Here is a 144,179-nt window from a genome sequence, read left to right as displayed (position 1 = left end):
CTTTATGCAATTTTAAAAATTAAGTAAAAACACGGTAATGTTAAAATTTAACTGGAAATATAAATGTGAACTCATGTTTTTGAAAAATATTTGTTTACTAAATATTTTTGTAAATATAGGAAATATCCAAGATGGGCCCTGCTATGCACTGACACACTCATGGAAATAGCCAAGAAGTTAAGTCACTGAACTAGCAATCAGCACTCTCAGAATAGGATTTTGACTGGCTTGGTCCATTTGTGCTGCTATATAATAAAACATCTGAGACGGGGTAACTTAAAAAGAATAAAAATGTATTTGCTCATCGTTCTAGAGGCTGGGAGGTCCAAAGTCAAGAAGCTGGAAGTTTGCTTTCTGGTGAGGTTTGGTCTCTACACCATGTATAATTGGAAAATCAATAAGAAAAAAGCCAAACAACGAAATAACAAAAGACATAAAAAAGCAATTAAAATCAAACCAATATATATCGCTAACAAAGCATTCCTAGTCAAAGGACATAAAAAACTCCAGTAAATCATCAATTTCTATGGTTTCAGCAAACAAAACACAAAAAGTATAAATCATGAATAAAAAGATTGATAGGTTAATCACATTAGGATTAATTTTTGCATAACAGTGGACATAATAAATAAGTGAAATGACAGACCTCAGACTGAGGGATATGTCATAGTAAAGGATAGTAAAGTACTAAGTTTGGGGAGGACATGTGACAAGCAGCGCCCTCACACAGTAGCTTAGGGTTCCTTTGTTATCACTTTGAAGATCAACCTGGCAACGTCTAGTCACACTGAAGATGCTTATGCTCTTCCTTTTTTTTTTTTTTTCTTATTAAGTCTTTTGTACATAGATCATAAATACATTTATGCCCATTTCAGTGTGTTGGTTATTTGTACAAATTGGAGTGCTTACATCATTCTAATCAGCATAGCTTTCACCTCATTTACCCAATTATAGCATTAGGACATTTGTGTTCTACACATGATAGAATCAACTTGTACTTGTAATGTGCTCCATATTTGTGGTCCCCCTACTATCCCCTACTATCCCTCCCACCCCCTCTCTATCCCTCTCCCTCCCCTTCCCTCCTTCATCCTAGGCTAAAGTTGTGTTTCATTTTTCATATGCAAGTGGGAGTTATTATAAATTGATTTCACAGTAGTGCTGAGTACATTGGATACTTTTTTCCCCATTCCTGAGATACTTTACTAAGAATAACATTTTTCAGCTCCATCTATATAAACATAAAGGAGGTAAAGTCTCCATTTTTTTTACTGCTGCATAGTATTCCATGGTATACATATACCACAATTTATTAATCCATTCATGGGTCGGTGGGCACTTGGGCTTCTTGCATGACTTGGCAATTATGAATTGAGCTGCAGTGAACAATCTGGTGCAAATATCTTTATTGCTAAATGATTTTTGGTCCTTTGGATATACACCTAGAAGAGGAATTGCAGGATCAAACGGCAGGTCTACATTTAGATCCCTGAGTGTTCTCCAAACATCCTTCCAAAAGGAACGCACTGGCTTATGCTCTTCAATCCAGAAATTTCTAGGCAAGTCTTCAGAGAGGATAAGTATGTGTAAGAATATTATCACAGGGTTGTTCATAACAGTAGAAAACATGAAATAATGAAGTTCAATAAAAAGGGAATTAATAAATCAATTGGCCTATTTATATATTGAATGCTATCAAGTAATGATATTCATATATCAGCATGAATAACCTCCAATGCCCAAACATGTAAAGTGAGTGACAGAAGTATAGATATATGAGGATATCCTTTCATCAAGTTTAAAAGCTTGTGTAATACTCTGTATTTTTTAGGATAGCTACAAATACACGTACTAAAGGAGTAAAGACCTGTCCGGGAAAGATATGCAACAGATTCGAGATGGCAGTCACCTCTGGAGAATGTGGCCTGGGGAGGGCAATGTGATGAGCATACAGTACACAAGGGGCTCCAAGGATATTGGGAGCAAACTCTCTCTCCAGCTGGATGATGGACATATGGGCATTTGTCCTGTTATGCTTTCCATATTCATGCATATCTGAAATGCTACATTATTCAAAATCAATCAATCAAAACAAAAACCTAAAAGATGTGGTAATGAAGAGGTAACTACCTGAGTAAAGAACATAAGTTCTGAAGTACAACAGACTGCGTCTTGAATTTCTGCTTCCCACTCTCAAATCATGTGATCTTGGCCACAGACCCTCACTTGTTAAATAAGAGTATTCACGGTTCCTATGAAAGCACTTAGCAGAGTGTTTGGCATAAGGTAAACTTGTTCCCTGTGGTTAAACGCTGCTGATCTTTAGAATGGCTAAGTTTCTTCTCTCCGACCACAGGACCTACGCACATGCTAATACCACGTACTTGACTTCACAGTGCTCCTCTGACTTGGTAATTAAACACTTATGTGGGCAGTTGTTTGCTGCACGTCCATCTCATCCCTGCACTCTTAGGACCCTGAAATCAAAGTCAGTATGATTTTTGCTCAATATTGTATCCCCAGAACCTTGTTGACTTCCTGACTCCTTTGGTACATGAAGGGAGAAAGGAAGAAATTCGATCTCTGAGACATCACCTACTGGATAATGTAATGTCATTAAAGTCTCAGCTGCTAACCTGGAAAGCCAAAGAAAACAAATGAACTTGATTGTATGTTGGTTGAATAAACAAATGAGTAAGGACTCAATAAATAATAACTGCAACATTAATGTTTCATAATTTGACTAAGGCTACACAGTAAGGGAAAGAGTAGGGATTCTAAACCATCTGAAGGGGGACAGACGTCCTTTCCACTAGGCTGACACTGCGTAGTGAGGTCTCCCAAAGAGTGGACAGCTTAGGCTCCACCGATAGCAGGAACTACAGAGGGAAATATCTCAGCCAGCGATTCTCAGCTGCGGGAGGTTCTGCCCCACAGGGGACATTAGATGATGTCTGGAGACATCTTTGAACATCCTGGCTGAGGAAGGGGATCTGCTCCTGACATCTAGTGGGCAGAGGCCAGGGAAGCTGCTGAACAGCAGACACTCAATAAAGAATCATTGGGCCCAAAATATCAATGGTGCTGAGGTGGAGGAATCCTGGACTAGGCCAGGCAGTCAGCGCCCTGGAGTTAGCATCTTATCTTGTTCACTCCTGGAGGATAAGAATCTCGCAGAGCAACCTGCTCCCCACCTCCATCATAAATTTGAACACTGGGGTGCCCTCTAGAGAAATCCCAGGCTTCCGGGTGTTCATCCGGGTTGCTTCCAAGTGGCCAGGATGTTGGAGGTTTATCCATTAACAATTTTATATTTACCCCATAGTGTATTTTTTGCTACTCATTAAGGGAACAAAATAGTTTTTAAATGCTAAGTAGTCATGACAGGTCTCAGGACTGTGTCAACTATTAAATAAAAACCTCATGAAAGCACCATGTTTTGGGTGTTAAAGCAAAAATTTAACATGTTGCTAATTATCTCTGATTTTATTACAAGTTAAGGCAAAATTGAATGGAATGAAACTGAATGTTCTGTTTATAACACATGCCCTGGCCAGTGGCTGAGAGTAAAGACGGTGCTGTTGTGTTGACATTGTGTAGGGTTGCTATGCATACAGTCAGTGTATAAAAAGAGATTATTTAGGAAAAATATTCAATTATTTTCTTATTTGAAGGACCTAACAATTACCATCTAAGGATGAGGTTTCATGCAGTGACCGGCCAGAGATTTAAATTTGAGGCTACACACTGTGAACTGTACTGTAACAACTGAAGAGGTCTGAGTCATTCTCTCAGTAAGTATTTGATGATGCCCCCATGTGTGCCGAGCTGTTTAGGTCTAGGTCTGAATCACTAGGATTTGCTACTAAAGATAGACCCACTTACTGATTCTGGCAAGGAAGTAACAAAGGAAATGCTTTGAACCTTGGTTTCCCCATTTATTATAGTCTTATACCTGGGCAGAGGATCTTGTAAGAATGAAACACGATATATATTATGGCTATCTCATACAACACATGTTATTTCATGATTATGAAGCTGAATATTAAAATGTACAAGGCCACAGGTGACATGTGGCAAGTGAATAGACTCTAAAGATCATAGTGTCCAGGGACAAAGGGGACTGCTGGGTCCCGAACTGATTATATAACATTCCTTTTCTTTGACCTTTTCCTACTCTCAAGCCTTTATTATGTATATCATTGGAAGCATGGTCTTTCTCTTTCCCTGCTTGTCATTATATGGTGATGTTAGCATATTAAGAAATTTTATGGAGGTTTCTCCCTTAAAATCCATCTAATTCATGATGTATGAACTATCATCTGAACTCAAACGAAAGCCAACTATCTCCTAGGCAAATCATCACAGGCTTTTATGAATAAAATTAGTCCAAAGAAATTTAGCTATAACTTTTATTTTTAGTCTTAAGAGCATATAAAGATGATTTATTTTATACAATACACATGATGCATTCATTAGGATACTTTTGGTTGCAAGTAAAAGGAAAAACAACTGAAATTGGCTTAAGAAATAAGGATATTTATTTGCTTACACAATAACAGAATAGATTGCTGTGTTAGCTAATTTTATAGCTCAGTGACGTCACCGACGTCTCCCCTTGTTCATCCACAGTGTCAGTTTCATCCCAAGATTGATTAGTCTCATATTAAAACAAAGACCTGCAATAGTATGAACTGTCATGTCCAGGGGGCAAAACAGAACACACAGCTGCCTTCCATGGTTTCCTCTACTCTAAAAGCTTCAGATGGCTTTGGCAAATTTCTCCTTGCTTTTCATTGGCCAAAATTGTGCTGGGCTTGGCCACTGTTGAACCTTTACTTGTAGAGGAATAGGATTATCATGTTAGTTTAGATTACTTGGTTGGGGTGAAGTGGATTTTGGTGAGTAAACAACAATGCCCAGTACATGTGGGGGACTGGAGACTTTATTCCAAGTTATTCTTCACACATTTCTATTTTATTTCATTTTATGAATTGGATCAGGTCTTCAACTTACCCAGCCACACCTGTCACACAATCAGAGACTACCAAGGGTTAGTCACCATGGACTATGGAAACATGGTTAAGCAATGTCTCAGAGAATGAAAGCCAAATCTAATATCAAGTCTGACTACTCTAGAGATCTGGCAGTCCCTTCCAGAAGTTCTAGGTGGGCAGTTCAGCTATTCCTGGCACCCTTAACTGGAGCACAGTACTAGCTAAGGTCATCTTCCTTGAGTCATCTCAGCTTTGGAAGAGACGTAAGGGAGCATGTCAGCCAGGTCAGTGGCATCAGTCCCAGAAGCCCAGGGAGTGAAAGATCTGTCATGTTATGTTCATATCCCATGCACTTGAGAAATTTTGAAACATTTTCACATTAATAAAATTGATACATTTCCATTAAATTAATAACTTTAAAGTACAACATACAAAAACAAAGATCAGCTTTGAAAATTAAAAAAAAAAACTACACATATGTATATATAAACAGGATTAAACTTCTAGTAGTTTCCTGATACAGGTACTAGTCTGATTCTCTTGCTGTGACACACAAATTAACCATCCATATCCTACCTCCAGTAGGTGAGGGGAGATTTCCAAACTTCACACAAATACTGAGACTAGTGTTAGTCTCAACTCACTATTTATTAAATAAGAAAATTAAATGTTGGGCGGCGCCTGTGGCTTGGTCAGTAGGGCGCCGGCACCATATACCGAGGGTGGCGGGTTCAAGCCCGGCCCCGGCCAAACTGCAACCAAAAAATAGCCGGGCGTTGTGGCGGGCGCCTGTAGTCCCAGCTACTCGGGAGGCTGAGGCAGGAGAATCGCTTAAGCCCAGGAGTTGGAGGTTGCTGTGAGCTGTGTGAGGCCACGGCACTCTACCGAGGGCCATAAAGTGAGACTCTGTCTCTACAAAAAAAAAAAAAAGAAAATTAAATGTTAAGCAACTAATGTTAAGCAACTAATGACTTACTCATGGTGAAGCTTTAGGGAATGGGGTATTGAATTTATAACCTGGAGCTGTCATTTTGATCTTTTCTATTGAGATGAATCCAAATACAGGTCATTGCAAAAGTGTGAGTTGATTGGGGTTTGTTAATATCAGGAACTGAGATATCCTGAAAAATAATAATTTGCATATTCTAAGAGAAAGAATTAAATAATAATATGTATTTTTATAATCCATTTTTTGGCATATCTCTTTTTATTCTATCTTAATATAGCCCCAATGGTTCTTTGACTATTCAGTAATACAAATCAGAAGGTCTAATAGCCACACAAATTTAAAACTATTATAAGACATTTTTACTTAGCATGTTTTTACTGGCCAAGAAAGTAACTGAAATTCACACTTGTTTCATCAGACTTTACCCACTATAACAGAGCTTTCTTAAACAAAAATCAGTTCTAAATTTTTATTTAAAAACATTTGAAACACATAATTATGAAATCTTACTGTGATAAATATACTAAAAACACAGAATTTCTAAAAGTCTCAGAATACTTTTATTTTTTTGAGACAGAGTCTCACTGTGTCACCCTTGGTAGAGTGCCATGGCATCACAGCACACAGCAACCTCCAACTCTTGAGCTTAAGTGATTCTCTTGCCTCAGCCTCCCAAGTAGCTGGGACTACAGGCACCCACGACAATGCTGGGCTATTTTTTGGTTGCAGTTGTCATTGTTGGTTAGCTGGCCCGAGCTGGGTTCCAACCCGCCAACCTTGGTGTATGTAGCTGGTGTCTTAACCACTATGCCACAAGTGCCACGCCCAAATTTCTAAAAGTCTGAAAATACTTTTCAGGAACATGTAACAGAGGTTGGCTATAGTGGCTCATGCCTGTAATTCCAGCACTTTTTTTTTTTTTAAGAGAACCTTCTAATTTTATTTTATTTTTTTATTAATATTAAATCATAGCTGTGTACATTATTGCGATCATGGGGCACCATATACTGGTTTTATAAACAGTTTGACACATTTTCATCACACTGGTTAACATAGCCTTCCTGGCATTTTCTTAGTTATTGTATTAAGACAATTATATTCTAAATTTACTAAGTTTCACATGTACCCTTGCAAGATGCACCACAGGTGTAATCCCACCAATCACCCTCCCTCCGCCCATCCTCCCCCCTCCCTCCCCTTCCTCTCCCCCTTCCCCATATTGTTAGGTTATAACTGGGTTATAGCTTTCATATGAAAGCCATAAATTAGTTTCAGAGTAGGGCTGAGTACATTGGATACTTTTTCTTCCATTCTTGAGATACTTTACTAAGAAGAATATGTTCCAGCTCCATCCATGTAAACATGAAAGAGGTGAAGTCTCCATCTTTTTTTAAGGCACTTTGGAAGGAGAAGGTGGGAGGATCGCTTGAGGCCAGGAGTTAAAGACCAACCATGGGCAACACAGTGAGACCTCATCTCTCTAAAAAAAAAAAAAATCCAGGCATGGTGGTGGGCACCTCTATTGACAGATACTCAAGTCTCAAGCGAGTGAGGAGAGGGTCGCTTGAGCCCTGGAATCTGAGGTTACTTTGAGCTGTGATTAGGCCACTGCCCTATAGCCTGGGTGACAAGACTAAGACCCTGTCTCAAAAAACAAACAAAAAACAAAAACCCATAAAATTTTAAGGAACATACGATCTAAGTGACCAACAATAAACATATTGAGTATTGATTTGTAAAATGACATGATCGTCTGAAATTTTCTTTACATTTTTTGAGAATTAACATAAAAGGAGGAATGATGAAACAAGAATATTTCTTGGCAAGGGGTACACAGTGGGTTACTGTTCTATTTAATTTTTGTGTTTGTTTAATTTTTTCCATAATAAACTGTTTATTGAAAATAGCAATCTTGAAGATACATCACATTTTACTCAAAGTTCTTGTGTGATATGATGTTGAGGGAACAGACTGAGACTCAATGGGCAAACAGAAATGATATTAACGGACACTGTTATTTGGTCATTCGACGTGTATAGATTAAAACAGCTTCAGAGCTTTTTAAAATTGTACACCTGCTTACAGTGTAAAGAAAGAGCTGGCCATATTTGACATTCCATTGTGATTTAGCATGAACTAATCTAGTTCAACTCCTTCATCTAATGATAAAAGTGACTGCATGCCCTTCCATGGTACTGGTTAGCCTCAGAATTTGAAAAAGAACTCACCCAAATACAGTGTTCTTTTCACAAAAGTACACTAAACTCCTCAAACATAAATTAGACATACTCATAATTTATTCATCATGTCGTTAACTATTCAGTAAAACTTCTTTTTGGGGGTACAGCATGTCAAAGAGCTTCATGACAGGGAGAAAATCAGCTAGTGCATTTTTCTGAATACTTCCAGAAATGAATTGCAGGAGAACCCACATCAGATGATCTCTGCCTTTTATCAGTCCTCGCCCTGCTAACTGTAAAAGATGTTTAAATACAGATGTGTACATAGCTACCAAAGAGATGAGTATAGGAACAGTATAATCCATTTTTGGACATATCTCTTTTTATTCTATCTTAATTTAGCCCCAATGGTTCCTTGACTATACAGTAATACAAATTACTGAATTATTGAATAACTGAGAAACCCAGGTTTCTGCTTTTAGAAAGTAAACATCTAAATTTGGTACTTAGTAACTACTTAGTCTTAATTCAATATACACTATGCAAAGCCTGAAAAATTATTTTAGTATTATATATATGCTTTATCCTGCTCTCCAAATACATGTCATATATTTTTAATGTTTTAGAATTGATGAAATTCATCCCATGTGCATGAAAATCAAGTTTGATATGGGATAATTTTTAAAAACTCATTAAAACATGGGGTATATGCTATTATTCCAAAAGGATATTCTTTAAAATTGGAAATTATCAAGGACTGGTTATCATAAAATGCTTTTCCTGGTTTCCTGTAGTTTATAACAGAAACCAATGGTTGTGATGGTGGTTAAAAGGATTTTATCAATTTTTATAAAATTTTCCCTAAAATAATTTATATTATACAGATGTTATAGACATAACAACATTTATTTTCTTCCCATTCAATGTGTCCAGAACCTTATGGTGAAAATCAACTCTTCCAGCAAACTTACTCTTCCACTTGCCTTCCCCTTATGGACTTCACTGTCCTACCCTTTTATTTGTTACTAAAGTACCAGTGAGGGACCTAGACTCCTATTCCACCTGTGTCAGCTGCCAGTCACCTAGTCCTATTCAATCTCCTCATACACCTGGTCTCCGCCTCCCCTCTCTGTCCTGGTTTAGGCCTTTGGCGTCCTTCCCCGTCCCCACTGCAGGGACTCCCTCCCTCTGGTTCTGCCCCCAGCCATCTCTGCACCACCATCTTCCTCCTGTGGCCACTGTAATTTTTCCAACTTTACATGATGATGCCACCCCCTTCCTCACTGTCTACAAAAGAAAATGTGAATTCCTTAGAACAGGCACCTGGCCTAGTGTTCTCCATGTCCGCCCTTGCCTCCTGCCTTCCTGATCTCACCAAACTTCCCCTTTTGTATTTTCCCTTCCAGTTTTCACACATCTATTTCCCCTTCCAAATGATGATCTTATTGCTAGAGAAACATGTTCCTATCTTTTTCTCTTAGCAAATTTCTATTCATCCTTCAAGCATTAGCGTAAAAATGTCTTTAATAGAGCCATTCCTGGTGGCCAGTCCCCTGTGGCTTTCTTTAAACTCTCTTGGCCTCTTTAGCAGGATTAGGGCCAGGACCTCCAATTATCCCCTATTTCACATCAGATCACAGGCTCAATCCATGGTCCCACACAATCTGCCCGTTATATCCTCTGTGTATACTCTGGAGATGGCAGAGCCCAGCATTGCCTCTACATCCCACAGCCAAGGCAGCAAAGCAGAATCAGAAACCCTACACCAATATGTTTCTTGCCCCAAGGCACGGGCAGATTAGCAAACCAAGAAGAGAGCCAGTCTATGGGGAGGACAGACAGACAGGGCTTTAATGTGGGTACCAACCCAATTACAAGCTTGAATAACATCATATTCATTGTCAGGAATTTGAGTATAGCATTCAGTGCTCAGCATAACACATGTTTCCTCCTGGGCAGCAATCAAGATGTCCAGGGCCACTCTATCTTGTACTGTCACTTTCCTGATTTGACTTGTTTCTCCTGTTAAGAGGGTCACAGCTAATTTAGTTTCACTGAGGCTTGCCACTGTGCAGGAGACAGGAGCTTGCATCTGAATCTCTGTAGAGATGGTGTTGGCACTAGGAAAGAATATAGTAAGGGGACACCACCATCATGCCATTCTCTCTATGTTCTTTTATAGCAAACCTGCACTGTAGGTCAGTTATCACACAGAGTAGGGTGGTGGACCCTGATGCAGAGATGAACATCTAGCTCCATGAATAGTGGCCCAAACACTGGGCCAGTAAATATGGCCAGCCATGTGCACCATAAACCCAAGGGCCTCTTGTGGAATTAAATAGACTGTCGTTGAGTTGCTGGAGGCATTGAAAAGACCATATTCACTAACAGCACATAGGGAGAGAGGTAAGCTCCCTATTTGAACAGTGTGATTACAGCATTATTTAGTTTTTTAATGCAGGTCCCCAGCACCTCCCTCTACTTACACAGCTGTTAGCCAACCAACACCATCCCATGTGGAGTACCCCAGGGGGGAGTGCAGGAGGCAAGCCACATCGGTATTAATTCTAGCTTGCTCCTCGACCATATTTTGCTTCATATCATTCCATGTATGCCACCCAGAGATATCATATGTACTGTTCCATTGAGATATGTTGGTCCACAGAGTCCTATTAATGGGGTGTATTTTCCATGAAGTCACAGGAACTGTGGTTTAACTGCAGGGCAATGTGCTGGGCCTAATCCAGGTAGCTGCTGGAAAAGTACTAACTATGGAGCAAAAGATAAATTATGAGAAACCAGAAGGGGCAAACTCTTATCTGGTAAGGTGCATGCAGCAGCGCAATGCTGAGTTGGCAGGATGCCTAGCTTAGGACTCTTCTCTGAGCAGCAGAACTTCTGTCCTGCTGGTTGCTATTTGTCTAAATGGCTAAGGTGCACTGGGGCGCTTTGATTTGCCAAAAGGATAGGAAATATGTCTCCCTATTGATGGGGTCTCCTGTATTATAAACTAACATTGCCTGTGGCCAGCTCCCAACTATGGCTGACCACCCACCTATATCTATTTCTTTCCCCCAAGGTGCAAACAAGCCACACCAGTGAGTACCTATCTAAACTTCCAGGGCCAGGTAAAAGCACTGGCTCCTTGGAGTAGATCTTGGGGTACGAGCAGAGGAGGTTACTTTCTGTTCTCCAAGCAGGCTTGAGTGTGGAGTCTACAGAGTGAATTTGCAACCATAGGGGTGATGCCATGTCTGTTGGAGCATAGATCAGCCAGCAGGCCTGTTGGCTTGTGGTTGCTTGGTGAGGGCCCTTATAGTCTCAGGCTTATACCTCTCAGCCTCTACATCCATCCCTGAGGTGAAGACTGTTCTATTAATTTTTTAAGATGATCAGTTGAGGATACCAGCCACTTGCAAGTTGCATAGTAGACGGAAGTGCTAGGTTACATGAAGTTTGTCAGCCCCTTTCTGAACATGGGTCGCTGTAAGCGTGTGTCCCTTCATCACTCTCAATGTCTGTGGGCATGCCACTCCTACTCCCGAGTTCTGCCCTCCTCTGATAGTCCAGTGCCTGGTCTTTTTGCTACAGAATGCTTGCAGGAGCCCCCTAGCCATATCTATGCCTAAACATGCATGGCTAGGGGGCTCCTGCAAGCATTCTGTAGCAAAAAGACCAGGCACTGGACCATGAGAGGAGTGCAGAAGCTCACGAGTAGGAGTGGCATGCCCACAGACATTGAGAGTGATGAAGTGACACACTTACATCACTTAGGGCACACCTAACATGCATAGATAGTAGGACAGCCTTCAGATAGTGGGAGAGGACTATGTAGTCTACCTGCCAGCCCATGAGGGGCACGTGTCCTCCTTTTACACACCCTGACATCATTCCTGGTAGGGGTTGAGGCTGCTTCTGCACACACACCACACGATGAGAGCACCCTCCTTAGGGGATAGGAGCAAACTCCAGGCTTCACAGTTTCCCAGCAGGCTTCAATTGCTTCTGCACACACACCACACGATGAGAGCACCCTCCTTAGGGGATAGGAGCAAACTCCAGGCTTCACAGTTTCCCAGCATGCTTCAATTGTTTGTGCAGCCACTCTGTGAGATTGAGCTGGGACATCTTCCAGCCAATGGACCCACGCCATTGTGTCAGCTTCACCATTTTCTGGCATCTGCAGAGCTGGTGGCTGTGTACATGGAACACTGTAATGTGTTTTTGGTGGTAAGGTGCCAGATGTTCTCCCATATGTTGTAATCCCAGAGAGGCCAGACATTTATTGCTCAATTCTGGATGTGTTCTTGCTCAATCCACAGGGTTAGACCTCAATACACAGCCCAGCTGCCTGTACACAGTGTGACAGGTGTGGGCTCCTTCAGCAAGACCATGAAGGCAGCCCTCATTCAGCCCATTGGCTGCCCCTCTCTGTGCTGTCATCCAACCAAGTAGTTTCAGTGGATGTCTGAAAGCTCTTGGCAGCTGCCCTCTGTAGAAGCTCTCTGTGTAACAAGTCTCTTCATGGACAGACCCCAGCCTGGGCCTTACTGGCTGTTCTGGGGACGTAGTAAGGTCTGAGCTATAAGTGACAGTGCAAATAAACAGTTCACTTTTTAACTGTGGGCAACGGAGCCACCTCTGACTCTGGGGCAGTTAAGTCCCTCAACCAGCTGACAATCAGGTAGGTGGTTTTGTGTTTAGAACTAAGCCTCCCATGGTAGGCTCACCAGCCTGGAGGCCCATGTCACTGGCTGCTAGGTGTTTTTCTATGAGGTTATGCTGTTCTTTCACTCTTCTCTACAGTTGGGACCAAAACCCAAAGGGTCCATAGACTTTTCACGGCGTCTGCCATAGACCCCAAGAGAACTCTTCCTGAGTAACACGAACATCCAATTCTCCAGAATAGGAGGATCATAAATGCCCAGAGCCTATACCTCTTTTATGGCTTTTTTTGCATTTCAAACACTCTCTGGGGAGTTTTTCCTCAATTTCATTATATTCCTTTCCTAATCTATCTGTATAGGGGCCATAAATGTTATGCTAAATGAGGGATAAACACTTGCCAATACCCTAAGAGGCTGACAAATTCCTATAATTTTTTCACTGTGGTTGGCTGAGGGAAACCCTGAATTTTATCAATCATTGCCTGACAAATGATTTCAGTCTTACCCAACCAGACAACACCCAAAAACTTGAAAGGTAAGCCAGGCCCCTGAACTTTGCTGGAGTTGATGGCCCATGCTTTAGATTCCAAGTTGTAGACAAGGTCTGGTACACACTTCTCTCAGATAGAGGGAGATATTAGTACAATGTAATCAATGTAATGAAACAGGTGTTATCTTATTAGGTAGTACCCATGTAGGTAGGTCTTCAGCAATCAAGTAATGGCAATAGATTGGACTATGTAGGTGTTCCTGGGGGAAGACAGTGAAGGCCCATTGTCTGCCTTCCTATGACAGAAAATAGTGAAGGTTCATTGCCTACCTTCCCATGTGAAAGTGAACTGATTTTGGCTTTCAGGGGCTATGACAGTAATAAAGAAGGCACTGGCCAGGTCTAATACACAGTGATAGCTGCCAAAGTTCCTGTTGATGCATTCCAGTATTGTGAGTCTGTCAGGGACTGCTACAAAAAGGGAGGTGTGACTTTATTTAATTCTCTATAATCTACTGTTATATGCCAGGTACCATCAGGCTTATATACTAGCCACACACCAAGAACTCTAAGGGCTGTGGGCAGGCTGGATTATACTGACCTTTTCCTATGCAGCTGTGGTGGCAGTTACTTCATTATGATCTCCAGGAAGTCAATATCCCTGGTAGCAACTACCCTGTGGGGAGGTGTGGCTGCAACAGAGCCCTTGCTTGGCACCACCCCTGAGAATTGGTTGCACTTCTCAGACTTTCATTGCCCTAACACTTGGGTAGAACTCTCCAACTGTAGTCTGTAAGACCTTTTCTAAGAGGATATCCATTCCCAAGGTGTATTCTGGGACAGGAGCTATATGCACTGTATACTCTTTAAGAGACAGCTGACCAATGACCAAGGTCAAAGAAACCTACCTCTCATTATTCCCCCACTTGGTGTGGTTTCCACAGATTAGAGTACACTCTGTTCCCATATCTACCATGGCTAAGATTCTCCTTGTTCTTCAGAGACCAATAAGTGGTAATTTCTACATATGGCCAGGCCCTGGACTGGCAGGAAACCTTGGCCACCCCCCCACTCCACCCCCCAGACCTAAGCAGACCAGAACCAAAGCTCCAGTAGAGGACAGATTTTGGTCACTTCAATTGGGCATTTGTGGGAGAGGCTGTCTTTTTCATGAATGCTTAGAAATTAGGATTTTTTTGTTTTAAAGTGGTGCCTGTCCAGTCCCTTGTTCTCATGGCTGGTTTTGATTTTGGTGCTAGCAGAAGTGGTCAAAACCATTTTTCCTTTAGCAGCTGTTTCCAAAGGCGGCTGTTGGTGGCTGTTTATTGATCTTTTCAGGATTAATTCCAGCTTATATCAGGTCCACAACATTTGCTTACACAGATGACTTTTTTTTTTTTTTCTTCAATGGAGGAGGGAGGAAGGGACCGAAGGATAGGAACTAAGCTTACAGGTAACTTTCATCAGGTCCTTGGGGTCTTTTACTTCTACCATATTGTCGACCACTAAATGGACACTATTTTTGGTCTCAACCATTTAGTCTTGTCTAAGTTTGCCACCAACTGGGCTATGATCTGCACCAGTTGTCTCACCACAGGACTCAAAACTGCAACCAGCAAGCCACAGTATTGTGAGGGGCAGTCTGCAGGACAGCCTCCTGCATGGTAACCAAGAAGGGGTCTACACCGGGTTCCTGAACCCTTGATTATAAATAGGGTTTCTCACTCCCAAATCCTGCAGGTAGGCTTATAACTCCTCCATTGGTCCTCAGGTTCTATTAGGCAAAGGAATGGTACTAGTGTCGACAGAATTTCTTTTTGCAGTAGGTCCTTGGTCTTGGAGATTGGAAGAATGAACACAGGAACCATACAGATCAGTGACAAGATGGGATTTTATTAGATAGAAAGGAATGCAAAAGGAAAGAAAGGTACCAGAGCCTCTGGTAGAGGGATCCAGTGGGAAGTCCCCGTGGGTCTTTTCTCTAAAGTGTTATATACTGTTTTGTAAATAGGGCGGTATTGAGAATTAAATTTGGCCAGGACTTGGCAGATGGTAAGATACTTTTTCAATGTTGACTAGTGAATGAATGAGTATATTAACAAATGAATGTAGTCCTTCCAGTTCTAAGCAAAAGTAGTAGGGAGTCCACTTCAGAAGAGGCCTAGCTTACATGAAATACTGGAAAAACTGCTTTTCTCCTGTCTTACCTGTATTCAGAGAGTATAATTTGGAGAAAAAGTCTCTTTAGGCCTAGGAAACTGGGTCCTTGTCCAGCCCTGAATTACTAGCATCTTTCCAAATATCTCCACATTCCACCATCAACTAGAGCAGAGAAGTGCCAGTATAACAGCTCAGTACGTAGTCTTGCTGGGTCTTGCAATTACATTAAACTTCACCATTTTTGTTACATAGGACCTCCAAAAGATTTTATTAACATATTTGTAGTCAATAAAAATCTCTAACCCAGGTTGTGTAGGGCACTGTCAACAGTGCCATTAATAACAGATGTTAATATTCCTGTCACTGGTTGGGGAAATCTATTATGAATTAGTACCTAGGGCGGTGCCTGTGGCTCAAAGGAGTAGGGCTCCGGCCCCATATGCCCCAGGTGGCGAGTTTAAACCCAGCCCCTGCCAAAAACTGCAAAAAAAAAAAAAAAAAAAAAAAATTTAGATAATCTAATCCTTAAGAGCCTATAATGAATGTAACACCAAATCAAATTTCCAGACTTGCAAAACATTAAGTCTGATACCACAATGTTGTGCCCATATCAAAAATTTTTCTTCTAGGATATCTCCAAGAGGAACCTATGATCCTGCTCTCTACAGAACCAGTGTCCTTCATGCATACTTCTATTATTGTACATATAATGATTATTTAGAAATACCTATTTACTTCCTGGCTCCCCCACTAGAATAGAAACTTCTTATAGCTAAGACAATATTTTATGATCTGAATTCATAAAATACTTAATGGATTATTTTTTTAATTAAAAGATTAAAACTATACTGAGAAATTTTCTCATGTTTTTGATTGGTAAAGATCAAAAAGTTTATTAACACTCTATTGTGAAACTATGAGAAATGAACACTCTCCTACACTGCTGCTGGGAGTGTAAAGTGTCGTAATACTTATACCCTTTGATTCAGCAATATTACCTCCAGAAATTATCTTTCATCCCATGAATACTAAGTATATTATACAACACAGCACTGTTTAAAGTAAAAAAGTTAAGAAACCTAAATTCAGTCAGTAGGGGATTAGTTACATAAATGAAGCAGCCATACAATGGAATATCATGCCACTACAAAAAATAAAGGAATGAATGAAAAAATAACTCTAATTGCCTAACAGGGAATTACCTTAAAAATGTATTAATAGGGGAGAAAGATGAAGTGCTAAGGAACGGTGTATGTAATGTAAGAACATGCCACAAAATGATTCTATATGTAGGAAATACTTCTAGAAGGAAAACTGAACTGGGGATAATGGCTACAGACAGGAAAAAGAACAGGTAAGAGAGGGGAGAGGGATTAGTCACTGGAGCCACCCTTTTATACCTATGCATTTTGAATGTATTATCTATTAGAAAATAATTAAAACAAAATTGTAAAACACAACTGTGTATCTGTTACATTATCAATGTCTAAGTGGCAAATCTTACCACCAGTGGCTGACACGCAGACACAGTTCTCATTTCCCTACCTATAGTGCGCCATGGGAACACAATGCACTTTTGGAACATGAGATCTTCAAGGATCACACATTTTGTCTTTTTCATGGAAGTGTTTTCTGATAAAATGCATCTGTTCTTTGTGTTTTATGGTTCTTTTCTCCATTTATACAATAATATCTTCATATCTTCATCATAAACTCTGTATTCCTATTTTAGGATCTTTATATGCTGTTCCAGTTCATTTAGTAAAAAGAAAAAAAGTTGTTATGCAAGTAAAGCTTAACACAATTGCCTTTGAGATAGGGTTCTTGCCCTGTTGCTTGAGCTAAGCACAGCAACATCATAGCTCACAGCTCCTGGGTTCAAGGGATCCTCCTGCCTCAGCCTCCCGAGTAGCCAGGACATGTGTGCCACCACTGTCCAGTCATTTTTTTTATATTTTGTAGAGACAGAGTCTCCGTCTTGCTCAGGCTGGTCTGGAATTCCTGGCTTCAAGTAGAATTCTCACCTTGGACTCTCAAAGTGCTAGGATTATAGGTGTGAGCCACCACGTTCAGCCAAACACAACCTATTTTCAAGTGTACCAAACAAACAATAGGACGATAATGGTCTTATGTAATTTAACATGCAGGAGATTTTTAAAAACATGTCACACTGCACAGTCATCACCTTCTCAAATCAGGTTCTCCACTAGAGCACACAAATTGAAACGAATGGAAGCCAGAATAATAAATGGTGCCAATTTTATTTCTTTCTTTCCAGAAATATCTTAAGAGCAACGTCAAGTAAATGTAAAAAATAGAACAGGCCAAACATCATCAGCTGAATGTGTAGGGCGCCAGCCCCATATGCCGGAGGTGGTGGATTCAAGCCCAGCCCCGGCCAAAAAAAGAAAAAAAAAAAAAAAATGTAATGCTCACCTAGGAGAAAGACCACCCCAAACGGTCTGAAGGCCTAAACGGGTTTTTTTCATCTTTCAGGGGTATCCATAAACATAAAAAACAAAAATTGCATTATTTGCCAGTAGTTTTTAAAAGGTAAACATAATCAGAATAGTGGATTCTATAACCCTCCAGGAAGAATCTAAAGTAAATCTTACAAAGACACAAAGCATAAAAACATCTGCCGTGCACACACTCACCCGGGGAAAGCCTCTTCTATAATTTCCGTCTTCTGTAAAAAGTAAAAACGTAAACAAGGTGAATTTTAACAGGAAGCCTCCCTTAGGGAAATATTACAATGTAACATAGGCCAAGACATCTTAACCAGCGCCGAAAAACTAACAATACCTGCCTGGCCAGTCACCAAGGGCGCTGAGGATTTCAAAGGGTACACTGAACCTGACAGCCCTCTGAGGATCTCTGAAGCCCCGCACACAGTCGGTGTCGGAGCAAAGGGGAGGCGTGGGAGGAGGACACCCCCCGACTCCCCCTGCCCGCTGCCCCCGAGTCCCCCGCCCCGAGCCCCGGTCCTGGATCGCCGGCAGCAGCACTCACCACCACCTCCTCAAAAATGCTCTGCAGCTGCGTCTCCATCGGAACCATCCCCGCCTTCCCAGGGCGCCCGGCACGGCCGGGCCAGGCTTCGGGAATAAAGGGACTGAGGGGCGAGGACCTCCGGAGGTGACCGCGGCTCCGCAGAGTCGCTTCCCTCCAGAGCCCCGCCGGCAACCGCAGCCGGGGCGGAAGCGGGGAAGGGCCGGGTGCTCGCCTTTTAGGAAACCCTCAGAAAACAGGAGCCCGGCCAGACGGTTCTGTTCGTGAAGGGCGGCCCGCAAGCCGCACGACCGCGCCCCCAAGCGGAGCCGCGAGCCCAAGTCATCCGGCCACGGCGTCGACCGCACGCGCCACCTGCCGGCTGGAGTGGGCGTTGCCCCGAGTTTGGGGCCGACCCTTTTGCGGTCCCAGGGGAGAGAAGCTGGGGACCAGGAGCTGCATCCTGAGCTGATGTGCGTGAGCAGCTGGCCTGGGGCAGCGGGCTGCCACCGGGAGTTGAAAGCACGTATTTCCTGACCACAGCGACCATGTCCTCTCAGCTGTGATAACCTCAGTGCCCAGCACAGGGATGGACACAGCCGGCTCTCAATGAATGCGGGGAAAGCCGAATGAATGCATCACTATTGATTCGTAACAAGGGTATGGACTAATCAGCTCTACCGGTTTTAGTCATAAGGACCTAAAAACAATAATGCTTACCAAGTATTGGACACCCGCGGCCTTTTCAGTGGCCGTGTGAGATGGATGACAGAGGCAGCGTTATTAAAACCCGGGGACCCGGGCGGCACCTGTGGCTCAGTCGGTAAGGCGCCGGCCCCATATACCGAGGGTGGCGGGTTCAAACCCGGCCCCGCCTGAACTGCAAACCAAAAAATAGCCGGGCGTTGTGGCGGGCGCCTGTAGTCCCAGCTACTCGGGAGGCTGAGGCAAGAGAATCGTTTAAGCCCAGGAGTTGGAGGTTGCTGTGAGCTGTGTGATGCCACGGCACTCTACCGAGGGCCATAAAGTGAAACTCTGTCTCTACAAAAAAAAAAAAAAACTGGGGACCCTAACAATCTGTGGTTCTTTTCTGGGTGTTTACCAGATTATCTTTTGTGAATTATCTTTACTGAGTTCTTAGTTCCAAGACAGTTTTCATCTGCTAGCTGGCAGCTTTCCATGCTTCCTGCATTGTTCCAATTAAGGTATTCTCAGCAAATGCTGCTAAACTTAATATCTCTCCAGCTTTTGAAATTGGCCTTGGTCAGGAAAGAATTCTATTTTTTCCCATAGCAAAATACCAAAACATTAGAACAAAAACAAAACAAAAAATTGGCTATTTCCAGACCCTCTTAATGTTTTCCCTCATGCTCATTTTTAGTAGTGTATAACTTATTTATAACAAAATTCATATATTTTAAATGTATAGATCCATGAATTTTGACAAATGTTCACACTTAATACCTCAGTCAAGGTTAGAGTATTTCTGTTGCCCCAGAAAATGTCTGATGCCCTTTCTTGCCGACCCTTTGTCCTCCCACCAAAATTGTATAACCATTAAAGGTTGCTTCAGTGAGAACAGAATCCTCCACTGAAAAACAAAAACAAATCCCAACAGAAATACCTCAGTTTGACCTCTCTTATCAGTGATAAGCCTGAAAAAAATCCAACACTTCCTTTCTAAACAATGGCTTCTTTTCTTTTATAAGAATACCTGTGTATGCTCAAAAACACAGATGTGCTGCCTTCTGCATTGCTTGTGGTTTGTGTAGAGGGACAAATATGAATTGAGGGGGGTGTGGCAAGTGAAGTCTGATGCTCCCAACAGCATATCAAGTACAGGGATTTGTAACCTTAAAGCATGATCTTCTTTCCTTCTTTATTACGGAATCATTAAACTTAAATGTGTAGATAGCTAGTACAGTGACAGGAAAATAGATTGTCATGTTTAAAATGAAATTAAGAATTAAAATTAATGATTTTTTTTTAACACGAGATCCACAGTGGCAGGAGAGACTCTTTCTCATGGCTGTGAGGTGCTGCTCTTCCATTTTCATTTACCTGCAAGACATCCCAGGTTAGTAACTGACCTTCATCCTCACCCACCTTCAACTCAACCCACTCAAGTGGATTAGCCAAACTCTGGCTCCTCTTCTTCCTCATTACAGCCTGCTCCTTCTAGAAGCTGCCACTGTCTCCGTACGTGACAACTCCATTCTTCTTAGGAAAACTGGTCTCAGACCAGTGGTTTGCAAACTACAGCCTGCAGGCCAGTACTGGCCTGCGACCTACTCTGTATGGCTAGCAAGCTAAGGACGGCTTTTACTTTTGTTTATTGTCTGCTTTCCCCACTAGGATGTAATATCTATAAGATCTGGGTCTGTTTGTTCACTTTTTGACACATAATAAGTTATCCTAAATATTCATCAAATAAATGAACAAAAGAATGGCACCCATCCCAGTGCCATTGACCAGTGGTGGCCTGACATCCATTTGTGGCCCTAGGATGACATTTAATCTATTCCCTTAACTCTCTAAATAAAACCCCTCTCTTTGCCTTAACTCTGTCTTGGTTTGTGGGAAGGAGATGTTGGTGACATTTGTCCTGTAGTTTTGAATATCTCATATCTATTATTATCTCAGGGGAGTGCTGGTCTCCTTTACATTCAACCTTCACCCCCAGTTTCTCCTTCTCAAGCAGCAGTGGCTATTAAATAAAAATTGGATACAAGAATAACCTTGGGCCAGAATGTAGGTGGTGGAGGATTAGCTAGAGAAATATAAGAAATCATTAAAGTGTCTTATATGTCCATTTCTTCTCTTATTTGTTTTCCTTTATATCAGGGAAAAATCTAGAGGTAAAGGACCAAAGAGACATTTTGTCCTTTTTCCTTAGGGCCAGGCACAAGGCTCGTGCTTGGTCCCTCCTCCTTCAGCCAGTCTGGAGGGCAAAATTCATCACCCTCACAATGGTAAACACTCTCCCCACCCCATTTTTGTTTTCAAACTACTTTCTTCAGGTTTAATTTGCTCTTCCTTTTTTAGGTTCTGTAGATGAAAGTCTACATGATTGATTTCAACTTTTCTTTTTTAGCCGTACATATATATGTACGGCTAAAAAATGGCCTTTGAGTAGCATTTTAACTACATCTCACAATTTTGGTATAGTACATTTTCATTATTGTTTGGTGAAAAACATTTTCAAAATTTCATTATTTTGGGTTTGACCCTTGGGCTATTTAAGAGTACATTATTTACTCTCCAAACATTAGAGAATTCTCTTGTAGTCTTTTTTTCTTATTGATTTATACATTATTTTATTGTGGTCAGGCCAACATGGCAATCTCAAAAATTGCAATCTCTCTTTATGACCTCATAGATGGCCTGCAATGTGAATTTGAAAATAGTGTGCATTCTGTAGTTCCTGATTATAGTGCTGTATAACATCAATTAAATTAATTTGCTTAATATTATTTAAAACTTCTGTATTCTCCCTCATTTTTACCTCCCGTTCCTCTTAATAACTGAAAAATTTAAAGTTTAAACATACTTAAAGTTATAATTATGATTCTGGATCTGTCCATTTCTTTTTTATTCTTGCCTGCATTTTTTTGGCTTCATTTATTTTGAAGCAATATTATTAGATGCACACATAATTAGGATGGTTATATGTTTCTAATGAATTAACCCATTTACAGTAGTGCCAAAGAAGATGAAATATTTGGGAGTTTATCTAATAAAGGACGTGAAAGATCTCTATAAAGAGAACTATGAAACTCTAAGAAAAGAAATAGCTGAAAATGTTAACAAATAAAAAAACATACCATGCTCGTGGCTGGGAAGAATCAACATTGTTAAAATGTCCATACTACCCAAAGCAATGTACAATTTTAATGCAATCCCTATTAAAGCTCCACTGTCATACTTTAAAGATCTTGAAAAAATAATACTTCATTTTATATGGAATCAGAAAAAACCTCGAATACCCAAGACATTACTCAGATAAAAAAACAAAGCAGGAGGAATCATGCTACCAGACCTCAGACTATACTATAAATCGATAGTAATCAAAACAGCATGGTATTGGCACAAAAACAGAGAAGTAGATGTCTGGAACAGAATAGAGAACAAGAGATGAATCCAACTACTCACCATTATTTAATCTTTGACAAGCCAATTAAAAACATTCAGTGGGGAAAAGATTCCCTATTTAACAAATGGTGCTGGATGAACTGGCTGGCAACCTGTGAAGACTGCAATGGGACCCATACCTTTCACCATTAACTAAGATAGACTCTCACTGGATAAAAGATTTAAACTTAAGACATGAAACTATAAAAATACTAGAAGAGAGTACAGGGAAAACCCTTGAAGAAATTGGTCTGGGCAAGTATTTTATGAGGAGGACCCCCTGGGCAATTGAAGCAGCTTCAAAACACACTACTGGGACCTGATCAAACTAAAAAGCTTCTGCACAGCCAAGAACACAGTAAGTAAAGCAAGCAAACAGCCCTCAGAATGGGAGAAGATATTTGCAGGTTATGTCTCCGACAAAGGTTTAATAACCAGAATCCACAGAGAACTCAAACATATAAGCAAGAAAAGAACAAGTGATCCCATTGCAGGCTGGGCAAGGAACTTGAAGAGAAACTTCTCTGAAGAAGACAGGCTCACGGCCTACAGACATATGAAAAAATGCTCATCATCTTTAATCATCAGAGAAATGCAAATCAAAACTACCTTGAGATATCATCTAACTCCAGTAAGATTAGCCCATATGACAAAATCCCAAGACCAGAGATGTTGTCATGGATGTGGAGAAAAGGGAACCCTTCTACACTGCTGGTGGGAATGCAAATTAATACATTCCTTTTGGAAAGATGTTTGGAGAACACTTAGAGATCTAAAAATAGATCTGCCATTCAATCCTATAATTCCTCTACTAGGTATATACCCAGAAGACCAAAAATCACATTATAACAAAGATATTTGTACCAGAATGTTTATTGCATCCCAATTCATAATTGCTAAGTCATGGAAGAAACCCAAGTGCCCATTGATCCATGAATGGATTAATAAATTGTGGTATAGGTACACCATGTAATATTATGCAGCCTTAAAGAAAGATGGAGACTTTACCTCTTTCATGTTTACATGGATGGAGCTGGAACATATTCTTCTTAGTAAAGTATCTCAAGAATGGAAGAAAAAGTATCCAATGTACTCAGCCCTACTATGAAATAAATTTATGGCTTTCATATGAAAGCTATAACCCAATTATAACCTAAGAATATGGGGAAGGGGGAGAGGGAAAGAGGGGAGAGGGAGGATGCGCGTAAGGAGGGTGATTGCTGGGTTTACACCTGCGGTGCTTCTTACAAGGGTACATGTGAAACTTAGTAAATGTAGATTATAAATGTCTTAACACAAATAACTAAGAAAATACCAGGAAGGCTATGTTAACCAGTGTGATGCAAATGTGTCAAACGGTCTATAAAACCAGTATATGGTGCCCCATGGTCGCATTAATGTACACAGCTATGATTTACTACTACTAATAATAATAAAAAAAAGAATTAACCCATTTAGTATTTTACTACTTGTTGTCAGTCTTACTCTGAGATGAGCTGTGGCTGTACATTAGTTCTCACACATGCTGTGTGCCACCATTCCCACACTGGACAACTTGCTCTCACTCTGTAGTACCACAATTTCTTAAAGAAATTGAGATGTTTTATTTTTTTCTAATCTCAGCAGGAGAGAACTCAATGTATGAGAGAGGTAAAATAAAATCCAGATTTTCTGTGATATGATTAAATTCTGAAGCATTTATTTAGGTTTTATAAGCAGTGTTTTTAAAACTGTAGGTCACAACCATTAATTTGAAAAATAGTTGATTAACATCTAAGAGCAATTTAGAGGACTTAGGATGCCTATAATGAGTTTGGAGGGGATGTGTTGGTGGGAGATGCTGGGGGAAATACCCATCGGCAAGGTTGAGAAAAAAGTTACAGACATACAAATATATTTGAGAACTTATTAATATAATATAGAGGGATTAATTAAAATCATGAGAATGGATGAAGTCAATCACTTGTACTAAGACACAGAGAAAAAGAAAGTGAACCAGGAATAGAACCTTAAATGTATGAGCTACTGAAGGAAACTAGGAGATTGTAATCCAAAAGATTCTCAAGAGTACAGTTATCCCAGCATTGGTGAAAAATGGTGTCTAGAAGAGGATTAGCTATCTCTTAATTGTAGGAGAAATGGCTAAGCTATGAAGAGAAATTCAATTTAAGCTCTGTTCAGGGGCATTTTTTAGCACTATGGGTTCTATTATAAATGAATATATATTATTATAAATGTCATGCCTCTCATATACATGGAGGTGTGTATGGTCTGTGACAATTTCTGCAACAAATTGGCTACCCCTACCCACCCGTTGTAATGGAGTCCAGATGTGTCATGCTGAATTATTGAATCACTTTTGACCTTTTAATAATTCTACATTACATTATTTGTTAAATAGGTCCGTGTGGCATTTTATGATGTGTTGCTGAAGGGCCTACTTGAATCACATGGATCCCATCTGTGACTTCCTGAATCATAAAGAATATGTTCACTGATGAGAGTGGGAAAGAGCAAATAAGTTAAATTTATTTGTTCATTAGAGATGTTTAATTTAGAAAATTTGAGCACATAGTGATAGACTTTCTGTTTGGGTGTGTATTTCTGTTTTGGTTAATTTTTTTAAGGGAAAATGTTTGATATCAGACCTTTTTAGGCAATAGGGGCATACTATTCTAGATATAGTATTAAAGTAAATACATGTCATAACTTCTCACACTTTTCCTCCTTGTTATTTGCATCAGAGCATCTGAAAAAGACCAAGGAGGTTAAGTGATAGTAATCTCATTAGAGAGAAACAGTGTGACATGGCAGCTGAAAAGACCGGAGAAGGAGAAGTGTTGTGTTGTGAAGGAAGGAGGTCCTACTTTGCCTACACCGATCAGGGTGCACTTATGGGGACACTGGACGCATGGCAGCATTCTAGAGGACTGAGATCAGGATTCCACACTGACCCTGGGTAGAGACTAACTTGTGAAGAGTATGTGAAAAACACAAGAAAACTCACCCTAAAGAAAAATGTCCTGGGGAAGCGTTCCTGTCCTCGCTATTTCAAAGGTTTCCATTTGGAATAGGTATTAGATTTGTTCTTTGCTGCTTCAAAGGGCTTATGAATTCTAGGAAAGCTAAAGGGAGGCACACTCACACTCAACACTGAAGGCTCTTCCTAAGGGAGGCGTCTGAAAGTTGAAAAGACCTTGAGTCATAACTGAGTTTCCTACGTGTGGGAAGCAGAATCAGGGCTGTTTGTTTCAGAGATAGAGAGGAAGTTAAGTCCACCCCCCCCCCAGTACTTTAATATCATTTCTTTCTATAGTCAAAAGGTGTAGCAGCCCATATAGCCTATGGCTAGGAGGAGTGAGAGTTATAGGAAATACCTGTATAGCTCAATAATGGAACACCTTGGTGGAAAGGACATGGAGAGGGATTTAGCTCTCCTAGCAAGCATGAGAGCTCGTGAGATGAGAGCAGTGGTGAATTGGCAGTCCCTACACCTGTGGTGTTGAGAGGCATGAGATCAGCCTTATATTAGGCTGGAGGAGAAGGCAGTCGGGAGCATGCGCATTCTATCACGGACCCGCTTACTCTGTCACTTCTGCCTGCAGAACGCCAGCAAGGTGTCTCTCTGCTGAGAATCACTAAGCTCTGCTAAAGACTAAGGTAAGATCTATCTTTCTAAGAAGAATGCTTTACTCTCTCAAAGACTCTCTCTCACTCCCTTCTGCTAAAGTAAATAGCCCTCAGGCACCTAAAAGCAATTGTTCCTGTAGCTTAGTGGTCTGCCTCTGGAACCTAGATAAGCCAGGGCCAGAGACCAACCAGTCCTGGGCCCTGATAGAAAGGAAAGCAAGTTCTTATATGACCACATGAATCCCAGTCTACTGGCTTCCTTCCTTCGAGCTGGGGTTGGGAGGATGTTGACTCCTTTGTGCCTCAGCAAGAATATCAAAGAGAATTGACCCGTTCTCTCTTGTGAGAAATAATTGTATCTGCTGTTTTAAAACACAGAACACATAGAGAGCCAATAAAGAATGTTGGTGTTTTTAGTTTTCCTTTTCATTTTAAAATGTAGCCTCTATATTTGGGCCTATGAAACTTTGACATAAGGGAACACAAAAAGGGAAAAATTATTAATGGACTCATCATTCCTGGAAGATCAAAGAGCATTTGAGTAAAGCTAAGAAATCTGTGAAACTATGTGATGTGTTGTCTCCTTAAAGTCTTTTTTCAAAAGAATAGATTTAATGTTATTTAGTTTGAATTTCAAGTACATAAATATTAAAACCAAAAAATAATTAGCTTTGTGGATAATGTTGCAGACATGAGTTATTCAGAGAACTTTAAAATATAATAAGCTTCATGCTTCTATGAAGATGGCATTTTAAAGAATGGTCAACTTGCTGGATGTGTAAAATTTCCAGTGTTACTGTACTAGCTTTTGGTAGCAAGGTGACTGGCTGGCTGGATACATGGATGTGCTTTGTAAGTGTATTCGTGTGTGTATACACATGTGGTACATACACAGATAGACATATATAATATGTAATGTGTGGGGGTGTGTGAGGGAGAACACATGTTCTCTCTATGCAAGAAAGAAAGAATTGTGTCTGCTTTCGTTAAAAGACAAAGCATGCAGAGAAACTTCTCATCTATTCCACTTTACTCCTTAGTTTACCATCTCAGGCTATGTGTAAATCTTTCTTTAAAGATGGGAAGTTGAAGTTCTCTGGTTAAAGTATTTTTTACTGTGTTTCCACTTCTTAGGTAGAGAAGATTATCTGTAACTTAAAACCAGCTTTAAAACTTCGCCTGCGGTTCATCACACACATTAGCAAGATGGAACTGGCTGTGGTGCCTCCCCAGGCCGTGAGCAGCGGGTCCCCAGCACCTCAGGCTAACCAGGCGCCAGTGTCTCTGCCTGTGACCCAGTGAAGCCAGAGCGCACTGTGGAGAAAATGGAAAGGCACCATGTCTGGAAGTGGACTCCAGTCTGTTACATCTGAATGTGACCGAGCTACCGTGATGCCGGAGAAGGAGCAGGGATTTTCAGATTGTTGTAGTTTGATTCAAATGGTGAATCTGTGGACACTTTATGACTCCCAAATCAAGTAAGCCACCTACCGTTCATGTTTGTAACATTAGAGCTACTGAGGAACACAGAGGTAACTGTGATCAAATAACTTTTACTAGGCATTTTCAGTCTTTCTTATTCTAGCCATTGGTCTTCTTTTCTTTTTTTTTTTTTATTATTGATATATTCAGCCACCCAAAGGCATTATTTTTAAGGTACCACACATGTAAAACAGTTATTACAAATTACAGATCCTTTGATACATAAGCCTCCTTTGGTATATCTTAAGAATAATAGAAATTGTTATTAAGTACAGGACTCTAGATTTCATTCCATTGTAGGAGCAAATGAGTTTTTATGTTCTTGAAATATAGCTTGAAATTTTATTATAAACTTTCAATGTTTCTATCAAGATCAATTAGCAGTTTTTTTCCTTTGCTGTGAACTTGAACTTACTGTATAAAATGAGTTGATAAGAAAATAACATATCTGAAAATGCATAAACTTAAATAAAATCATGCTTAAATGCTTGGTTCTCTGATGTGTTATTAAAAATAAATTAATTGCTTTTGCAGGTTGATACGATCATCAGACAGGTGATAGAATTCTCTCAATTTTTATACCTTAACATTTTAGAATATTCATATTTCTAAATATAGTATGTATTTTGGTTCTTTAAGGTTTATTAGATTTCGAGAGACGTGTTGCTAATATGGGAAGGAAATGGAGGGAGACTGTGAAAGACCTGAAATGTAATCAGTAAATTCTACTGACTGCATAAACTGTCCGATTCTTTCATGACTCAGTTTGCATGCACATCTGCCGTGTGCCCAGCAGGTCGCCAGCTGAGCTTCAGTGGGGGGATGGGCTTTTCCTTGGGTCCCCCGTGACCCATTGGTGACTAACATTGTCTGGGAATTAAGAGTTAATGATTTTTTTAAGAAAGAATTAATGAATTTAATCAGTAATCCTTAAATTTACATTTCCAAATACGTTCTTCTTAGAGCATCTTTGTTATTCATATTATTGCAGTCATTAAATCATTGTTGGCAAAGTAAGTTCAACTAAAAATGTATATGATGGTATAAATAACTTTTCCAAACTAATTTTAAAATCCGCCCCCCCCCCCCAATTTTGTGCTAACAATGATTTCAAGTTTTATTTTCAACATAGTCTCAATCTATTCTTGCTGCCTTGGGGAATGTATTGCTTTGAGATCTTAGAAGGTGATAATCATGACACTGACTTTGCACGAAGAGAACAGAGGAAGTGAAAATCAATGTTACCACTTTTTCAAGAGCATGACATTCTAACTAATTTGTTGAAAATTTAATTTTTGTTCTCGAGCTTAAAAAACAAGGGTATGATTTACCCTGGATACGCTTTTAAATAGAGTTATTAATAAGAGAGTAATAGAAGACAGAAACTTTATTTTGGTTTAGGACACAGATGAGGGGGAAATGCCTTTGTATTTATTACATTCTGAAAGTTTTTATTTTGAAAATTACTAATAACTTTAGAATGACTCAGTCCAATAGGCCTTTCTGCAATGAAGGAAATGTTCTATCCCTGTGTTATCCAGTACTGGTATATGATATAGTATCCAATACAGGTGTATGATATTTATGATAGAGGCCCTTTGCATGTTTACATAAGTTGCTTCTTTCCCATGTTTTGATTGCAGTTCACTCTCATTTATATTTTCCACTTTTCTGACTACATTCCAGAGCCCAGATGAGTTTTTAAAATGTAGTTTATGGAACATACTATAATTGTAATGAGTGAAGGGTGAAATGTCTGGAAGCCACAGGTCATATTAGGTGAAATCATCATCTAAATTAGCAGATCTTACACAAAAATATCAGTTTGGTTTCTCTGGCCCCTGAATAGATTTTTTGGAATATGTTTTATCTCCCCAAAGGCTACCTGAATAGCAAAGATGCTTATTGCTTATCAACCAATATTATGTTCGAGGTTTAGAAAAAGTAAGACATGGACATCTAACACTAACAAACTTGGAGATTTCCCAAATCCAGAAGGACGCACTTTACAGTTGAAGAAGCTAGAGCCTGGACTTTAAACAGCTTCAGTGATGTTTGGGGAATGATGACTCACTATTTATTTATTTATTTATTTAGAGACAGGGTCTTATTCTGTCACCTGAGCTAGAGTGCAGAGGTGTCATCTCCTGGACTCCAGAGACTCTCCTGCCCAGCTTCCTAAGTAGCTGAGATTATAGGCATTAGCCACCATGCCCAGCTTTCTCTGTGATTTTTTAAATCTTTATTGCTATAAAGATGGTGGGTTTAAGCAGAACATGATGTGTGTGTACACGTGTATTACATGCATTTAGAAATATATACACATAATATAATTTTAGAAGGTGTTTATTATAAAAATGACATCTTTTTAACAATGTGGATACCTGGTACCTTTGCAGATGGAGTAGCTCTGTCTCTTGATAGTAGGAGCCCCACTACACCTGGGGGCTTATCTAAGGGTATGTTTATTTTTAGCGCCAGTAAAATTTTAATTGGAAAATTAATGTATGCTTCCATCTCTAAGGAAAAGTCTTTTGCACAAATGGAAAACATGATATTTTTCATTTCCTAAAAGTTAGAATTCCAAATCTTGAATTTCACACTAAGAGGAAATCGGTAGAATTAATACTATTAGAAAAACATTTTTCTGAAAGAATGTATCTCTAGGAGGATAACCATAGCCTTATTCTACATTTACACAGTTAGGTTAAGGTAGTCAATAGGTTCATGATTACCCTCACGAGCAACTCCAAAACAAGCCAAGGTTACTGCTACTGCTGTGTTCACTGTTGAAGTTACTTCTTCTGGCGTCTTCCCCAGAGATGGGTTCACTTCCATTATATCTAATCCTGAGAGTAGCCCTACAACAACAAATAGTAACAATGTCATTTATAAAATAATCAACATTTTAAATCAGTGCAGACTGACTAGGGAGATGGTCTACTGACATAAACAGGTAGTGAGCAATGAAAAACACGTTCGTTACTGCATCACGTAGCTTATGGGCATCCTGGAAGTGTCAACTGGGGTGTGGTTTTCAGGAGAAGAAGGTATAAATATGCATTGGTCAAGCGTACACTTTCTTTTTTATTCCTTTGGATTTTTACCTACCTGTTTTGTAAACTTCTTCTGCAATATAGAGACCTTCTCTGTAAGACAGACCTCCGAGGACCGGTGCACCAGTAGCTGGTGTTAAAGACGGGTCCAGTGCATCGACATCAAAACTCAGATGAATTGGCCTTTTCTTTCTTTAAAGAAGTGGGAAAGGATTTCAATTTAAAGTTGGTGGTTTAATATCTACTGGTAAACATAGTTTATTATTACCTTTATTTATAAAAAGTAATAATTGAGGGGGAGGATGGATGGAGGGAGAGTAATTGGTGGGACCACACCTACGGTGCATCTTACAAGGGTACATGTGAAACTCACTAAATGTGGAATATAAATGTCTTAACATGATAACTACAAAAATACCAGGAAGGCTATGTTAACCAGCTTGATGAAAATATTTCAAATTATATATAAAACCAGTGCATGGTACATGATTGCATTAATGTACACAGCTATGATTTAGTAAAAAAATTTTGAAAAAGGAAAACAGGTAATAATCAATGGTTTTACTTAAAAACTTTATTTATAACTTACATTAGTTGGTATCAGTAGCACATCTTTATGTTTTACACACACACACAGGCATCATACCTGTCTAGTAGATAGCTGAGTGTTTCCTCCATCACCCTGCCAATTCCCAATTTATCCACCTCAGTCATTGAAAAGTATTTCATACCTAGAGTTTTCACAATATAGCTATGAAAGAAAAAAGTTTAAGATAATGTATAATTACTAAAGCTGACTATGCTCCCCTGTTTCCATTTATTTATTTATTTATTTTTCAGAGACAGTCTCACTTTGTTGCCCTCGGTAGAATGCCGTGGTGTCACAGCTCACAGCAACTTCCATCTCCTGGGCTTAGGCGATTCTCTTACCTCAGCCTCCCAAGTAGCTGGGACTACAGGTGCCTGCCACATGCCCGGCTATTTTTCACTGCCAGTTTGGCCATGGCTGGGCTCGAATCTGCCACCCTTGGTATATGGGGCTGGCACCCTACCCACTGAGCCACAGGTGCCTCCCACCTGTTTCCTTTTAAAAGAAATATTTCCTTAAAAATATTAAGGTTCTTTACTGGGACCTGATCAAACTAAAAAGCTTCTGCACAGCCAAGAACACAGTAAGTAAATCAAGCAGACAGCCCTCAGAATGGGAGAAGATATTTGCAGGTTATGTCTCCAACAAAGGTTTAATAAACCAGAATCCACAGAGAACTCAAATGTATTAGCAAGAAAAGAACAAGTGATCCCATCTCAGGGTGGGCAAGGGACTTGAAGAGAAACTTCTCTGAAGAAGACAGGCACACAGCCTACAGACATATGAAAAAATGTTCATCATCCTTAATCATCAGAGAAGTGCAAATCAAAACCACTTTGAGATATCATCTAACTCTAGTAAGATTAGCCCACATCACAAAATCTGAAAACTAGAGATGTTGGCGTGGATGTGGAGAAAAGGGAACCCTTCTACACTGCTGGTGGGAATGCAAACTAATACATTCCTTTTGGAAAGATGTTTGGAGAACACTTAGAGATCTAAAAATAGACCAGCCATTTGATCCTACAATTCCTCTACTAGGTATATATCCAGAAGATCAAAAATCACATTATAACGAAGATATTTGTACCAGAATGTTTATTGTAGCCCAATTCATAATTGTTAAGTCAGGGAAGAAGCCCAAGTACCCATCCACCATGAATGGATTAATAAATTGTGGCATATGTACACCAAGGAATATTATGCAGCCTTAAAGAAAGATGGAGACTTTACCTCTTTCATGTTTACATGGATGGAACTGGAACATATTCTTCTTAGTAAAGTATCTCAAGAATGGATGAAAAAGTATCCAATGTACTCAGCCCTACTATGAAACTAATTTATAGCTTTCATATGAAAGCTATAACCCAATTATAGCCCAAGAAGAAGGGGACAGGGGAGAGGGAGGGGAAGGGAGGGAGGAGGATGGGTGGAGGGAAGGTAATTGGCGGGACCACACCTAAGGTGCATCTTACAAGGTGCATCTTTCACATCTTACATGTGAAATTTACTAAATGTACAATATAAATGTCTTATCACAATAACTAAGAAAATGCTGTGAAGGCTATGTTAACCAGTTTAATGAAAATATTTCAGTATGTATATAAAACCAGCACATTGTACCCCATGATTGCATTAATTAAAAAATATATTAAGTCTGTGAAATATATGTGTATATTTACATATCTCAATGTAGTTTTATTTGTATTTACTTTTAATAGAAATTCAATTAAGATATAAATTACCTGAATGCACATATATATACATGAATACATGTATATAAATATATATGTGTGAGGGGTTGTAACTTGCTGTTGGAACTTTATCTTGTAGGTTTGGTCAATAAAGGTCACCTTGCACCCCAAAAGGATAAAAAGTAAGTTAAATCCCATCAAGGAATAAACTTACTGTTCTGCAGGGTTCAGATCTCTCAAGCCAATATACACAATATCCTTGGCAGATACGCAGGGAGTCGCCCAGGAGAATCCTGGCACATCAGGGAACTGAAATTGCAGCGTTTCCATTTTGTTATATCCATATGTGCTTCTCCCAAGCAAATGCTACATTTAGTTCAGGACACTTGTTGAATTGCTTACGTATGTATGTACATTAGAATATACATTTAGGGAAAATCATTTAAAATAATACAAAATTAAAAAGGGGGTGCCTGTCTCCTCCATATTGCTCTGCCTTACTAACCTCCAGTGTGGCCCAGACCTACCCTGAATCACTGGTATTTTCCTGCTCTGTGCCCTATTTCATCTGGGCCCCTCCTTCCCAGGATTCTTCTATTTAATACAAAGAAATGAGAGTGATGTCATTAATGTGGTAGCTTTCTTATTTGCTTTTGTCTCCCAATAAAGCCACAGTGATTTGCAACCCATGTGCTAGTGGGTTCTTAGGTGTACCTCGAAAACTTTTAAAGATCAATAATTAAAGGATCTTAGGTGTACCTCGAAAACTGTTGAAGATCAATAATTAAATTATTTTCAGAAGAAGTTCAAAGCACAGTAAGTATATTCTTTTTTTTTTTTTTTACTCTTTTGGAATCAACATAAATTAAGTGTGCCACAGAAGTTCAGCTGTAGGTTCAAGGGCACCCTGAGATTAAAAAAGGTTTTATCTTTTTTTTTTACAGTTTTTGGCTGGGGCTGGGTTTGAACCCACCACCTCCAGCATATGGAGCTGGTGCCTTACTCCTTTGAGCCACATGGCCACCCACTTTATCTTTTTTTAACACCACTGAGATAGAGGATGCCCTCAGGATCTGAGGGAAATTTTTGACCAGATATTAGGTTGCTCTTCAAACTATAACATGATGTTATCTGCTTTGTCCTGGAGTAAAGCTTAATTGTTCTATGTGCCAGCTAAACATTTTGTAAGTTTTTAAAACCATCACATGGTCATTTGAAAAGTGTTACTTCTAAGAATTTAACATAAGGAGGTTCAACTCCCTGTATTGTCATTTGGACCAACATAAAACAATAAACTACAATATACAAAATATTATGTATTGATATACTATAGCATGTCAATAAAAAGTGTGAGCCACAATTGTAAATCTTAATCTGAAAATGTCTACCTTTTAGTAAAGAAATTTTTAGGCAGCAAGGATATAGTTCTTTCTCTTACAGTCTTAGATGGGTGTTTTTTCCAGTAAAAATGTTAAATAATAATCCATCATTAAAAAAAAAAATAATCCATCATAACCTATGCTTTAAAACTCTATTTTTGAAAAGGCTGTGTGGTGTGTACTGAACAGAGGTAAGAGTTACAAGACCTGGCCATGGCCCTTGCCTTACTGTGGCCTTGAACAAATCGGTTAACCTCTAAACCTCTAACTTGTTTCTAAAGAATTACTCTCTGCCCCACCTACTAAAAGTTGTAGTTTAAGAATGAAAAGAGAAGATATATAAGAGCTGTCTGGAATATATCCAGCTGTCATGACTATGTCAACATAATACGTGGGTGAATACTTTCTGGACGATCCTCCTATATGATTTCAGCTTGCAATCAATCCAGTGAGGCAGAGGTAGCGAGCCTTCCAGCCTTTATCAATCAACCCTTTGCTTACTAGCTACAGATAAATGACTTATGGTTACACCAAGAACATAATGACAAAGAGGCTCTTACTTCCCTCCCACCTCCTGAAATTCTAGTAAAGAGGATTCTTTCATGATAGAACACCAGCCAGCCTTTTACCTTTCCGTTTAGTTCCTTCAGGAGGAAAGACACAGGCTGTCCGTGCAAGTTCCCACTTGTGGTTGTCAGCGGAGTGTTAATATCAGCATGAGCATCGACCCAAATGACCTCGAGATCCGGGTGGACCCTGGCATGGCCAGAGATGCTTCCGATAGCCAGACTTTGGAAGAAAATATTTTGTGTGAACATCAAGTTTGCAATGTCCTTACATATGTGATATTATTAACTCAATACTCTCACTTGGTTTTCCTTTAAGTTAAGGTGACTGATATTTCTACTAAGTTCTAAATTAAAGATGCCAATTAAACAATTGTTAATATAACAGTAGAGAATGTACAGGTTATACTTAATATTTACTAACAAGTTATATTTAATTCAATAGCATTACTAAAAAAATTCCGATGTTTTCAAAATCTACCTTGTAATAAAATTATAAATTATAGATTATCCAAATAATTAACAAGTATAAAAAACCTACCCACACAAGAAATTCCTTAGCATGAGACAAAGTTCAACTTTCAGAGTTAAAGTTAAATCTGGATCATTTTCTGCACACTCGTCTCTCTTGGTAAATACTTAGTTCTCCTAAGTGAATTATGATGACATCCTTCCATTTTTCTAGGAATCCAGCCCTTTTATAATTGAGGAGCATCATTCAGAAGTTCTACGTCCCCTTCAACCAGCATATCCAGGTGGGCATCACTCTGTTCAACGCTCAGACCCTCTGCTCCACTTTCTACCCTCCTGCCAGGCAGGTACAATCCCAGGAACCTACAAATTCATCCCAAGTACTCTGAGCTCCAGCCATTTTTGCCTGAATGGAAGAGCTAAGTGATACTTTGCACAAAAGCTAAAAGATTAGTATTTACTATACACTACTCCCACTTGTGAGTGTTCAAATATCATTGTGAGAATTATGAGATCAAATATGTGATCTCCAATATCATTTGAGAATTTTCAGACTTTCAATACCGAAGCAAGTGCACCTTGATGTTCAGGAGTTGATTTTTTAATTGGATGTTTGTTTTTCCCTTTTTTCATTATTAAAATTTCCACTGACAAATATTTCCATTTATAAAAGAAAGTGCACCCTAGCTTCTTGATGGCAGTTTTGTTACAGAAGCTCTGACAACAATTGGCTTTGGGGGAGGGAACCCGAAGTGACGGGCTCTGAAATCCACAGCCACACGAGTGTGTCAACATTTTAATCCCATCAGGCCTCTTCTGGTAACTCTATCCTGAGGGTCAATGGTCTCTATCATGTTATTTGTAATGCTGAAAATTTCCGTATAACCTGAGCATCTGATAATATGGGCCTCTTTATAAGGATATAATCCCTTGATGAAAAATCATGCAGCAGTAAAAGAAAACAAATGATGTTCCCAATACTTGTGTGTGTACCAGGAAGTAACTTTGGGAAACTCAGACTGTAGATGAAGAGGAAAACACAGGACATCACACACGCGCACACAGTGGGTAGACAAAGTCATCACCTACAAGGAAAAGACGCCATGAAGGAAATGTACCGGCTTGTCAATTCTGGTTGAAATGGTTGTTAGCGAAGCAAAATTACACAGGTTTTTTCCTGTGTGTGTGCATGCACCATCCACAATTTAATGATCCAATTATTACTTTGATAATGGAAAACTCATGCTTCCCAATTATTGACCTAAATGAATCATATGTATTATCAGTAATTAAGTAAAATAAGCTACCGATGGCCCCACTATTTAGAAATGAAGCCTATTCAGCATATTTTGAGGAAATGATTTATATTTTATGTATTTTCTGCTGCGTCAGATAAAAAAGATTTTGTAAGACTCCAACTAGAGCTAAGCCTATATATCCATAATAAAGTAGTGGCCCATAAAGTGGCTTTTAAAACACAGAAAACTCGGAATGAGGTATTGGTCAGAGCTCTCCCATCTGTGGTTTCTCTCTTCTCACGGTCTTGGTTATGTGCCCCTCATGCCAGAGTCCCATGGACAGCCACACGGCAGGACCTGTGGTCTCCGCCCAGCACCAGGCTGACCCTTCCACTCCGTTTGACCTCTGCCACCTTGCCGGCCAGCTGCTCGTCTGCTCTTCCCACGGACCGAGGATTCTTCACAATTCCAAACGGACTGTCATCTGGGATGTCATCAAAGACCAGGTCCCCATAATCTCTTACATTACACCCTAAAATTAAAATCAGTTTTGAGTTACGAAGTAAATAAGTAGATCGCAAATCAGTCTCTGTAGGGTGATTAACCCGCCTTCGCGTTTGCCATTGCCTGTTTATAAAATGTACGTGTGTGCACATTTATACACTATGCAAACATGGGGTGCCTCTGTTTTGTTGTTATCATTACATTTCATTTTATTTTCCTTCACAAAGAGGGTCCTCTTGCTAGTAGTCTACTTCCTGCAGCCCCTCGCCTCCCGTTTTCAGTCCCCCACTGCTCCCGCATCCACCCGGCCCAGCGCTCACACACGCGGGCGGTCCTACTCCTCAGGCTGCTGGAAAGACGAAGCGGCCGGGTGAGGATGCTCATCCCGCGCTCCCTGCCCCGCTGCTTCTCCAGCCCGCGTCTCTACGGTCCTGGCCTGTCACTCCCGACACCCTCCAGTTTCACAGGCGCCTGGGGAGGAACCGGGCTTAAAAATTACCTTGTTCTTATCCTTTTATCATAAGGACACTTGTACTAGACTGTTTATTGCAGCTCAATTTACAGTCGCCAAAATGTGGAAACAGCCTAAATGCCCACCAACCCAGGAATGGATTAACAAGCTGTGGTATATGTATACCATGGAATACTATTCAGCCATTAAAAAAAATGGAGACTTTACATCCTTCGTATTAACCTGGATGGACGTGGAAGATATTATTCTTAGTAAAGCATCACAAGAATGGAGAAGCATGAATCCTATGTACTCAATTTTGATATGAGGACAATTAATGACAATTATGGTTATGGGGGGGGAACAGAAAGAGGGAAGGAGGGAGGTGGGTGGGGCCTTGGTGTGTGTCACACTTTATGGGGGCAAGACATGATTGCAAGAGGGACTTTACCTAACAATTGCAATCAGTGTAACCTGGCTTATTGTACCCTCAATGAATCCCCAACAATAAAAAAAAAAAAAAAAAAAAAATTACCTTGTTCTTTAAGTTTCCCAAGCAGACCAGCCTTCCGCAACGCTGCAGGGCCTTCTTCCACCCCACCTCGTGGCTGAACAATTACAAAATAAAGAACTTCAGACATGGATCACGGCCGTCCTCACAACAGGATCCCTTTTCATGATGTAGTCATTTGAATGGTAACTGTCATTTTTTGAGCTCATACAGAGCCAGGATTGACAGTCCAGCTCTCTTTAAATTTGGGGCACCATATTTTGTGGTGGAGAGCTGACATCTAGCAGATGCTCAAAAATTCTGTTAGATAAAACGCTCTGGCTATATTCCCCTCTCCTTTTAGAGGACTAATCTTAGAGACCTCCTAGTTTACATTATATTTGCTATGACAGTCATTAAATTTCCCAGAGTCACTTTTTCTAGCATTATTTTTTTGGTTTGATTTGAGTTGCTTATCTGTCCACTTTGGAAATTGCTTTTTCAGCCCCACTGACTCTCTAACTTGAGCCCAATTCCTAACCAGCCTCAAGTGTAAGATCTGCTCTGGAGTGGAGCCTCTGAGGAGGCCTCAGTGGAATTTGGGGAACAGGCTTTGCAATAAGACTGTCCTGTCTGGAATCATGCAAGTAGGGCTGTGTGACCTTAAGCAAATCACCAAACCTCTCTGAGCCTTGGTTAACTCAACTCTGAAATAAAAGTAATACCCACCCCAGTGTTGGCTCACGGTCTTGCAATGAGGCGAGGCCAGAAATGGAGCCCTTTCTCACACTCAGCCCTTTAGTCATCTGCCCTCTAATCCTCTCCTTTTGCCTGCCTGACAGACTTTTGCTTCCTTCAGGTGGGAACCAGTGCTCACTGTAGTATATTGGCCATTTTATCCCTTCTGCTTTGTGGATGAGTGTAGAGAAATCTCTCTCTCAGTCCTTACAAGACAATACGCATCAGTCTCATGACCATGTTTTAATGGGAGAAGGGCTGGGTGAGGAATGGCGATTACTCCCTTTTTGTCAGATTTTAAAATTCTGCCTTTGTTATAACCTGTTCCAACCAAGGGTGAGAACACTGTGGATTTTAAAAGAAACACTCCGTGCCAACAGGATGTCCTTGTATTCTGGGAGAGACCTTTGCAGGATTCCAGGGGCAGAGGAACAGCATTTACTGACAGTTCAAGTGCAGTTTGGGCCCCTCACCTCTGGCCTCTCTCAATTGGTTTTGCAATAAAAAGCCAGAGTCACAGCAAGAGTTCAAAATTAGAGGGGGTACAATGTTGCCCAGATCCTGGGAAAGCTGGAGAAAGATCCTAATTTTTTTTTTTTTTAAATAAACCTTAAGAAAATCAGCTCAAACACGTTGTCTTATTTGGTTTTGTCCCTTTTTTTTTCTCTCTTTAACACAGACCCATACTGAAGTCTCAGGTCTTCTGTCATCTCATACATTTACCAGAATGAGTGTGTGTAAAAAAAGGAGCGTGTATCTAAATGTCGCTGGCAGGTGCTGATCCACAGCTGGTGACGCTAAGGCAATCTAGAAGCTTCATAAATCCATTAGCCCTTTTAGAGTTACCAATTTGCAGAAGAATTTTCTTTCCTTCCTTCCTTCCTTCCTTTCTTCTTTCTTTCTACCACATATTAAATTTTTCTAGACATTAGTTACACAACTAAACAAATGTGTTTTAAGACTGTCTCTTGCTCTTTAAACACACAGTAACATCAAAAGCAGCAAGAGCAACAGAGCCTGAATGAGTGTTACAATGTAGAAATAGCCCATTTCAATGAAAAGAAAAACACTTTCTCTTACAAAGTTCATACAGTAGGTTCAAATGAAATTGGCTTTGGCTGAGCTCAGGACCTCAAGAGTAAATGGGCTTGTGAGTATATATAATGAATATATACAATGTCAAAAAATGGTGAGAGAACTTTATAATATGGATTTTCTAGCCAGAATATATCAGGAAACTAATCAGATGTAACACCTTACAAATTTTCAAGTCCGAAAATTTCAAATAAAAGCAAAGCCTCTCACTCACCTGTCCCTTAGAGAAGGGAGCGCCGATAATCCCTACGGTTTTGGACTTGGAGCTCATGCTCTGACACTTCTCTTCACTGCACCTGAGCTCTCCAGTCAGTCACCACCCTCTGCAATCCTCAAGGACAGAGCACATCTTTTTCATTCCATTTATAATTGGGTTAAATCTATTTACTTTTATTGTAATGGGGCAGCTGGTCCCACCTATTAAACCAAAGAATGAAAAGTCAACAGTCCGGCCAATTTTCATACGTGGAATTACCATGATTCCTCTAAGCCTACCTCTCTAATTCAGCGAGCAGTAACCATGTTCTTACTTCACACCCTTTTAAAAAATCCAGCCGACAGCATTAATCTTTCCTTAGACCATCAACAATTACATGTGATTCACAACCAGGTAAGAAGTCCTGTGCTTCTAGCTGTGCAAACTAAGGGCAGGGCACTTCCCTCCACCAGCACTCTGAGACCTCTGTGTAGAACGAGGACTGAGACTGGGACTCACATCCGGAGTTAAGATTTCACACGCAAGGACAAATGGTTTAAATCTATGAGCTGCATTTCACACACCACTAAGGAAAACGCTCAGTGAAAGCATATGATCTCCTTTTTTGTTTTTATTTAAATAAAACATTAGTTGATTCATAAGCCCAAGGTGGTACTTTTTCTGAAATACAATACACAAGGAAATAATTGTTGCAATCATATCATATTCAAGATACAGAAATAAAAACAGCCAACACTGAGATTTTTTCATGTGCTAGATGTTTTTCTGTTTTATATTACCTTATTTAATCCTTATGTCAATTTTATGTTAAGTCTCATTAGTAGCATTATACTGATGAAGAAACTGAAGCTCAGAGAGGTTGCCAAAATTGATGCAGATGTTGTAGAGAAAGACTCCTAGATTAGTACGAGGCATTCTGGATCCACTTACCCACTGAGATTACAGGCTAAACACTGGGCAGGTGTCAGCTATTAACTAGCTGTGTGTCCCAGGGATGTTTGTTATTGTGCCAAAGTATGAACTTAAAATAAATGCACCTTAAATATTCTCCTAACTTTATATGATTGTAATTTAAAAGGAAGCTTCACTTAGCAGAAACTTCTTTTTCCTGTTGGTAAGAGAGAACATTGCAGAGTTTAAATTTCATAAGGGCATGGAATTTTGCTGTATCCCATGAGCCTACAACAATGCTGATATATGACAAGTATTCAGTAAATGTGTATTGAATGAATGAATGAGGAAACCAAATTCTTATAGGTCAATTTTGAGAGAAACATTTTCCACATAAGCTTTTTATCATTTTCTTGTAAATTTGTTTGTATACCCTATGTATATTGAAGATGGCTGACTAGAGATATTGGCTGCCAGATCTTTCCAGAAGGAATGATAGTTTTGAAATAAAGGAGAAACTGGGGGGAAAAACCCAGATCAGGTGTAGTTCAGAGGGAAAGATGCCAGGACCTACCAGAGATTCCACTGGAAGAAGTTGTGGAGTAGAATCAGAAGAAACAATATTATCACAGAAAACACCTCCAGAGAAGCTTAGAGCCCCATGGAGAGGACATGTGGGGGTTTTGTTTCTCCTTTCTCCATACCTTTGGCAGTTGGCAGGCTCCTGACCTGCTGGAGAGGTATTCTACTACTCATTTACCTAAAGGTTGTTGCCACCACTGAACTGGAAGCTTCCTGAAAATAAAGCATTGGTCTGCTCACCCCTTCAGGGTTGGTCCCTGTGGCCATGGACCGGAGCTGAGATGGCGAGCACCATACAGTTTCTCCAGCAACAGTGTGCCTTTGCCCTCCCAAGGGAGCTGTATCCTTCAGTCTTCATGGTACCCATTTTCACACAAATAGTTCCCACTTCTTGCCCAGACTTTGGTGGATACCAGTGGGCCTGTGTGATCCCAGTGCTTAGATATTCCTGGTGGGCTACCTTTCAGGGAGAGGAACAAGGAAGGCTAGAGGGCTGGCTCCCTCTATTCAGACTCTTTTCCTCGGCCACTGCTCCCCTACCCCCTGCTACTATGAGTATCATTAGCTGAGACTTTCAGAAACCGCTGTTTCCCCTCTGTCAGTGGACCTAGCACACCAAGGCTTCCACACAGAGGGAGGCCCATACTTTCCCCTTGAAGACCTGCAGTGGAACTAAGGGTTACAGAATCAATATACACAAATTAGTAGCCTTTTTATAGATCAATGATAGTTAAGCTGAGAGTCAAATCAAAAACTCATACCATTCACAATAGCTTAAAAGAAGATAAAATACTTAGGAATACACTTAACCAAGAAGGTGAAAGATCTCTATAAGAAGAATTATGAAGCACTGAACAAAGAAGTCACAGATGACACAAACAAATGGAAAAACGTGTCATGTTCAGGGATCAGTAGAATTAACATTGTTAAAATGTCCATATTGCCCAAAGTGATTTATAGATTCAATGCTATCCCCATCAAAAATAATATTATGCTTCATTTAAAACCAAAAAAAAAAAAAAAAAAAAAAGAGCCCAAATTGATAAAGAAATCTTAAGAAAAAAAATCTGGAGGCATCACATTACCAGACTTCAAACTGTGTTATATAGTAACCTAACAGCATGCTATTGGTACAAAAATAGAGACACAGACCAATGGAACAAAACAGAGAAACCAAATGATCTTTGGCAAAGCACACAATAAACATTCACTGGGGAATAGAAGCTCTATTCAAACAATGATGCTAGGAAAATTGGATAGCCACATGCAGAAGAATGAATGTGGATTCATATGGATAAAATACCTTCATGTAAGGCAAGAAACCTTAACAATTCTAGAAGGAAATGTGGAAAAAATTCTTCTAGATATTGGTGTAGACAAAGAATTTATGACTAAGATGCTAATAGCAATTATAGCAATAACAGAAATAAATGAATGGGACTTAATTTAATTAAAAGCCTTTTGACAGCAAATGAAATAATCAAACAGAGAAAATAGACAACCTGCAGAATGGGAGAAATTATTTGCAAACTATGTATTTGTTAAATGGCTAATATCCAGAATCTGCAAAGAACTCAAGCAAATCAGCAAGAAAAAAACCAACCTCATTGAGAAGTGGATAAAAGGCATGAACAATAACTTTTGTAAAGAAGATATAAAAAAATGGACAACAAATATGAAAAAATGCTCCACATCACTAATCATCAAGATAATGCAAATTAAAAACCACAATGAGTTACCTTACTCCTGTCATAATGCCCTTTATTTAAAAAAACAAAACAATAGATGTTGATGTGGATGCAGAGAGAAAGGAAAGCTCATACACAGTTGATGGAACTACATCTATGGAAAACAGTATAGAGATTCCTTAATGAAATAAAAGTAGACCTACTATTACCAGGTAGGTAATGTCAATACCAAATGTCTGTCAATACTACACCTATCCATCAATGCCATTACTGGGTATCTACCACAAAGAAAAGTCTTTTTACCAAAAAGATGCCTGCACTTGAATGTTTATTGTAGCACAGTTCACAATAGCAAAAATGTGGAATCCACTTATGTGTCCATCAATTCAAGAGTGGATTAACAAAATGTCGTGTGTGTGTGTATACACCATAGATTGCTACTCATCCACAAAAAGAAATGAATAAATGTCTTTTGCAGCAATTTGGATGGAACTGGAGCCCATTGTCCTAAGTGAAGTATCTCAAGAATGAAAAAGCAAACACTACATGAACTCTAATAAGTTGGAACTAACCAATGGGCATACATAAGTACAAAGGGAGGTAAAAGTCACTGGAAATCAAGATTAGGAGGAGTGGGGAAGTTATAGGGAACAAAACCTATCTAGCAGGTAACAGGAACACTAATCAGGTGATGGGCACACTATTAGCCCTGACTCAAGCGTTAGAAAATCTATCCATGTAACAAATATGTTTGTAACCCCTTAATGTTTTGAAATAAATTCTACCCTTTGTGTAATAAAGGAGGGAAATAAGACCAATTATACACTTGCAAAAATAAACATTATGAGGATAAAGAAGAAAACATTAAAAATGATTACCTATGGTGGGCAGAAAGAAGGTGGAATGAGAGGAGAAAGGAAGACTTTCCATCTGAGTTTGATTTCTGAGTCATCACCTACTGAATAATTTAATGTCGTTAAAGTCTCAACTGCTATGTAGAGCACTACAAAAGTTTTGAGACAAACTGTGTTAGGGTCTATAATTTCACTTCTAGGAAACACAGTTGACGGTGACTTTTCTGATTTATCCACGCAAGTTTCAACTTACCCATCTTATCAGTGTTACTGGGAGGGCTTCATTTGCTTCTGTCCATATGGATTTTACATTTCTTAAAAACTTTTGTAATGACCCATGTAAACTGGAAAACCAAACAAAACAAGTAGACTCGGTTGTATATTGAATCATTAGGGTAACTCTACAGAGGAAAAATGTATTTTAAGTAAATTTAAAACAAAGTACCTGGATTGCACATTCTTAATGGGACACATTCTAAGGACTGAAAAATTGACAAAAAATTCTAACACTTTTTTTCAGTAGTAGAATTGGCATTGCTTATTAAAAGCATTTTCTTTTTTTTGTAATTTTCTATATACATATACATGTGTTTATTTGGTCTGCTTTTTGCCCTCACAAAATTAAAAAGGCTTAAAATTTAATAACAATAACAAAGTTTAAGATAAGGACTAGAAACAAAAATCTCGTAAAGAATGAATGAAGATAAATACTTTCAGAAAAGATATCAGATGATTGCTGCAACGAAATATTGAGCAATAATAATAATTGTGCAAAAAAAGTAACATTCGCATTGTTAGATAAGAGTATGTCTATCCTAGAATGCTTTGACTCTGAGGTTCAGTATGGAGTCATCAGTTAACTGTTTTTCAAAATTATCTTTTATTTTTATGTATAAACATTAGTTGCCTATTTTTTGAGACTTTGGGAAAAATAATAAGAAGAAGTTAACTGAAGTTAAAAGTATTTTCTTTTTAAGATAACATATACCCCTTGATTGCACTAATGTACACAGCTATGATTTAACAATAAAAAGATAACATATAAGGAGAAAGATAAATTTATGAAATTTTAAAAATTAAGTAAAAAACACTAATGCTAAAATCAAATTTAAATATCGATACAAACTCATTTTTTGAAAAATATTTATTTTCTAACTCTATTCGTGGAAATATCCAAGATGTAATGTCACTACATTAGCAATGTCACTCTCAGAACTGGGATTTTGACTGGCTTGGTCCACTTGTGTTGCTGTATAACAAAACGTCTGAGGAAGAGTAATTATAAAGAAGAGAAATTTATTTTGCGACAGTTGCAGAGGCTGAGAGATCCAAGATCAGGGTGTTGGCAGCTCAACTTTCTGGTGAAGGCTGCTCTCTGCATTCAAGATGATCCTTGTCGCTGTGATCTCATATGGTGGAAGGGATGGAAGGGTAAAAAGGAAGGAATGATTTATCCTTAGTTGGCAGAAGAGTGGCAGAGAGAGAATCTACTCCTCAAATCCTTTTCTAAGGGCCCTAATCCCATCTTTGAGGGCTCAGCTTTCATGATTTAATCACCTCTTAATACTACTCCATTGGTGATTAACTTTCAACATAGGAATTTTGGAGGGATCACTGTCACTCAAACCATAGTATTCATACCATTCCCCACAAAAGGGATCTTGTGCCCAAAGCAAGCAAAGAAACTTATAAAAATTAATAGATTCATGTCAAAAAGACTTAGAAGCCAATTTAAAAGGTCTGCCACTGGTTACATTTATGATCATTTGAATAGTCACCCCTGCCTTACAATCATAATTTACTGAAATTCATGAATTGTTAAAAACCCAAGTTCATATGATACTAACCAAACAGAAATTCAAGAGCAAAAAGGACTTCACTAGTCATTATTCAAAGTAGTTATTAAACTCTTTACTTTGAAAATTTCTGAGTAATGAGAAAGAATAAGCCCTTAATCCTGCTTTTCAGCAGGAACTATATATCCCAGGGCAACCAGATAGTGCCCGCTAATGAGGAATTCCCCAACTGACACCCGTGAAATGATAGAAGTAGGAAATAACTATTTTACAACACTTAATTAAATTATTGATTCAGGCACAGAACTGGTGTTCTGGTGAATGACTGGTGGGAAAAATGAACACCTGTGTGGGGCCACGGTAACTCCGCAGAGAATATTTTCTGGTTGCAGTGGAGGGATAGAGATGTTATTCCACAGCTGGTGGTCTCTCGTATCCACCCAGATATCGAGGGTCTACTGATGAGATGCAAAATGAAGTCCAGCACAGCATCCGTGATGTGGTCCAGGCAAAATCTAATGAAGCCTTTGTATTTAAGTTTGAATTTACAGAAATAAGCTGCACAATGCCACAAGGAAACAATCAGGTAAATCCAGAATCGGGGGTATTTTCTTCATTGTGAACAATTGCAACTTAAAGAAATCACAATCAAATGTAATGTGTGGTCTCAAATTGGATCCAGGTTTGGACAAGCCATGTATGTGTGATTTGAGGGACATAGGGAAACCTATGTGTGGGCTGGCTATTAGATAAGACTGAAGATTTTAAGGCAATGTTTTTAAAGTGAGCGAATTTTTTTTCAATACATATGAAAATGCTCTTAGTTTTAAATGAGGCAACAAATACACTCTCTAAATCAGTGGTTCTCAACCTTCCTAAAGCCGTGAACCTTTAATACAGTTCCTGTGGGTCGTGACCCATAGGCTGAGAACCGCTGCTCTAAATGATGCAACTGATAAACTTACGATAGAAGGTTTTGATGTCCAGAAATTACTTTAAAATAATTCCACATAAAGATAAACATTTCAAAAGCTGCTGGGCAAACACATTTTTCAGACAGTTAATTAATTTCTCCCATAAAATATTTACTGCATTATACTACAAGGTTGTCATGTCTCTGGGGATTTTGAATGCTCAGCCTAAACCTAAAGTCAGTGCTCCTTCAGGCAACAGTAACAACCCATGCCCCGTGTGGGGACACTTGTTTCCTGAGGCTGCCATAATAAAGCTCCACAAACTAGGTGGCATAAAGCAACATAAATTTATTCTTTCACAGTTCTAAAGGCTAGAAGTTCAAGACCAAGGTGTCTGCCGGGTTGGTTCCTTTTGGGGGCTCTGGCAGAAAATCTTTGTCGGGCCTCTCTGAGCTTCCTGTGGTTTGCTGACCATCTGTGGTGTTTCTTGACTTGAAGAAGCATCACTCCAATCTCTGATTTCATTTTCAAAAAATTATTCTTTTTAAAAAGGACAGTAGTTATGATGGATTAGAGCCTTCCTACTGGACCCCATTTTAATGTGATTACCTCTGGTTAAGACCCTCTCTCCCAATGAAGTTGCATTCTGAGGGGGTCTCTGGTTAAGACCCCATCTCCAAATGAAGTCACATTGTGAGGTGCTAGGGAGTTCGGACTTCAACATATGAATTTTGGAAGACACGATTCAACCCGTAAACACGGGGAAGAACAAAGTCAGTCTGTGCTGTCAAACTACAGTCCTGAGAAGCCTAAAGATTCACAAACCACACCAGCCTCAGCTGTCAGCGGGAGGAGGGGCCAGCAGACAGGCCTCACCTGCCCAGCCTTTGACTAGAGAGATGCTGCACCCACCTATTTACAAGGATTCTCATGTGAGATTTCCTGAAAAGGGAAAAATGGTAAGAAAACTGTTCTGTGTAAGGCACTAGCTTTGCCCTTTAGCCTTGTGCCTGCCCTGTGCAGGGACAGCGGCATCACACCAGCAAACAAGCACCAGCCATTTCCTCCCCCTCATCAGATTACCACTTTTCTTCTTCTGTAAAATTCCAAGAATGATCAGAAAGAATGTCCTGTTTTACAATATCATTTTTCCTTTGCCTCCTGAAAGTGAACATGATTTTCTTAAGAAATGTTCTGATTCATAAAAGTGGATTTTGTTCACTGATGCAGGCCTGGCATGGCATGAGATTCTCAAGCTTTAGTCTTTTTTTTGTTTTGAGACAGAGTCTCACTCTGTCACCCTGGATAGAGTGCCCTGGTGTCAGAGCTCACAGTAACTTCCAGCTCCTGGGCTCAAGTGATCCTTTCACCTCAGCCTCCCAAGTAGCTGGGACTACAGGTGCTTGCCACTATGCTTGGCTAGTTTTTTTATTTTTAGTTGAGATGGGGTCTCACTCTTTCTCAGACTGGTCTCCAATTCCTGAGCTCAGGCAACCCACCTGCCTCCGCCTCCCAGAGTGCTAGGATTACAGGTGTGAGCCACTATACTGGGCCCAAGCTTCAGTTTGTTCATTTCTGTATTTTGTATTATGTACACTTTGGAAATGCCAAAAAATTCAAGGAGGACAAAACAATACCACTATCCAATCACTATATTTTATCTGAAATTAGAAAATTTAACATAGTATGGCATATAAATTTTGACTCTCATTATTTGTTATTAAAACCTATTCCACAAGAGGGCGCTAGATTAACATAGAAGAGGGTGCCCTAGGCAAGGACAGACATGTAAATTAGCTACAGTATATAATTTAGCCTGATACAAATTTCAGTCATTGCTTTTTCTGAGGTGAGAATGGGCAATATTTACTAATTATAGAGTTTTTTTCGCATTCCATAATCTCTTTACATCTCAGAATCCAAAAGTTTGTCTAAATAAGCTGCTCCAAAACACATATACACACTCCACAAAAGCCTGGTGAATACACACACACTCCTCACTTGATCTGAAATAGCAATGGAGTCTCATATTATTGTTTCTCTTACTCATGCAATGTGTTATATTAAGTAATTAGAAGCAGTTGTCAAAATAAATTAAATAAACTGTGGATGATGCAGCTTGTCCCTACAGAGGTCTTTTACGTATATGGTTGCCTAGTTTAAATCTGCCATTGTGTGCTGTTATTAACACACAGTTCATGCTGGCAGGCTTGTTCCTCCTAACTGTACATTTCCCCATCCCACAGAGTTATTTATAGACACACACCATCAGGCCAATTCAGCAAAATTTTTTCAAGAATGAGAAGAAATGTCCAGAAACATCCATGTCCTCCCTTGAGATTTGCCCAAATTATACATCCAAAGGATAAAGACTTGTATGTCTGTGTAGAGAAAAACCAGCAAGCTCTGTTTAAAGTCCCAGAGAAAACAAACCATTTCATTCTACAGCCAAATCTTTTGATAGGTATACAACCAATAACTCGGACATATATTTAGAGATTTTCCTAAGTCCCTCCTCAGCCCCATCACACTGGATTAAAGTAAACAGTGTGGGCTCAAGGGCTGAATGAGCTTGGCTGTAAATCTCAGACTCTGGAGACTTTATTTTCTGGCCTCTGAAATGGGATCAATATTACTGACCTATTCAGTATATCTTGATGGCATTTGAAATAAGATAATGCTTATGCATCACGCACACCAAATATTTACAAAGCTTTAGGCACTCCTCCCCTTTCCTTTTTACCCCTTTTCCTCTTCTCCCTTTCTGCTTTCCTCTGGCTCCTCTCTTCTTTTTTTCCTAAATTGTCTGATTTCAAAAAGTGCCAGGGTTCAAAGAGCAGTAAGCTTTACATGTTGCACTTACAACCACATTTACTGTTTGGCTTTTGTTATCTGTCAACCTGTCCCTTCCCCTGACCCACATCACCCCCTACACCCACATCTACAAGTGTACACTGTGGGGGCCACCTTGTGAGAAGTTGATGCGGTGTCTGACGCAGAGTGAGTGCCCCAACCATTCTTACGTGTGTCCTTCCAAGGGCGTAGTCCTTTCCCGTCTGTTCATTGCAGCTCTGCTGAGAATGCAGTGACACACTATAATCCCCTGTTTTAGGACGGGATTTTAGCGTCAGACTCATCCACTCCACTAGAGTAAGACAGAGATTGTCTGAGGGCTCTACACAGCTCCCAGGATTGGTGGGATGGTTGCAGAATCAGGCTGGGCTTCCAACAGCTATTGGCTCTGACACAACAAGAACCTGCCAGCACAGACATGCCACCTCTGCCGTGGTCTCCGTTAGTAAGACGGATGCCTCCCCCAGCCTTCCTCTGTATATAACTCAGCTATGGATCAAAATCTGGTGTGAGAGCCTCTCAACAGCAGCTGAGAGTTACATCTGGGATTCTACCTTTAAGAAAGACTGGGAAACAATTGTTTTACAGAACAGGAAGGTACCCTGGAATAATAATGGGGGATTTTAAATGAACCAATCCAGAGAATCTCTACATTCCGTGTTTTCTGTTTGGTTTATTTTTATATAATTATTAGAGCTTTTATATATTTTACTAAACAGAAGTCAAGGGCACTTCTAGTGTTATTGGTGAAGAATATGGAGTATGCAGGATGGTGATACTGAGTTCCCCTGCTCAGGGCTGGACAGGGATCAGCCCTGCAACCCCTGGCCATTTTCTTTCTTTCTTTCTTTCTTTTTTTTTTTTTTTATTGTTGGGGATTCATTGAGCCCTGGCCATTTTCTAGGCAGCAGGGAGCTCAGAATCAGACCTCCTGATCGCTAGACACAGACAGGTCACCCTTTTCAGGCCACACCCTCTGGGCTCTAGCAAGGTTATAAACAAACCAGCCTGAAAGTTTCTGAGCATTCCCTCTTTGAGTAAGGAGCATACACCCTAATACCTTGCCTGTGACAAAAAAACTGAAAGGATTATATTCTTGTGCTAATTGTAGGATTACTTTAGGATTATTTTTGCCTGCAGACCTCTGGCCAATTGTGATGCACTTCCCCCTGCCTGCAGGATAGGGAAAGCAGCATCTAACCCCTAGACTGAAGACAGGAGGCGGGGGTGGCAGAGGCGGGGATCTTCCCATTTGGATTCCCCCCTTCTGCTGCCAGACGTTCCATTCCCCCTCTTGTGTTCACCCTTTTTTGCTCATCATGCTTGTCAATCGTTCTCCCTGTCAATAAACTATCCTGTCACGTATCCACACGGCCTGTGGTTTCATTCTTCTCTCTTAGTCAACATCTTGAGACCAAGGACTTGGCTTAGAGAAAGATTCTGGCAACAATAGAATAAGGTGACCCTATATTTAGGGTCTATTTTGAAACTGTGTGTCTTGAATATTTCTGCAAATAACCAAATTCAATTACACCATATTATCTATTTCCTAAATAGGACTCTATATTGTATCTTGTATAGATTAAATATAGAATTTTAAACACTGAGGACGAGATTGCCCTCTGGTTTATTGTTTACAGTGATCCTTTTTCCCCAGAAGCATTTTTTTTAACCCCTGAAAAACAGAGCTAAAAAGTATAGCCTCTGGACTTCAAACTGTAGCCTGTTGGACTTTAAAATTCACCTGAAATGTCTCTTTATTTTAGAATAATTCAAAATATACTACAAGAAGAAACATCCTCAAATGAATGATCGCTACAGTTTTCTCACTGAGCTGATGGTTTACAGATTCCCCAGTTCCTACTTAAACTCTGCCTCACCAATTATGTAGTCTATGACCTTTTGCAAAACTTACGAAAGACATTCCAAAATGAGAAATATTTTTGCCATACCCAGGAGGAGAATTAGACTAGATTTGGGTACCTTTTGATATGTTAAATAATTGCCCATATCTTTGTGTTCCAGATCTGATATTTAATTTCCATAATAATATCACAGATTGGAGATAATATTGGGTTTGCAGCACACGCTGAGCTTGAAAATTATTGCAATGGCTCCAATTTCTACTCCTGAAACCCTTCCTTAACCCTTCCTTTTATTCTTTCTTTTTTTTTTTTTTATTGTTGGGGATTCATTGAGGGTACAATAAGCCAGATTACACTGATTGCATTTGTTCGGTAAAGTCCCTCTTGCAATCATGTCTTGCCCCCCAAAGGTGTGGCACACACCAAGGCCCTACCCCCTCCCTCCTTCCCTCTCTCTGCTCTCCCTTTCCCCACCGCTTCCTTCTTCTTTCTCTCTCTGCTTTCCCCTTCCCCCACCCCCACCGTGACCTTAATTGTCGTTAATTGTCCTCATATCAAAATTGAGTACATAGGATTCATGCTTCTCCATTCCTGTGATGCTTTACTAAGAATAGTGCCTTCCACGTCCATCCAGGTTAATACAAAGGATGTAAACTCTTCATTTTTTTTAATAGCTGAATAGTATTCCATAGTGTACATATACCACAGCTTGTTAATCCATTCCTGGGTTGGTGGGCATTTAGGCTGTTTCCACATTTTGGCGATTGTAAATTGAGCTGCAATAAACAGTCTCGTACAAGTGTCCTTATGATAAAAGGATTTTTTTCCTTCTGGGTAGATGCCCAGTAATGGGATTGCAGGATCAAATGGGAGGTCTAGCTTGAGTGCTTTGAGGTTTCTCCATACTTCCTTCCAGAAAGGTTGTACTAGTTTGCAGTCCCACCAGCAGTGTAAAAGTGTTTCCATCTCTCCACATCCATGCCAGCATCTGCAGTTTTGAGATTTTGTGATGTGGGCCATTCTCACTGGGGTTAGATGGTATCTCAGGGTGGTTTTGATTTGCATTTCTCTAATAGATAGGGATGGTGAACATTTTTTCATATGTTTGTTAGCCATTTGTCTGTCTTCTTTAGAAGGTTCTATTCATGTCTCTTGCCCATTGATATATGAGATTGTTGGCTTTTTTCATGTGGATTAATTTGAGTTCTCTATAGATCCTAGTTATCAAGCTTTTGTCTGATTGAAAATATGCAAATATCCTTTCCCATTGTGTAGGTTGTCTATTTGCTTTGGTTTTTGTCTCCTTGGCTGTACAGAAGCTTTTCAGTTTAATGAAGTCCCATTTGTTTATTTTTGTTGTTGTTGCAATTGCCGTGGCAGTCTTCTTCATGAAGTCTTTCCCCAGGCCAATATCTTCCAGTGTTTTTCCTATGTTTTCTATGAGGATTTTTATTGTTTCATGCCTTAAATTTCAGTCCTTTATCCATCTTGAATCAATTTTTGTGAGTGAGGAAAGGTGTGGGTCCAGTTTCAGTCTTTTACATGTGGATATCCAGTTCTCCCAACACCATTTATTGAATAGGGAGTCTTTCCCTCAAGGTATGTTCTTGTTTGGTTTATCAAAGATTAGGTGGTTGTAAGATTTTAGTTTCATTTCCTGGTTTTCTATTCGATTCCAAGTGTCTATGTCTCTATTTTTGTGCCAGTACCATGCTGTCTTGACCACTATGGCTTTGTAGTACAGCCTAAAATCTGGTATGGTGATGCCCCCAGCTTTATTTTTATTACTAAGAACTGCCTTAGCTATATGGGTTTTTTTATGGTTCCATACAAAAGGCAGAATCATTTTTTCCAAATCTTGAAAGTATAAGATGTTGGTATTTTAATAGGAAGGCATTGAATAGGTAGATTGCTTTGGGAAGTATAGACATTTTAACAATGTTCATTCTTCCTATCCATAAGCATGGTATGTTCTTCCATTTGTTAATATCCTCTGCTATTTCCTTTCTGAGGATTTCATAATTTTCTTGATAGAGGTCCTTCACCTCCTTTGTTAGGTATATTCCTAGGTATTTCATTTTCTTTGAAACTATGGTAAAGGGAGTTGTGTCCTTAACTAGCTTCTCATCTTGACTGTTATTGGCACATACAAAGACTACTGACTTGTGGACATTGATTTTATATCCTGAAACATTATTGTATGTTTTGATGACTTCTAGGAGTCTTGTGGTTGAGTCTTTGGGATCCTCTAAGTATAAGATTCTGTTGTCATCAAAGAGGGAGAGTTTGACCTCCTCTGCTCCCATTTGGATTCCGTTTATTTCCTTTGTCTTGCCTAATTGTATTGGCTAGAACTTCCAGCACTATGTTGAATAGTAAAGGTGACAGAGGACAACCTTGTCTAGTTCCAGTTCTAAGAGGAAAAGCTTTCAGTTTTACTCCATTCAGTAAAGTATTAACTGTGGGTTTGTCATAGATAGCTTCAATCCGTTTTAGAAATGTGCCACCTATGCCTATACTCTTCAGTGTTCTAATTAAAACAGGATGCTGGATTTTATTGAATGCTTTTTCTGCATCTATTAAGAGGATCATATGATCTTTATTTTTGCTTCTGTCAATACGGTGGATAATGTTTTGGGACTTGCATATGTTAAACCAGCCTTGCATCCCTGGGATGAAACCTACTTGATCATGATGTATGACTTTTTTGATGATAAGCTGTAATCTATTGGCTAGGATTTTATTGAGAATTTTTGCATCTATATTCATGAGTGAAATTGGTCTGAAATTCTCCTTTTTGGTTGGGTCTTTTCCTAGTTTTTGTATCGGGGTGATGTTTGCTTCATAGAACGTGTTTGGGAAGATTCCTTCCTCCTCAATTTTTTGGAATAATTTCTGCAGTACAGGTATAAGCTCTTCCTTGAAGGTTTGATAGAATTCTAGTGTGAAGCCATCTGGACCAGGGCATTTTTTGGTTGGAAGCTTTTTTATTGTTTCTTTAATCTCAGTGCTTGAAATTGGTCTGTTCAGGAGCTCTATTTCTTCCTGGCTAAGTCTAGGGAGAGGGTGTGATCGCAAATATTGATCCATTTCCTTCACATTGTCAAATTTCTGGACATAGAATTTCTGGTAGTATTCAGAGATGATCTCTTGTATCTCTGTGGGATCAGTTGTTATTTCCCCTTTATCATTTCTGGTTGAGGTTACTAGAGATTTTACTTTTCTATTTCTAGTTAGTCTGGCCAATGGTTTATCTATTATACTTTCTTTTAAACAAATGTTATAGAGTCTTCTAAATGCCTCAAAGCATTGTTCTGGCTCTTTACAGTCATCACTCATTTAACTCTGATGTGAAAGCTTCAAGTCATCCCAGTGGATGGTGACAGGAAAAGCAGTTTTGATACCATTAGAGATTATAATTATTTATCCAATCATTTAAATCACTCAGGACAATGAATAGATGTTTGACTGAGCAGAAATACTTGATTCAAAAACCACCCATGTCCACATCCAAGTTACAGTGGGATGGAATGAGTAATTTGCTCACCTCTGTGTTAGGTTCCTAGTGTGAAACATGATCACACAATGAATGATTCGAGGGCAATGAAGCAAAGGGACAGCTTACGAAGCTGTGGGCAGAGACTGAGGAAGCCAAGGTGAAACACAGCAGCACCAAGAGGCCGATCACTGTGGTGAGTTATCTCAAGAACTTTGTCTTCTACCTCTGAAATTCTTTCTTCTGCAGGGTCTAACCTGTTGCTGATACTTTCCATTGCATCTTTAAGTTCCCTAATCGACTGTTTCAGTTCCTTCAGCTCTGCTATATCCTTTTTATATTCTTCATATCGTTCATCTCTTATTTGATTCTGTTTTTGGATTTCCTTTTGGTTATTTTCCACTTTATTAGCAGTTTCCTTCATTGTTTCCATCATTTCTTTCATTGTTTTCAACATGTGTATTCTAAATTCCCTTTCTGTCATTCCTAACATTTCTTTATAGGTGGAATCATCTGCAGTAGCTACCTCATGGTCCCTTGGCGGGGTTGGTCTGGACTGGTTCTTCATGTTGCCTGGAGTTTTCTGCTGATTCTTCCTCATGAGTGATTTCTTTTATCTGTTTCCTTCCCCTAATTTTCCTTTCACTTCCTCTTGCTCTTTAAGTTCTCATGCCTGTGGAAGTCGAGGGTGAGTTTCAATGGATTGAACACACATGACCACTTGCCATTTTTCCACTGTTTTAGTCCTCCTCTTGGGGTCCAGAAGTTTCTCACTGACTCCCTGTATCCTCACAGGGGTAATGATAGGCAGATCCCACCAGCCAGAGATGCCTGGAGTCCTATCTCCCCAGACTCATGGTGCCCAGATGCAAGGAAGCTGTTACTCGGCCGCCATCTTGCTCCCCCCGCCCGATCACTGTGGTGAGACAGCAGCACTGTCCCGGTCTCAGAGGGGCAGGCAGAAAAGCTGTGGTTAGCAGAGACTGGATCCTGCAGCTGTGTGAAGAGGGTTGAGGTCTTCAGTAGAAAGATGAAGATGGCCTACTGTGACCAGGCAAAGAGGTGGCTGGAAGGATAAGTATTCCAACTTCTTATACTTCACTCTTACAATCCTCCAGCAGCTTGCTGCCCTCTTCCATTGGCTGAACTTAACCAGAGACAAAAGCAAAGGAACCCACTACAGGGCACAGAGCCAGGGTAGGGAGTGGAACTGGAGGGGAAGGAGGAAGAGAGTGGGCCTTTATTCTCTGCCTCCCTGACAATCCTTCAGAGATGCTCTCCAATTTAATCCTTACAAAGATCCTGCAAAGCAAAGATTACTTCCTGCAATTTGCACTTGAGAAAACTCATGCTCTGTTCCATTACCATAGTTCTTCCATTCATTAATATAAGTCACCCCAATAATAGGTTGAAGGAAAAACTCTAAGTACTTGGAGATAAAAAAGCACTAGAAAAAATTTAATTTCCAAGGATGATGAAATGTTTTAACAATCTTTTCATATAAGTGAACATGCTTCAATTAGTAAAGAATATGTAATTTTAAATCTATAGTGAATATCATACACAATTGTGGAAATGCAGAAATATGGTTTTAAAGTTAAGAAATCAAGAAGTTTCTCTATACTTTATAAATTTAATATTTTAATGCAATTTTGAGCTACTACTGGAAGTCTCGGTTACTTGAGAACAAAAAAATATGTAAAATACATAGATTTCTAAGGTTTGAATGTGTCCTTCAAAATTCATGTATTGGAAATTTAATCTTCAATGCAATAGTGTTGGAAGGTGGGGCCTAATGGGAATGGATGAATGCTGGTGTAAAAAGTAATTGTGGGAGTGGGTTATCTCCAGCCCCTTCTGCCATAGGAGGGCACAATGTTTATCTGCTCTTGCCCTTCTGCTTTCATGTGAAGATGTAGTAAGAAGGCCCAGGTCAGGTGCTAGCATGATGATCTTGGATTTCCCAGCCTCCAGAACTGTGAGAAATAAATTTCTGTTCTTTGTTCATACACTGTAATGGGAATATAAATTAGTATAGCAAGTATGGAAAACAGTATGGAGGTTCCTCAAAAAGAAAAAAAAAACTAAAATAGAACTACCATATGCTGCAGCAATTTTACTACAGGGTATATATCCAAAAGAAAGGAAATCAGTAAATTGAAGAGGTATCTGCACTCCCAGGTTTATTGTGGCTCTCCTCACATTAGCCAAGATATGGAATCAACCCAAGCGTCCATGAGTGGGTAAATGGATGAGGGAAGCTTCTTCTCTCTGATCCCAGCACCTATGCACATGCTAATACTACGTACTTGACTTCACAGTGCTCCTCTGACTTGGTAATTAAACACTTATATAGGCAGTTGTTTGTTGCACATCCATCTCATCCCTATGCTCTAAGAACCCTGAAATCACAGTCAGTATGATTTTTGCTCAATATCATATCTCCAGAACCTTGTTGACTTCCTGACTCCTTTGCCACATGTTGATTGAATAAATGAGTAAGCACTCAATAAATAATAACTGCAACATTAATGTTTCATAATTTAACTAAGGCTACACAGTAAGTGAAAGAGTTGGGATTCTAAACCATCTGAAGAGGACAGAAGTCCTTCCCACTAGGCTGACATTGCGTAGGGAGGTCTCCCAAAGAGTGGACAGCTGGGGCTCCGCCAATAGCAGGAGCTACAAAGGGAATGTCTCAGCCATCGATTCTCAGCTGGGGGAGGTTCTGCCATACAGGGGATATTAGGTGATGTCTGGAGACATCTTTGAACATCCTGGCTGAGGGAGGGGATCTGCTCCTGACATCTAGTGGGCAGAGGCCAGGGAAGCTGCTGAACAGCAGACACTCAATAAAGAATCATTGGGCCCAAAATACCAATGGTGCTGAGGTGGAGGAACCCTGGACTCAGCCAGGCAGGCAGCGCCCTGGAGTTACCATCTTATCTTGTTCACCCCTGGAGGATAAGAATCTCGCAGAGCAACCTGCTCCCCACCTCCATCATAAATTTGAACACTGGGGTGCTCTCTAGAGAAATCCAAGGCTGCTGGGTGTTCATCCAGGTTGCATCCAAGTGGCCAAGATGTTGGAGATTTACTCCTTAACTCGGAAATACTAAAAAGCTTGGCTTTTTTCTTTAAACTGTGATTTTTATTTTTGCCCCACTTACAGGACCTGGAGTAAATTTAATTCTTTCTGTTAACTCTACGGTTTTAGTTGCAAGCTTGTTTTCTTGTTTTAACATTAAGAAATACTTCTTCAGTCATGGAAAAATTAGGATAGCATATTTTAATGAGCTTCTCATAGTATGGGGTCTGTAAGGGAGTAGCAACTGTCCCTTTCAGGGTTAACACTCCCAGTTCCTTCCATTGCACTTGAGTACTATGTGCATTTTCATTCCATCCCAAACTGAGAGCTGTTTTCTCTTACTCCCACAGCAGCACTAACTGCCAATGGATTTATTAACCAAAGTCCACTGCACCCTTGCTACCTGGGCTATGAGCATGTTCTCTGCAACAAGGATGCAGAACAGGGCTCCAGAGATGAAAGGGGTAGTCCAAACAGAAACCAACGTTATAATGACTTCAGTTTGATCAGAGGAGTATTGGTACAAGATAGTACAGGAAGTAGGTTTGACTCACAACAAGAGAAACATGAATAACCCAAGTTATCAGAAAAATTACTAGAAATTACTTTGCTTAATACAACTTTCACCTGTTGTAAAAATTGTGCTATCCATGGTCTATATGACAGTTGTTTTGAGAAGAAATAACAATGGACTAATGAAGATGAGTACCAAGAAGATCCATAATTCCTACCACTTCACTGCCACCATTTGTGAGCTGGATGAATTACTTAATCTCTTTACGCCCCAGGTTTCTTATCTTTAAAATGGGGCTAATGGTAGCACATATCTTATTAGATTACTGTAAGGATTAAATGAGTTAATAATTAAAGCAGAATGTCACCATGTCTAACCCATACTAAGTGGTCAGTAATAACTATTATTATCATTATTGTTATGACTACTCCAAGCAAGATCTGTACACCTCTATTTATTCCTAAAAAATCTGAAAGATAATAATGAAGACCAAATATAAAATACAATTAAGTGATGTAGACATTATTATTATGATTATTATTATTATTATTATTATTATTTTGAGGCAGAGTCTCACTTTGTTGCTCTCGGTAGAGTGCTATGGCATCATAACTCACAGCAACTTCAAACTCTTGGGCTCAAGAGATTCGCTTGCCTCAGCCTTCCAAGTAACTGGGACTATATGTAGGTGCCTGCCACAATGCCAGCTATTTTTAGAGACAGGGTCTCACTCTGGCTCCGATTGGTTTTGAACCCGTAAGCTCAAGCAATTCACCCACTTCGGCCTCCCAGAGTGCTAGGATTACAGGTGTGAGCCACCGTGCCTGGCTGACACTTATTATTTTCTGAAAACTTTGCTACAGCACATTTTATTAAATGAAGGAAAGGAAGATGCTTCTTTACCAAATGTATTTTGAAATATAACATAAAGACAGGCCGCTGATTGGAATTAACATACTGTCTCCCATGCCTCTTGATATGACTGGCTTCTCACTTGACAAGTTATAAATTCTTCAGTGTTATTTATAATTTACTCTGAGACTTTCAGAGTAAAATCTAAAACAAACTGCAAATGTAAGGAGACATTGATCATTGGCTGTGTTTGTGTTGGAGGGCATGAGGGTGACATGTCTGGTCATATCACCTCTCATTTTAAGTTGACAGAGTCATACATCATATATAGAAATAATTCACCTGTTGGGTTACTAGTGTCCTGAGGGAAGGAAAAGTATTTTTGTTCATCTTTGTGTTTCTGGCCCTTGATTTTACACCTGACAGATTGTAGACTGTCTGCTACTTGCTAAGGGAAAAAAAAGTAGTTTGTAAATGCTAAATAATCATGACAGCTTTCACATGACTGTGTCAGCCTTTAAATAAAAACCTCAGGAGAGCACCATGTTATGAGTTTTAAATCCAAAAAATTAACATGTTATTTATTACCTCTAGTTTTAATAAAAATTTAAGGTAAAATGGAATGGAATGAAACTGAATATTCCATTTATAATTCGTGGCCTGAATGAGAGTAAGGATAATGTGTTGTCATGGTGACATTGTGTAGGGTTGTTATGTACAAAGCCCATGTCAGTGTATAAAGGAGATTATTTGGAAAAAATAATATATTATTTTTTTCTTATTCTAAGGTCCTAACAATTATCCTCTAAAGATGAAGATAATGTGGTGACTGGCCAGGGATTTAAGTTTGAGGCTATGCACTATGAGCTCTGATGTAAGAATTCAAGAGGGCTGAGTCCTTCACTCAGTAAGAACGTAATGATGCCCCCATGTGCCAGGCACGGTTTGAGTCTGTGGCTAAATAGCTAGGAAGGATTTGTAACCAAAGGTAGACTGACTTCCTGGTATTCACAAGGGAGTAAGTTCCTTGGCTTCTTTGACCTCAGTTCTTCATTTGTTATATTCTTACCCACAGAACAGAGGATAATTACTGCAAGAAACAAGATATACAGAGAGTTCCCTCCAAAATGTATATAATTTTAAGAAAGGAAAAACTGTATTAAAATTATAATACTCAAGTCATGTTTGACTGTTGCACTTATAAGAGGTGCTCAATGTGACTTGTATTCAACTTTTATTATTGGTATATGTTAATTATTACAATTTTAATAGTTTTTTTCTTTTTTCTAAATGTTTAATTTTGGGGCATCCTCTTTATATTACAGCTACATCACACAGCACATGTTATTTAATGATTATGATGCTGAATATTAAATGTGCAGGGCTACAGGTGACATATGAATTGAATATGCTCTAAAGATAATAGGAGTCCAGGGACAATGGAGGATTGGTAAGGTCCTGAACTGATTCTAACAATCATTTTCTTGGACTTTTTCCCTATTCTCCAGGTATATTGTATCTTATCTATTTCATTTGGAAGAATGGTCTTTCCTTGTTTATTCGTTGTCATTATATGGTTGTGTTAATAAGATTTTCCTAAATCAACCTAATTCATGATGTATGACCTCTGCTCTGAAGTCAAACAAAAGCCAGCTATCTATTAGGAAAACTATCACAGCCTTTTGTGAATGATAAAATTAGTCAAAATAAATGTAGTGAGAACATTTATTTTTAGTCTTAGAGAGTATAAAGATGATTTATTTTATACTATACACATGTTGCATTCATTATGATACGTTGTCTGCAAGTAACAGGAAAAAAAACTGAAATTGGCTTAAGAAATAAGGACATTTATTTGCTCACGCAACAGCAACCTGTATCTATTTTTTGGTTAATTTTACACATCACTGATGTCAACAAGGACCCAGGTATTATTGATCTTTGAGTGTTTAGTCCCATAGCAACTCTAGGGAGTAAGGCTTCTTAGAAAGCAGGGTTCAAGCATTAGCAGGTATGTTTACAAAAAACACCACAATTTTAACACAATTTTTACAATATTAACTACCACAGAAGGAATTGTCCAAAGTCACTATTTGGAAGAATACAGAAAATATACTGAAAAAACCCTCTTTCAGATAGATCATGGAGAAAAAAGTCATTGCCTTGTAGTGGGATGTTCCGCAGAGCCCATCATACAGCTCATTTCAATTTAATTTCAGTATTGCTCCTCTGTCTTCACACTTTGAGTCCTCCTCAACTTTTTGCCGACAAGAACTTGCGATCAAATTGAGAAGATGCACATAAAATTATCTGTAAGATAAATCAGACCCTTTGAAACAGGAGTGTAAGCCATTGATTCTCAAACTCTGGTTAAAGGAACATCCAAAGGCTGTAGGAGGAAGCCAGGCCAAGAATGAGTAGGTCCTTAACAGCAGGGAAGAAGAAACAGAGAGCAGAAACAACAGTTTCCAAGCACAGAGGAATTGAAGAGTGGGAAAATTGGCTCCATGACCAGAATTCTTACATTTTTTTAGTCTGGAGAGTGTCTAATGCTGTTCCACCTAGTATCCAGTACAATGACCAAGAGGCTCAGTAGAATGTCCAACAGCACCAGCCAAATTACAAGGCATTTGCCCTTTAACCCTCATCTCTCTTCCCTGGTTTGATTCTGGAGAAGTCAGAAGTATCAGACTTCTGGAGGGAAGAATACAACAGTGTTAGAGACGGAATTGTGTTTCCCTGCCTCCCTCACTCCTTAAGTTTACATGTAGAAGTACTAACCCCAAGTACCTCTGAGTGTGGCTGTGTTAGAGAATGAATCTTTTAAAGAGATAAACAATAAGTGATTTTTTAAAAAGCCCATCCACAACAACTAACCTATGCAACATTCTGCATATGCCAAGCCATGTGGTGGGTATTTCAAGCTCATTATCTTCCAGAATGTAGAGACAATAAAATTTCTGTTGTTTTAAGCCATTCAATTTATGGTACTTTGTCCAGCAGCCCCAGGAAACTTAAGACAACCCTGGCATTTTTTATTTCATATTATATGCCATGGGGAAAGTACCAGGAAAGAAAGATTCAGGATCTTGATAGCAAAAGAAGCTATTTACTCTCTCAGTCTGCTAAGCCTTGGGCACTTGATTCTTAAACTAGCATTTCTTTCTGGAATCTGACTTGGAATTGTTTATTATGGGATTCTCTTGTGCCAGAATTTCTTTCTAATTTTTTTTTAATTATCTTTTACTTTTATTTATAAATATTAGTTGTCTATTTTTTTTTTGAGACTTTGGAAAAAAATAATAAGAAGAAGTCATCTAGTAAGGAGTTTTATATCTTTGGCTAAAACATGATGAAAAGTGGCTAACTCTCAGTTGAGACAGGCACAGTTTTGGCCAGTAGAGCTCCGCTACTCCCATTCCCTGACCACGGGCCGTGATGGCTCAGCAGTGATCTGTCCCAGCTCTGTCTTATGACCAGGATGTGGCACCTGTTGTCAGTCTTAGGCCCTTAGGCCACTCTCTTCCCCCATATTCTAACTTTATCCAATGTGGACTTAATTGTCCCTTAATTAGTTTAGCTCTTATTTCTTAGACTCATGACAAGAACTGCAAAGGGTCTGAGATTTTATTCTTTCCATTTTCACTTTTGTTTTCTTTTTCAGAGACAACATCTTGCTTTACCTGGCAGGCTGGGATGCAGTGGCACAATACAGGTGATCTTCCTGTCCTAGCCACGACAGTAGCTGGAATAACGGATGTCTACTGCTATACCTGGCTAATTTCCTTTTTTCTTTAATATTTTGTGGAGATAAGGTCTCACTATGTTGCTTGGCTAATCAGGAACTTCTGGCTTCAAGAGACCCTTTCCCCCACCTCCTGGCCTCCCAAAGTGCCGGGATTACAGGTGTGAGCTACCATACCTGGTTATGTCTGAGATTTTAACCTACTTACAAGCTAACATGTTATTATGGATGATAGCAGAAGAAAGACACCTGGGTCCTAGATAAAAAGTATCACTCACACCAGGAGCAGTAGCCACAGCTTCACGTTCATTTACATCAGCTTCTGACACCTCTCCAATCCCTCAGAGACAACACAGAGAGCCCAGGAAGGGGCTTCAGACAGAGTGAATGGCCTTGCAGGAGAGGCTCACGGAGCTTAGGGAATCTGCTTCTATATCCTGAGCCTGCTCTTTGTCTTCTGGCCACTCAGGGGTACTCCTGATACAGAGCAGTCATGGTCTTGCATTCTTAGAATACCAATAAGAATATCAGGAATGCTGAGGGCCCTGGCAGAATCACCTCTTCCAATAGGGAAGGGGTTGGGAACCTATATAGACTGTGTGAAATCTGGCGTGGGACCTGTTTTTTTTTTTATGACCTATGAGCTAAGAATGGTTTCTACATGTAAACCTTAATTAAAGTTATATACTTTATATACTTATGCTCCCCCCACCCCAGAGAAGCCTATTCTTATTAGTTGACCTGCATTCTAAAAAAAGAAAAAAAAATATATATATATATACTCAATTATTATTTAAATATTTTGAATTTCATCAGCTGCAAAATCTCTCCTCTTTTGTAATTACCTACATAATACCCTTGATTTTGCCTCTTGGCCTACAAATCCTAAGCTATCTGGCTCTTGACAGAAACTGAGTTTATTGGCTCCTGATCTATGAAATTGAGAAAAAGTTAACAGAACGTCCAGCTTATTTGCCATTTTTGTCACTGCTGATTTCATAGCTAAGCTTAGAGGAAATGCATGACTAGCCAAATTATCAGGTGCCTATAAATTCTTTTCTCAAAAATAATTTTTGAACAGGTAAAGAGGTATATTATTTAATTCAAATGTGAATTTAGAAGTCTCCTTATCAGCCTTTCTCCACTAGTGAGGTTGATCATAGAAGCTTCCATCGCTAAAGCTGAGCAGTTATCACTTAAAAACACCTTTGCTTTCTACTTAGTCTGATAATAAAAGAGCAAGCTTACATTACAGGACTAGAACACTGATTATCTGAACTGTCTTCTTGTATTCTTTCCTCCTCTTCCCGGTAAGCTAGCCTCCCTGGATTGGTTCTATTTAGTACATAGTACAATTGTCAAACTAGTTATAATTGGTATTTCAGTTATCTATGAGGGCATAACAAACTACTCCAAAATGTAATGTCTTTTTTTTTTAGATGTTTAGATCGTTAATTTATTACTTTATATTCAATCAAATTAAATATTCTAACAAATATTTTTTCTTCTTACTCTTTTTTTTTATTAAATCATAGCTGTGTACATCAATATGATCATGGGGCACCATAAACTTGTTTCATAGAATATTTGACACATTTTTCATTTCATTAATTGACATAGCCCTCCTGGCATTTTCTTTGTTACTTTGCCAAGACATTTACATTCCACATTTGCCAAGGCTCACATGTACCCTTGTAAGATGTACCACAGGTGTGATCCTTTCAATCCCCCTCTCTCTACCCATCTCCTCCCTCCCTCCCCATGCTTTCCCCCTTCCCCCGTTCTTAGGTTGTAACTTGGTTATAGCTTTCACGTGAAGGTCCTAAGTTAGTTTCATAGTAGGGGTGAATACACTGGATATTTTTTCTGCCATTCTTGAGACACTTTACTGAGAAGAATATGTTCCAGCTCAATCCATGTAAACATGAAAGAGGTAAAGTCTCCATCTTTCTTCAAGGCTGCATAGTATTCCATGGTGTACATATACCACAATTTCTTAATCCATTCGTGGATCGATGGGCACTTGGACAGTTTTTTCCATGACTTAGCAATTATGAATAGGGCTGCAATAAAGATTCTGGTACAAATATCTTTGTTATGATGTGGTTTTTGGTCTTCTGGGTATATGCCCAGCAGAGGAATTACAGGATTGAATGGCAGATCTATTTTTAGATCTCTAAGTGTTCTCCCTATATCTTTCCAAAAGGAATGTATTAGTTTGCATTCCCACCAGCAGTACAAAAGTGTTCCCTTTTCTCCACATCCACGCCAACATCTCTGGTATTGAGATTTTGTGATATAGGCTAGTCTCACTGGAGTTAGATGATATCTCAAAGTAGTTTTGATTTGCATTTCTCTGATGATTAAAGTTGATGAGCATTTTTTCATATGTCTGAAGGCCGCTCGCCTGTCTTCTTCGGAGAAGTTTCTTTTCAATTCTCTTGCCCAGCCTGTGATGGTATCCCTTGTTCTTTTCTTGCTAATGCGTTTGAGTTCTCTGTGGATTCTGGTTATTAAACCTTTGTCAGAGACATAACCAGCAAATATCTTCTCCCATTCGGTGGGCTGTTTGCTTGCTTTACTTACTGTGTTCTTGGCTGTGCAGAAGCTTTTTAGTTTGATCAAGTCCCAAAAGTGTATTTTTGAAGCTGCTTAAATCGCCCGGGGGGGTCCTTCTCATAAAAAACTCACCCAACCCAATTTCTTCAAGGGTTTTCCCTGTACTTTCTTCTCTATCCCATTCACCGTAATGCCAAAGAAGATGAAATATTTGGGAGTTTATCTAACAAAGGATGTGAAAGATCTATATAAAGAGAACTATGAAACTCTAAGAAAAGAGATAGCCAAGAATGTTAATAAATGGAAAAACATACCATGCTCATGGCTGAAAAGAATCAACATTGTTAAAATGTCCATACTACCCAAAGCAAGATATACCTTCAACGCAATCCCTATTAAAGTTCCACTGTCATACTTTAAAGATCTTAAAAAAACAATACTTCGTTTTATATGGAATCAGAAAAAAACCTCGAATAGCCAAGACATTACTCAAAAATAAAAACAAAGCAGGAGGAATTACGCTACCAGACCTCAGACTATACTACAAATCGATAGTGATCAAAACAGCATGGTATTGGCACAAAAATAGAGAAGTAGATGTCTGGAACAGAGTAGAGAACCAAGAGATGAACCCAGCTACTTACCATTATTTAATCTTTGACAAGCCAATTAAAAACATCCAGTGGGGAAAAGATTCTCTATTTAACAAACGGTGCTGGGTGAACTGGCTGGCAACCTGTAGAAGACTGAAACTGGATCCACACCTTTCACCACTAACCAAGATAGACTCTTACTGGATTAAAGACCTAAACTTAAGACAAAATGTAATGTCTTAAAGGAATAGCAATTTAATATTTCTCATGCTTCTATTTGTTGACAGGTTGTTCTCCTGCATTATGAGATGGCAGCTGGATGGCTGGAAAGGCCAAAATGGCCTTACTAAAGTTGTTGGCAGTTGGTTTTAGCTGCTGGCTGTGAGCCCAGTGGAGCCCTTGGTTCTCTTCCAAGTGAGCCTTTCCACATGGCTTCCTGAGCTTCCTTATTGTATGGAAGCTGAGCTTTAGGATGGAGCATTCCATTACAGTCTGAGAACTTATACATGATCATTTAATTCTATGGATTGAACTGTACAATGGAAATGGCTTTGGAAGCTGTTAACATTGTGAGAAGCTGGGTGAGACGTGCATAGGAACCCACTATATTGTGTCCGCAACTCTCCTATAAATTCAAATTATTTTAAAGTAAAAAGTTTAAAAAGAAATAGGCCAGCCCAGATTCAAGGGAAGGAAAAACAGACTCCACTTTTGGATGAGGAAATGGCAAGGTTATATTGCAAGAGAGTATTCAGGGTGTAAGAAGTTGTTGCACCCAAGCAGTTCTAAAATCTGTTCAGGACAACACAGCCATGGCATAATTTGGAGGGCAGGGTGTATGCGTCTGATTTCAAATGCATTCCCACCTAAATTTGACAATCTTCCTTTTTTACTTTTTTGGAACCAGCTGCGTTCATATTGCCATCTGCTCTCCCTTGGATTACATTCTCTGAGCTTGATCTTAAATAAGATTAAGGGGAAAAATGAGATTAAGGAACAGTCATTGACTCAACTACTGTCTGTTGTGCTCACCCAAGTCTAAGAATCAGTCCATTGAGCTAACGTAGAGATGTTTTTATCCAAAAGATCTGGGTTTCTAGGCTGTACCCTCTAGAGTCTATCTGTACAATAATCAATATTTACTTTGTGAGCAAATAAATCATAATACACCCTTACGTTTTAAAAGTTTGCCTCTAATAATTTGCAAGTGTTTACAACACATTCATTGTTCCTTGGCCTTTTCTTAGGTTTCACATTTACTTTCTTCTCTTTTAAACCTCCTTTACACCCCCATCATGGGGATACAGGGTTTATGAGGGAAGAGGAAGAAGCCTAGGATTATTTGACTTGGAAATTCTAATCAAAATTTCATTGTTTAAGAAAGCACCATATTAGTAAATAAAATTGATCTATGTCTTATTCTTTTCTGCTATCTTTATCATATTTGGTGTGAGAAATTCTCTAACATAGATTGGAGAGGTTTACATCTTTTTATGGTCAGCATAATTTTGATAATACAGGAGCTGTCTGTCCTTTGAAGGTCAGAAGGATCACCTGTCTTGTTTCACTTAAGAGAGTGCCTACAGTTCATCCATGTAGCTTCAAAAGCCATGACTTCATTTGTTTTATGTCCAGGTACTATTCTATCTTGTACATGTACCAAATTTTCTTTCTCCGATTATCCATTGACAGATGGTTGATTCCATATCTTTGCTATTGTGTTTAGTGCTGCAATCAACATCTGTATGACTGCAGGTATGTTTTTGACCAAATGATTTTATTTCCTCTGTGTAGACACCCAGTAAGAGATCACTAGATCAAATAGTAGTTCTGTGAATGGAAGCTAATAGTATGTACACACAGATGTACAGTGTGGAGTGATAGACAATGGAGGCTTGAAAGGGTGAGAGGTGGGAGGAATGGATGATGAGAAATTACTTAATGACTATAATGCACGTTATTTAGGTGATGGATACCCTAAAAGCTCTGACTTCACTGCTACACAATCCATACATGTAACAAAATTACACTCGTACCCCATAAACTTATACAAATTTTTAAAAAGCACCTGGTCAGGGTGTATATTTGAAAGGTGATCTTTGATGTAGAATCACCCCAAGTGCCCATGATGTATGAGTAGTTAAGGAAAACGTGGTATGCGTATTCATGTGCATATATATACATACATACATGCATATAATACACATATATACACATCTATAACAAAGGGAGACAAAAATGTATACACATTTTAAGAAAGGAAAAGACTATATTAAAATTGTAATACTCAAGTCAATTTGACCTCTTCATTTACAAGAGACACCAGATACAATATACAAGATAACAAATGTTATTGTTATGTAGTGAGCATTATAATTTCAATACAGTTTTTTTCCATCCCTAAAATTTGTGCACATTTTTTTGGCACCCGCTGTATAATGGAGTATTACCCTGTCATATAAAGGAATGAAATAATGCCTTTTGCAGCAACTTAATGGCACTGGAGACCCTTGTCCTAAGTAAAGCGTCTCAGGAATGGAAAAACAAACACCACATAGTCTCTCCAATAAGAAGACGCTAAACAATAGGTATCAATAATCATAAAGAGGTGTAATGGACATGGGAAACTAAGAAGGAGGAGGGAAGGGAGAGGGGGTGAAGGATAAAAATTTACCTATTGGGTAAATGTGCACTATTCTGGTGATGGGTACACTAGAAGCCCTGACTTCAGCATTATACAATTCTATGTAACAAAAACACTTGGGCTCCCTTAACTCATTGAAATAAAAAAGTAGGTCTTTGATGATTTTTTAAAAATGTCTTTCATATATGTGTGGTTTTCTACTTATTCTTGAGTCAGTGTTGAACATTCATATTTCTCAGAAATCAGCAGTTTCATCTCTAGACCTTCAAATTTTTTGATGAATAGCTGTATTTAATACATTCTTATTATGTGCCAAATCTATTCCTATCTGTGGTTCTACTACCTGCCTCACTGATTAAGTTGTACGTTTTGTATTTTCTCCGTTCCTTGATTAATCTTAGCCATTCTTTTTTTTTATTTCATTGACTTCTTTGGAAGAAAAAACCCCTATTTTATTTATTAATTCTATTATTTTATTTACTTTCCACTTCATTAGATTTACTAATATTTTTTTGTTTGTTTTTGTCTTTGGGAAAACTCTCAATTAATTAACTGATAAGGTCCAGGAACTGAGACACATAGGGTAATAAATTTTCAACATATACATTAAAGTTGTCCAAATTGATGGAAGGACATGAGGGAGAGGGAGGGAAGGCTGTCAGGTGTGGAAGGGTCAGTGGAAAAAGTTGGGAGAGGTAGGATCCCTTCTCCCTTATTATGGCTGACATCCAAGGACAGTCCTTTCGGTGATTACCCTGAAGTAAGATGAATAATTTAAAGATATTTAGAGTAAGTCATGCATAAAGGACAGAACGGAATAAAGTGAGCAGATTTTAATGGTATCTAAGCAGATATACCCTGCTCTGACTGCTTTCACATTGCTGAAAGCAATTTACAGATTTATGAATTCCGGAGAAAAATTATTTAAAAGGTTATAAATCTAAATTCAAGTTCATGAAATATCTCAGGATGTGGTGATACTATTCTTTCAGACAACAATGTGTTATTTAATTGTTCCTATATTATGAACAGAATCTCTCCCTTCTTGAAACAAAAGACAGATTCCTGAATAGCAGAAAGAGATTTTTATGATCCTGGGAAAAACTATTCTCCTACTATTTTTATAATTTAGGAAGAATGTAGAGTTAGGAATGTAGGGTTCTGTCCTAGGCTTTAAAAATTACAGATTATAGGCCAGGGTGTGTGGATTGCCTGCTCTCAGGAGTTCAAGACCAGCCTGAGTAAGAATGAGACCCTGTCTCTAAAAATAGCTGAGTGCTATGGCCAGTGCCTGTAGTCTCAACCACTTGGGAGGTTGAGGCAAAAGAATTGCTTGAACCCAAGAGTTTGAGTTGCTGTGAGCATGCCATGGCACTACCAAGGGTGTCAAAGAGAGACTCTGTCTCAAAAATAAATAAATAAATAAATAAATAAATGAAATTAAAAACTACAGATTATTATAGAGAAGCAATTTGTTTCAGATCCTCTGAGATCATAATATCTGTGTAATTGAATTTTAATGTAGTACAAACAAAACTTTTCCTGATATTTCAGGTAATTCAGGTAATAATCCATTTATATAAACTGTTTTCAGCCACATCCAAAACCATTAATTGCATCATCACCACCACCTTTAATTTCCTGACCCCACAGTCCTCCTAAACTGAAATTGTTCAAGCCATTCTCCTCCGTGGTATTCCTGTGTCTGCTCGCCGGAACCTGGCTCCAATTTTGCACCCCCTGAGCCTCAACCATCCCTGACTTTTTGCCATCCCTCTTTTCCCCCTTAGAACCAACCAATTATCATCAGCTCTACCCATAAGGCCTGTTTTATTCCCACTGCCTTACTTCCCTTCAGACCCCTTTGCACTATCTCTTGTTTCCAGGGACCAGAAAACAAGGATTCCCCTGTAATGTTTTGACATGGTGGCTGATATTGGCTGCTTCTTCATTTTGCTCATTGCATTGGTCAGCCTGGGATGCCATAGAAAAGTGCCGCCACCATGGTGGCTGAAACAAAAGAAATTTCTTTTCTCACAATTCTGGAGGCTAGAAGTCCAAGCCCAAGGTACCTGCAGTTGATTTCTTCTGCGCCCTCCCTCCTGGGCCTGTAGATGGCGCTTTTCCCCTCCCTGTGTCTACATACAGTCTGTCCCTCCCACAGTCTACATACAGTGTTTTCTATACGTGTCTATGTCCTATTTTCTTCTTTTGAGAACATTTATATAGTAGTGTAGGATTGACCCTAATGACCTCATTTCAATATATATGAACATATGATATGAACTGAACATATGATTTCAGTTGAATGGATGCTGTATATGTGATACACTGGTGGGTTTTAGCCTACTGGTCCTGAAGAACTGGCACCACACTGGAACAAGACAATGTTTTTCTCCGTGTAAATATGTATATGTATTTCATTTTTTCAGATGTGTACACTGGTGACTGGCATTGGAAATATTGTACTTCTTTCAATATTGTGGCTATAAACGAGGACCTGTTGGGTAAAGGACCTTTAGGGTAAAGAGGAACTGTGCTGGCAACTTCAAGACCACATGAAGAACTTTAGGTAAATGGATGAGTACCACAGTGCAGGTGATAAGAAACATGATAATCTAGCTGTTCTCCTGGGTAGGGATATGCTATAGTTTGGATATTTGATCTTCCAAACCTCGTGTGGAAGTTTGATCCTTAATACTGGAGGTAGAACCTAGTGGGAGGTGGTTCTGGTCATGGGGCAGATCCCTCATGAATAGATTAGTGTCTTTCCTGGTAAAGTTGGGGGTGGTAATGAGTGAGTTCTCCCTCTATTAGTTCCTGCAAGAGTTGGTTGTTAAAAGGGGGGGGGGGAGCTCTCTCTCTCTTTCTCATCTCTGCACTTGAGTGCTCCCCTTGGCCTTTCCCCATGAGTGCAAACAGTCTGAGGCCCTCACCAGAAGCAGGTGCAACGCTTCTTGCACAGTCTACAGAACCGTGAGCCAGATAAACCGTTTTTCGTCATGAATTACCCAGCCTCAGATACTTCTTTATAGCATCGCAAATGAACTAAGACAGAGTACAAACTTCAGACCAAATCACCTCCCCATTTGGCTGAGGTAAGACTGGTAGGTATTCAGCCTTCAAATCCTATCTGTCCATTTTGGGTAAATCAGTGTCTTTCTTTTACGAGATTTTTCTGTGTGAATCTTTTTTTTGGCAAGAGAAAATAACGTGGACTCTAAATTTGCATTTGCATCCAGGAACGTACTGGCAGGAAAATATGTGGGATTTGTGAGACTTGGAATTATCTAGAACCTTAGAAAATACTGCTTTTGGTAGGGTGGCATGCTGTTGAGGAAGGGAACCAGTGCCATTTACTTTAAAATAGGCTGTTTTATTCTAATTTCAAGTGGCAACTTTGGAGGAAAAATGTATTATAGTTGATGTTTGTTCTTTTGGCATAAATTTTTCTATCTTATGAATATTTCTATTCTTTTACAAAAACATTATTCTTTGGGAGAATAACTGTAAATTCAGCTGTAGAAAAGTACAAAGAAAAAAGCAAAAATTATTCAAAACCTACTACCTAGAGAGAGATTATCATTGATCCCGTTCCACCCCTGAAGTACTTGTAGGCAACTCTGTAGGGGTGTGCGTCCACATCTGTGTCCGTAGTCTGTGTACTTCTCACCTCTCTTCTCTGTCTCTGCATGTAAACACACGCACACACACACATATGTATATGTAGTTGTGCTCCATGTATAAAATGGACTTTTTTCTGGGTCAACAAATCTGGGCGTACATCTTTGGTTAATTAAGAAATGTGTATTGAGTAATATGCACCTTTAAAAAAACTCTTACATTAAAAAAAATGTAAAAAATTTACTAACAAAAATTGTTCTAATAATTATATAGGTGTATGTATATATTTATATATGTATGTATGTACGTGTATGTATACATACATATGGACGTGTATATATATCTAAAGAGCATAGTTTTGGAGAAAAGTAACTGAAATCTTGTGTTAGAAGCTCTGTTGTGGCTGTTTCTTGAAACGTCTTCACCCTGTTCCTGACTGACTAATTGTGTCTGCACTGATTGTCCGTCACTTCAGCACCTCAGTGGCATCAGTAAGACACCCTGTCATTCACAGTCCACTCTCATGGACTCGCTAGTGAGCTGAGCCTTTTAATCTTAAACTTACCAGAGAAACATCCTACCTGACCCCAGTCCATGGAAAACTTGTCTCCCAAGAAACCAGTTCCTGGTGCCAAAAAGGTTGGTGACTACAGATCTAAATGGTGATTTTTAAAACTTCATTATTTGTTCATTAGTTGGCATGCTTCTATAAGGCAGAGTTCTACTGTCTGCTCAGTTTCCTTCCTTCCTTCCTTTCTTCCTCCTTCCCTTCCTTCTTCTTTCCTTCCTTCCTTCTTTCCTTCATTCCCTACTTTCATTCTCTCTCTCTTTCTTTCTCTCTCGGCATCTTTCTTCCTCAGTATAAACTCATGGATTCTTATTTTATTCACTGAATGACAATCCATTACTGTCCTTAACTATTCTGATGTACAAACTGTCCCAGATTTGGCTAGTGGAGATCCTTAAAGCTGACTCCTACATTCTTTTGGCATGTCCCAATAATTTTTAAAAGTGCTTCCTGAATTTTTTCTACAACAAAATGATCAAGGCTTGTTTTGTATGTTTGTCTTCTCTGCCAAGTTATAGACTGAGGCATTCCCTAGAGATATCTGCCTCATTTTTGTGGGGAAAGGTTTTAGAAACTGATGTGTTGGCAAGAGACATATATGAACCAATCTAGATAAATAGATAAATTTCTGGGAAAACACAATCTGCCAAAACAACAAGAATAAATAGAAATTCTGAAGGGTTGTATGTTGTTTAAAGAAAGTGAATGTGCAACTGCAAAACTTTCTGCAATAAAACATCCAGGCCCAGATGTTCCTTTGGAGAATTTTGACAAACCTTTAAAGAAGAGATAATCTCAATCATATACTTGGGAGGCTGAGGCAAGAGAATTGCTTAAGCCAAGAGGTTGAGGTTGCTGTGAGCTGTGATGCTACGGCACTCTACCCAGGGAGACAGCTTGAGAGTCTGTCAGAAAGAAAGAAAGAAAAGAAAAGAAAGACAATAGAGGAAAAAAGGACACTTCATAAAACATTGATTTATAAGGTTAGCCTAATCCTACCTCTAAAACCTGAAAAAGGACATTAATTAGAAAAGGACATTAGACCTTTATTTCTCACAAACATAGATTATTTTAAAATTCTAAACTAAATAGTACCAAATAGAATCCAGTGGAATGTAAAAGAAATATTTTGTGGGCTACTGGCATTTACCCCAGGGCATTCAAAGATTGGTTTAACTTCACAAAGTTAAAATTTAGCATATTAACAAAATAAAGGGGAGAAACGTAAGATCATCTCAGTAGAAATCAAAAATAAATATGATTGAACTTAACACCTCAGCAAATTAGAAAGGGGAAGAAACTTTATCAAGCTTGTAAAAGATAGCTACGTAAAAGATCTCAGCAGCTGGTATTATACTGTAAAACATTAAATGGTTTCCCCTTAAGATCGAGAAGAGAGCAAGAATGTCCACTCTTGCTACGTCTATTTAAGACTGTATTGGATGTCCTAGCTCATATAATAATATAACAAAAATGATTAAGTCAGAAGGAATGGAAAGGTAAGTATTTGCAGGTGATGTGATCATATAAGTAGACAATCCAAAAGAATCTACACAATACTAGAACTAATACGTGATTTTAGCAAAGTCACCAAATATAAGGTTAATATTTTTTAAAGGAAAATGACATTTCCTTATAGATGTAACAACATTGTAAAATTAAATTTAAAGACAATGCATTTAAATAGCTTAAAAACAACAAATACCTTGAAGTAAACTTAACAAAAGAAAAACAAGTTTTTTCTGTACTGAAAACTATAAGAAAACTATTGCTGCGAAAAAAGGTCCTTTTATTTATTTGTTTATTTATTTTTATTTTATTTATTTATTTATTAGAGACAAAGTCTTATTCTGTGGCCTGGGTAGAGTGCCGTGGCATCACTGTCATTGTCGTTGTAGCTCACGGCAACCTCAAACTCTTGGGCTCAAAGGATCCTTTTGTCTCAGCCTCCCTAGTAGCTAGGACTACAGGCATGCATCACCTTGCCCAGCTAGTTTTTTCTATTTTTAGTAGAAACAGGGTCTCACTCTTGCTCAGGCTGCTCTCAAACTCCTGAGCTCAAGCCATCCACCCGCCTTGAGCTCCAAGAATGCTAGGATTACAGATATGAGCCACTGTGCCAGCCCAGAAAGAAAACCTTTTCAGTAAATAAGGCTGAAGCACATGCACATCCATGAAGAAAAATATTGAATTTAGCTCCTGCCTCACTCTGTAGATAAAAATTAATTCAAAAGGGGCCATTGACCTCAATGTAAAAACTGAAACTATAAAATATCTAGAAGAAAATAGAGTAACATATTTTTGACTCTAGGATAAGCAGAGCATTCTTAGATAAGGCACACTAAGAACTATTAAAGAATTCAATTATAAATTGGATTTTAGTAAAATGTATCTTTCTATGAGAACTCTTAGCACTACTTTCATTTTTTCAGGTCCTATCTCTAGTTTGGTCTGTATCTTGTGACTTTATGGCATGGCTATTATTCAGAGACAAAAAGTTTCATTATACAACACCTGAACTCTTTTTATTCCTTCCAATTCTGCCTACGAATCAGCCTGTCTTTCTCTGAGCTCATTTCTTTCTTGCAACCACCTGTTCATGCTTTCAACATTATGCCTTGAAATTGTTCTTATTCCATGAGTCTGTTTGGTGTGTCTTCTGCCTTCCAAGGTAGAGCAGATGATAGTTTAACCACATGTTTTGCCAGTACATGCAACAGATGGTGAGTTTTCCAACTTCCTATTCTAGGTTTCATACTGCCTGCCTCTGAGTCCCAAAAACAATATAACACATTGTAAGATTTTGTAAAGGCAACGTTCCACTTTTAGTATCAATGTCTGAGTTAGTCCACTTCTATGCATAATAAACTCAAGATTCCAGTGGCTTACAGCAATAAGCATTTATTTTCAACCTTACAGTTCTTGCATTACAGGTGTCTGGCTGATCTAACCTGGATTTTCTTTGGCCAAGCTGAACTCTTGGCTCAGATCCTGTTTATTTTGGCTACACAAATATTCAATCTCGGGCCTTAACAAAGGGGTACCAAATACCAGGGGTATGCTCTTTTTAATGATAGTTCAAAGGAACAAAATTAAAGACTGCCTGAGTCATGCACATTGATATTCCAAATAAGGTCACGTGGCCAAGCCCAGTATCAGTCCACTTTCCCACCATGACAAATGGGAAAGTATATTTCTATAACACAGATGGAGGGAAGAACTGGGAACAGTTATCTAACATTTTCTGCAAAAACAAAGAAAACCATTTAAATGAAAACAAACTAAATCTATTGCCAATGAAATCAAAATTAAGACCAGTGATAACTACTATGAGCAATAATTGCTAAGAAAGCATAACAAAATAGCAATAATAGCCAATATAGCATATTAAAATCAATGTATCACATTACCTGAGTAAAAAAACCACATGGGAAAATTAGCTGATCAGACAAAGTCATATTAAGTAGAAAAGGTGGCCACATCAGCATTAGAATCTTTGTTTACCTAAACTCTCATTTATTAATTTTTTTAACCATTTAGGCAGTCTAGAATAGTGAACTTCCTTTTCTAAACTTAATTTTTCAATTAAGATTTTTTTTCTAAAGACTACTTACTAAAATCCATGGACCAGTTTGTAAACCAGTGATCTATCTAGAGACCATTCAGTAAACAGATAGAAAGTCATCTCTATGGACTTCGTGGAACTGAAGCTACTGAGAAGCTGTAACTCCTGCTAATTCAAAGCAAAATGCTCCCCACAGTTGTATAAGATTCCTGAAATGCATGGGGTTTTGAGAGAGCTCTCTCCATTCTAACTCCAGACAGGGTAAACCAAGGGAGTAAGGAAAAAGGAGACAAAACCTGTTTTTTAGGTTTGGTTTTGTTTCTCAAGTGTGTGTGTGTGTGATAATTACAAAAGGCATTTTAATTGTTAAGTTATCAAAAAACAGACCAACTATCTTTTGAAGCTAATGTTCATGGCCAGGTGTTTTAAAAGTACACTGATGAAATTCAGGGAAATACAAAATAACAGGGACCTTGAAGTTTCTCAGAAGATCATGCCTCATTTATCTTCATGCTGAAAATAATGCCTCTTATTCATATGAATGAATCATCCTTGTAGAACTTCTGCTGTTCTTTCCCCTTTTCATTTCTTCCCCTTGTTAATTTTTAGTGACTAAATATTAGGTAATAAATCAAAAATAGCTGGAGGCCCTCCTACAAGCAACCCTTTGTTTTGGGATGACAGGAAGACATTGACAGTCACTCAGCTGCAATAGCACAAGGACACAAACGCACAGGCCCACAGCCAGGGAGACAACACAACCCATCTGGGTTACACAGCTCCACTTGTCCAGGTACAGGACTCAGAAACTCACTTCCTAGTTCATTCTTCTCCTCAGGTCAGCTCTTGCGTAGGCTTCTTAAACTCAAAGAAACTGCCACATTTTTTTAAAAACAAGTATGCACTATATTTAGAGGGTACTTCAGAAACAAAATAATCACCCTAAATCATGAGTCTAGCTTTTCCACTGGAGAAAACAGTAGGTTATATTTTATTTTCATTTTTTGCAGTTTTTGGCCGAGGCTGGGCTTGAACCCACCACCTCTGGCATATGGGGCCGGCACCCTACTCCTTTGAGCCACAGGCGCCGCCCACAGTAGGTTATTTTTGAGAGCTACACAAGGCATGTAAGACAAAGCAAAGAGAAGGCAGTACAGGGAGGGACAGAGGAGATTACTGTGGAGATACAGCCAACCAGTGAAATATGAACGGTAAAACAACCCTGCAAATGCTATGTCAGAGGCATCAAGAAAACCTCTCTCCAGACTCACATTATAGGGCACGACTGAATGAGCCTGAAACCTGAAGGTGGGATACAGTAATTTACCATGTGTCAGGCACCACCTCCCCCTCTGCATTTCATAGGAACGACAGGAAGCATTATTTCTGAGCATGTTGTTTCCACTGGACTGCAGCAGAAGAGAGAAGAGCTGTTGGTGGTTTGAGTGCCTGCGAGCTCACTCTGAGTTCTTAAAGTCCTGGTTTTCTATCATCTCATTAGACCCAGTTGGAGAGAAATATGTACTTCTTCAGCTGGAGTCAAAAGAATCAGAAAAGCAAAGTAAGTGGACTGGAAAAGCAATGATAACTGAATATTATAATAATGACCCTGAGACTAAAAATATAAATTATGAGCACTGCGATTTTAGTTTTAAGAGCTGATTTACCATATTCAAATTTTTTGGAAAGTGGTTATTTATTTATTCAGTCAATAATTTTTTTAAGAGATAAGGTCTTGCTCTGTTGCCTAGGCTGGAGTGCAGTGGCACAATCATAGCTCACTCCACCTTGAACTCCGAGGCTCAAGACAGCTTCCTGTCTCAGCCTACTCAGTAGCTGGGACTACAATCTCATGCCACCACTCTTGGCTAACTTTAAAAAATGTATTTGTACAGTCTAGGTCTGTCTATGTTGTCCAGGCTGGTCTTGACTCCTAGAATCCAGAAGTCCTCCTACCTTGGGCTCCCAAAGTGCTGGGGTTATAGACACAAGCTGCCTCACTCAGCTCAGGCACATCAATGTCTACCAATGCTTGTTTCAATGATGGGGCCAGGGGCCAGGTAAAATCATCCAACACATAGAATCAAGACCAAGAGTCCCACAGGAGGTAACCAGACAGAATGAGACACAAAGGGAGCTTGGACCCTGAGCCTGATGGAAGCAAGTTGAAGATGTGGTTGTGTCAAAACTTAATGGCTTAAACACACACACACACATACATGCACATTTTTTCCTATCTCACAGTTTTGTGGGTCAGGTATTTGGGTAGGAATCAGCTGCTTCATTCTTTTGTTCCACCAAATGACCTCTATTAACAATATCATGTGGAGGGAGTGAGAGCAAGATGGCGGCCAAGTAACAGCTTCCCTGCAACTGGGCACGGTGAGTCTGGGGAGATAAGACTCCAGGCATCTCTGGCTGGTGGGATCTGCCTATAATCATCCCTTTGAGGATACAGGGAGTCAGCGAGAGACTTCTGGACCCCAAGAGGAGGACAAAAACAGTGGAAAACTGGCAAGTGGTTGCATGTGTTCCATCGGTCTAATCCCGCCAGCAGCTGTAAGTACAGCAGCAGCGAGACTGTACTTACCTGTGAACTGTTTTGTTGTTTTTGGACTTGGCACTCAGTTGAACTGCCTTGGGGAGAGCTTGAGTAGGAGAGTGGAGAACTTTGGGCATTGTCTAGGGCCCCAGACTGAGCCGCTGAGCCGCACGGAGCTAACAGTGTTTGGCTGTGGGCCACAGAGAGCCATTGTGAGAGAACTGCCCTGGCAAGCTCTGCCCTCAGGGTTGCAGAGTGAGGATTGGGTGGGAGCTCGTAATCTAATGACTGAGCAGCCTAAAGGCGGGGACTGAGTCACCTTACAGCCTTAACCCTGGGCAGGGTGAGACCGGTTTTGGTACACTGGGTAAGTGGATAGCCATTTCAGCAGTGATCCCAGTGACAAGCACTTTCCTGGGAAAGCTTCTGCTTAGCCAAGTTTAGAAGTTTAAAGTGCCCTTTAAGAGGGCTGAAGAGAGATTTAGGGTCTCCACCCTGGGGGGTTTGAGAAATCAGTGGAGGCCTCTAGTCATATCAACATTGTGATTAACATCTCATACCCCTGTTGCCCAGACCACCTATTGCCCAGACAATATTCAAGAAGATATATATACTGCTTTGTTTTTGTTTGTTTGTTGTTTATTTTGAAGTTGTTGCTGTTTTGTTTTTTAATTTCAAGCTTTTCCAGACAGATTTTTTCTTTTCTTTTTTTCTTTCTTTTCTTTCTCCATTTTTCTAGTTTAAATGCAATTTCCCATTGCTGCCTTTTTCAATAATTAGAACGTCATTTTTGCTAGTGTTTCTACCCCTATTATTTGGTTTTTCACCCTATTTTATCCCTTCAAGTTTTCTGTTTCCTTGTTTTGGTTTGATTTATAGCATTTTTGTCTTTCCTTTCTACTTGGTGGAGGTGGGGTACTGTGTCCGATCAGGTTAGCAAAGAGCTGCTGACCTCAAGGGAACGACCCAACCAGGCACCCCAGAGGTTGGTGATTTTTTTAAGGTTGTGTCAAAGTACCCTACTGTACACCTATATTGCTCTGTCTCCCCCTTTATGTGCCTGTCTTCTTTTTGTCATTATTCCCTTTTACCCACCCCCTCTCCTTTCTCTATTTTCTTTTATTTCTTTCTTTCATTCCTTTTCTTTTTTTAATCCCTTCTTGCTCTTCAACCTTCTCATCCTTCTGGTCCTGTACCAAAAGGACTCATCAAAACCTTCGTTCACAGGCACGAGAACTTAAAGAGCAAGAGGAAGTGAAAGGAAAATTAGGGCAAGGAAACAGATAAAAGAAATCACTCATGAGGAAGAATCAGCAGAAAACTCCTGGCAACATGAAGAACCAGTCCAGAGCAACGCCTCCAAGGGACCATGAAGTAGCTACTGTAGAGGATTCCACCTATAAAGAAATGTTAGGAATGACAGAAAGGGAATTTAAAATACACATGATGAAAACAATGAAGGAAATGATAGAAACAATGAAAGAAATGGCTAATAAGTAGAAAATAACCAAAAGGAAATCCAAAAACAGAATCAAATAAGAGATGAACAATATGAAGAGTATAGAAAAGATATAGCGGAGCTGAAGGAACTGAAGCAGTCAATTAGGGAACTTAAAGATGCAATGAAAAGTATCAGCAACAGGTTAGACCATGCAGAAGAAAGAATTTCGGAGGTAGAGGACAAATTTCTTGAGATAATTCAGATAGTTAAAGAGGCAGAAAAGAAGAGAGACAAACCAGAACATTCACTGTCAGAAATATTAGACTTTATGAAGCGCTCCAACATACGAGTTACAGGAATCCCAGAAGGGGAAGAAGAATGCCCCAGAGGAATGGAAGCCATACTAGAGACTATTATAAATGAAAATTTCCCAAATATCAGCAAAGATGCAGACACACTGCTTTCAGAGGGATATCGGACCCCAGGTCGCCTCAACTCTAACCGAGCTTCTCCAAGACACATTGTGATGAACCAGTCCAAAGTCAAGACAAAAGAAAAGATTCTGCAAGCTGGGAAGATTCTGGCGCCAGGAGTAAGCGCCAGTTGACCTACAGAGGCAAATCCATCAGAGTGAATGCGGACTTCTCTAATGAAACTTTCCAAGCAAGAAGACAATGGTCATCTACCTTTAATCTACTTAAACAGAACAATTTCCAGCCCAGAATTCTATATCCTGCTAAGCAAGCTTTAAAATTGATGGAGAGGGCGGTGCCTGTGGCTCAGTGAGTAGGGCGCCGGCCCCATATGCCGAGGGCGGCGGGTTCGGACCCAGCCCCGGCCAAACTGCAACAGAAAAATAGCCGGGCATTGTGGCGGGCGCCTGTAGTCCCAGCTGCTCGGGAGGCTGAGGCAAGAGAATCGCATAATCCCAAGCGTTAGAGGTTGCTGTAAGCCGTGTGACGCCACGGCACTCTACCAGAGGGCAGTACAGTGAGACTCTGTCTCTAGAAAAAAAAGCCAGGCATTGTGGCGGGCACCTGTGGTCCCGGGTACCTGGGAGGCGGAGGCAGGAGACTCGCTTGACCCCAGGAGCTGGAGGTTGCTGTGAGCCGTGATGCCATAGGACTCTACCCAGGATGACAGCTTGAGGCTCTGTCTCAAAAATAAATAAAATAATAAATAAAATAAAATTATTTAAAAAAAAGAAAAAAGAAAATTGATGGAAAAATCAAATCATTTATGGATATACAAACATTGAGGAAATTTGCCACAGTCAGACCAGATCTACAGGAAATACTTCAACTGTCCTACACACTGACCACCACAATGGAACAGCAGCAAAGTAAGAACTCAGAAATTAAAGGACAAAACCTAACTTCCACACTGATGCAAAAGATAAAACTAAGCAATGGACTCTCACAAAAAAAGATGAATAGAAAACTACCACACTTACCAATTATCTCAATAAAAGTTAATGGCTTGAATTCCCCACTGAAGAAACATAGATTGGCTGACTGGATTAAAAAACACAAGCCATCCATTTGCTGTCTGCAGGAAACACACCAGTCTTCAAAAGACAAATTAAAACTTTGAGTCAAGGGTTGGAAGACAATTTTTCAGGCAAATGGAATTCAGAAGAAAAGAGGAGTTGCAATCTTATTTTCAGATACATGTGGATTTAAAGCAACTAAAGTCAAGAAAGACAAAGATGGTCACTTTATATTGGTCAAGGGAAAAATACAACAAGAAGATGTTTCAATTCTAAATATTTATGCACCCAATTTAAATGCTCCCAGATTCTTGAAACAGACCTTACTCAGTCTAAGCAATATGATATCTGATAATACCATAATAACAGGGGACTTTGACACTCCTCTTACAGAGCTGGACAGATCCTCTAAACAGAAATTAAACAAAGATATAAGAGATTTAAATGAGACCCTAGAACAACTGTGCTTGATAGACGCATATACAACACTCCATGCCAAAGATAAAGAATATACATTCTTCTCATCACCCCATGGAACATTCTCCAAAATTGATCATATCCTGGGACACAAAACAAATATCAACAGAATCAAAAGAATTGAAATTTTACCTTGTATCTTCTCAGACCATAAGGCCCTAAGGATGGAACTCAACTCTAACAAAAACATTCGACCCCACCCAAAGACAAGGAAATTAAACAACCTTCTGTTGAATGACCGATGGGTGCAGGAAGTAAAAAACAGGAAATCATTAACTTCCTTCAGCATAACAACAAGGAAAACACAAGCTACCAAAACCTGTGGGATGCTGCAAAAGCAGTTTTGAGAGGAAAATTCATCACTTTAGATGCCTACATTTGAAAAACAGGAGGAGAGAGCATGTCAACAAACTCACAAGCCACCTTATGGAATTGGAAAAAGAAGAACAATCTAGCCTAAACCCAGTAGAAGAAAAGAAATATCCAAAAGCAAATCAAAGATCAATGAAATTGAAAACAAAAGAATTATTCAAAACATTAATGAAACAAGGAGTTGGTTTTTCGAAAAAAATAAATAAAATAGAGAAACCATTGGCCAGATTAACTAGAAATAGAAAAGTAAAATCTCTAGTAACCTCAATCAGAAATGATAAAGGGGAAATAACAACTGATCCCACAGAGATACAAGAAATCGTCTCTGAATACTACCAGAAACTCTATGCCCAGAAATTTGACAATGTGAAGGAAATAGATCAATATTTGCAATCACGCCCTCTCCCTAGACTTAGCCAGGAAGAAATAGAGCTCCTGAACAGACCAATTTCAAGCACTGAGATTAAAGAAACAATAAAAAAGCTTCCAACCAAAAAATGCCCTGGTCCAGATGGCTTCACACCAGAATTCTATCAAACCTTCAAGGAAGAGTTTATTCCTGTACTGCAGAAATTATTCCAAAAAATTGAGGAGGAAGGAATCTTCCCCAACATGTTCTATGAAGCAAACATCACCCCGATACCAAAACCAGGAAAAGACCCAACCCAAAAGGAGAATTTCAGACCAATTTCACTCATGAATATAGATGCAAAAATTCTCAACAAAATCCTAGCCAAAAGATTACAGCTTATCATCAAAAAAGTCATACATCATGATCAAGTAGGTTTCATCCCAGGGATGCAAGGATGGTTTAACATATGCAAGTCCAAAAACGTTATCCACCGTATTAACAGAAGCAAAAATAAAGATCATATGATCCTCTCAATAGATGGAGAAAAAGCATTCGATAAAATCCAGCATCCTTTTCTAATTAGAACACTGAAGAGTATAGGCATAGGTGGCACATTTCTAAAATGGATTGAAGCTATCTATGACAAACCCACAGCTAATACTTTACTGAATGGAGTAAAACTGAAAGCTTTTCCTCTTAGAACTGGAACCAGACAAGGTTGTCCTCTGTCACCTTTACTATTCAACATAGTACTAGAAGTTCTAGCCAATACAATTAGGCAAGACAAGGAAATAAAGGGCATCCGAATGGGAGCAGAGGAGGTCAAACTCTCCCTCTTTGCTGATGACACAATCTTATACTTAGAGAATCCCAAAGACTCAACCATAAGACTCCTAGAAGTCATTGAAACATACAGTAATGTTTCAGGATATAAAATCAATGTCCACAAGTCAGTAGCCTTTGTATACACCAATAACAGTTAAGATGAAAAGCTAATTAAGGACACAACTCCCTTCACCATAGTTTCAAAGAAAATGAAATACCTAGGAATATACCTAACAAAGGAGGTGAAGGACCTCTATCAAGAAAATTATGAAATCCTCAGAAAGGAAATAGCAGAGGATATTATGAATGGAAGAACATTCCCATGCTCATGGATGGGAAGAATCAACATTGTTAAGATGTCTATACTTCCCAAAGCAATCTACCTATTCAATGCCACTCTTATTAAAATACCAACATCGTATACTTTCAAGATTTGGAAAAAACGATTCTGCATTTTGCATGGAACCATAAAAAAACCCGTATAGCTAAGGCAGTTCTTAGTAATAAAAATAAAGCTGGGGGCATCACCATACCAGATTTTAGGCTGTACTACAAAGCCATAGTGGTCAAGACAGCATGGTACTGGCACAAAAATAGAGACATAGACACTTGGAATTGAATAGAAAACCAGGAAATGAAACTAACATCTTACAACAAAATAATCTTTGATAAACCAAACAAGAACATACCTTGGGGGAAAGACTCCCTGTTCAATAAATGGTGTTGGGAGAACTGGATATCCACATGTAAAAGACTGAAACTGGACCCACACATTTCCCCACTCAAAAAAATTGATTCAAGATGGATAAAGGACTTAAATTTAAGGCATGAAACAATAAAAATCCTCATAGAAAACATAGGAAAAACACTGGAAGATATTGGCCTGGGGAAAGACTTCATGAAGAAGACTGCCATGGCAATTGCAACAACAACAAAAATAAACAAATGGGAATTCATTAAACTGAAAAGCTTCTGTACAGCCAAGGAGACAACAACCAAAGCAAATAGACAACCTACACAATGGGAAAGGATATTTGCATATTTTCAATCAGACAAAAGCTTGATAACTAGGATCTATAGAGAACTCAAATTAATCCACATGAAAAAAGCCAACAATCTCATATATCAATGGGCAAGAGACATGAATAGAACCTTCTAAAGAAGACAGACAAATGGCTAACAAACACATGAAAAAATGTTCACCATCCCTATCTATTAAAGAAATGCAAATCAAAACCACCCTAAGATACCATCTAACCCCAGCAAGAATGGCCCACATCACAAAATCTCAAAACTGCAGATGCTGGCGTGGATGTAGAGAGAAGGGAATACTTTTACACTGCTGGTGGGACTGCAAACTAGTACAACCTTTCTGGAAGGAAGTATGGAGAAAGCTCAAAGCACTCAAGCTAGACCTCCCATTTGATCCTGCAATCCCATTACTGGGCATCTACACCAAAGGAAAAAAATCCTTTTATCATAAGAACACTTGTACTAGACTGTTTATTGCAGCTCAATTTACAATCGCCAAAATGTGGAAACAGCCTAAATGCCCACCAACCCAGGAATGGATTAACAAGCTGTGCTATATGTACACCATGGAATACTATTCAGCTACTAAAAAAAATGGAGACTTTACATCCTTCATATTAACCTGGATGGAAGTAGAAGACATTATTCTTAGTAAAGCATCACAGGAATGGAGAAGCATGAACCCTATGTACTCAATTTTGATATGAGGACAATTAATGACAATTAAGGTCACTGTGGGGGTGGGAGAAGAGGAAAGCAGAGAGAGAAAGAAGGAGGGAGGGGCGGGGAAAGGAAGAGCTGAGAGAGGGAAGGAGGGAGGGGTGGGGCCTTGGTGTGTGCCACACCTTTTGGGGGCAAGCCACGATTGCAAGAGGGACTTTACCAAACAAATGCAATCAGTGTAACCTGGCTTATTGTACTCTCAATGAATCCCCAACAACAACAAAAAATATCATGTGGAACAGAATTACCCAGCTGAACCCATGGTATTCCTGGCCCGCAGATCTATAAAATATAATAAAATGGTTTGAAGGGTCCAAGGTGGTTTTACTTTCTTTTTTGTACTCTGGGCGGATGTTACGTGCTTTCTAACCTTGGCTGCTCATGTTGTCTCTTTCATCTTGCATAACATCCCAAGCCTCGACACCTGGTAAAATCCAGACTTCTTTTAATACTTACTTCACTTAGAGAAGATACTCAATATATGTATGTTGAGCTGGGTATGTGAGAATATAAAATATTTTTCAGTGCACATTTATCAATCAAGACAGTTCAAGAAAACATTAAAGTCTAAATTAATGCTTCGAGGAATACATTCTAAAAGTATGTTCATTAGATGCTTTATTCATTCATGAATGAAAAAGTACAAAATTATTTTTTCATAAATGATTTCATCAGTGGAATGACCATTCAAATTTATTTATCAAGTAGAATGTCCTTTTAAAGTCATGACCAGATCATCAGATAATATCATGCCATAGCCCTAGAATGTAATTAGATGTTTTTTTAGGTATCTCTAGTCATGTGTTCCTAAAATACAGAAAATATTTGAGAAGGATGCACATCATATGCATAGACCTTTTGGCCTTGGAAAATATCTTTAAATATCTTACTCTGTGACAGTTTTAACACATGATCAGATATTCATCAGCATTTCCACCATAGGAAGGAGAAAGGAGGGATCTGTGTCTTCTCTTGACTATGGATGGGGCTCGTGATTCTGAGACCAATCAAGTGCAGTGGAAGAGACTTCTGAGGTCAGATCAAAGAAGTCCACACAACAGGATCATTGACAGGAACATTTTCTCTTAGTCCTCAGGGCAGCCAGAGAAGAAGCACGAGTTCTTTAAGGTCACATTGTTAATCAGGTCTCCTGTAGGCAATTAATTTGTAGTCTGAGCTAAGCTTCACCTTCCATCTATTCCCCCAAAGGACAAAATATGTCAGTAAAACATCTTGGACCCTTCAAACCACTTTATTATATTTTCCACTTGTGTGGGCCAGCAATGTCATGGGGTTCAACTGGTTGCATCTTGCTCCAAGTGGTATTAATAGAGGTCATTGGATGGAGCAAAAGAATGAACCACAGGATTCCAGCCCAAATACATGACCCAGAAAATTATGAAATATACTAAAATGTGGTTTTTTTTAATCATTAAGGGTTAGCACACTTTGCTATGTAGGTAGAATAAGATCCCTCTGCCAACACCTCCTAAAAAATAAAAAGAACATAAGAGAGATGAAAGATGCTGAGGGTTCTCGTGTAAATAGACGAAAAAGGTGGATGATATACAACCTGAACAGGATTAGGGACTAAGAAGGCCACGGGAGTGTCACAATAGGACAAAGTCAGTGTCATCAGCAAGAATCCAATCTGTCCCAGCCCAAATCCTCCATTCTTACAGAATTTCAACTTAAATTTCATTAAGACAATATTCCATGAAATGATATCCTTGAAAATTTGGGTGATGGCATAAATATTTCTGTGATGATTAAGCATCTTTAAACTCTTGTAAGATTTAGAATTAAGTATAGAAATACATAAGTGGATCTAAACCACAGTATTAATGTTAATATTGTGCATTTCTTATGTTTGTGAACTTGTTATAAGAATTTGGCCAATTAAAACAACAGATCAGCCTTGTTATTCTAATTTAAAATGCATAATTGAGTAATTCATTTAGACTTGTGATTTCCAAGTGAAATTTTACTAAGTTTACAGTTTGAGCACATTTAAAGTATTCTGAGATATTTTTAGTTGAGTCACCTAGTTTATTTACTAACATAGAAAATTTATAATTAATAGTGTAATTTATAAATGATTTTAAAATGTTTGAAGACATTTCACTAAGTTTCTCCAAATGGGACCAAACACTATTTAAAGCCAATATAGTTCCTAATTTAAACTCCTTAGAAAAGAATTTCCTCTTGCCATAATTTGCTAAGAACTATTCTTATTCTTTCTCTCCTGGGGATTTAACTGAGCTGTCTTTAAGAAATATGCTGGTCACTGCCAGGGGCAAGGAAAAAAGGAAATTCTCCCTGAAAGGGTGAAGAAGAATCTGTTAATTATCAGCCACAGAAACAAGCTCAGCAGTTTCTGAAAAAAAGAAATTTCTTCCTGGAAAAGCACCTGGCCCTGGCAGTGCTGAACTGTTCATTGCTTCCCTTTGAAGCATCACAACGCCACTTCACCACCTGCCAGGAAGTGGAAAAGCCACCTTGCAAACGATGCTCAAAGACTTGAAGGGAGCAGGGGCTTGGTGCCTGTTACCAGGTCTTCCCCGTCAGAGTAAGTGACAATAGCTGTACAGACCTTTGTTGAAATCATCAAAGAATGGGAAAGCAAAAAATGCATCCGAGGTAAAGCCAGTCTTTACCGACTCTTGCTTGCTAAACCTATTGACCTCACTTTTGATACACTTAATTTATATTTATTCCACACAATCTGATGCACGCCAATGGTTTAAAGAACATTGTAATAGATTCTGAGGAGTTGAAAAAGAAATAGAACCTTCTCCCCAAGAAACTTGCAATGTGACTGATGTACAACATGGAGGCCCACTGAGATAGGTGGATGTTCCATTCAGACACATGCAGCATGTTACGTGGTTAGGTTAACTGCAGCAGGGCTGATGTAGAGAAGGGTCAGTGAGAGATACATCTGATTTGCATTTTAAAGATAAAATTAAGAAAAGAGTAAGTTCTAGGTGTTAGAAATGAAATATTGTCTATTTCACACATACCCTCACATCAAATTTAAATTATTATGCAATAAGTATAAAAGTGTAAGTACAAATAAATTCTCAGGATGTGTTTAGATAAACTAGAGGATGGATAGAGGATAGACAGAGAAAGAAAGAGAGATAATTTATCCTAATAAAGCCCTCATCACAGTATCTAACACATAGAAACAGGTATGAATACCAACCACTGTTGACGACTCAGCATCCATCCCTGACTTGAGCACTAGGCCATCTTCGGAGGCACTACCCTGCCATCTCCTCAACCTTCAGCAAAGCCAACAGTCTACGGGCCCTCTGCCTGAACGAGCACGTATACAGTGTTCCCAGATTCATATTTGGAACCCTGAAGTCTGTTTACAGTCTTGTTACATCTGTTACCTGACGGTGAAACAGCAATATTGGCCTGTTTATATTTAATAGGTCCTCATTTTGCCCCAGGCACTAAATTAAGCATTTTATAAGTAGGATTTCCCTCACTTCTCACAACAGCCCCATGAAGTAAGCCTGATCTTCTTTGTCTTCTCTTTAGAGATAAGCAGACTCAGTAAAAGAAAGGTCAAGCAAGATGCCTACGGTGGCAAAGTTAGGGAGGGGTGGGCCACAGCCAAGGCAGCCTGACTCCAGAGGCCAAAGGCTTATTCCTGTGGCTGTCATCCTGGACCACTGCTCAAAATGCAAGCCCCTCAGTTGCTGCCTTTCAATGGGATTATCCCCATTCGGCCCTGAATCAAGCACCCACCACCCCACTCTCTTCCAGTTTTTCTCTTCCTGTCCCGAACTCATCATTCTTCCTCTCCCAAGCCCCAGCTGAGTGCCCTGAAGAGCATTTACCCGGCTTGCTGTCCTTCCTTTTCCTCTTCAGTCCACTTCAGTCCGATCCTGTGCTTTTCCCTCCTCCCCCTCCCCCATTTATCTGAATCTGCCAGCACCAGCCTCCATCTGGTTCTAACCTCACGTGTATATCTGGTCTTCCTTTTTTTTTTTTTTTTTTCAGTTTTCTCTTTTATTTATTTATTTTTTTTATTAAATCATAGCTGTGTACATTGATATATTCATGGGGCATCATTCACTAGCTTCACAGACCGTTTACCAAGTTTCACATATACCCTTGTAAGATCCCCTTCCCTCTACCCCCATCCCCCCTCCCTCCCCTCCCTTTCCCCCTTTCCCCTATTCTTAGGTTGTAACTGGGTTATAGCTTTCATGTGAAAACCCTAAATTAGTTTCATAGTAGGGCTGAGTACATTGGGTACTTTTTCTTCCATTCTTGAGATACTTTACTAAGAAGAATATGTTCCAGCTCCATCCATGTAAACATGAAAGAGGTAAAGTCTCTGTCTTTCTTTAAGGCTGCATAATATTCCATGGTGTACATATACCACAATTTATTAATCCATTCGTGGATTGATGGGCACTTGGGCTTCTTCCATGACTTAGCAATTATGAATTGGGCTGCAATAAAGATTCTGGTACAAATATCTTTGTTATGATGTGATTTTTAGTCTTCTGTGTATATGCCCAGTAGAGGGATTACAGGATTGAATGGCAGATCTATTTTTAGATCTCTAAGTGTTTTCCATATCGCTTTCCAAAAGGAATGTATTAATTTGCATTCCCACCAGCAGTGCAAAAGTGTTCCCTTTTCTCCACATCCACGCCAACATCTCTGGTCTTGGGATTTTGTTTTGTTTTGTTTTTTTTGTTTTTGGCCGGGGCTAGGTTTGAACCTGCCACCTCCGGCATATGGGACCGGCGCCCTACTCCTTGAGCCACAGGTGCCACCCAGGTCTTGGGATTTTGTGATATAGGCTAGTCTCACTGGAGTTAGATGGTATCTCAAAGTAGTTTTGATTTGCTTTTCTCTGATGATTAAAGATGATGAGCATTTTTTCATATTTCTGAAGGCCGCGCACCTGTCTTCTTCAGAGAAGTTTCTCTTCAAATCCCTTGCCCAGCCTGCGATGGGATCCCTTGTTCTATTCTTGCTAATGCATTTGAGTTCTCCGTGGATTCTGGTTGTTAAACCTTTGTTGGAGACATAACCTGCAAATATTTTCTCCCATTCTGAGGGCTGTTTGCTTGCTTTACTTACTGTATTCTTGGCTGTGCAGAAGCTTTTTAGTTTGATCAAGTCCAAGTAGTGTATTTTTGAAGCTGCTTCAATTGCCCTGGGGGTCCTCCTCATAAAATACTCACCTAGACCAATTTCTTTAAGGGTTTTCCCTGCACTCTCCTCTAGTATCTTTATAGTTTCATGTCTTAAGTTTAAATCTTTAATCCAATGAGAGTCTATCTTAGTTAATGGTGAAGGGTGTGGGTCCAGTTTCAGTCTTCTACAGGTTGCCAGCCAGTTCACCCAGCACCATTTGTTAAATAGGGAATCTTTTCCCCACTGAATGTTTTTAATTGGCTTGTCAAAGATTAAATAACGGTAAGTAGCTGGGTTCATCTCTTGGTTCTCTATTCTGTTCCAGACATCTACTTCTCTGTTTTTGTGCCAATACCATGCTGTTTTGATCACTATCGATTTGTAGTATAGTCTGAGGTCCGGTAGCATATTTCCTCCTGATTTGTTTTTATTTCTGAGTAATGTCTTGGCTATTCGAGGTTTTTTCTGATTCCATATAAAACGAAGTATTGTTTTTTCAAGATCCTTAAAGTATAACAGTGGAGCTTTAATAGGGATTGCACTGAAATTATATATTGCTTTGGGTAGTATGGACATTTTAACAATGTTGCTTCTTCCCAGCCATGAGCATGGTATGTTTTTCCATTTGTTAACATTTTCAGCTATTTCTTTTCTTAGAGTTTCATAGTTCTCTTTATAGAGATCTTTCACGTCCTTTGTTAGATAAATTCCCAAATATTTCATCTTCTTTGGCACTACTGTGAATGGGATAGAGTCCTTAACTGTTTTTTCAACTTGACTATTGTTGGTATATATAAAGGCTACCGATTTATGAATGTTGATTTTGTAACCTGAGACGCTGCTGTATTCCTTGATCACGTCTAAGAGTTTTGTAGTAGAGTCCCTAGTGTTTTCCAGATATACAATCATATCATCTGCGAAGAGCGAAAGTTTGATCTCTTCTGACCTTATATGGATACCCTTGATCGCCTTTTCTTCCCTAATTGCGGTGGCTAAAACTTCCATTACAATGTTAAAAAGCAATGGAGACAATGGGCAACCTTGTCTGGTTCCTGATCTGAGTGGAAATGATTCCAACTTAACTCCATTCAATATGATATTGGCTGTGGGTTTGCTGTAGATGGTCTCTATCAGTTTAAGAAATGTCCCTTCTATACCGATTTTCTTAAGTGTTCTGATCATGAAGGGATGCTGGATATTATCAAAACCTTTTTCTGCATCGATTGAGAGAATCACATCGTCTTTGTTTTTTAATTTGTTTATGTGCTGGATTACATTTATAGATTTACGTATATTGAACCAGCCTTGAGACCCTGGGATAAAACCAACTTGGTCATGATGTATAATTTGTTTGATGTGTTGCTGGATTCTGTTTGTTAGGATCTTGTTGAATATTTTTGCATCTATATCATTAGTGATATTGGTCTATAATTTTCTTTTCTTGTTGGGTCTTTTCCTGGTTTGGGGATCAGGGTGACGTTTGCTTCATAGAACGTGTTAGGTAGTCTTCCTTCTTTTTCTACCTTTTGGAACAGGTTGAGTAATATAGGTACTAATTCCTCTTTAAAGGTTTGGTAGAATTCTGACGTGAAACCATCTGGTCCCGGGATTTTTTTTTTTAGGGAGATTTTGTATGGTTGATGCTATTTTGAACTTGATATTGGCCTGTTCAATATTTCCACTTGATTCTGGCTAAGTCTTGGAAGGTGACGTGCTTCCAAGTATCAGTCAATTTCCTTCAGATTTTCATGTTTCTGAGAATACAGTTTCTTGTAATATTCATTAAGGATTTTTTTGGATTTCTGAGGAGTCTGCTATTATTTCGTCTTTGTTGTTTCTGATTGATGAGATTAGAGATTTTACTCTTTTTTTCCTGATTAGGTTGGCCAAAGGTTTATCTATTTTATTGACCTTTTTGAAAAACCAGCTTTTTGATTTATTGATCTGTTGTATTATTCTTTTGTTTTCAATTTCATTTAATTCTGCTCTAATTTTGGTTATTTCTTTTCTTCTACTGGGTTTGGAGTTGGAATGTTCTTCCTTTTCCAGTTGCTTGAGATGTCCCATTAAGTTGTTAACTTCCTCTCTTTCCGTTCTCTTGAGGAAGGCTTGCAGTGCTATAAATTTCCCTCTTAGAACTGTCTTTGCGGTGTCCCAGAGGTTCTGATAGTTTGTGTCTTCATTGTCGTTTTGTTCCAAAAAATTGGTCATTTCTTTCTTAATCTCATCTCTGACCCAGCTATCATTCAGCATAAGGTTATTTAACTTCCATGTTTTTGTATGAGTATGCAGATTCCTGTTGTTACTCAGCTCAAGTTTTATTCCATGGTGGTCCGAGAAGATGCATGGAATAATTTCTATTCCTTTAAATTTACTGAGGTTAGACTTGTGACCTAAGATGGGATCGATTTTGGAGTAAGTTCCATGGGCTGATGAGAAGTATGTGTATTCAGTTTTGTTGGGATGAAATGTTCTGTAGATGTCTGCTAAATCCAAATGTTGGATGGTTAGGTTTAAGTCTAAGATTTCTTTGCTCAGCTTCTTTTGGAGGATGGATCCAACACTGCCAGAGGAGTGTTGAAATCTCCGACTATTATGGAGCTGGAGGAAATCAAGTTGCTCATGTCTGTTAGAGTTTCTCTTATAAATTGAGGTGCATTCTGGTTGGGTGCATAGATATTAATCATTGAGATCTCATCATATTGAGTATTACCCTTAACAAATATGAAGTGACCATTCTTGTCCTTCCTTACTTTTGTTGGTTTAAAGCCTATTGTATCTGCAAATGAAATTGCAACACCTGCTTTTTTCTGATTATCATTTGCTTGAAATATGGATGACTATCCTTTCACCCTGAGTCTGTATTTGTCTTTTAAGTTAAGATGTGACTCTTGTATGCAACAGATATCTGGCCTGAGTTTTTGTATCCAGTCAGCTAACCTATGCCTCTTTAGAGGACAGTTTAAGCCGTTCACATTAATGGAGAATATTGATAAGTCTGGTGAAGTTTTGGGTATTGAGTTTTTCAAAAGTCCAGTGGGCATTTTTAATCCTTTCACCAGTGTGGAAATTGGAGTTTGATCCGAAGTTTCTGAGTGAGTTTACTTTTGTGGTATAGGATTGGGTTGGTCATTATGGAGGATAGGTCTGAGAATATCCTGAAGAGCTGGTTTAGTTATGGCAAATTTCTTCAACATATGAATGTCATTAAAGTATTTAATTTCTCCATCATAAATGAAACTCAGTTTAGCTGGATACAAGATCCAGGGTTGAAAGTTATTTTGCTTTAGGAGATTAAAAGTCAGTGACCACCCTCTTCTGGCTTGAAAAGTTTCAGCAGAGAGAGCTGCAGTCATTCTAATATTCTTCCCTTTGAAGGTAATGGTTTTCTTTCTCCTGGCAGCTTTGAGGATTTTCTCCTTCATATTAACTTTAGTGAAGTTAATTATGATATGCCTGGGAGATGTCTTATTGGAGTTGAGTCATGCTGGGGTTCTGAAGCTGTCTGCTATCTGAATTTCAGAATCTCTAGGCATGTCTGGAAAATTCTCTTTCATAATTTCATGCAGAAGGGCCTCTGTGCCCAGCGAGGCCACTTCATCTGTTTCTGGAACTCCTATGATTCGGATATTTGCCTTCTTTGAATTATCCCAGAGCTCTCTGAGAGAATGATCCATTTTTGCTCTCCATTTCTCTTCCTCTTTGAGAGTTTGGGAGTGTTCAAAGGCTTTATCTTCGATGTCAGAAATCCTTTCTTCTGTTTGCTCCATTCTGTTGCTGAGAGATTCTACTGTATTTTTCATATCTTTGAGGGCTGCAAATTCTTGCTTCAGTGTGTCTAAGTCTTTGGTGGTTTTTTCTTTAAATTTGTTAAATTCTTGAGACAACTTTTGAATTTCTCCTCGAATTCCTAATTCCACTTTGTTAATCTTGTCTGCAATCCAAATTCTGAATTCAATTTCTGACATGTCAGCTAGTTGTTTATGAATGGGATCTTCAATTGCATCTACCATATCTTTCCTTGGAGGGGGTTGATCTATTCTGGTTATTCATGTTACCAGAGTTTTGCTGCTGATTCCGCCCCATGATTGTTTTACTCCCTCTGATTTTTCCCCCCTGGGGCTTTGTCGAGGGCCTGTACAGTGTTGTGGTCTGAGAAACTGGGGCCCTGTCTGGTGTGGTGGGGCTAAATGGTTCTGTCTTGTTTTCATCTGGTTTCTGTTCCACCCTAGTGAAACAGATACTCTGGATTGAAGTCTCACCTGTGGAGACATATCAGCAATTAAGTCACCCCACTGGCAAACAATTGGAAAAGAAAAATCAAACCTTCCTACCACCGTGCACCCAGGACACCACCTGATTTGTCCTCAGGCAATTGGTTCAGTTCAAAAAGTCCAAATCAATTGTCTCAGTCTGCAACTGTCTCAGGTGAGAGAGTTTAAGAGGTCTCTGGGAACTGGATCACAGGGGTCTGGTGACTACTCTGGTGTGGCTTGTTCCAGTGCTGCGTGGAGTCAGGAGGAGCCACCCAGCCAATAGATCAGTCTGGGAAGGTTGATGCCTTGTTTCCCACCTTGCACCGTTGTCACACCCACTCACTGATAGCCCTGCAGTTGGCTGACCCAGTTGCCTGTAGTGAATCGGTACTCTAGGAGTTTGCACCTGCCTGAATCACAAGGAAGTCTGCCAGGCCGCTGCGCTCTGCCTCTCTCTGGCAGGAGGAGGTGAGGCCTGACAACCTAGGGCGCTTCATGAAGGTTGGGGTGTTTTCACTCAGGTCCAGTCTCGCCCCTGATTAATGTTACTGACAGAACAGAACAGAACAACTCTGCGGTTCCCCTGCAGAAGAGAAGCTGAATTGAGTTCCAAATCAGCTTGTCTTTACTCTTGTATTGTCTATAGGCTGACAATCCCCTGAGGGCCAGGTGCATCTTAGGTTTAGTAAAGCGGACCTCTGGGTCAGCCCTGCCCTGGGAGTTTCCCTGATTTTCAAATTGGAGTAGCCTCAGGCAAATCCTATACTCAGAGTCTCTGGTTGCCCAGGGAGACAGGGGGTGTGGCTTCAGAATATTCGGTAGTAAGCCGTATTGCTAGCAAAAGAGGGCAGCTGTTTTATGGCTCAGGCAACTGCTGCTCCAGTGTAGCTCCCTTCCAGCCAACCATCCTCTCTCTGCTCCTGTACCCCAGAGTCTGCAATGACCAGCTGCAGCCCAGCACTGTCTACACCCCTCAAGCAATCGCCCAAGGGTTTGGACCCCTGGGGTACAGGCCTCCAGACCTTGGAGCGAGAGCAGAGGGGAGTGAGGGGAGCGCTGGGAGCCTGGGGTTGCAGGCAGAGAACACACACAGCTTTACACAGTTTTATGCCTGGCCGTATTGTCACTAAAAGACAGCTGTCGCACTGTGCCTCAGGGAACTGCCACTCAGGTGCGATCCCCTCTCCACCGACCAGGACTGGCCTCCAGACCTCAGTGTGAGTAAAGGGAAGCACTGGGAGCTCAGAGTTCCAGGTAGAGACTATATACAGTTTATACAGTTTTATGCCTGGCAGGAGGATGCTGTGGCACCCTAGTAGGGGGAGGTAGGTCCAGTTTTTAGAGGGTCTATCCCGTGGAGTGTAGTGGGAGGACCGTTGAACTTTGCCCAATTGTTTGTGGGGCACTCTGAGGTGTTCTCATGGGGGAGGGGACTCCCATCCGCTTGGTGATGGATTTCGTACCTTTAGTTTGTATCCTTGTGGTCACAGCTCACCTCAGCAGGGTTGACGTGTGTTCTTCAACCTTCTCTGTTAGTGCAGCTCAAATCCACCAGGTTACTTGCTGAATTTTTGTCCTTTAACTCTCCTGCTGGACAGGAGCCTCTGTGGAAAGCTGGCTTCAGTCAGCCATCTTGTCTTCTCCCCCCCAGTTTTGTGTTTTATAAGTAATCTTAATGTCCCAAAGACTTCATTCTTAGCTATTTTTCTTCAGACCAGTGGAAAGAGGAAGGAGATGAAAACCTAGCAGTGTCTGCCTGGTCTTCCTTTTAACATTTGGTGCCATGTCCTTCTGAGACTCCTGAGTCCCTAGACTTTCAGGACACTCCTCTCTGGATTCCTCTCCAATGTCCACTCCTGTTCCAGGTCACTCTATTGACCTGGTGTCCCCTCCCATGTGCTCCTAGGAGTATTCTCATGTAGTCTTGTGGGCAACCTCTATGGCATTAATCTAAGCTGTGCCTCTTTCCTTTGCCTATTTTCCCTGGGTTCCTTGATTCATTTTCCTGTGTTCTTTAGGCCTTACCATTTAGCTTATGCCACGCTGCTGTAAGGATGCATGTGGATCCGCAGCTATTCTCTTGGCTTAGAAAACCAAGAACAGCCATGCCCAGGACAGTCCCACTCAAATCTCCCCCTCACCCAGCAGAGCAGAAGACACGCCTTCTCTCATATCAGCAGGCCCTCCTCCTCTTTGCCCCACAGGTATCTTAAATATTCATTTCCTCAGAATTCTTTAACTTTATACAAACAACTATTAGTTGGTGGATCCACGATATTGTCTGACCAGATCCCCACCCTGCTCTGGGGAGCGACCCCAAGGCCATCGTGTGGCTATAACAGGACTTACCTCATACAGGTCTACTTCCTCCACAGGAGCTGACTTGCCCAGGGCATCACCTGATTTCCAGTTGGGCCATAAGCATCATTCTCCAGTTTGCTTCTAACTGGAATTGGAAAAAAAAAAATAATAATCCTTGTTATGAGTTAAATTGTGTTATTTAAGAGTACGTTGTCTAATTTACTCACTTTGGGGAATTTTCCAGTTTTTCCTCTGCAATTGATTTCCAGTGATAATTGCAAACTTGTACACTTTGTTGAGACCTGTTTTGTATTCTAACATATGGTCTATCCTGGAGAAGGTCTCATGTGCACTTAACAAAAATATGCCTCCTGCTGCTTTGGGGTGACCTGTGTCTTTGAGGTCTGCTGTTTGTAGCATTGTTCAGTCCTCAATGTCTGATTGCTTTTCTCTCTCTATCTTTTTTTATTTTTTTTTTTAGAGACAGAGTTTCACTCTATCACCCTCAGTAGAGTGCCTTGGCATCACAGCTCACAGCAACATCCAACTCCCAGGCCTAGGCAATTCTCCTGCCTCAGCCTCCCGAGTAGCTGGGACTACAGATGCCCACCATAACGCCTGGCTATTTTTTGTTGCAGTTTGGCTGGGGCCGGGTTTGAATCTGCCACCCTTGGTACATGGGGCCAGCACCTGATTGCTTTTCTCTCTATTGTTCCATCCATTATAAACAGTAGGATATGGAAATCCCTCTCCTGGTGTATAACCATCTATTTCTTCCTCCTTTTAATTCTGTCAATTTTTCCTTCATATATTTTGGAGTTTTGTTGCCAGGTGTGTATACTTTCATTATATCTGCTTAATAATGAAGCCTCTCTGTATGCATTCAGAAACCTAAAGGGACCATAGCTTTTCTCCAGGGTATAATAACATATTAGGTAGTCTTATTTTTGCAGTTAAAACATGTATTGGGATCTGCACAGGATTTGACATAATGCAGAGTCTAGAAACTTTTGTCTAGTTAGTTAATTCACATAAAGGGATATAGAAAGTTTATATATATATATATACACAAAGCCTGCTTTCTAAGAGGTGCCCTTTCCAGTAATGAATTTCATTTAGGTAACTGTCATGATGCTTTCAGGAAATATTTAACCCAGAGGTGATGCTTGTCAAGTATTTTCTCTAGTTCTCTGTCATTAAGACGTAATTTGATGTAGTTCTAGGCACAGAGGACAGCTGTGCCCCACTCCTTGGCATTTCCTTTCATGGTGTCCTCCTGTGAGTCGATCCCCATGTTCACATGTGAGGTGCCATTTCTTTAAAGCATGTGTAAGCTCAGTTCCCTGTGCCTGTCAGAAATTTCAATAAGAGGCATTAAGCAGCCTGAATGAGTCAGAGATCTTTAAATAATAAGACAACCAAAGCTTAGTAGAAGGGGTAAAATAGCTTACAAAAAGGAAATGTAAGAATAACAGGCCACATCTGATGTGTAAGTATGGTCAACATTCTTGTGCTGCAAATAGGTGGAAATAACCCCCAAGTTCACAAAGGGAAGATCTGATCTATAAATTATGCATTGGTTTGACTTGTTTTTCTTGCTACATCAGCTCAGTCGGTAATTCTTTCATTGGAAAACACACTCCATTCTCTGGAACAGCGAGGGAATAAGGGAAAGGTAGAAATAGTGTGTAGCCTAATTCTTCCCTGGCCTATCACTGCCTCTCCTAACACACACACACGCACACACACACGTCATTCCTAGGTAGCCCACAGGTGAATGAGAAATGGGGCTGAGTTTGGGGCCAGGGTTCCCATCACCCAGATTGGAGGCTGGGTGGGGAAATGGGAGTGGACTCCTCCTACAAAGGAGTGAGTGAGTCTCCAGGAGGAGGGCACAGGTGACTTGAATGCTCTGGGGCACTGAGCACGGCTGCTCTGCTCTGCCAGTAAGCAGACAGATGTGGAGAGCAAGGATGGAGACCACACCACATGAGACTGGGGAAGGCGAGGTAGGCAATGGACATTTTCATAATGCTTTACGGTTCATAAGTGCTTTTCTTCTTCACTTTGCCATTTATTTTTAAGCAAATGAATTACATAAGGGGCAGATAATATCATTATCCCCAGACAGCATAATTAATGATTCCCATTTATTTTCACAAATAAACAAATTGAGGCTTGCCTAAGAGCAAATTACATCACACGAGGATAGAGCTGTATTATAAGTAATGGAAAGGAAAACTATAACTGTGAGAATCCAGAATTTCTAGGCAAAACTAAAGGATCAGGTGAAGATCTATGAGTTGTGTGATTTTCTCTACCAGGATAAAACATTTAAGTAGAAAACTAAACACAAAATTTTAAAACTGAGGAATTGCAAAGTCTCAGAGGTCCGGCTCTGAGAAGTGACAGTGGTCCCTACAAGTTTTAGTGTTCTTCCATTTCTGTGAATAGTCTAGCTTTTGGCTTTGAACCAATTTAGTGTCACAAAAGACCACAGATAAGGACCACAGTTTCTCAGACCCTCCTAGTGGGTATCTTCATTAAGTTTCCAGGATATTTTACGATTTCCTGTCACTTGTAGATTGAAGCACAAAGTCATTGCAATTGGTAGTAAGATCTCTACTTTGATCCTAAACTGTGTTAGACCCAGGACTCAGGTGAGTCTGTTTGCAGGGCTGGGGGGGGAGGGGCAGGTCTCTAGGAGTGTCTTTACATCAGGGTTAGAGGAGCCAGATGAGAAGCACACCTTCAGGGAAAAGAGAATTAATGTCTTGAATACCAAGACGAGGAAAAGTCACCAATTATTATTTCACCAAATTCTCTATAAGCACAAAAGTTATAGAGTTATTGGCACCCAGAGTTACAATCTGAGTGCTTGCTTAGTAAAAGTTCTTAGTCCTTGACCTAAAGTGTCCCGATTAATCCAGCCATGCTTTAAGGAAGTATGACTACTGCTCCCCTTTAATAGATGAAAAACTTGAGGCTTGAGATTCTAAGTGATTTTTTTCTGAGATCACACAGCCAGTTGTCAGTAACACCAGGATTTACAGTGTTGAAGCCACAACTATCCTAGACACATTTCTGGTAATAGGAGTAACATCCCACAAGATCAAGTATGAAACAAACTTTTGAAAATTTTGATAACTCAGCTTAATCTCTATTTTGAGCCTCAACCTGAAACTTGTGAGTGGTCATCCCAGGTTATTTCAAGGCTTCCATTTTTGCCATCCCACTCTGAGTTAACAACATTTGGTGGCTTATATGACTCCCAGGCACTGGGGGCCCCAGGCCTTAGTAATCTATTCATACTACATAATAGCAAGACACACTGTCACAATCAATATGGCTCCTAGATCATAAGCCAAAAAGATGCCCTCACTCTACTTTTCAATGTAGAATGAGGTTCTACATGGCATACACTTTAAAGCTCTGGACCATCCCTGCTGGTGTCCCCATCACACCCTCAAAACCTGCTTCTCATGCCTACATTACCTCTAAGTAACCCAGACACATGGGGTTTATGACCCTGGTTGGAGAAGCCCACAAAGCCTTGGTCACCATGCTCTTGCTATAGGGGAAGAGCCTTAGTCCCTTCTGCTCTTGGAACCCAGAGACCCTTACAGGTCTTTCTTCCTCTCTGGTGGCTCTACCAGGTAACAGGGCATGAGATATTTTCTCTTTGTCCACAGCCTTCAGCTCTAGAGAATATTTTTCACCTTGTAGAATCCTTTACAAGCCATGCTTATCAAGGTCACTTTCCCTTGACTCTTCTCTAGGGCTTAGGATTTTGAAAACAAAAGCTAGGATTTCCAAGTTTATCCTGCCCTTTTGTCTCCGTGGGCAAGGAGAGCCAGACTTATGAGCTATTTCAACAAAGGAAATAGAAGGCAGGAGAAAAACATGATAAGATAGGATAAGATGATTCCAAAATAGTATCTTGCCACTTTGAGTGCTGTAGGAGAAAATGCCACTTAACTGTAAGGGAAAAAGTGGAGAATAAAGGTCCTCACATAATTTGGGTGAGAGCTATAGTGACTTATCCTCTGGCACCAGCCCAAGAATGAGAAAGAAGAAAATAGTATGCAAAATACAGCAGAGCAGACTTAATACCCAAAAGAGTTAGAAGTTAAAAAAAAAGTCGTGCTTTAACAGAAATTTCACATACGAGCAATTGTACAAACCACTTTTCAACATATTTGGCAGCATTCTAGAGAGCCTGCCCATGTCCTGGTTTAACATTTCCTAGCGATGTGAGGTCACAGAGCACTGACACCATGTCATTCATTTTCCTAATTCTAATAGTGCTGTAGTGACCCCATCAAGACTCTTGTAAGTGGAGTCATTTTCTTTTTAAATTATAGGTCTATTTAAGTCTCTTCCCTTCCAATTCCAAAAATACTTGTCATGGCAAGATAAATAAGTTGTGGAGCTCTAACATACAGCCTGCTGACTACAGCTGATGATAATGGAGTGAGTATACACAGCGAGTAGAATGGAAGTATTCTTACTGAAAACAATGCTAACTATGAGAGGTGACAGGTATAGGAATTAGCTTGATCGTGGCCATCATTTCACGAGGTGTACATACACCAAAACTTCACTTTGTGCACCTTGAATATGCTCAAGTTTTATTTATCAATTACACTCAAATAAAGCTGAAAAATGATGAGAGACAAAATATATAAAGAATTTAGCATGGCATTTGTAGTTTTTGTCTATTTTTATCTAAGTATGGCTGTGGAAGGCAAAGTCTCATGAGTCTCTCTGTTCTGACCTCCTTTATACAAGGTGTTTTCTCCTGAAATAGAGGGACAGTTGCCATTTCTCCTGCAATGTTGTACTCTCTAAATGCTCCATTTACCTTTCACCTTAAGACAATGCTACTAAGCTGTACATGAAAATATATTCCAGACTTGTAGACTGGCTTCAGGAGTCGAGTGTGGAGATGAACAGGTCCTGGGGAGGTAGTGGAGTAGCAGGTAAAAGGTGAGGAAGAGTGACAGTGATCTAGGTGAGCAGGCAGAGTTTACAGCCTCTTGGAAATGCCACGTTAGAGACTAAAAGGATATGAAAGGTTTGAACATGCAAAACCGAGGTCTTCTGCAGCAAACGGCAGATGTCCAGGAAGCAGGACACTTAATCACAGAAGCGAGGGCACTGAGCAATGGTAAGAGCTATGGACAATCAAACCTCACACACACAAAAAGTTATTTTAACATAAACTTGCACCACCATTCTGGGTACGACTTTTCCCTGTATGTTGAGATGAAGAAACTAAATGTCAGGGGAGTTGTGTTGTTTAGTCACACTTCTAAGAAAGCGATTCTGCCCAGAACTGACCTCCAAGTCCACTTAAAGGCATTAAAAGCTGAACATTTTCTGACTTTACTAAGACTGACAGGGTGCAGACCTGAATCTTCCCCTGCAACATCCTGTCCAAACCAGCTCTGGAGCATGCCGTGTCTCTCAGAACATGGTCTGTGAACTCTCTCAATAAGAATCACTCTGGCAGCTCACGAAAGTATGAACTCCTAGGACTCTTCCTCAGATATTCTGATTCAGAAGGTCTGGAGTACATTTTAAGTATTTTAGTTTTCTTAAAAATTCTAATCTGGGATGGCCAATGGCAACGGTCCATTATCCTGGCCACAGCAACTGAATTTTGGTTGGGCACAAGATAGACAGGACCAACTGGTGTCTCCATTTGGAAAGAGCAATATTCTTCTCACTGACATTTCTAGCCTTTGAGGATGTGAGCAGGGTCAGCTGGGTTCATCTTTCTACCATATAGAAAGGGCTTCGAGGCTTTGACAGAGGTAGCAAGTCAGAAGTAAGTACATCAAGTATTTGGGTCCCTGGATGCAGCAGTATCTGAAACCTACCTCAGCTCTTCAGGTTCTTTGAGCCCATGCTCCTTTTTAAAAATCATAAATTTGAAACGGTTCTCTACTGCTTACAACCAGATGACCTAGCATGAAACAAACTGGACGGTTTCCATGAGTGCAGTAGGAGTCTCTAGGGCCACGGACTTCTGACCACATTGAGATCATCCTTGGGCTGCAGAGCACAGAGTCTACGTTACATGGTTTTTTGGTTTTTGTTTTGTGCTTCTGGATCTTCACCCTAGCCTTGGCTAATTTTGCGCACATTTTGCCTTCAATTATCATAATAATTCAAAAATCAATCTCTCCACCTATATCATTCAACTGCCTGTAGGACATTTACACTCAGGCGTCCCCAGGCATCTCAAATTCAACAGGTACAAAGTGCATTTTTCCCCCTCTGGAGAAGATTCACTCTTGTTCTCCTGTGAAAGGTACTGCCACGCTCCAGTGCCCAACCCAGAAGCCTGGGCTTCCTACTTAACTCTGCTCCTTCCACCACCATTTCTACCCTTCTCTGACCACATTAAGCTGGTTCTGCCTCCTAGACTCCAATATACAGCTTACAGGACTATTCATAATTTGGTCTTGGTTTAACGGAATTTATTCCATTTTGTCCCCCTTTCCTCTTGGATTTTATGTGCTAGCCCTGTTGAACTTTTTCAGGGCTTCGAAGCACCATCCTTACTCTTGTTAGTGGACCTTTCTGTAAGTTGATCAAATTGGCTGAAACTCTTCCCCCTCCTTCCGCCATCCCTTGCTTACTGAAATCCTGTTCAATCTCCATGACCCAACTGGAGTGCTACTTTTGGAAAGCCTTGCCTATAATCCTGAGTCTGGCTTAGGTTTTACTCTCATAAGATCTTGAGTACCCCAGTAATTCCCTATTGTAGCAAGATTTAGTATGTTTTATTCACTATTCAATTATTGAGTGATGGAAAATTTATGAAAATGGAGAAAAAAATATGTCAAGGGGGGAAAGTAAATCGTTTCTTCTCAAGCTGACTTTTTTTTTAACCCAATACAATCATTCACAGCAGGAATTTAAAAATTGATAAAGTTATTTTTAAAAAATTATCTAGATTAAAAAAATTATCTAGATAAATAACTAAGAAAAAAAACAGCTGATAACTAAGACTAAAAAAAAAAAAATGTGCTTATCAGACACCTAACCCTGTTTTGAAGCTATATATGTTGGAACACTGCTAAAATCCCAGCATAGATTCCCCTTTTACGTAGGCAAGCATTTTCCCTACTTGAGTTGAATTCATTTCTTGGAATCTAATTTTTATCCAGAATCCATCTAAAAGAATTCTGTGAAATGAAGTGCTAGTGTTCCAGACTACGTAGGAAAGGAAGACAAACCAGGAGGGGGGGAACGAATGCTGAGCACCATCCAGCTATCCACCACAACATGACTTTGATTGATTTCTTGTAACTTTCTTTGGAGGAGGCCCTTTCTTCTTTCCCCATCATTCTCCAAACACAAGCTTCATAAGAATAAGAATTATGCCAATTTTGTTCTATATTTTTTTTATTGTTAAATCATAGCTGTGTACATTACTGCAATCGCCTGTACCCATTCTAAGATGGACCATAGATGTGGCCCCACCCATTACCCTCCCTCCACCAAAACCTCCCCCCTCCCTTCCCCTTCCTTGGCCCTTTCCCCATAGTCTTGTGCTATAGTTGGGTTATAGTCTTCATGTGATATTTTGTTCTATATTATATCCATAGTGCCAAGCATGCAGAAGACACTAAATAAATACTTCTAATTCAAATTTAAATGAAAGAGGCCTCACTTTACTTTGAAACATTAGACACATCTATTAAGATAGTCGCCTATTTTAAAGACTACATTTTAAGAGAAATAGTAATGAGGTAGACCGAATTATAAGAAGATGACATTGACAGTGAGAAGCTCTCAGTACCATGTTATGCAAGGAATGGAATAGGAAATATTTTACAGTAGGACAGAATCTCAAGAAAACAGGAGCTCTGACTTCAAAAATGTGAAAGTCTATCCCATGGAAGAAGAAACAGACTGATTTTGCTGCTGCAGAAAGTAAAACAAGAGCCAATGGGCAGATGTCACGGGGAATCAGAACTGAAGTCGTTATCAGGAAGACTTGCTGCCTGAACACCTTCACCAGGAGGGGGCGACTGTGTTCCATGGGAAATGGCCCTGCTCAGGGACGGTCCCTTATACTTCTGTGCCTCTAGGACGGACCTTAGGCTAAATAAACTAGAAGCAGACATATGTCTTACAGATACTTGTTGAAATGCCTGATTATGTAAGTGTTAATGTTTTGGTTCTTTAGGTGTAAAATGAGTTATTCATCCCAGTAGACCATGGCCAATACTCCCAAGTGTGCACTGTCTGATTGCAGGTCTAGTAACACAGGGGGACCCTTGTCATCTCTCCCCTTCCAGTCATCCCACACAGATCAGGTTATCACTGCATACTTCACACATTGTTAACAACGCATTTTCAATTACACTCATTTGCTGTTCACCCCAGGCTGTCTTAGTGGGAGACCGATTTTGATATCATTCTCCTCACCTTAAAATCAAGCAGAGGCACAGACAGTGGTTTTAGTATCACTTCTCTTGCCTATGCTTTTGAATGGACACAGCAATAACTGTCCCCATTTTTTAAAATTTCATACAAATAAATAAAACACAGAACCAGAAACATAATCCATTGACAGGCTGCTTATTTTGTAGCAGGAAGCCTGGGCTCTAATTCCTCTTGTTCTACAAGATTCTGGAGTCATTGGCCTCCAGAATCTTGGAGGGAAGGGTTCTAATGAGTCAGACTGACAGTGGTATTTACTGGAAAAGCTAATTTTGTAAATTCCTCCCTTCTAGTGCTTTAACCATGATTGGAACTGAAGAAGAAAAGCTCAGCAGAAGAGAGCCTGTGTGAGGGACACGTTCGGTTTGTAGCTATAAGTGCACTTCCATCTGTCCATTCGTGAATTATTCAACCAACATGAAACAGCAGTGTTTTTATAAATGGTGAATTTGAAATGAGTTTCTCCCATGCCCACTCCTGTATCCTCAATTCCCTGAAATAACTTCAAAAGAGGAAACGGTAGCAGCACCTCCACCATGGGCAAATCTCACCAAATACTGTTGATCATCACTGGCTCTGTAGAGTTTGTTAATTTTTCCAAGAAAACTGAAGGAGGTTGGTTTTCAAAGAAAAGGGACATTTTAAAAAGCATCCATTTACTTCTTAAATATATTATCCGACATTCATATTTTTATTTGGAAATAATTTTCCCTGGAGGAAGAAAAATAATAGATTCATTCTGCACAGATATTTAATTTTTTCTGACCCTGCTAGTAACTCTACAGAGAGCCAGCTATTGAGGGGCCTGACAGAGAAGAAGAGTTGGGACCTGTGTTTCTCCCTGACTACACACAGCACCACAGTAGCAGCAACTGCACCTGGGCTGGTAAACTTTGCCTCCCATCTCAAAAAGTGTTCTTAAATGTTTTTGGTTTCAGTGCGCATATTACACAACACAAAATGAGCACCTTTATGAAAAAATCCAAGTTTTAAAAATCAGAATGTATATATTTTTGGAGTCACACAGGTACAATCTAATTTCTTTCATCAGCCTTTTCAAACACTCATTGACAGAATTTCATAAATTGTAACATTTAACTACCTGTTAACTTATGTGGAAACACCTTGTAAGATTAAGAAAATCCGGAGGTGGAGCAAGATGGCGGTTGAGTAACAGCTTCCCTGCAACTGGGCACCGTGAGTCTGGGGAGGTAAGACTGCAGGCATCTCTGGCTGATGGGATCTTCCTATAATCATCCCTTTGAGGATAAAGGGAGTCAGCAAGGGACTTCTGGACCACAAGAGGAAGACAAAAACAGTGGAAAACTGACAAGCGGTTGCGTGTGTTCGATCGACCTAATCCCGCCGGGAGTCATAAGTACAAGCAGCAGTGAGACTGCAAACCAGAAAGGCCTTACCTGTAAACTGCTTTGGTGTTTTTGGACTTGGCACTCAGTTGAACTGCCTTGGGGAGAGCTTGAGCAGGAGTGTGGAGAACTTTGGGCTTTGTCTAGGGCCCCAGAATGAGCCACTGAGCCAGACGGAGCTAATAGTGTTCGGCTGTGGGCCAGGGAGCCATTGTGAGACCACTGCCCCAGCAAGCTCCGCCCTCAGGGTCACAGAGCAAGGATAGGCGGGAGCTAGTAACCTAGTGACTGAGCATCCTAAAGGCAGGGACTGAGCTGCCTTACACAGCCTTAACCCTCAGGGGCAGAGTGAGACTGGTTTTGGCACAATGGAGCCTTGGGCTGTTGCCCTGGGTAAAGTACCATGGCATCACAGCTCATAGCAATCTCAAACTCCTGCGCTTGGCGGTGCCTGGACCTCCATAAGAGCAGCGCTGTGACCCCCGATGCATGACCAATGCCCATCGGGCCTCTGCATGCCCTGACCAGGAACTGCGGGAGCCGTGCAACCCTGCATCCTCTCTCCTGTACCCTCCCTGCCTCCACACTGGTCCACTCATCTGGTCAGGGACTCTGGTAGCCACGTGCCCTTCGGAGCCCTGCCTGCCTCTGTGCAGAGCCCTTCTCCTGGCCAGAGACTGCCGGAGCCTTGGGCTCTCTGTGCCAAAGTCACTGGGTACCAGACACTCCCAGAACCATGTGTACCACCTCCCAACCTGTTGCTGGATCCAGGTGTGTCACACTCCAGAGCTGCTTCCACAACCAGAACTCCCCGGCAGGGGCAGCCCCAGAGGAATTACACAGGGTCACTCCATACAAAGATTCAGCAATAATAGAGTGATCACCCTAGGGTCTAATCTTTGAGAGACACCTGAGGACAGCCAGAGGCAATGGTGAAAAACAATCATGAGGTGAAATCTTCAGAAAAACTCTGGCAATATGAATGATCAGAGTAAATCAACTCACCCAAGGATCAATGGGGCAGACACAGCACAAGATCCCATGTACAAATAGCTGAGATGTCAGAAATCAAATTCAGAATCTGGATAGCAAATAAGATCAAATTAGAATTCCAAACAATAACCCAAAAGATATCTCAAGAATTCAGTGCATTCAAAGACCAAATGACCAAAGATTTTGACACATTGGGACAAGAAGTTGCAGCCCTCAAAGATCTGAGAAACACAGTAGAATCCCTCAGTAACAGAATGGAGCAAGCAGAAGAAAGGATTTCTGACATTGAAGATAAAGCTTTCAAACACTCCCAAACTCTCAGAGAGGAAGAGAAATGGAGGGCAAAAACAGATCACTCTCTCAGAGAGCTCTGGGATAATTTGAAGAAAACCAATATGGTCTTATAGGGATCCCCAAAAGTGATGAAGTGGCTTCACAAGGCTCTGAGTCTCTTCTCCATGAGATTATTAAGGAGAACTTTCCAGACATGCCAAAAGATTCTGAAATTCAGATAGCAGACAGTTTCAGAACTCCAGCATGACTCAACCCAAATAAGACATCCCCCAGACACATCATAATCAATTTCACTAAAGTTAATTTGAAGGAAAAAATTCTGAAAGCAGGCAGATGAAAGAAAACCATCATCTACAAGGGGAAGAATATTAGAATAACTGAAGAGCTCTCTGCTAAAACCTTTCAAGCTAGAAGAGGAGGGTCATCAACTTTTAATCTTCGAAAACAAAATAATTTTCGACCCAGGATCCTGTACCCAGCTAAACTGAGTTTCATTTATGACGGAGAAATTAAATACTTCAATGACATTCACACATTGATGAAAATTGCCATAATTAAACCAGCTCTCCAGGATATTCTCAGACCTATCCTCCACAAAGACCAGCATAACCCTCCACCACAAAAGTAAACCCACCCAGATAGATGGGAATTTTGATCAAATTCCAACTTCCACAGTTGCAAAAGGATTAAAAATATCCACTGGATTCTCAAAAGGCTTATCAATATTCTCAATTAATGTGAATGGTTTAAATTGTCCTCTAAAGAGGCATAGGTTGGCTGACTGGATACAAAAACTCAAGCCAGATATCAGCTGCATACAAGAATCGCATCTTACATTAAAAGACAAATACAGACTCAAGGTGAAGACATGGTCATCTATACTCCAGGCAAATGGAAAGCAGAAAAAAGCAAAAGTTGCAATCCTATTCATAGATGCAATAGGCTTTAAACCAACCGAAATAAGGAAGGATAAGGATGGACACTTCATATTTGTTAAAGGTAATACTCAATATGATGACATTTCAATTATTAATATTTATGCACCCAACCAGAATGCACCTCAATTTATAAGAGAAACGCTAACAGACACGAGCAACTTGATTTCCTCCAGTTCCATAGTAGTTGGAGATTTTAACACCCCTTTAGCAGTGCTGGATAGATCCTCCAAAAAGAAGCTAAGCAAGGAAATTTCAGATTTAAACTTAACCATTCAACATCTGGACTTAACAGACATCTGCAGAACATTTCTTCCCAACAAAACTGAATACACATTCTTCTCATCAGCCCATGGAACATACTCCAAAACCGACTACATCCTAGGCCACAAATCTAACCTCAGCAAATTTTAAAAAATAGAAATTATTCCTTGCATCTTCTCAGACCACCATGGAATGAAAGTTGAACTCAATAACAACAGGAACCTGCGTACCCATACAAAAACATGGAAGCTAAACAACCTTATACTGAAGGATAGATGGGTTATAGATGAGATTAAGAAGGAAATCACCAAATTTTTGGAACAAAACAACAATCAAGACATGAATTACCAGAACCTCTGGGATCCTGCAAAGGCAGTACTAAGAGGGAAATTTATAGCACTGCAAGCCTTCCTCAAGAAAACGGAAAGAGAGGAAATTAATAACTTAATGGGACATCTCAAGCAAGGGGAGAAGGAAGAACACTCCAACCCCAAACCCAGCAGAGGAAAGAAATAACCAAAATAAGAGCAGAATTAAATGAAATTGAAAACAAAAGAATTATACAACACATCAATAAATCCAAAAGTTGTTTTTTTGAAAAGATCAATAAAATAGATAAACCTTTGGCCAACCTAACCAGAAAAAAAAGAGTAAAATCTCTAATTTCATCAATTAGAAATGGTAACAATGCAATAACAGCAGACCCCTCAGAAATTCACAAAATCCTTAATGAATACTACAAGAGTCTCTACTCTCAGAAATATGAAAATCTGAAAGAAATTGACCAATACCTGGAAGTACGCCACCTACCAACACTTAGCCAGTATGAAGTGAAAATGTTGAACAGGCCTATATCAAGTTCTGAAATAGCATCAACTATACAAAATCTCCCTAAAAAGAAAAGCCCAGGACCAGATGGCTTTATGTCAGAATTCTACCAAAACTTTAAAGAAGAACTAGTACCTATATAACTAAACCTCTTCCAAAATATAGAAAAAGAAGGAATATTACCCAACACATTCTACAAAGCAAACATCACCTTGATCCCCAAACCAGGGAATGACCCACAAGAAAAGAAAATTATAGACCAATATCACTAATGAATATTGATGCTAAAATACTCAATAAGATCCTAACAAACAGAATCCAACAACACATCAAAAAAATTATACACCATGACCAAGTGGGATTTATCCCAGGGTCTCAAGGCTATTTCAATATATGTAAATCTATAATTGTAATTCAGCACAAAAACAAACTAAAAAATAAGGACCATATGATTCTTTCAATTGATGTAGAAAAAGCTTTTGATAATATCCAGCATCCCTTCATGATCAGAACACTTAAGAAAATTGGTATAGAAGGGACATTTTTTAAACTAACAGAGGCCATCTACAGCAAACCCACGGCCAATGTTGTATTGAATGGAGTTAAATTGAAATCATTTCCACTTAGATAAGGAACCAGGCAAGGTTGCCCATTGTCTCCATTGCTCTTTAACATTGTAATGGAAGTTTTAGCCATTGCAATTACGGAAGAAAAGGTGATCTAGGGTATCCACATAGGGTCAGAAGAGATCAAACTTTCACTCTTCGCAGATGATGTGATCATATATCTGGAAAACACTAGGGACTCTACTACAAAACTTTTAGAAGTGATCAAGGAATACAGCAATGCCTCAGGCTACAAAATCAACACCCATAAATCTGTAGCCTTTATATATACCAACAATAACCAAGCCGGAAAAACAGTCATGGACTCTATTCCTTTCACAGTAGTGCCAAAGAAGATAAAATATTTGGGAGTATACCTAACAAAGGACGTGAAAGGTCTCTACAAAGAGAACTACGAAACTTTAAGAAAAGAAATAGCTGAAGATGTTAACAAATGGAAAAACATACCATGCTCAAGGCTGGGAAGAATCAACATTGTTAAAATGTCTATACTACCCAAAGCAATATATAATTTTAATGCAATTCCTATTAAAGCTCCATTGTCATATTTTAAAGATCTTGAAAAAATAATACTTCGTTTTGTATGGAATCAGAAAAAAACCTTGAATAGCCAAAACATTACTCAGCAATAAAAACACAGCAGGAGGAATCACGCTACCAGACCTGAGACTATACTATAAATCAATAGTGATCAAAACAGCATCATATTGGCACAAAAACAGAGAAGTAGATGTCTGGAATGGAATAGAGAACCAAGAGATGAATCCAGCTACTTACTGTTATTTGGTCTTTGACAAGCCAATTAAAAACATTCAGTGGGGAAAAGATTCCCTATTTAGCAAATGGTGCTGGGTGGCAACCTGTAGAAGATTGAAACTGGACCCAAACCTCACACCATTAACTAAGATAGACTCTCACTGGACAAAAGATTTAAACTTAAGACATGAAACTATAAAAATACTTAAAGAAAGTGCAGGGGAAACTCTTAAAGGAATCGGCCTGGGTGAATATTTTATGTGGAGGATTTCCCAGGCAATTGAAGCAGTATCAAAAATACATTACTGGGACCTGATCAAACTAAAAAGGTTCTGCACAGCCAAGAACATAGTAAGTAAAGCAAGCAGACAGCCCTCAGAATGGGAGAAAATATTTGCAGGTTATACCTCCGATAAAGGTCTAATAACCAGAATCCATAGAGAACTCAAACATACTAACAAGAAAAGAACATGTGATCCCATCTCAGTGTGGGCAAAGGACTTGAAGAGAAACTTCTCTAAAAAAGACAGATGCACAATCTACAAATACATGAAAAAAAGCTCATCATCCTTAATCATCAGAGAAATGCAAATCAAAACTACTTTGAGATAACATCTAACCCCAGTATAAGAGTAATCCACATAACAAAATCCCAAAACCAGAGATGTTGGCGTGGATGTGGAGAAAAGGGCACACTTCTACACTGCTGGTGGGAATGCACACTAATACATTCCTTCTGGAAGGATGTTTGGAGAATACTCAGAGACCTAAAAATATAGACCTGCCATTCGATACTATAATTCCTTTACTAGGTTTATACCCAGAAGACCAAAAATCACGATATAACAAAGACATCTGTACCAGAATGTTTATTGCAGCCCGATTCATAATTGCTAAGTCATGGAAGAAGCCCAAGTGCCCATCGACCCATGAATGGACTAGCAAATTGTGGTACATGTATACCATGGAATATTATGCAGCCTTAAAGAAAGATGAAGACTTTACCATCATGTTTACATGGATGGAGCTGGAACATATTGTTCTTAGCAAAGTATCTCAGGAATGAAGAAAAAGTATCCAATGTACTCAGCTCTACTATGAAGCTAAATTATAGCTTTCACATGAAGGCTGTAACCCAACTATAGCACAAAACTATGAGGAAAGGGCCAAGGAAGGGAAAAGGAGGGGGGAGGTTGGGGTGGAGGAATAATAGGTTGGGCCACACCTATGGTGCATCTTGGAATGGGTACAGGTGAAACTACTAAAGGCAGAATACAAATGTCTACATACAGTAACTAAGAAAATGCCATGAAGGCTGTGTTGAACTGTTTGATGAGAATATTTCAGATTGTATATGAAACCAGCACATTGTACCCCTTGATTGCACTAATGTACACAGCTATGTTAACCATAAAAAAAAAAAAAGAAAGAAAATCCGAGTTAAATCACATGTCATGGGGCTTTTCATTGGCTTTCTTTGCCTCTTTTGCTTGTTTTGTCTTTATTTGTTTGCCACAGAAGAATCCAGAAAGAATGAGAAATATTTCTCCTTCCCCTACAGCCCCAGACTTGGTGGAAATAAGCATTTAAGGCTTGAAAATCTGTGGTTTCCTTTACAGAATTAAATGATTTTGAGAATATCTGTCTTATTTGGGGGTTGGGAGGTGGAAGAGAAACCTATGGGGTTGTTAGTGGGGTACAGAGTGGCCTGAACTGAAAGAGCTTGTTCTGACCAAGAAAGCAGATGGAAGCCTGAGGGAAGAACAACCTCCCCATCTGGCAGGTGGTGTTGGGTGGGAGTGGAGGGTTTCAGCAGCTGCCTTAGCAATGTGAGGAGGCAGCAAGACCTTTGGTGAATACCTGTCTGGTGCACTGGGACAGGCAGAACTCTGGGAAGGAGACCTTGACACTGGGCAAGGACTTCTACACTCCTTGTTGGTAAGACTAGCAGAACATCTGCCTTTTAAGTGTTGCTGCTACAATTAGCAATGGCCATGAATGCCACACACCAGAGGGCCCTTCTTATAAGAGCTGGACTGAGACTCCATGGACCTTTGAACAACCTATGTTGAACTGGGGTGGGGGAAGGGAATCTAATAATGAGTGAAACTGAATATCCCACTAGTACAGCAACATAAATTTGGAAATATTACTTTTTACTTAAGGGGTGAAAGAAAATGACATATTATATTTTGTATCCTAAAGTAAAACATTTATCTGATGTGAGTGTGAGAAAGACAGAGAGAGAGAAAGTGTGTGTGCATGTACGATTCCATATTATCAGGAGATTGTAAACCAAAAGTCCAATTCTAATGACAGTTTCATAGTTTGGAACCATAGACACTAAGAAGAACTATGTTTTTCCATAAAAACACATCAAAAATTTTACCCATGGAGGGGAGATAATCAGACTCATTCTAAAAAATTTAATTAATTTAAGAGTTTATGTATTGACACTGAAAATTATTATTACAATACTGATAATTAAATAAAAGAGGGAAGAGTTAGGGGAAAGTTTTTATTTTTCTTTATCATGAATGCTGGCCCTTGAGGAAAAATTGGATTTTGCTATGTCTAATTTGTTGAGAAAAGTAGTGAACAACTTTTGAGCCAGGCTATTTGCAGCAATAGTTACCACGTGGTGACACTGACCTTGAGAAAAGTCACAGAAAAGTGGTCAGTGGGTAGCATGGTGAAGCAACACTCTTCAGGCTTGAAGATCTGTGGTTTCCTTTACAGAATTAAATGATTTTGAGGCCAAGAAGCAACCTCCATCCATGCCCTGCAGTGGGCAAGTTTGACATGTGCTCCTGGGAACTCTGTATGACATTTTTTACTCACGTGGGTTGGGATGCCACATACTAGTTGACCATCTGAGTTTGCATTCTGGGGAATGTTCACTTTTCTAAGATTCCAGGATGAGCTTTATGCAAAAACAGAATGGGCAGCCACCCTCCTGTGTGCTCAAAGAAACATTCATTAAATAAGGCTCTTTATCAAAAGTACCCACCCTAACCATCCCTACAGAGTGTAAGAAGTACAGGTATTAATGTCTTTAGATCAAGGCTCTTAATCCTTGTATATATTTACTAGGAAGGCAATGCTTTCTCCTAAAATTTGAATTAGTATCTCACTTTCATAGAGAGTAAAAATAAGAAAACATGTGTATGTCAGACAACCAAATATCAACAGTGAATATGCCATAACGAGGATTTTCTTTCCAGAGTTAAAAAAATAGTATAAAACCACAAATTACATTTCATGCAGACGTGTTTTCCCATCTAACAATATTAAAATAAAGAGAAGAATCCGTAAAAGTACCACTAGTTTAAAAATGTCTTTCTCAACTAGAGGCTCAGGCAGTCTTTTAACCTCCCAGGACACGGGCCAGCCTGCTGCCCCATTCTGGGTATTATCAATGACTCCTTCTGCCCTCTGTCACTGAAAATGGGGACACCACACATGCAGGACAGAGATAGTGGCCTGCTAGGAGGCTGGGTATGTGCCAATGGAGAAGAAGGAAGATGACGAAGAGAGAGAAAATTCATACAATTACTACAGACTTAGCCAAGTGCCTAATTATTCTCATAACAAGATTCCTGTCTTCTTGAATCATCTTAAATCTTAAATCATGTTTCAATAAATAATTATGCAGCTCCTTTTCATAAATTAACATATCCACTAGCCAATTTGAGCTTATCATATGAAGCCCTTATCTTGAACTGCTGCATTTACTTCCTTCAAATTTGGAACAATTCTTCTCCTAAGGGCTTCTTTGAAGCTTTAAACAAATGATTATTAGCCTTTCATCCCATTATTGTAAGTCTCACCGAAGTCCTGAGACTGAAACCCAGATAGCAACTAGCAGGGTGATGGGGGAAAGAGACTGAATTCTCTGTGCTAAAGGAAGGGAGACGGCTTAGTTTGGGGATTCCATTATTTTGTCATAACAAAATGCCACAAAGTGGATGGCTTAAAACAACAGACAGGGATTGGCTCAGAGTTGTGAAGGCGAGAGTTCTTAAAGCAGCAGGGCCATGCTTGCTCAGAAACCTGAAGTCAAAGATCCTTCCTCTCCTCCCATTGGTGGGTGCCAGCAGGCCTCAGCTTGTAGATACACAATTCTCATTCTCCTGCTCCACATGGCTGCCCTCCCTCTGTACACGTCTGCCTCTGTGGCCAAATGTCCCCTTTTTATATGGACACTACTCATATTGGATTAGGGCCTACCCCAGTGCCCTCAGTTTTACTTTGACTACCTCTCTAAAAACACTATTTCCAAATAGGATCATATTCTGATACTGTGAATTAGGACTTCCTTATATCTTTCTGAGAGGACACAATTCAATGCATAGCAAGATCAATGAGTACCAAACGATAATCTGAACTGTAAAGAGAAACATCAAAAGCTGGTCATACTACTTCCAGGACATTAAGAAAAGAAAATGAAAGCTACAAAGTTCTGAATAATTAATAGTATGGAAAGGTTAGAAACATGAATGACTGTCATGGAGGGTTGCCCGTAGAATAATGCTATTCTCCAAATTTCTGTCAGTCCTGATGCAACAGTATTAAGAGGTGGGACTTGGGGGAAAGGAAGAGCAGAGAGAAAGAGAGAGAGAGAAAAAAGAGGTGGGGCTCTTGAGGGGATTAGGCCATGAAAGCTCTGCCTTCCTGGGTGGGATTATATTTTATTAAAGGTCTGAGGGGCTTTCATGTTTACATGGATGGAGCTGGAATATATTCTTCTTAGCAAAGTATTTCAAGAATGGAAGAAAAAGTATCCAATGTACTTAGTCCTACTATGAAACCAATTTCATAGTAGGACTTTCATATGAAAGCCATAACCCAATTATAGCCCAAGAAGAAGTTGGAAAGGGGAGATGGAGGGGAGGAGGATGGGTGGAAGGAGAGTTATTGGGAGGACCACACCTACAGTGCATCTTATAAGGGTACATGTGAAATTTACTAAATGTAGAATATAAATGTCTTAACACAATAACTAAGAAAATTTTGTGAAGACTATGTTAACCAGTTTGATGAAAATATTTCAAATTGTATATAAAACCAGTACATTGTAACCCATGATTGCATTAATGTACACAGCTATGATTTAATAAAAAAAAAAATATATATATACATATATATATAGGTCTGAGGGGAACAAGGTAGACCTATTTGTCTTCTCATCTGCCATATGAGGTCACTATAAGGAAGCACCATCCATGAGGAACAGGGCCTTACCCAGTAAGGGATTTGCCAGCACCTTGATCTTGGATTTCCCAGCCTCCAGAGCTGTGAGAAATAGATTTCTATTGTTTGCACATTACCCATTCTGTAGTATTTTCTTACAGTGGCACAACATGCTAAGACAATTAACAAGAGTATAAAATAGGGAAAGGGGTGTTGCTAAAAAAAAATAATAAAAAAAATCCAAAAGGGAATCCAGGATAGTGGCAATAGCAAATGTTGCCCCCTTCATACCTTTATGTGGGGCTGGAACAGGATGATGTTTTAGTGTGTATAGTGAAAAGCCAGTTTAAGTTTATTCTCACTGCATAAATATCAAATTATACCTGTGCCATGTGGTTTAGATAAGCCACTTTATATTTCCTTTTGAGAGCAGTTTTTGAAATAATTTTCACATCTAAATGGAAATCACAGATTTAGTAAGGTTAACAATGAATTAGAAACATTGAACTCAAATGTTAGCTTTATTTTCTATAGTGAACTGTAGTGGGACCCTAAAAAAAAAACATATATTCATTTTTTTAAAGCCCAGAACCTGAGAATCTTACCTTCTTTTGAAAAAGTCTTTGAATATGTAACTAAAATTAAGACTTTGAGAAGATGTGATCATCCTGAATTGTCCAGGTGGCCCTAAATTCAATGACATGTGTCCTTATAGGACAGAGATACAGACACAAAAGAGAGAATGATGTGACAACATAGAGGTGACAGTCAGGGAATGCCAATGACCACCAAAAACTGAAGAGGCAAAGACAGACCAGAGTGACTATAGCCTTAAAACCATGAGAGAAACAATTTCTGTTGTTTTAAGCCACAGAGTGTGCAATATTTTTTGTAGTGGGCCTGATCATTTCCTCCTGTAGTTTGGAAGTAAACAGAGCCTCACTTTTTACAATGGCAGTTCTGATGGTCCAGGTTTGGGCTGTAACACTTCCACCATTCAGCTCGTTAAGTCCCATCATCAGACATCCACATTTCTGAATCCAGAAATTCACCACCTGGCATAAATACACACAAATGCAAAACAAGGATGATAGGCACTAATTCAAGGAATATTTTTGGAGCACCTGGTAAGTGTTCAAGATTCCGGGACTTGAACAGCAGTGGATAAAGTCCTGCCTTCTTGAAGCTTACTCTCAGGTGGGCGAACCCAAACCATAAGCAAATAGACAAACAGAAACTATCACATCCAAGAAGAGCTAGGGCAGCGGTTCTCAACCTGTGGGTCACAACCCACAGGAACTGTTTTAAAGGGTCACGGCATTAGGAAGGTTGAACTAGGGGCATTGAACTTGAACTAGGGGCATTAGGAAGGTTGAGCTAGGGGCATTGAAATTCAGCAGAAATAGGTAGGGAGCTGTGAGCTATTTATGGAGGATGGTCAGGGAAAGACTCTTTGAGGAAGTGATATAGGAACAAAGCCCTAAAGGAGGTGAGGAAGTAAGCTGTGCATACATCATTTCCTGGTAGGGAACAGCAAGTGACAAGGCTGAGGCAGGTGTCTGTTGCTTTTTTGAGGCACTAAGGAGGCCAGTGTGGCTGGAGTGGTCCAAGGTGGGCAGAGGGGCTGGAGGTGACAGCTATATGAACTTTCAGGTACAAGTGCTCTGGATCCATTCTGATCCAGAATGTGCTGGGTCTCCAGCAGAAAGGTGGCTGGCAGTTGGTGATTCCTCCTTGCCCAGGCTCACCAGTGCCTTCCTCCTACCTGTGGAGACAGAGGTCAGCCAATCCCAGGTCGCAAGATTCCAAGTCCACCTCACCTGGCCCAGAAGATGGTTTTCCTGGTTCCCAACACTTGGATCCCTTGTAAGGGTGTAAAGAAGCCTGATTATTAAGTGAAGAGCTACACATGTCCCTTTCACCTGCTAATTTAGGGGTTATTGTGTAGCTGGGAGCCAGAACAAAAATGGTGAGTTGGGCTTTGAATCTATTTTCCCAAGATCTTAAATGCCTTAAAAGAATGGATGGTGGTCTTCAGGAGGGAAAAAGACAGGTCGTGCTTGAGGAAGACTGAGCCATTACTGACCATGTGAACCCCACACGATGGGAGGGCTGGGAAGGAGACGGCACCACCTGGGCCCTAGAGGCTGCACCTTGCTCCCTAATGCCCCTTCTCTCTCTCTTCCTTACTTGTCCCTCTAAGCCTTCATTTTCTTCACTTACAGCCCTTCTTGAGGATGAACCACTGTTGCATTTTTTCTTCCTAATTTGGCATTGGGGTCTCTCTCAGGAGAGTGCCTGTAAACTTTCACCCTGCCCCAAAGGGGCTCCAGGGGACAAGACTATGATGTTCACAGTGTACCTTTGACAGGCCACTGCCATACCCTGGTGCACAGCCTAATGCCCAAGTGTCCAGCCTAGGACCAGGTGCCCCTTTCATAAGAAACACGTTGATACTGGCAGACACATGTGTAGCACTTCAGTTTATTCCTACCAAGGTAGCCAGGCTCTAGGAGAGCCCTGCCACGGTGTCAGTCAGATGAGACACGAGGAGGCAACCCAGGGAAACACGGCACAGCAGCAGCAGCGTACTACTTACAGGGCCAGGAGAGGAGGGCAGCAGGCCTCACAGGACCGGAGGGGAGAGGGAAGCCATCCAGGTACAAAGGCCCAACCAGCAGGTGGGGAGCAAGAGGGTCCTGTGCGCCAAAGCTTTGACCGGGGTCCACGATGTTCCCCAGACAGATTTCCCCCAGTGGGTTTGAATTGTTTGGTTTACAGCAAGCTGGCACAAGCTCTGTGGAAACACAGTGTGACCGAGATGGTCACTGTGGCATATCTACACAGGCCATGTGGGCGTGGAGGTCAGTGGGCAAGTCCAGTAGCTTGTATCCTGCTGCCCCACAGGGAGGAGTTCACCAGAGCTGTTGTACGTGGCAGATATCTGGACCGACCACCTTGAGCAACGGGCAGGAGGCGGAGGGCTGTAAACTCTGCCAAATGTGATTGAGCTTGCTGCTTCTGGTAGGTAGGTATTCAAAATGGATGCTGAGGCCGATTATAAGAATTACTACAATTTACTCTTTGGGGCTTTGATGTCCTTTTTCAAATATAAGACCGTTGTAGTTGGGTGATGGAGAAATTGACTATCAGAGGCTGTGGTGGAAACCTGGAGGGAAAAGTTGGAAAAGAGAGAGGGAGTGGGGTGGTCCCCCGTCCCCAGGGAACTGATATGAGGCAGGGGACTCCTGGGAAAAGGAATCATCTCCATTAACTTTAATAACTTGTATCAGATTCCCCTTTAGGCATGAAAGAATAGGGGTACGAGTTTGAACCGAGAGCAAAGAATAGGTGAAGCAGACAGTGAGTTCAGGTAGAAAAGCAAAGAACATCCCGTGTCTATTCATTCGGTATCCTGGGAGAGGCAGTTTATGGCACCATTGCTGGGTGGAGACTTTCAATCCTGGAGTGAAGTAGCTCAGACACAGAAGTGAGGTTTCTGGCCACAGAGATGTCATCTGAGATGTGTGACTGGGATGTCCTATTCAGGCGGGACCCTCTTGAGTTGATGTGGGCCTTTGGGCTGTGACCCATAAAGCACTGAAACCCATAGGGAGAGAGCCAGCAGTCAGCACCGTGACATACAGCTGCACCCAACGGGGTCCTGTCCTGGGCAGAAATTCAGGTTCAACTGGGACTCATGTCAGATGAGCAGCTGCCTGGATTGTGGGGCAATCTACGGGTCATAAGTCCCAGGAAAGAAGGTGTCCTCAGTGCCCTCAATCTGACCTCCTGTCCTGTGAGATGAGGGAAAGACTGAAAGGTGTAAAAAATAAGTTAAAGCCTGAGGCTAGACAGGGAGCATGGGGGGTTATTTGTTGGACTGAAATTTGAAAAGGACCCCTTATGTCTCTCAGTGAAGGCTCCTGTTTGGGGCTTCTCAGGGACATTAAGGTTCTGTCAGATGCCTCCGGTGAGAGTTGAGCCACACCATGTGCATTTTAAGAACTGAAATGTAGGGTGGCACCTGTGGTTCAAAGGGGTAGGGCACTGGCCCCATATGCCGGAGATGGTGGGTTCAAACCCAGCCCCTGCCAAAACTGCATGAAAAAAAAAAAAAAGGACTGAAATGTGTGTCTTGGTTACTACAAGTAACATCTAGAACTCTAACGAGAACAGGAGTGTTTTGGCAAAGCCTTGTATTGTGGCCTTAGTATATGTGGAAACGTAATTTTGCTTGACGTTTTGGGTATCTACAAAGCAAGAGATTGCCAGAGTTTTTGCTTTGTTTTTACCTTGAAAGGGACAATTTTTAGGCCCCAAAGTCCATAATGTAAGTTGTCCCAAAAGTCACCATATATAGGAAATGGGAAATCGTAGCTAGATATACCTTACAAAATATTCATTACAAACTTCTCAAAATATACTGCTACATCTGGTGACTTTGGGGATACCTCATAAATGTGAAAATCAACCATTTGCTGGCCAGGGCATCCACTGTTAAGATAACCGCCTGAAGTTCGGTTAAGTGTGTTGCTTCTTGGGCCCTGTCTTTTATTAGGAACATCCTGGCCAAGGGACAAAAAGCAGCCACATGCCAAAAACTGACTTGAATTTTAATTTATTACTCATCCTGTCAGAGCATCCATGGCCACCAAAGATCACATTGTGGTTCTCAACCTTCCTAATGCCTTTAAAACAGTTCCTGTGGGTCACGACCCACAGGTTGAGAACCGCGGCATTATAGCAATGAGTGCTGTAACTGTGGGAAATTCAGGCAGGGCTGTCAATAAAGTGAGGCCTACTCATTTTTTCTTCTCTATTTTATATTTAGTTACCTTCTCAAGATGGTAGGGGCAGAGTGTTTAAATTTAGTAGGATCTCAGGTGTAACTATAATTTGAACCCCAATATTGATTAAGTCCATGATTAAGTTTAGTGGACTTAATGGATTAAGTCCATTAAGTTTCTCAGACAGTACATTACACCAATTATTAACGTTAGAATCTATGTTCTACAGGCACCAAGCCAATTGGTATCCTTTTCCCCTTTTTGTTATATCAATTCTCTAGTATATAAATTTAGCATATAAATTTGGTATTTCCAACGGGATCAAATTATGAAATGTATTTTAATTTAGTTATATATCATATATATGCATTTATAATGTATCTATTTATGACACATTTATATTAAAATAATATATGTGAGTATATATGATTTATTTTATTACCTTCTTCCTTCCCGTATTTAAGGGTTTGTTTTTAAATTAGTGAGTAATCTACGAATAGCATTAAGTTTGTTACACCTGGCATTTGGTCAGTACTTCAAGTTTAAACTTCCTCTTTTTTTTCTTGAACTTTTACACATGTATATTCCCCCTCAGCTTTTAGCAGCCTGAAGCCCAGCTTTAATTCCCGCCTCTGGAAAGAGAAAGGAAGGGGTGCTGCCTCTCCAGCCTCTATCTGATGTGCCTCCCCCTAGATAATCAGTCTCTCTACAGCACTCCTCATTTTTTCTTTTTGTTAAAGTGAAAGCTTTAGAATAGATCTCTTTTTAGACATCTTAAAAACCTTTTTTTCCTGTCTTTGTATGTTTACCTAACAAGCTTCTGGCTGTCCGAGTGACCCCTGTTGGGAGCGAGGTATCTGTGGTTCCTTTCTCCAGGTTGTAGAAAGCTGCCTCACTCTCAAGAGGTGTGCAATTGACCTCATTAGGATCAGGGGACAAAAAGGACAGAGCAAGTGAAGGCAGCAGCATAGACATTGCCAAAGATCATGGTTATGTCCTGGGGAAGAGGGCATTCCTGGTATCAAGCTGGGAAGTCAAGTGACATCTAGATGCTGTCTCCCCAGCTCAGTGGCAGCAGAATAGGAGGCTCTTCCTGCACTCCGCTAGCTTCACACTGCCCTACAAGCTACCTGACAGATGGGGGAGCGGAGGGTACACCTTTTGCCCCTCTGTAATAAGGTCTTTGGCCACCAGGCTAGGCCTTTAGAATATAATCAACTTCATTCTGCCCAGTAGCTCCCCTTCCAAGGACCAGCTGGAGCCACAGTTATGGATCGTTGCCCCTCTTGCCCTGATAAGGTTGGCAATCAATGGGTCCTGGAAAGCACCCGGATGTTCTAGGACCACTTCCCCAACATAGTGACGGCAGCTTGGAAGCCCTCGGCAGAGACAGGGCAGCAGTGCAGGTGTGCCCTGGCCCACGTGCAACCTTCCCAGATGGGATCAAGCACATGGAAGAGCCAGTTAGGGCTCCAAGGGCAGTCTGATGTCTTTTCCTTGTGCCCCTCATAGTCACAGCCACACACCCTGTTCACTGCGCCAGCTGTTGTGATCTCTGGTGTTATGGCTTCTCTCTATTATAATTTGGTCTCAAGGTCTCTCTCCCTTGAGTGTAATCACAAGCCAAGAAAACCACTCTGGAGGAGAGCCCTGGGTGGGAACAAGGGGAATTCGGTTTAGATGTCAGTCGGGTAGCAGCAGCATAGACACAATGAGGACATGAAGCCAAAATGCATGAAACAGAAGAAATTGATTACTTCGGATCCCGGGGAGGTGGGGGAACCAACGGTGGCTGTTGCGAAGTCCGCAGGGGCAGGGAGCTCACCCAGCATTGGGAGTGTCAAGGGGACCTGTGGGACTATTTCTTTATTAAGGTCTGTGGCCACTATCCTCTAGGCTTTCCCCAGGGGAGCTGTGGATTGATGACTTTAAAGAAAACACATGAAGGCAGAAACTTATTTACAATTCCCAGGTCTCCTGTGATGGGTTTTGGGTCAGTGGGGTGAAGAATAAGTGCTTCATATCACAAATAACCACAGGGGAGAGAAGAATTTTAACATGGTCAGGGGTTGGGTTTCAAACAACTTATGTCAGGCCTAAATTCGGATACCAAGGCAACAACCATATTAAACAAATTTATGACAATGCCTCTGCCTTACAAAATAATGAGGTCATGCTAAGTCTTCTAGAACCTTCTTTAGCTTTATAATTTCCACAGCCTTAGGCAAGTGCTAAATGCTAATGGTTTTTTTTTTTTTTTCCAATGCTTAGACTCAGCTGGCCCCAAAGAGAGGAGAGGTGGGCCAGTTTCTATTTCTGCTTCTTAGGCTACTGTTGTTTGAGGAAGTGATGGTTGGGCTTTTCCCATGAATGGAGGTAGATGGTGAGAAAATATTAGGGATGTTTCACCCTTGGCACTGGCTGCTTTTCCCAATAGCATTTGGAATCAAACAAACTTTGTCATCATACATATTGTATTTCTGAGGGCCATTCCATTACATTCAAAATTCACATTCCTTCTAATAACATGATTTTTTACCGTATTTTATTATGAAAAAAAGTAAATCAGGACTTATTATATTAAGGCAGCACATATCTTTTACCACAAAGCTTCTTCCCATCCTAGACCATCCCCCTCCAAGCTGACCTTCCAGATAACTTGCAGGTGAAAGAGTAAGCCCAGCTGAGAACAAATGAGCAAAACCACCTCTCTGACTTATAGGCTCCCGGAAATAATAAATAGTTGTTGTTTTGAGCTTAACTTAAATACTTACCAAGAAAAGCGTCCTTTGATTGATTGTAGCGCTCTTTGAAGTAGTGGACATGTAGCAATGACACTGAAATTCATTTTCTATGCAAACACGTGTACAGTAGTCCCACCCCTTCGTCTGTTTTACTTTTCAGTTTCAGTTATCCACAGTCAACTGCAGTTCACAAGTATGACATGGAAAATTCCAGAAATAATCAATTCATAAGTTTTAAATTGCATGCTGTTCTGAGTAGTGTGATGAAATCTCACACCACCATCCTGCTTCGTCAGCCTGGGACAGGAATCAGCCCTTTTTCTAGGTTACCCACCTGTCACTTAGTAGCCCTCTAGGTTAACAGATGTGTGAGTGTGTGTGTGTGCAAGTGTGATTTGGTAGTATCCACAATTCCAGGTATCTACTGGAAGTCTTGGAACACATCCCCTGAGGTCAAGGGTGGGGCTGTATTAGGTGTATATTTATGTGCTGCTGCCAGCCACACACAAAACAAACAAATGAACAAGACATTGTTCCACAGTGAAAGTTATATCATAACACGAAGTTGCTTTTCAGACTAATTTTGTGAGACAAATTTGTAGTTTGTATAGCAGGCGACACCTTTTTAAGAGTTTTAAGTATAGACAGGTAATTAGTAAGCAAAAAGTGTGTTAGACGTGGGCAGAATTCCTAGACTGTGCTAAGTCCAGGTGGTTAGCAAGTAGAATGTATGTTTGTTCAACACAGACTGAGACCGATGGATGGATCCAGAGATACCTAATACTGATGAGGCATCTGGGTCCTCAATATCTATGAGATTAAATATGCAAGAGACACTGTAATGCAACTGTCCTCATTCTGACAGGCCGGAGAGGAACGTAGACACCAGGGGCAGGTACAACATGCTTTATTCAGCTCGTGACAGCCAGCCAGCAAACAGGGAAAGTCCTCCCTTGTTCAGCTCATGGCAGTAGGCAAGCTAGCATAGGAAGTCTGTATGAGCCAAAGGTCTTGTACACATCTATATACACCCAGGGGAACAACAGTGGCAAAGTGCCAAGCAGCAGTTACAAAACCATGACCACACACAGTGAAGGCATGATTATCCAGGAAAAATATAGTGACTTCCGGCAGCACCGTGGGTAAGAAAGCCCAAACAATTTTTTTCTGGCCCAACAGGCACTAAAATACCATATGTGAGTGCTTAGTGTTCAGAAAGTCTCAATCTAGCCACCCATTGGTGATGTTCATTTTGGCCCTCTGTGTCCTCTGCCTGTGAAACATAAATAAAACTCATAGCTCTTCAGCAAGCTGATTGGCTACAGCTGTGACCAGGAGTGCCTGTCATTGTATCTCTTCAATGGAGCAAATGTGTGTGTGTGGTTGGCCCAAGACACCTTCTCTCTACAGGCCCCCGGCTAGATCCTCCACTCTAATTGTCATCACCACCATCAGCTGGGAAGGATAACGCACTGCACACAGGGTACATACATGCAGAGAGAGAGAAGAGAGGGAAGGAGGGAGAGAGAGAGAGAATGTATGAACACCATGCATCCTAGGATCCAGATGGTCCTTTCCTTTCACCACACCAGTACTCCATCCTCAGAGTGTTTGTTCACCTCATGTCTTTTCCATTGGTTTTCACTGTCAGCTTTAAATTGATTTCATAAGCCATGTGATTCAAACATTTGATCTGTGAGCCTTTCTGTCCTGTGACCTCTAGGGTAGCTTGTCTGGTAACGCACTTGGAGGCTGCCATTACAACAGGGTGATTTCCTGTGTGACACATGAAAAGATGAGAGAACAATGCCACTCCATCCAACAGTCAGCTGAACAGTTCCACCACTTCCATTATCGCGAGGGCTATTTATCGTGCATTTCATTCTGCTTCTTTCCAGTCCCACCACCTCCTCTCTGCCTTTTTGTTCCATCCAAAGCTATTTGTTCCTCTGATGGTAGAGAGAGCTGCAGGTAGGAGTCACTCCATCTATTGGATGCATCCAAGGGCCTGTTTTCTTCCAGTTAAGAGTGGGAAGAAGGCTGATTGATAAGCGAAAACTCCCTTTTACATACTGATTGGGGGATTATTTAGCAGCTGGAAGCCGAAACAAAAATGGTGAGTAAGGCTTTCAATCTATTTTCCCAAAGCCTAAAATGCCCTAAATGAATGGATGATAGAATTCAGGAGAGTGAGATAAAGAGAGCTACTTCTGAAATAGCTTACATTCTGGTGTTTTTCACAAGTTTAATGCTGCTGTCTCTAGAAGCATAGCATATTTTAAAAATGCAACTCTCTGCTAGTTTCTACCACGAGTCTCAGAGAAGGTAGCCCAAACTCCTCTGACATGACAATTTAAACCACTCTGAAATGTCTCAGAGGGAAAACTCATTTTCCATCACAACTACTGAGTCAAATTATATCTCCAAATAGGCAAGCTCATATGAACACATGTATTCAACATTCAATTAATATTTAGTGAGCACTTACACTATCAGACACAGATCATTGAATTAGGTCGGCTTTCATTGCCTTTTCAGTTGTGCAAAAAATCACTTGATGGGGCAGTGGCTGTGGCTCAAAGGAGTAGGGCACTGGCCCCATATGCCAGAGGTGGTGGGTTCAAACCCAGCCCCGGCCAAAAACTGCAAAATAAATAAATAAATCACTTGATGGGTGAGAATTATGTGCCTCATTTGGGTTGAAAATGCAAGACAACAGATGACTCACTGCAAAGTTGATGAGTGTGTGTCACCCAAGGGCTGGTGTTCAACTAGTACCAGATGAACCTACAGGGCAGAGCCCAGCTGCTCTGATGCTGGAGCCAAGAGAGGTTACGGCATTGGCAGGTTACCTGTGGTGGCAGAGCTGGTCAAGGAAATTGTTATGTTAGTGTTAGTGTTATGATACTAACCCATCACTTGGAGATGAGCCATGAGAGAAAACCCATTCAAGGTACAATAAAGGGACCCTAATGGGGAGATGGACTTTCATAGGACTAGAAGGTAAAGAAGCAGCCAGAGGAGATAAAATATCCCCAAAAGAGACTGCAGCTGAGACATCTCCAGTGATGGGTGATAGTCAAAATTCCACAGATGGTCCTAGTAAAACTGCCCTTACAAATTAATAAAAGGGTAAAAAGTAGAAATAATGATAATAGTCATTGTCCATAATTGCTACTCTAGAGTCACAATTCTCCCTGTAAATAACATCACCCTCCCAAAACCTAAACGTACTTTCTGAGATATCTTTCAGGTCCTACATTCCAGTGGGCTGGCTGACCCACCCAGATCAGTAGTCCATACCAAGAAATTGACTCAACTGGAATGGTGACCCCAGGAACTGAAACATGATTTCTGTACCCCCATAATTTTGCCCTGAACCAGCCAATTAGCAAATCTAATTGCCTAATCTAGTGGTTCTCAACCTTCCTAACGCAGTTCCTCATGTTGCGGTGACCCCCAACCCTAAAATTATTTTTGCTGCTACTTCATAACTGTAATTTTGCTAGTGTTATGAATCGTAATGTAAATATCTGATATGCAGGATAGTCTTGGCGACCCCTGTGAAATGGTCATTCGACCCTCAAAGAGGTTGTGACCCACAGGTTGACAATGGCTAGCCTAATACTTGCCCATTGAACTATCCTTAAAAACTCTGCCTCCCAAATTCTCGGGGAGGCGGATTTGGGAAATTCTTTCCATCTCCCCACTTAGTGCTATGCAGAATTAAACTTATGCTGTAAATCTTGCTATCTCAGTGTACAGGCTCTCTTTTGGGCAGTGAGCAAATGGACCAGGTTGGGTGGAACACTAGGATAGAGACAGCTTCAAATATCATGCAAGCCCAGGCAAAGCCCTCTCCCTTCCCCTCTTTCTTCTGGTCCTCTGATCCTAGGGAAGGTGGGGGGGGGTCAGAAATGGAGGAGGAGGTAGAAGTCCTGCCAGGAAAAGAGGGAGGAACCAGTCTTGCCCCTTCCTCACTGCCTGTCTATATCCAGCTGCAGTGGGCCTGATTTAGGGTAAGACAGCTGCTGAGCCCTGAATGACCTTCAAGAATTGAATATTTTAATTACTGACTTGAGATTGTTTTTATTACCAGAATGTGGCCAGAGAAGTTTGAGGACTTACTCTAAATTTCTGTGAGATGGGAAGATATAAAAACCTAAAATTTGAAATGATAGTGAGAGAGAAATAATAAAGTATGTTCTGATTAAACTCATGGATTTTACTTGTTCAATTTATGGTTGTATCAGTGGACAACTTTAACAACCTCTTTTAATTTTCTGATTATGTCCCTGCCTGGAAGAGAAAATGTGTTTATATGTTATTTATTCATATGATTTGGGTTCATTTTCAGTTATTAGCAGGGGTCCATTCATTTTCTATATTTTCAGAGTATGGCAATTTTGGGGAGAGGACAAGATTTCCCCTAAGTCAGAAAATTATTTTGTAATGCAAAAGAACTTAAAAAGAGAATCCTCATGAAATGTAGCTATTTCTGTTTAAGAAATTAAATCTTTTCTACCTTGGTGGAGAGCAAGATGGCGGCCGAGTAACAGCTTCCTTGCATCTGGGCACCGTGAGTCCGGGGAGATAGGACTCTAGGCATCTCTGGCTGGTGGGATCTGCCTATCATCACCCCTGTAAGGATACAGAGAGTCAGCGAGAGACTTCTGGACCCCAAGAGGAGGACTAAAACAGTGGAAAACCGGCAAGGGCTCACGTGTGTTCAATCGGTCTAAATCCGCCCACAACTGTAAGTTCAGTAGCAGCGAGACTGCAAACCGGAAAGGCCTTATCTGTGAACTGTTTTGGTGTCTTTGGACTTGACACTCAGTTGAACTGCCTTGGGGAGAGCCTGAGCAGGAATGCAAAGAACTTTGGCTGTTGTCTAGGGCCCCAGTCTGAGCCGCTGAGCCAGACGGAGCTAATAGTGTTTGGCTGTGGGCCACAGGGAGACATTGTGAGCCATCTGCCCCAGCAAGCTCCGCCCTCAGGGTCGCAGAGCTAGAATCGGATGGGAGCTGGTAACCCAGTGACTGAGTAGCCTAAGGGTGGGGTCTGAGCCGCCTTGCAGCCCTAACCTTCAGGGGCAGAGTGAGACCGGTTTTGGCACACTGGGTAAGTGGATAGCCACTTCAGCAGGGATTCCAGCGACAAGCACTTTCCTGGGAAGGCTTCTGCTCAGCAAGTTTACAAGTTCAAAGTGCCCTTTAAGTGGGCTGAAGAGAGATTTAGGGTGTCTACCTGCTGGGGTTTGAGAAATCAGCAGCCTCCAGTCGTATCAGAACTGTGATTAACATCTCATACCCCCGAGGACCACATGTTGCCCAGACAATATTCAACAACATAAACATACTGCTTTGTTTTTGGTTGTGTTTTCTTTTTTTTTTTTATTTGGTTGGGTTTTTTTGTTTGTTTATTTTGATGTTGTTGATGTTGTTTTGTTTTTTAATTTCAACCTTTTCCATACAGACCTTTTTTCTTTCTCAATTTTTCTAGTTTAATTACAATTTCCCATTGCTCCCTTTTTTAATAACTAGAACTTCATTTTTGCTAGTGTTTCTACCGCTATTATTTGGTTTTTCACCGAATTTTATCCCGTAAAGTTTTCTGTTTGCTTGTTTTGGTTTGATTTACAGCATTTTTGTCTTTCCTCTCTACTTGGTGGAGGTGGGGTACTGTGTCTGATCAGGTTAGCAAAGAGCTGCTGACCTCAAGGGAACCACCCAACTGGGCACCCCCAGAAGGTGTTTTTTTTAAGGTTGTGTCAAAGTACCCTACTGTACACCTATATTGCTCTGTCTACCTCTTTCTGTGCCTCTCTTCTTTTTGTCAATATTCCTTTTACCCACCCCCTCTACTTTCTCTATTTTTTTTTCTTTTCACTCGGTCCTCCTTTCTTTCATCCCTTTCTTGCTCTTCAACCTTCTCACCCTTCTGGTCCTGTACCAAAAGGACTCATCTAACCCTTAGTCCACAGGCACGAGAACTTAAAGAGCAAGAGGAAGTGAAAGGAAAATTAGGGCAAGGAAACAGATAAAAAAAATCACTCATGAGGAAGAATCAGCAGAAAACCCCAGGCAACATGAACAACCAGTCCAGAACAACCCCGCCAAGGGACCACAAGGTAGCTACTGCAGAGGATTCCACCTATAAAGAAATGTTAGCAATGACAGAAAGGGAATTTAGAATACACATGATGAAAACAATGAAAGAAATGCTGGAAACAATGAAGGAAACTGCTAATAAAGTGGAAAATAACCAAAAGGAAATCCAAAAACAGAATCAAATAAGAGATGAATGATATGAAGAATATGAAAAGGATATAGCACACCTGAAGGAACTGAAACAGTCAATTAGGGAACTTAAAGATGCAATGGAAAGTATCAGCAACAGGTTAGACCATGCAGAAGAAAGAATTTCTGAGGTAGAAGACAAAGGTCTTGAGATAACTCAGATAGTAAAAGAGGCAGAAAAGAAGAGAGAGAAAGCAGAATGTTCACTGTCAGAATTATGGGACTTTATGAAGCGTTGCAACATACGAGTTATAGGAATCCCAGAAGGGAAAGAAGAATGCCCCACAGGAATGGAAGCCATACTAGAGAATGTTATAAAAGAAAATTTCCCAAATATCACCAAAGATTCTGACACACTGCTTTCAGAGGGATATCGGACCCCAGGTCACCACAACTCTAACAGAGCTTCTCCAAGACACATTGTGATGAACCTGTCCAAAGTCAAGACAAAAGAAAAGATTCTGCAAGCTGCCAGGAGTAAGCGCCAGTTGACCTACAGGGGCAAATCCATCAGAGTGACCGCAGACTTCTCTAATGAAACTTTCCAAGCAAGAAGACAATGGTCATCTACCTTTAATCTACTTAAACAGAACAATTTCCAGCCCAAAATTCTGTACCCTGCTAAGCTAAGCTTCAAAATTGACGGAGAAATCAAATCATTTACGGATATACAAGCATTGAGGAAATTCGCCACAACAAGACCAGCTCTACAGGAAATACTTCAACCTGTTCTGCACACTGACCACCACAAAGGATCACCAGCAAAGTAAGAACTCAGAAATTAAAGGACAGAACCTCACCTCCACACTGATGCAAAAGATAAAACTACGCAATGGACTCTCACAAAATAAGATGAATAGAATACTACCACACTTATCAATTATCTCAATAAATGTTAATGGCTTGAATTCCCCACTGAAGAGACACACATTGACTGACTGAATTAAAAAACACAAGCTATCCATTTGCTGTCTGCAAGAAACACACCTGGCTTCAAAAGACAAATTAAAGCTCTGAGTCAAGGGTTGGAAGACAATTTTTCAGGCAAATGGCATTCAGAAGAACAGAGGAGTTGCAATCTTATTTTCAGATTCATGTGGATTTAAAGCAACTAAAGTCAAAAAAGACAAAGATGGTCACCTTATATTGGTCAAGGGAAAAATACAACAAGAAGATGTTTCAATTCTAAATATTTATGCACCCAATTTAAATGCTCCCAGATTCTTGAAACAGACCTTACTCATACCATAATAATAGAGGACTTTAACACTCCTCTTACAGAGCTGGACAGATCCTCTAAACAGAAATTAAACAAAGATACAAGAGATTTAAATGAGACCCTAGAACAACTGTGTTTGATAGATGCATATAGAATACTCTATCCCAAAGATAAAGAATATACATTCTTCTCATCACCCCATGGAACACTCTCCAAAATTGATCGTATCCTGGGACACAAAACAAATATCAACAGAATCAAAAGAATTGAAATTTTACCTTGTATCTTCTCAGACCATAAGGCTCTAAAGGTGGAACTCAACTCTAACAAAAATGCTCGACCCCACCCAAAGGCATGGAAATTAAACAATCTTCTGTTGAATAACAGATGGGTGCAGGAAGAAATAAAACAGGAAATCATTAACTTCCTTGAGCATAACAACAAGGAAGACACAAGCTACCAAAACCTGTGGGATACTGCAAAAGCAGTTTTGAGAGGAAAATTCATCGCTTTAGATGCCTACATTCGAAAAACAGAAAGAGAGCGCATCAACAATCTCACAAGCCATCTTATGGAATTGGAAAAAGAAGAACAATCTAAGCCTAAACTCAGTAGAAGAAAAGAAATCTCCAAAATCAAATCAGAGATCAATGAAATTGAAAACAAAAGAATCATTCAGAAAATTAATGAAACAAGAAGTTGGTTTTTTGAAAAAATAAATAAAATAGATAAACCACTGGCCAGACTAACGAGAAATAGAAAAGTAAAATCTCTAGTAACCTCAATCAGAAATGATAAAGGGGAAATAACAACTGATCCCACAGAGATACAAGAGATCATCTCTGAATACTACCAGAAACGCTATGCCCAGAAATTTGACAATGTGAAGGAAATGGATCAATATTTGGAATCACACCCTCTCCCTAGACTTAGCCAGGAAGAAATAGAGCTCCTGAACAGACCAATTTCAAGCACTGAGATAAAAGAAACAATAAAAAATCTTCCAACCAAAAAATGCCCTGGTCCAGATGGCTTCACACCAGAATTCTATCAAACCTTCAAGGAAGAGCTTATTCCTGTACTGCAGAAATTATTCCAAAAAACTGAGGAAGAAGGAATCTTCCCCAACACATTCTATGAAGCAAACATCACCCTAATACCAAAACCAGGAAAAGACCCAAACAAAAAGGAGAATTTCAGACCAATCTCACTCATGAATATAGATGGAAAAATTCTCAACAAAATCCTAGCCAGTATATTACAGCTTATCATCAAAAAAGTCATACATCATGATCAAGTAGGTTTCATCCCAGGGATGCAAGGCTGGTTTAACATATGCAAGTCCATAAACGTTATCCACCATATTAACAGAGGCAAAAATAAAGATCACATGATCCTCTCAATAGATGCAGAAAAAGCATTTGATAAAATCCAGCATCCTTTTCTAATTAGAACACTGAAGAGTATAGGCATAGGTGGCACATTTCTAAAACTGATTGAAGCTATCTATGACAAACCCACAGCCAATATTTTACTGAATGGAGTAAAACTCAAAGCTTTTCCTCTTAGAACTGGAACCAGACAAGGTTGCCCTCTGTTACATTTACTATTTAACATAGTGCTGGAAGTTCTAGCCAATACAATTAGGCAAGACAAGGAAATAAAGGGAATCCAAATGGGAGCAGAGGAGGTCAAACTCTCCCTCTTTGCTGACGACATGATCTTATACTTAGAGAACCCGAAAGACTCAACCACAAGACTCCTAGAAGTCATCAAAAAATACAGTAATGTTTCAGGATATAAAATCAATGTCCATAAGTCAGTATCCTTTGTATACACCAATAACAGTCAAGATGAGAAGCTAATCAAGGACACAACTCCCTTCACCATAGTTTCAAAGAAAATGAAATACCTGGGAATATACCTAACCAAGGAGGTGAAGGACCTCTATAAAGGAAATTATCAAATCCTCAGAATGGAAATAGCAGCTGGAAGAACATACCATGCTCATGGATGGGAAGAATGAACATTGTTAAAATGTCTATACTTCCCAAAGCAATCTACCTATTCAATGCCATTCCTATCAAAATACCAACATCATACTTTCAAGATTTGCAGAAAATGATTCTGCATTTTGTATGGAACCGGAAAAAACCCCGTATAGCTAAGGCAGTTCTTAGTAATAAAAATAAAGCTGTGGGCATCACCATACCAGATTTTAGTCTGTACTACAAAGCCATAGTGCTCAAGACAGCATGGTACTGGCACAAAAACAGAGACATAGACACCTGGAATCGAATTGAAAACCAAGAAATAAAACTAACATCTTACAACAACCTAATCTTCGATAAACAAACAAGAACATACCTTGGGGGAAAGACTCCCTATTCAATAAATGGTGTTGGGAGAACTGGATGTCTACATGTGAAAGACTGAAACTGGACCCACACCTTTCCCCACTCACAAAAATTGATTCAAGATGGATAAAGGACTTAAATTTAAGGCATGAAACAATAAAAATCCTCATAGAAAACATAGGAAAAACACTGGAAGATATTGGCCTGGGGAAAGACTTCATGAAGAAGACTGCCATGGCAATTGCAACAACAACAAAAATAAACAAATGGGACTTCATTAAACTGAAAAGCTTCTGTACAGCTAAGGAGACAATAACCAAAGCAAAGAGACAACCTACACAATGGGAAAGGATATTTGCATATTTTCAATCAGACAAAAGCTTGATAACTAGGATCTATAGAGAACTCAAATTAATCCACATGAAAAAAGCCAACAATCCCATATATCAATGGGCAAGAGACATGAATAGAACCTTCTCTAAAGATGACAGATGAATGGCTAACAAACACATGAAAAACTGTTCAGCATCTCTATATATTAGAGAAATGCAAATCAAAACCACCCTGAGATATCATCTAACCCCAGTGAGAATGGCCCACATCACAAAATCTCAACACTGCAGATGCTGGCGTGGATGTGGAGAGAAGGGAACACTTTTACACTGCTGGTGGGACTGCAAACTGGTACAACCTTTCTGGAAGGAAGTATGGAGAAACCTCAAAGCACTCAAGCTAGACCTCCCATTTGATCCTGCAATCCCATTACTGGGCATCTACCCAGAAGGAAAAAAATCCTTTTATCATAAGGACACTTGTACTAGACTGTTTATTGCAGCTCAATTTACAATCACCAAAATGTGGGAACAGCCTAAATGCCCACCAACCCAGGAATGGATTAACAAGCTGTGGTATATGTATACCAGGGAACACTATTCAGCTATTAAAAAAAATGGAGACTTTACATCCTTCGTATTAACCTGGATGGAAGTGAAAGGCATTATTCTTAGTAAAGCATCACAAGAATGGAGAAGCATGAATCCTATGTACTCAATTTTGATATGAGGACAATTAATCACAATTAAGGTTATGGCGGGGAGGAAAAGCAGAAAGAGGGACGGAGGGAGGGGGGTAGAGCCTTGGTGTGTGTCATACTTTATGGGGCAAGACATGATTGCAAGAGGGACTTTACCTAACAATTGCAATCAGTGTAACTTGGCTTATTGTACCTTCAATTAATCCCCAACAATAAAAAAAACAAAACTCTCCAGAAACAAATAATTCATAAGTTATAGAAATTATGCCCAAAATAGGTTATCTGATTTACTCTATTATTACCCTGACCCCAAAAGTGGTTAAAGGAAATGAAAAGAAAGAAAACTATAGACAAAGCTCACCCAAAATTCATGCTCAAAATTTTAAAACACCAGTAAATAGAATCTAGGGATAGATTAAATTTTTTAATTGTGTCATATCAACAGATACCAAAAATTTATTTGTTAAAATCTAATACCTATTATTAATTTAAAAATTCTAAAACTAACAGTAAAGGGATTACTTTCTTACCCTGTATATAAAAACAAGCATCAACATTATACTTCAAGGGAAAAACAAGCTATGCAGTCATTAAAAAAAAAGAAAAAAAGAAAAAAAAAGAAATTAAATCTTTTCTACCTTAATGACAAATAATAGCTACCATTAAGCCTCTGTTTTCTAAGTAGATATTTCACCTCCGGTGTTTCTCACAACAACCCTATGAACGAGGAACCAGACTATATTTAATACACATATTTATATGTTTGTGGAGGTATGCACATTTTTCTTGATGTATAATATGTTAATGGTGTGTGCATACACAGCAATAATATTCCTTATTTATTCTTGGTCAGTCTGTTTACTTTTTCCTGACTCACCTTTATTGAGAAAGCATTCAAATTTCCATCAAAACAAGTTTCTTTTGCACTCAAATGTTGTGTACAATATTCAATTGTATCTTGTTATTAAAGGAATAAGTAGAATAGACTTAGTTTCAGGTTATTATCAAACACAACCCACTCTCGTAATCATTCTCCCAAGTAGAGATAGATACCACTATCTGAGTGTTTAACATCCCATGAGCACCTGTTGGAAGTTTTAACAAAAGCAATGGTGAATGTCAGCTTACAAGTCAGTTCAGAGGAAGTCATTTAAAAATTTGACATTTTTTATTTGAAAATGTTAATTTTGCGTGTGTGTGTGCCCTACCTGTAAGAGTTTAGTTTCCTAAAACATCTCAGCCCTCCCAGACTTTCATTCTGAGTATCTGCGTAGGAGTATTTCATGTGTTTTAGTTAATAAGTCCCATTAGTTAATATACATGCATAACATAACACAAGTCATATGTACATAGCTTGATGGATTAGTATAAAATGAACACACACAGGTTACCAGATAAAAGGTTACTGGAATTTAGAAAAACCCCCCATTTGTACATATTATTACACCTTCCCTATTTCCCAGAGAGAAATCTCCTTCAACTTGTCTGATATATTATTAAACCCATATACATCCTATTGAGTTCTTAACTTTGATTATTATAATTTTTGGTTATAGACATCCCTTTTGATTTACTAATTTAGAGTTCCAGTCTTCTAATGAAATTCTCCATAATATTATGTGATTGATTGAATTTATTATTATTATTTATTTTTTTTTGTAGAAACAGAGTCTCACTGTACCGCCCTCGGGTAGAGTGCCGTGGCATCACACGGCTCACAGCAACCTCTAACTCTTGGGCTTATGCGATTCTCTTGCCTCAGCCTCCGGAGCAGCTGGGACTACAGGTGCCTACCACAATGCCCCGCTATTGATTGATTGAATTTATTAATCACAGTCTGAGGACTATAAAATTTAACTGTTCTATAGGTCAGTTTGTATTTTCTGTTTTTTCTCTTGATATTTAGTCATTTCACCTTCTTTCTTATTATGTCTGATAATTTTTTAAATTAAATGTTAAATATTGGGTAAGAAAAAAATTCTACGTAAGAATTTAAGATTCTCAGTGGTACTTTTCCTTCCAATAAAAATTGGGATAGAGACAGATCACCTTAGTTTAATCATGAATTGAGCCATTTCAATGCTGAGCTGCAGTCACTGTAAAAGCTTGTCCCTCTCCAACTTCTCCTGCTCCTGGTATTTAGCATGTTTTAGGTCCCAACTAAACAATAAGTCTATACTTGACAGAATTTGGATCCATCTTTTCCTCTTACAGTATTTTGTCCAGTGTTCCTAGTTGTTCTTGGCAAGAAATGATGATCAAGAAATATCTGACAGAATTCTTTAAAAAAAAAAAAAACCCCACTGTTGTTTGTGATATCTCACTTTTTTCAAAATACAGATTTTTCTAGTGTTTAAAAAGTATTAAAATTTTTAAATTAAAAGTTTTCTTTTTTTTGTTTTTTTATTAAATCATAACTGTATACATCGATATGATCATGGGGCATCATACACTCGCTTCATAAACCATTTGACACATTTTTATCACAAAAGTTTTTCCATGGTAAATTGTACTTATATCATTTCATGAGTCTGTCTTCGTTGGAGTTGGGGGGAAAAAGCAAAATCCTATTACTGAAATAGCAATATTTCAGGAATGTCTATTTATTTCTCATGGTAGAGTTAGTTCCTGAATGGCTTGTAGTGCACTGGCTGCAAGCTTGTTAGGTTTAGGGATCTTGTCAATCTGGCAACAAGTCAGGGGAACCGAGTCATTCATTTATTATCCTACCCTGGCCTTGATTACTAATACTCTCTGCTGTGAGCCTTTATATTCTTTTTTGGGTTTTGGTAGAACTTTAAGTCAAGCATTAAAATGGCCTTGAATTTATCAAGTTCAAAAAAAAAATAGTACTTCAGTTGAAATTAACAAAGTGCCAAGAAATACCTCGCTGATACTTTTCCTGGGCTTTGCTTTTTTCTTTTTCTGTGCCTTTTATCTTTTCAACCAACTTTCTTTTAATTATTTGTTCCCACCAAAGTGACAGAATTGGGTTATTCCAAATTGTGTGTGGCAGATAAAACTGCTCTTGTGAAAACTAGAGAAGGAAAAGCCTTTGAATCCCAGGTGCTTTCAATAAAACAAAATTAGCATTCAAGGCTGCACTTGGCTAGATAGTGTACCTTTTCAGGGAGCAGAAAAATTAGAGTACTTATTTGTAGCTCTCTTTGGAAAGAGCAATGTCCTTTTTGACCAACAAAACACCAAAATGGCCCTTTTTCCAACTTGACATATTTTTCTTTTAGACCAGTGCTTTTTCCTAAATTACTTATTGATTGCCAATTAAGGCACATGTGTAAACTCAAATGTCAAAATGATATGACAAAATTATTTAATAGAGCTCAAGTGTAAGTGTAATTACTATTATTTAATTCAGCATACTTTTATTCAAGTTTTATGACAATTGAGTCACTTTTTAAGGTTTTGAAGGATACAAAAATAAATTAAAACAATTCTCCATCTCAGATAACTTACCATATAACAACATGAGGCCTAAAGTAATTGAGTAAAGAAATATAGAAACCAAGTGTTACAATGCAGAGTGGAAATGGATTATTTTTGTTTGGTAATATAAATGAAGGATGTAGGAAGTAGAATTTGAGTTGGATCTCAAAGCATAGGTAAGTTTCACCAAACTTACCTTAAAATTCACTTTTCCATGAAGCAGTTCCAGATGCTTCCTTCAGGTGCAACTGACCCTCCTCCCTCTGCCTTACTCCCTCCTGTACACATCTTCTACCTGTAACTTATTTGTTTGCAGATTTGTCTCATTTAACCAAACAGTAAACAGCCTCTTACAGAGTCTCCAGAGTCTAATATGGGGCTAGCACTATACCAGCTGAGAGAAAACATTTATAAGCATTTTTAAACCAACTAATTAGCTAACTAATTAAATCATGAAGAGATTAAAAACAAAGGAGAATAAGGATTCTAGTTTCATAGTTATTACAGATTGGGATCCCCAGGAAGCAAATCTGATTGCACATTAGAATCACTAGGTAATATTTTTTTAATAAACTATTATGAAAAATTTCAAACATTTACTAAAAGTACACTGAATAGTGTAATGAACCTCATGTTCTCGCCACCCACTTTCAACAGCTATTAAGGCATGGTTAACCTTGTTTCATCTGTACCTCCGCCTAATCCCACCCCCTCCTCCATACTGTGTTAGTATTTTGAAACCAACTGGGGAGCTTTTTAAAAAATACTGATGGCCAGAGGTTCTAATTTAAAAAGAGCTTGTTCAAGTTCCTCAGGTAATTCTAATGTGTGCCCAGGACAGAGAATCTGGTGTGGGATAACATGAACAGAGGTAGCTAAAACACTAGAGTTAAGCAATTTCAGGATGAACTCAAGGATTGGGGAATTTCTCTCTCTGGCCAGAGCCTATTTTATGTCTGAGGCAATAAGGAAAGTGGAAGGAAAAAAGACCTGGTTTGGGGTCGGGTAGAGCTGACATCAGTCTTATCTGTATAACACAGTTGGATTTTACTCTGAAGTTTATTTTCTTCATCATCATCATCACTTTGAATGAGTCAAGGCCTCTGTTATTAATTTCCAAATGGGAAATCAGATAATAGGATAATGAGCAGTTAAATTGCTAGCAAAGCATGCATATTACATTAACTTTGAAAGGCAAAACGTTAAACTATGATTTTTCATTTCTTGAAAACCTCCGATTTTTCATAACTTTCACAATGATTTCTAGTAAAGGAATTATTTCACCTGAGATAAGTAAAAAGGTGTAAGTTAAATGCATATAAATCCATAAGTGCCATTTGCTTTAGGGTAACAATGTCAGTAGTGGCTCAAGAATGAGTCACTAATTGGAAGGATGAGAATAACTACTTGTATAAAGACAGTCCCTCATTCTGGAAAAAGAAAATACATTTCTTTTTCATTCTTAGTTCACCACTTTTACTTATCAAATTTGTATTTAATGGTAACATTTTTGTCTGCTTTCTTCACTCACAGTTCTTTGACAAAGTCTTTATTATATTCTTTGTACTTTAGTATTTATTTTGTATTTTAACATGGGCTGTCGTGTATTAAATCAGTATTTATTTGAAAACAATGCAACAGCCACAAATGGATGGATTAGAGTCAGTTATGGATTAGGGATCTTAAAGTTTCAATCTTTAAAAAACATGAGCCATAATAGTTTTCAAACATGCAATGGTGATAGAGTGAATAAATTTACATGCCACTAATTATTGCTAAATCAAAATATGTTTGAGATATTCTTAATTTCAAACATAGCCCAGAAAGAGAATGGTTCCTTTACATTTGTACCTACATGTAACTACACGTCAACACATACTGCAAATGAACAAAACCTGCAAAAATTCATTCCTTTTATCTAGTTTTGTTTTAGAATGTAAATCAAACGTTTGTTAAACATATATGATGTACAGATTTAAATTAAGTTGTCTGATTTCTTTTCACCATTTTTGAAAGCCGTTAAAATTTCTTTTGAGTTTTGCATGACTGATTAAATGTTTGAGCAACATTATGGCTTTGGCATCTTGCCAAATTCAAGAAAAAAGAATTCAATTTTCATATTGTTATTTCATTCATGTTTTCAGACAGCAAGAAAAAAAAGCCAATGGAACATGATGAACAAAACAAAAAGATAGATGGCTTACACCCTGCAGCTGTGTCTTAGCCTTACATAAATCTTTTCTTCCTTTTAATCAGTAGAGTGTTCTCGGAAATGTAAAATGTCCTTTAAAATGGCATATTTGTTTCAGCCTCAACGTCATTTCATAATCCATACTCCAAGTGTTTTGAAACCTTTAGATGAAAGTGTGTGATGACAGATATTTCATTAGGGTACGAAGCATTTTGGTGCAAATGGTTTTAGATCCGAGAAAACCATTTGAGGGTTCAGGGAGATGGAGGATACAGGGTGGCCGATGTTCTACTTTTATCTCCTTTTTCAAAGCTCAAAGGAGGTGAAAATATCAATAAAAATGTGTATTCCGCTAGCATTTAACAGTAATTGGGGAAAAGAATGGCTTGAAATAAGAATCGGCAATCCTTTTGTCACTGTGAACTACAGAGTAGAATTCTGAATAAAAGAAATTTGTTTTGGGTCTGTCTCACAACCTTAGTCAATGAAGCATTTCTTCTTCACATTACAGACATAAGAGTGTGTTAGTGCCCCAGTGGATTCACTTGGAAGCTAACCAAGTGTGAGCTGTGAAACCCTCACTTCTGCTAGCCCTTTTCAAGGTCCTGGGGAGGCCCCAGTAATGTACTGAATTGGTCATATTCATACAGGGTTCCCCTATTCAAGGCTGAACAGGGATCCCCCGTTTCCTAGGCCTGGGCAATTTCATGAAGGAACCCCCTGACATTTTGCCCCAAGAGAAGGGACTATATCCATTCATTGGTCAATAACACTCATTAACCTTACCCCCACAGGAAGGGACTGATTCCATTCATTGTTAGACTATATATACCCCTAGACAAAGGACCCATGTGGAGTCTTCCAACTTGGGTTTTTCCTTCTGCGGGAAGCTCTGGTGCATTTTTACTCCTTCTGTATTCTTTTCTGTCTAATAAATCCTATCTTACCACTATCTGTGGTCCATGGGTTCATTTTTCAAATCCCCAAGACCAAGGACCTACTGAAGAAGGAAACTGCAATAACAGTATGTTTGTAGCATTTTCAACATTACCTATTTTGACTGCAGTCATGTAAGATCAGTAACTATCACAATCTGACATTCCTTCTGTTGCTCCTATGTGGTCACCAGAATTTTAAGGATCTAGCCAATGGAAAATTAAGATGGGCTTACATTTGGTTAAGAATAGATGGCATATATTTATGTGCTTCTCAATCATTTTCGGTTATAGTTATGTTATGACTAGCTGTCCTGGGGAAACAATGGCTCCCAGGAATACTCCTGCCTACTGTGCTGAGTCATTGACAATGACACATGAAGATTTGGGCCACAGACTGTAACCCCATTATCTCTATGACTCCCAGCCCCAGCAAGATTTTTCTGTTTTTACTACAAAAATGATACAACAAAATCGTTGTCTTAGGAAGAGGTAATAAAAGAAAATGCAACCAAAAACATGTAGAAAAATATATTTTAAAGTGTGTCAGGCAGTTAATGAAGATTTATATATTTTTCTTCATTTTTGTTATATTTGTGTTGTTTATCTGGGTTTTGGGGTTCCCTGCCACTCCTGCCCAGGGGTAGAATGCCATGGTGTCATCGTAGCTCACAGCAACCTCAAACTCTTGGCCTCAAGGGATCCCCTTGCCTGAGCCTCCTGAGTAGCTGGGACTACAGGTGCCTGCCACCAGGCCCAGCTAGTTTTTCTAGTTAGAGTAGAGGCAGGGTCTCACTCTATTAGGCTGGTCTTAAACTCCTTAGCTCAAGTAATCCACCTGCTTCAGCCTCCCAGAGTATTAGGATTACAGGTATGAGCCACCATGCCTGGCCTGTTTATGTTTTTAAAATTATATCTTATGGAAGTTTCTTTTCTAAAAGAAAATGCTAAAGAAAATTCTAAAAAAAAAAAAAATTCTTTTAAAAATTTACTTTAGTGCTTATATTTGAATTTGTAATTTTTCATTTATTTTCTTAAAGAGAAATTATATGTTTGTGCTTTGGGCCCTATAGACCTGAATTCACCATCCACAGCCAGCCTAGAGAGAATTGAGTCCAAATGCCAGAATAGCCTCAGGTCACTGTGGAAGGCTATTGCTGCACTGTCTCTCAGCGACCCCTGATGGCTAGCAGGATCTGACCTCCTTCTGTGTTCTCCATTTAGTGATGGATTTTAGGACTCCCAGCACAGGTGACATTTCCCCAGTGAATGGTTCTCCCATGAACAGGTCCCTTTTGTTCGCGCTCTGCTCTATCCCAAGCAACATTTAGTCCCTTCTCCCAATGCCACATCCCACAGCTGAGGTCAGTACAGTCTCTATAGGAACTTAATGAAGCTTCTAGGATCTCAGGATGGATAAACCAGGGAGGTGAGTACAAAGGAGACCAGACGAGTTGCTCTTGAAGCTCACCAGCTCAGATCCAGCCCATTCCTGACCAACTTCTTCCTCTCCCCACAGCTTCTTACCACTGACCTTTACGGCTTGCCCTGCCAGATTCATTACAGATACGCGTCCCTGTATTCACCTTGCACTTATTGAGAGCCCACCC

General features: G+C 39.8%; 1 protein-coding gene and 1 long non-coding RNA gene across 4 annotated transcripts in view; both read right to left on the bottom strand.

The window, feature by feature from the left end:
* Positions 1-18,724, bottom strand: part of LOC128586595 (uncharacterized) — a 25,258-nt gene extending 6,534 nt beyond the window's left edge. The window contains exons 1-2 of the long non-coding RNA XR_008380265.1: positions 18,456-18,724; positions 18,101-18,132 (exon numbers count right to left, since the gene is read on the bottom strand). This is a non-coding gene — a long non-coding RNA (uncharacterized LOC128586595). The remainder of the gene's footprint in view (positions 1-18,100; positions 18,133-18,455) is intronic.
* An 11,542-nt stretch (positions 18,725-30,266) lies between these two features.
* On the bottom strand, positions 30,267-97,923 carry LOC128586078 (arginase-1-like). 3 transcript variants are annotated; one of them, XM_053591608.1, is made up of 9 exons: positions 97,887-97,923; positions 40,163-40,365; positions 38,161-38,233; positions 37,028-37,202; positions 35,025-35,184; positions 33,231-33,325; positions 31,380-31,484; positions 30,789-30,925; positions 30,267-30,538 (listed from the first exon to the last, which is right to left on the bottom strand). In XM_053591608.1, exons 2-9 carry the CDS (start codon positions 40,217-40,219, stop codon positions 30,372-30,374), a joined length of 969 nt encoding a protein of 322 aa, XP_053447583.1. In that variant the 5' UTR covers positions 40,220-40,365; positions 97,887-97,923; the 3' UTR covers positions 30,267-30,371. The 3 variants fall into 3 exon arrangements, with proteins under 3 accessions (XP_053447583.1, XP_053447582.1, XP_053447584.1); XM_053591607.1 differs by lacking the exon at positions 97,887-97,923 and adding an exon at positions 44,434-44,525; XM_053591609.1 differs by lacking the exons at positions 31,380-31,484; positions 97,887-97,923 and adding an exon at positions 44,434-44,525.
* Between the last annotated feature and the right edge of the window lie 46,256 nt (positions 97,924-144,179).

Source organism: Nycticebus coucang, chromosome 5 (genome assembly GCF_027406575.1).
Source record: "Nycticebus coucang isolate mNycCou1 chromosome 5, mNycCou1.pri, whole genome shotgun sequence".
Classification (NCBI taxonomy): domain Eukaryota; kingdom Metazoa; phylum Chordata; class Mammalia; order Primates; family Lorisidae; genus Nycticebus; species Nycticebus coucang.
This window is presented reverse-complemented; position numbering and strand designations above follow the sequence as displayed.

Excerpts from the sequence above, each read along its gene's own strand:
- LOC128586078 (XM_053591608.1), bottom strand. The coding sequence starts at position 40,219 with ATGAGCTCCAAGTCCAAAACCGTAGGGATTATCGGCGCTCCCTTCTCT. Across the intron at positions 38,234-40,162 it reads CTCCCTTCTCTAAGGGACAG|CCACGAGGTGGGGTGGAAGA; the intron begins GTGAGTGAGAGG and ends GTAATTGTTCAG. Across the intron at positions 33,326-35,024 it reads TGAAGGAACTAAACGGAAAG|TTCCCTGATGTGCCAGGATT; the intron begins GTAAAAGGCTGG and ends CTGCAATTTCAG.